We start from the raw sequence: 109,666 nt of genomic DNA, 5'->3' as shown, positions 1-109,666 counted from the left end.
GCGGGCAAAACCAAATGTAACTCAGACTCTTCAGCAGTGTCTGATTGGCCGCTCACCCCCGGGTCCACCCCCAGTCATCCCCTTTCCCCTTCTCCAAATAAAAGATGGTCGAGGGGAGGCAAACGCTCTCTCTCAGCTCAGCTACTTTCCTGTAAACATCTCTGGTCGTCTGTCTCATTTGAAGGCTTCTAACTGCAGGGAATTGAGTGAGCAGGGAGCTATATTTCTCCCTCTTTGCTTCTGCTGATGGTATTTGCTCTGCAGCTGATTCAGGTACCGATTTTAGAGCTACTAAAGTGCTAGATTGCCCGTGCTACCTCTCAAGGCTGCTCGAGGCTTTCTAAGGCATTGAAATACAAGCGCTAGCCGGTATAAAAGCTGAAAAGATACCTTCCGCAGTCAAATGCGTTGTAAACCCAATTGTTGTGTGTGGGCCCCCCTGCTCCAAAGAGATCCAAAATTTCCTGAGCCCTTTGGCCACACTTCGGGGAGGGAACGCTCAAGTCCTTACATAGTTGTGCCCTGCTGGGCTGCATCCTGGCTCCACTGCGCGGGGTTTGATGCCACCAAAGGCTCATGAACTTGCTTGACGTGTTCAAAACGTGCTTCCCCGTTGCAGCTTGTGCCAAGCTGTCCCTGTGGGTGGCACATTCCAGCCTGGCACGCTCCAGCCCGGAGAGCCTCGTTCCTTGGCTTGTCCAAACAAAGGCAGGTGGCTGATGTGCTCGGCGAGGGAAGCAGGAGCGATGCGCCAAGCTCGGCCTGAAGGAAACAAACAGGTGGGAGCTGTACCCTTTGTGGGGAGTCCTCCAGCAACAACAAAGTTGTTGGTCAGGCTGAGACCTGGGCAGGGTCCAGAGAGACGTGGGAGCAGCCAGCACAGCTCCAGTGACCCACGGGGCAGCTCCTCCACATGCTCTGGGCAAACAAAGCAGCACGTGCGTGGCAGCACCAGTGCCAACACTGGCAGGAGGCAGCGAGGGCTGGCAGGTTGAAGGCACCTTTTCTAAGCTCCCAGGAATGTCAGAACCCGGAGCAAAACATATCTGCATTATCCTTTGACCCCAGCAAGGTGTGGAATCCCCGGGAAGGAGCTGGCTTTGCTTCCTGAATGTCCCTCAGGATTCCAGCACAGCACTGGGTCACCTGTTGCTGCTGCTGTGTCCAGGGCCGTTCCATAAGAAGACAGTAGAGTAGATACTATGAAAAATTTCGTCACAGAAAGGGTTGTCAGGCATTGGAACGGGCTGCCCAGGGAAGTGGTGGAGTCACCATCCCTGGAAGTGCTCCCAAAACGTGTGGGTGTGGTGCTTGAGGCCACGGGTTAGTGGTGAACTCTGGTGAGTCGAAGGACTTTCCCAACCTTGAGGATTCCATGACCGTTGGGAGCAGGGCAGTAAGGATGCTCCCCCAGCACGCAGAGGGATCCTCCAGCCCGGCAGCACAAAGGACAGTCCCACCTGGGCTGGGAGCAGCAGGCAGGTGTCACCTGCACAGCCAGGCCATCCCCGGTGCCGCAGAACCTCGAGAGGCCGTGCCCTGCTGGCATCCCTGGCTCCAGGCTGGGCTCACGTCAGTGGGGGGGTTCCGTGTGCTCCGGGATAAGGCCGAGCTGCGGAACATCCTCCCCGTGGAGCTGCTGGGTGTTTGTTTGCTGATGGAGATAAAGGCTGGCGTGGGCTCGGCCGCACGTGGGGCTGCGGCTCTTGCGCAACGCCGTGAGAGTGAAAACAAACCCCAGTCCTTCCTCTTCCCTTCTCCCCTGGCATTTAGTGGAAATGCTGTTGGGCCTGGTTGGTGTTTTTATGTTTGTTTGTTGCTTTCTGTCTGGCCAAAGTCCGTGTTGCTGCAGATTTTCGGTTAAGCTTTTTCCTGGAAAGCTCTGCCATGGAAAAGGAGGAGTGCCCAGGGAAGACTTGGGGCTCTGTGCAGGTCCTTCAGGGGAGGTAGTGGTGGGATGCACTGACCAGGGCTGAAACAGGGCCATCTCCTGGACTGGAGTTGTCTCTCTCTTACAATAAAAGACATTTCATAAGTCTGTTGTCTCTCTTTTATAAGCCCCTGTAAGCACCAAAAGACTGCAGTAAGGTCTCCCCAAACTTTTTCTTCTCCAGATGAACACCCCTGGCTCTCCCAGCCTCTTGGTGGCAGCTGCTGCTCTTCCCAGTGCTCTGTTCCTCTGCTCTTGTCCCCTCCAGGCACAGGTGTCCAGCAGCCCTGGTGGGGAACCATCTTTCATGATGTGTTTAAACATAAAGTGTTTAAAGTGTCTTGTCAGCCCTGGGCAGGTGCTCCAGGAAGGTAGGCATGATGTGGTTGTGGCTGTCTGCACTTTATGTTGGATGTTCCCCCTGGACCCTTCTCATGGAGCTGTTTCCTCCAGCCCAGCCCCTTCTAACCCAAGCCATGCTGGATGCCCTCATTGGACCAAAATAGAACAATGACTTCCAGGGTTTTCCTTTGAGTGTGTCTTGAAGGAGAACAAATGGGAAGGACTCAAATGGGCCATCTGCTCCCCTCCCATCCGGCCACGGTGGGCCAGGCCCTTGATGCGGGTGGGTGAAAGGCGAGGTTTGCCAGGAGCATTGGTGTGAAGGGCGTGAGAGGGGCAGCACACAGGGGCCCCTTGAGCCCCACCACACCAGGGACCCACTCAGGTGGAGAAGTCAACAGAGCCCATGAGAAAGTGCTGTCCCTGCCAGCCTGCTGCCCCTGGAGCAGCTCCTGCCCTGGGCACCTCTGTCTTCTGCTCTGAACCCTGGCTGGGCTGTAGGGCAGGGACTGCAGCAAACACAGTCAGCTTGGATTGGGCCTGACCTGGTCCTCAGAGCTGGGGAAGGGAATCCTGGGAGTGGGGAGCATCTCCTGATGTCCTGGTTAGAGGCAGGACCTCACCAACAGGTATTCCCATGGGCAGGGTGAGTTACAGGAGCCCTGGCACAAGGAGATGCCAGGGCCTGGCTCTCCTGTTGGTGCCTGGGGTCTGGCATTCCCAGCCTGGTGTGGAGGGAGTGGGCAGGACCTGGACACTGGCCAGGTCTGTGGGTGTGCTGTGCCCTTGTCCCCGGGCAGTGCTGTGTGTCCCATGTGCTTCCCTCCTGCACCTGGCGAGACACAGTTTGCCAGCAGGATCCTGAAGCTGGAGTGGGAGGCACACCAAGCTGGGAGATCTTCCCAGAAAGCAGGGCACAAGCCCCACAGGGTTTGCAGCTTGTGCTGGAGCTGTCACATCCTTGTGGGCTCCTGTGTCTGGGTGCTGTAGATCGTGTTTCTCTGACCTCAGGTGCCCTCCTGGCTCTGCGTGTTTGGTGAGGAGTGAAGGTTGGGAGGAAGACTGGTGCCCTGCTGGTGCCCTGCTGGTGCCCTGCTGGTGGCTCAGGTTCTGCTCTGCTCACAAGGATGTTTCTGTCTCTCCTCTGGCCCTGAGGGCCCCCAGGTCCTTGTTGAGCCCAGCCTGGGAGCCAAGTTACATTGGCAGTGCTGGGTGACCTTGGTGTTAGCAGTTCTTCCACCTTTATTTTGGCAAAAGACAGGTCCTGGCAGCCCTGCTGGCAGTGGGGCACCTTGTGCCTGCAGGGGGGATGGGAAGCTTGGCATGCAAAGCCAGGACGATGGGATGGTCAAGCATGATGACAAGCAGCAGCTCCCTTCCTGTTTTCCAGGAGTCTTTCCAGCTGCTCCCTCAAGTTGGTGCCAGCCTGGCCATGTCCCAGACATTCCCTGTTGCCCAGACTCTTGCTGTGGGTCGGGACTGAGTGTCCTGAAGATGTTTGTCTGCTCCAGGAAAAACCCCAGGGCTGAACCTCCTGAGCGGGGAGCGAGGCCTTGGCTGTGCCACTCCTCTGCAAGAGGCAGCACGTTGTGGCCTCTGTCCCTGTGCTGGGCAGAACAGGGAGGGACAAGCCCCGGGCCTGTTCCCAGCGCTGCACATCTCTTGGCACACGGGATAACCCTCCCACGGGCTGGAGCCATGAGCGGCCGCTGCCAGCGCTGTGCCCCCTCCAGCCCTGTGCCCTGGCCACGGTGGGTCCTGCTGGGCGAGCACAGGGGCTGCCGAGCGCTGGGGGCTGCCCGGGCATGACCCAGCCCCTGCCAGGGATCAGGCTGGGGATCAGGCAGGGTCAGGTGTCCAGGTGCAGCAGATGGGTTGGTGCAATGTGCCTGTTCCTGCTCGGCAGGGAATGTTACTCACCTGCCCGGGGAGGCACACGCACTCCATGGCTTGGCACCTCCTGCCAAGCCTTAATCTCCATTGTTTGACAGCTGGGGAGCTGCTGACGTCAATGCCATGGCTCAGGGGGCTTTTGGGGAGGAATGGGCAAGTCTCCGCACACGTGGGCTTAGCAGAAAAACACCGCGCTGAAACCGCAGCGGGAGAGCGCGGGGAAGGAGGAGCAGGAGAAAGGACAAGGGGTGCAGTGCCAAGGGATGCCGCTCCTGGGCTGACTCACAGCCAGCTCTGCCTGGCTGGGCACCATCACCGATGCAGGAAAATGCCACCCTGTGTGTCCAGCTTGCTGGGCATCGCTGCTGGATTCCCTTCCCCTGCCCGTGCTGAGGGTCTGATGTGCCCTGGAAGCATCTTGCTGATCCCATGGGGCCAGCTGGGATCTCTGCTGTGGGCAGCTGGGTGTTGTCTGCACTGCTGGGTGACAGCGGCTCTCCTCTCATCCTTGTCTCAGGGCCTAGGGAAGAGGTGTGGGTCTGTCCCTCCCTTCACTCTATGTCATTACAGAAGCTGCTCACCCCTGTCTGGACATGGCTGTCCTGCCTCAAGGGAACATTTCAGGATGCTCCTTGGAAGCCATGCCCACGTCACTTTTGGCTTTGGTCAGCTCAGCTCTGTGGCTTTCCTCATGAAGGAAATAGGCCACACGAGTAGGTTATGGGAACCACACCCCGTGTCTCCTGTGGACTGATCCTTCCTCCACGAATCCACAGGTACCCAGGGTGATCCATGTGCTACTCGCTGGTCTGGGGAACGCTGAGCATCCATTGTTTCTCCTTGCAGGAATGGTCTAGGTCCAGCTTCCGTGTGTCTGTCTTGCAAAGTCTCGCTTATCTTTGGAGCCTGCATAAAGCTCTCTGGAGAGTCTTGGCTGCTTCCACTTGTGACCTTAGCAACACATCCTGATGGCAATTGTTCTCCAGGCTGGAAATCCTGTCTGCTCTGCTGCAGGACTCGTGGTCCCCAAGCAGCTCGAGGTCTTGGGCCAAGGCAGTCAACCCTTCCTGCAGGGAAATCACTCTTGTCCTGTGGCACAGGGCAGCCACCCCTGGCACTCCCTGGGCTGGGCTGCTCTGCTTTAACATCCTTAAAAATCTTTTATCAAAAAAAAAAAAAAAAAGCAGCAACCCAGGGAGTGAGGAGACAAAAGAAGAGGAAGTCAGGAGTCACCACAAGTAGCTCCAAAGGGATTTTTTTTTTCCTGGCTTAGGAAGCAACTTGGTGGCAACTGTGCTGAAGCTCAACCTAGGTCATACCTGGGAAGTGGAAGACCCTGAAAGCCATTCCAGGTCCTGAGCTGAAAGCCAGGAGGGGCAAAGAACCCTGTAAATAATCCACTTCTCAAATGTAAGTTGTTTTCTTTTGCCCCTCACCCCTGTCAGCACAAAAGAACCTGAGTAACCCTGGAGTAAATTACTCCACATCTTGCCTTAGGTTGCCTTTGGTTATGTTTGCACCACTAGCATGGGGCTGTGTTGCTTCCTGAGCATATGTTTTTGAGGCCTTGGAAACTGAAAGCTGGATGAAATCCACCAGGCAAGGGTTTTAGCAAAGTGTCTGCGTTTTCAGATCTCTGGGGAAACACTGGTTACGGCTTGGTCCAGAGGAGGGGAAATAGCACAAGTTGTGCCATGGTCAGTTTTTCTGGAGAAAGCTGGATTCCTTGCTGAGATTAGTCAAATGCTGTGATTCAGCCTTCCCTCAGCAAATGAGGCATCCAAAAGTATGCAGGGAGTTTCTCTTCCTTTAAATTCTGCTCCAGAGGGTACAATGTGGGCTGTATAACTCAAACTTCCCTTCGAAGAGATAAAAACTGCACTTGGTTCCCCAAAAAGCCTCCCTTGATCACTTTCCTTGAACAAGCATCCTCTGTGTATCACATTACCTTCTTGTCCCCCTGGCCCTGGGGTGCAGTGGCAAACCCCACTATTTTCTAGCTGATGTTCCAACAATATTTTCTGTCTGATATTCCAGCCAAGGCTTCACGTGTGCAAGTTTCTGTAGCTGGGGGTGTAGGACATGCTCTGCAGCCCAGCCCAGGCTTCGGAGACCCACGATCAGTTCTGACCATCCCAAAGGCATTTTGAATATCAAAATGATGAACAAACCAGAGAAAATTACCAGAAGCGTGCCAGAAGCTTCCCTAGAAACTCAGCTGGGAAGACTCAGGAGAAGTTCTGTGTGCACCTTTAGCAAGAGGAGGCTGAGGAGGAGACATGATGTTTTGGTTGAATAAAATATGAATAAAATATGAATAAAAGGTGTTGCTTTCTCTTACAGACCTGACCTACTGCTCCAATGACCCTGGCACTGGCACATGCTGTGATTTTAGCCACGACTTACAAAATTTGGGCTCACCTGAAGTGTCAGGGAAACTGAGACAGGGAACTGAGCGATCCCATGGAAAAGATGCAGCCTGGTGGCACAAGGGTGAGGGGTTAGAACGGGGCATGGTGTTCTCTGGAATCCCTGAGAGCCCTTGTCTGTCAGAAAGTGGGATCTGTGCTTCAGGTTTGCTTTTGGGCTCATCTCTGTAACCCCTGTGAGTGGTGTGGGGGTCAAACTGCTGCTGGTGCAGCTGGGTTTGCAGAGGCTGAGGGGATCCTGGATTGCTCCCTCTCCGAAACACCCCCAGCCTGGGTTTGGGCTGAGCCTACCCCTTCCCCAGGAGGGGCTGCCAGCCTTGGCTGGATCACTGCACAGGAGGGAGTCACTTAATCGCTTCCACTGCTGAATAGCAGCATCTCATCAGGATTTGGCTTTCTCTCTGAGCCAGAGTGGCAAGAGAGACCAAGAGGACCAGGGGTCCCAAACCCCTCTTTGAGACACTGATGGCCCAAAAACATCAGCACAGGCTCTGCTCTGCTTGCTAAAGAGCTCCCAGGAGCCAGGGATTGTCTGCCTGAGAGCTGGTTCCTTTGGCCTCTTTTCAATCAAAAATCATATGTTTTCCATGGAGGAAAAGTTGTGAAAAGCTGACAACTGTGAATCCAGGGGTTTCGGTTCTGCTGTCACCCACCTTGGTGACGGAGCTCTCCCTGGGCAAAGCCTGGCCAGGCTGGGTCAGTCTCCTGTGTCCTTACGCACTCCAGTGGTTTTGCAACACACAATTCCTTTTTCTTGTTCTTTCGGCTCTGGGAAGAGCACAGCTGGTGCTGAGAACCCAGCCCAGCCTTTCTGCTCATGGCTTCCTCCATTTCGAGCAGCTCCGAAGCACTCACAGGCACTGTCCCCTCCTGGGCCTCAGCTGCCAGCACTGATCGACCCTGCCACGCTGGCCCTTGTCAGGGTAAGGTTCCAGATGTGGAACACAGAATCCCAGACTTGTCTAGGTTGGACAGAACCTTAAAGCTCATCTCGTTCCACCCCCTGCCAAGGGCAGGGACACCTCCCACTAGCCCAGGTTGCTCCAAACCCCAGGGATGGGGCAGCCACAGCTGCTCTGGGCAACCTGGAATATGTTTATGGAGAGATCCCCTTGAATGAATTGCAGAGGGCTCTGGGATAATTCAGCTCCCAAGAAATGGAGGGAAGAGATGAAGAAGGAGGGAGAGGTCAGAAGGAATTTCCCATCATTTCCTGCCTGGACCACTGAGTGTTGCACGTCCTCAGTGCTGAGATGGAGGTCACAAGGAAAGAGAGGCAGAGCTGTGGGATAGTAGAGGAGAAAAGTAACGTATTTAAACACCAGACTCTTCGAACCCAGGCTCCTTAGCCTTTCTAATCCCTCAAACTGTGCTCGGTGCTCATCCATTTCTCCATACCAGGGACTGACACTTCCCTGACCGGTCATTTCTGAGAAACAGCCTTTCCTGTTCACTGAGGTCATCTGACAGAACAGCTTTTCTTTTATCTGCGGCTGGTTGTGTGGTTTGGGAGTTTTTGCTAGCAGAGAATGTTTTGGGAGGAATTGTCTTACTCTATAAAACCTCCTCTTCAGCCCCAAACCCAGCAGCTTTCAGAGAAAAATCAGAAGGGGTGGGTGAAGCTTCCCCCCTCGCTCTACCCACCTCCCTGCAGATTTCCTAAATCCATGGAACTGGGTGGGGGAGGCTGTTCTTTACTCTCAAAAATGCAAGGCTCAGCTTGATTGTGCCAGACTCTTGGCCAACCTGGTTTCTGTGAGCATGAAAGATCTCAATGAGAAGCTCTCCCCACCACATCAGCCGACATGAAAACCTGCTTCTGGAAAAGTACTTTCTTCCTGCCTTTTAAAAGCCAATTGCAGGGTGTTCCTGGTGGAGCCCAAATATTTTCCAAGGGATAAATAATTATGTTTAATTAGTTTTCATTAAGGTGATGCCAATCCACCCTTCTCTTTGGAAACTCAGCTTCTGAAAGGGCTTGAAAACAATGAAGCAGGGAAAATATTGTACCTGTACCTCACTCATTTCCATCTGTCATGGAAAAGGACCACCACACTCCCAAACTCCTTGGGGAAAGGGAACAACAGATTCCACATGAGACATCCATCCCTCCCTAGTCATGGGAAGCCATGGAGTCTCCTGCTGGGGGACACGGGGGTTTCCCCTCTGGCACCTGTGTTGCATTGTCTGCACAGCCAAGCTGGCACAAACCCAGCTGTGGCCGTAGATCCTTGGTCCTCTCTTGGCATACGACTGAGTCACTGGTTTCTGTTTCATGGAATCGTCATTCCATCTGGAACATTAAATCCTAGAATCACAGAATGGTTTGGGTTGGAAAGGACCTGTCCATCCCATTCCATGCCCTGCCATGGAATGGGACATTTTCCACTAGCCCACGTTGCTCCAAGCCCCGTCCAACCTGGCCTTGGACGCTTCCAGGGATCCAGGGGCAGCCACAGCTTCTTTAGAAACCCATTCCTCTGCTTGAATCTGTGATGTTTGATCAAAAAATGGTTTCCTCGAGTTCTGCCTCTTACTGGTCTCATTTCTGCTGTTTTCCATTGAGCTCAAACGCAACACATTCCCATTTAATGGAGGAATTGAAAATGGGAGCAAAACCTCTTTGGATCTGCTTTTACCTGGGTGCACACTTGCTTTGGGCTTTTCTCTGCTGCAGTCATTGATTTTCTTCCCATGTGCTGAATCCTTCCCGAGGAGAACCCTTCCTACAGGAGTTTCTTGTACACGTGTAATGATGGGAGAAAACAAAACCCACCACCCAGTTGTCTCCACACCTCCAACTGTGCTACCAACACAGCCGCCTCTTCGTCTGGTCCAGATCCAAGCCCCAGCAGCGGCAGGGGAAATTCCCAGTCCAGAGGAAGCCATACCAGCATTCCAGTCAGCCTTTTCAAAATACTTGCTGAGGAAGAGCACACACCCTCTGTTTGAGTCCATCGAGTGTCCTGTTTACCTTTCTTCTTGGACGCTGCAGGAGAATGTCCCTGTATCACCTGGCCTACGAAAAAGGGAATTATCCATGAAGGCTTGAAACAGCCCCTGTCCTGGCACTTCTCAGAGTTGAAGAGGTGCCAGCAGCCCAGGTGAGAATTCCTGGGATGGGGATTGCAAAAGAGGCTAAGAAACATTTGAGACTTGGCACTGCGTGGTGGGGACGGCTGTGCCCTAAGGAGCTACGGGTCCTCTTTCCCTCTTTGCGCCCCGTACGTGTCGGGTTTGCTCTGTGCCACAAGATTCTGCTTCTGTGCATAGCGGTGCTGTCCAGTGAGTAGAAAGGGACTCGGTGCTGCAGAGTTCCTGTTGGCCTGGGAACCCATCAGAGATACCTTGTGCTCCTGGACAGGGAGCAGGAGAGGGGCTGGATTTGCCTGGGTACCTTGTTGTGCAAAGAATGAGAAATTGCTTCTTAAAGGACCTCACCATGTAAACACTGAGTGTGTTAAATCAAACCCCACATCACACTCTGGGTCTTGTGTCCTCACCATTCCTGCGTGATTCCCAGGAATGCTTCCAACACCAAGCTGGCAGCCAAAGCACAGCATCCTGCACACTCCTTCATGTGGATGGGGCTTAGAGCAACCTGATCTAGTGGAAGGTGTCCCTGCCATGGCAGGGGTTTGGAATGAGATGGTCTTTAAGGTCCCTTCCAACCCAAACCATCCTGGGATTCAGTGAGTGATCATCTGCCTGCCGCAACCCCAGGGAACCACAGCTGTCCCAAACTCTCCATATGGAACATCTTTGGACTGTCCCAAAGGTAGCTGGGACACCCCACGCTCCAGTGACACCCCAGCCCAGTACTATTTCCCCAGCAAGGTTGTGCCTTCCCTGTGGGAGAGCACTGCCATGCCCTGGCGTGCCCTGGAATGTGTCCACGGGCTCTGGGAGGAGAACCACTCCCGTGGGTGCTGGTGGGAGAAGCGCAGCCCCCGCTCGGGCACTGGTTCCCTCCTCACAACGAGGGGCACAACCTGTTGCCCTCCCCCAGGATCTGGGTGCTGAAGGTGATGTTCCCGAGGCTGGTCCCTCCAGGAGAGCTGTTGGCTGTCGCTCAGCGCTCTGTGAGTGGCTCTGCCTCTTATCTCTGGCGATGGAGGGCTGTGCTGCAGAACAAGGAGTCCTGGGCCAACATCCAGCTGGGGATGCCAACAGCTCTGGACAGGCTGTTCACAGAACAGTTCCTCCTGGTTCGGTGCTGCCGCGCTCTCTTGTGAAACGTCCTGGCTGCACCAAGGATCAGGGCTGGCTCTGGGCACACAGGCTGGAGGAGGCAGGGAAAGGCTGGTTGCCTGGGGAATCCTGCACAGAATCCTGCCCTTTCAACCCCTGTGTGCCCATGACCTGTGAGGAGGATGCCCCGTGTCTTACGCCAATTGTTATTTTCCCAAGGATCTGTCTCTGGACCACGGCACAGCACTGCTCCGTGAAAACCCAGAAATTGTCCATCTGGATGGCACCAACTACATTCAAGTGCCAAGGACCCGCTGCCTCTACCCACGTGTTTGATGGCTTGTGCCCACACCAGGCTGTGATCTTTCTCCTCTAGCTTCCACTTATCCCCAGGTTTGCATCACATCCTTGGCATCTCTTCTGGGAGTTTTCCTGGCTGACAGGACAGGTTGGTGTGCCTGTCCTTGGGTCTTCCCCAACATTTTGGAGGGTCAGCAGCTGCTGCCAGTGCCAGCACCAGCAACCTCTGCAGGGGCTAATTTTCCTTAATTTGAGTAAGTTAGGAACCTGCTTCCTAATGCATGGATGGACCAGGCAAGATCTGCACTGCTTTTTGTGGAAGCAGAGGGGAACTGGCTGAGTCTTAATTCCTCTTAGCATCTTCCCATCACTCTGCTGCTGCTCTGTTTGTGCCCAGACTGGGTTTGAGTTGACATCACTCATCTAAGAGCAAACCTCCTGGTGGGACTGGAAAAGGAGATGAGTCTCCAGATGCCTATGGCCTTCTGTTGGCATCAAGAGCCCACAGAGAGGGCAGCTTGGATCCCTGGAAGACCCCAAATGCCAGAGCCTCTGGGGATGGGAGGAGATACAGCCTGAGTCATGCGAGAGAGGAACTGCTGCTGTGCTCCACCTATTCCAGTTATGTTCCATCCCCTGCCTCGCTCGCTCTAGCGCAGGAGCAGGCAACAAACGATGAGTCAGGCATTGTCCAGAGAGTCTCCACGGGACAAACATCATGCTATCATCTTTCCTTGGCTATCTCCTCAACAACTGCATCCTACAGCTGGCCTGGCGGCTTCTCCTCCTGTTTTGTTTGCTTCCTCCTGGCCGCAGACCGCTGTCGCTGGGAGGGGAAGCGTCGACGGTGCCTCTCAGTCTATTCTACCTAAATTTAAACCACTATTTTTGTCTTTCCATGCTCATTGTGTTTTAAATTTGGAACAAAAAAGTCACATGAGGAAAGCTGTTGTCTGATGTTTGGTGCCTTGGTGATGAAGACCTCGGGCCAGGACAGCCCAGTCTCGCGAGGGACAGGGTTGTGTTTCCTACAGGCATTCCCCAAAGGAGCAGGGGGGAGGCAGGAGCGGGATGGGATGTCCCATTTCTCTTCCCAGTTGAGTGTTTCCAGTCAAGAGGCTCCTTCAGCAGCATGTCGGCACAGAGATAACAGAGGCGGGCGCGTTTCAGGGAGCGGTTCCCAGAAGTGGGCTGACATTTCTCACTGGTGTGACCTGGGTGACCTTGCAAAAGAAGGAAAAGCCAAGCCAGAGGTCAAACAACAGGAGCAGGCATTGAGGAAATGACCCCTTGCTGAAATTACTGAACTCGTGTGGGTAACGTGTCTTTGGGAGTGAGTCAGAGCTTTTCCCTTCATGGTGCTGAGGAGAGCACTGGGGTCTGGGGCTCCTGGTGTCCCTGGAGTGTCAGGGATGCAGGAGTCTGGGCTGAACGGGGTGAGGACTTTGGTGGCTCCTCACCAAAAGAAGGGCAGTGCTTGGGATGGGATGAGTGGGCAGCCCCCACTGAAATCACCCCACAGGCTGTTTGTGAAGAGCTCAACTGGCCCCAAAAAGTGTGGTGGTGTCCATGCAGCTTCCCATTGTTCTGGCTAGACAGTTCTCACCCCTGCCAGATGAAGCCAATTCTCCTTAACTCCAGCTCATGAGGAGATCTGGAGAAGGGAGGGAGCTGAAGGACAACTGCGCAATTCGAAATGCTGACCAAACTCCCCCAGTGGCCTCTACCATCCCACCCCTACGGTGGCAGTGTGTGGTCCTCCCTTCAGGTGAGTAGCTATGGGGAGTTTCCTCTCTAAAGAACAGCAGCTCCTGTCCCTCTCCTTTTGCTCAGGGTGCAGAGAAACTTTAAAATGCCACTTCCAAGGGAAAACAGGCAGCTTGCTCCATGAGCTGGCAGCTCACTCTTGAAATGATTGATTTTGGGAGAGCTTCAGGGGACCACCATTGACCACATCCTTTTTACACTGGAATGTATCTCCCCTTACAGCTCTGTGCTGGGATGTCAAAGAGAGCTGGATGGGGTCTCTGTGCAGCCAGCCAGTATGGATCCAGCTGGTGGGATCTCAGCCATGCCTTTTGCTCTGGAATTAAAACCTTATGACAGATCCTTCATCTGACTGTCAGCTGTCAGACACAGGAACACAATGTTCCCAATTCAAAACAAGTCCTTTCTAAGGTAAGTAAAGTTGAGCCCATCAGGAAGATGGTTGGTCAAAGGAGTTCTTCTGGGTGGGAGTGCTCCATCATGGCTGTCAGAACAATTTACTGATTTCCCTGTAAAAATAAACATCTGCCTCAATTTCTAGGGTGAGGCTGAGCAGCCGTGGCAGAGGCTGGGAAGTCAGTCAGTCACTCTCTCGGGGTGGCTCTGAAGTGGCTCAGGTGGAGTGTGAAGGCAAAATGTGTGTCATGGGAGCTGGAAGATCCTCACCACACCTGCTCCTTGCTCCAAACTCACTCCCTTCTTGTGTGACTCTGGTCCTTGCTGTCCTCGGAGCAGCTGGGAACAGTCAGGTTCCCCTGATGAGGTTGTAGTGCTGATACTCCAAGGCACAGACTGTGTGGGCTGGACTTGGTCCAAGGATGTGGTACTGAATCACTCCTTCCACCAGCCCATCCCCGGCACCGTCAAGGGGACACGAGGTGTGGGGTGGGGTGGGAGCAGAAGCATCACCTCCATCAGGATGTTCTTTAAGGATCATGGAATCTCAGAATGGTTTGGGTTGGAAGGGACCTTAAAGCCCATCCAGCCCTTCCACTCTCCCAGGTTGCTCCATCCAACCTGGCCTTGGACACTGCCAGGGATCCAGGGGCAGCCACAGCTTCTCTGGGCACCCTGTGCCAGGGCCTCCCCACCCTCACAGGAAAGGATTTCTCCCCAGTATCCCATCTAACCCTGCCCTCTCTCCATTCCAAGCTGTTCCCCCTTGTCCCGTCTCCTAAAGCAGAAGAGGAAAGAAAGGATCCTCTTTCCAACACATTTGACTAGGATACTGTGATTTTCTTTCCATTTGTGTTAAAAATCTAAGAAAAAGAGGAAGGAAAAAAGGGCACATTTTGTTTCAAACCCAAAGCTTTTCACAATCATTTCGAATGTGTGAGAGGGGGAAAAGATGTTTCGGAGTCCCCAGCCCATTTTTGAAAGGAAACAGCGGCACGTTATTTTGCTCTGAAATGGTTGTTTAGGAATGTGAGCTAATCACATAAAAATCACATTAAAAAGCCATGATCTAAAGGAAATGTTTTGAAATTGGGAAAGGATAACGCTGCAGCCAACCTGAGATTGCAACTTTCCTCTGCTGATGAAGCTTTCCAAGAACAGAGTTTTTGTCCGGATTGGAGATGAGAGAGGTTGGATGTTCCTTGAGTTCTCCAGGTATGAGCAGCCTGAGACTACAACAAAGCAGGACTCAGATTTCTCAGTTGTTACCTGTTTTCTTTCCACTTCTTTATGGAAAACTGACAGGGGTTTTGGCTTCTTTCCAGTGCTCCTCTGGTGCCCTGGACGTGGCTCCACAGGGATTTGCTCCCACCCAGTCCATGGAGGAGATGAAAAGAGGCCTCTTCCTCCTGTCAGGTAGAAACCAAAAGCTTTAAAAACCATCCCCAGGTCTCCTGTTGACCTATTTTGTGATATGTCACATTTCAGTGCTGGTTTTCTCCTAATTTGTTGGCCTTCCCCCAAGGTCTTATGGCTCCCCAGTCCAAAACAGATCCCACTGGATGTCTTGCCCTCCGTTTTCCACATGAAAAGAGGTGTTTCCATGAGCTGTGCCCATGGTGACTGCTTGGATGGCTCTCCATCCCCCTGGATGTGATGGTTGGGTGGCTCTCCATTCCTCTTGCATGTGGCTCCACAGATCCCTCCTGCTGAAGTGGGAAGGGCCAGAGAAGGATGGAAACTGTGATGGGACGACTCCTGTGTGTATGAGCAGAAGCAAAACGCCATTTCCACTGGAAAATATTTCAAGGTGTTGCAGCTTTTCAAGATGAAACAAAATCTTTCCTCGCAAAATGTCGGTTCCAGCCATTGTTCCAGTTGGATTTGCCTGTTCCAAGGAAAACAAATTTCACTTGCAATGGCTCATGCCGATAGCAGCTCAAAGTCAGCCCTTCCCTGCCCACACTCAAGAGTTTGGACAGGCTCTTGTGATCCAAAACCTTCTGGCTGTTTTGATTCCAGCTTCTCCAAACAGAAAGTTTCCAGCACTTTTTGTGTGACGGACATTGCAGTTTTCCATCCTGCCCTGGGCAACGCCCACATTCTCCTCTCGGGATGACGCCCGGGATGGAGCCGGAGCTGCCAGTACCAAGGTATGGCCAAGCCTTCACCTTAATTTTGGGGTTTGAGCTGCTAAAATCTCAGTCCTGGAGGGAACCCTGTGGGAAGAGAGACCCTCCAAAGGTGTTTTGTGTGGGGACGTAAGGAGCTCGTAGCAGCGGCGTCTCCTCGGAAAACCTCGGAGGAGGAATGAAGAGATCCAACTGCTTTGAGCATTCAAAAATGGGTCTGTCAAGCCTGATTCCCAGCTGGGCTCTACAGAACCCGTGTCAGCAGGGCTTGGTGGCTGCCAAACCTCGGCGCCTCGCTCAGAGCCGCCGCTGCCTCGCGTCCGGCCCGAGCAGAGCAGGTTTCATGGCTTTGTCTGGGGTGCACTGATGAGTTTGCTGCCTGAAATCCAGGCTGGGTTATGGAGGGGGGTGACCCTTCCTCGGTGACAGCCAAACCACGTGGTGACACCCCACAGCGTGGGGGAGATGTGCGAGATTTCGAACCAAACAAGGAGTTTCTATGAAACTTCTGAGCAGTTGAAAAACAAAATGGAAAAAAAAAGAGATGATTACACAACTTTGTTGGCATTCCTGTTACCATCATCGTTAAATAAGTCAATGTATAGTATAATAAAAATATTTTGCTGCCTATTAGTGGAGACTGAAACATTTTCCTTGCAAACACATAACTCTCATTCCATATTTAACAATGCCCAGAGCTTCAGGACTTGCAGCAGTGTGAGTGCAGTCAGAGCCAGAGGTATTAGGAATGAGATGTGCTGAATTCACTCTCGCTTATCCTCTTTTTATTGAATTCAACCTTTTTTTCCAGAGGGAAGCGTACAAGCATCCAAAGTTTGTGGTTTTACTGTCCTTAGCACGGCTTCAGGAGGGATCAGATCAGAGCTGCGATCTCTGCACAGTGCTTGGACCAGCTCTTGTCATGTAATGGGGTAAGAGCCATTAAAGCTTTTGGATATTTTGCTTTTTTTAGCTTAATTTCCATTCAGTGACGGCTGCCAGAGCACTCCAAGGTCTTTTAAAGGAGGCAGAACAGCTAAAGAAAATAATTTCCAAGTTTAAGGGTCATAGAAACTGTGGCTGCCCCATCCCTGGCAGTGTCCAAGGCCACGTTGGACAGGGCTTGGAGCAGCCTGGGCTAGTGGGAGGTGTCCCTGCCCATGGCAGGGGGTGACACTAGATGGGCTTTAAGGTCCCTCCCAACCCAAACCATCCTGAGATTCCATGATATACCCAACAAGGATCAGCTCTCGGAGGAAGCAAATGTTTCCAGTGGGACATGACCAATGTGGGCACTTGGGTGTCCGAAACCACAGAGACCATCCCACCCCCTCTGGCCCTTCCTGGGGGTGTGTGTGGGGACTCTGTGCTCACGTCAGTCCCTTGCTTATCAGAGAGCAGAGACTCCTCATGCAGGGTGAATTAGAGGGTGTCACACGGTGACACATCCCACACGTCACCAGCTTCCCAAGGGAAGCAGGAGGCTGGCACCTGAGCTCTCTGTCTTTTCCTGGGATGGCCGCTGCTGCTGGATCACACCCAGCTGGGAGCAGCTGCCGGGCCAGGTGATGCTGAGATGTCACCACCTTCTTCCCCAGGCTGGGATGAGCCCCTTGCTGGGGAGTGTCCTTCTGGATAGGACCCTCCTTGAGCTGCTCAGGGTCTGATCCAGTCCCACGTCTCAGCCCCCACAGCTCTGCAGACCTGCAGGGATTTAGGATGCTCCTACAAGCAGCAGCAGGTTTTGGTGCTGCTGGATGCACCAGCTTTGCCTTGCAACCCATTTTGAGGCAGGGGAGAGCCTGGAAAAGTGTCTCTCCAGGGTGTAACTCTATGGAGCTGTGGAGGTTAGGGAATTTTACATAAAATATTTGACTCTACCTTTCCAGGCAGCAGAAGCCTCGCTTAGGGGCACTGTTCCTGAAATATTTACCAACTGTGCAGTTTATTGGCAGTGGGCAGAAGTAATTTAGATTGTCTCATCGTGATCACTTGAAGCAATTTCAAGGAAATGCAATCCTGCTTTGAATGGCTCTGTCAGATCCTTGTCTGCCTCCTTTAATTGCTTTTCCTACAGGATACTGATGCTTCAGATTGCAAACCCTCCAAGGCAAAGACTGTCTCTTTGTTCTGCTGTGCAGAACACATCCTGCAGTGAGGGCCGGGGCTCTGGCTTGGCTACAAACATCTGGCTGTTTGAAACACTGTGCTTGGAGAGTGCCAGGAGGGTGTGAGGGCTGGGGGGTCCTTTGGGTGCTGCGTGACCCCTTGGCATTCACAGCACCCATGCTGCACCGAGGGATGAGCGTCACCGTCCGTCCTTCCAACTGCCCTTGTGCGTGGCACAACATGGACGGGCAGGGTGTGGAATAAATAATCTTAGTTCCAATCTCCCACCTCCTTCTTTAACCAGGCAGAAGAGTTTCTCCTCTGGAATGTGCTGAGCTAAAAGCCCCACACGTGACACCTTGGGGTTGGCACCTCCAAAAGCTCTTGGGGAGAAAGGAGAGGTGGGAAAGGTGTTATGGAGAATGGAGAGCTGGCTCTCCCACCAAAATAATCCACCCCTCAGGCCATCTCCAGTTTAACTGAAGAGCCTTTGCTGTACCATGGCATTGACTTAACTGATGGTGAAACTCAAGTGGCCTCAGAATAAACCAGAGTTACCTGAAACAGAAAAGGCAGAGGAAAAGAAAGTGGCTGTTTAAGAGACATGAAGCACCACCAGGGCTCATTTAAAGCATTTCCTCCATCCCCATTAGCTCTTAAAAGTGGAGGAGTTTCTGCTTTCCTCTCTGCTCTTCCTAAAGTCTCGTCCTGCCAAAATCCCAGCCTCCCAGTTTCCTGCAGTCACAGCCTGGCAAAACCTGCCTTCCCATTTATTCCTCCAGAATGCACCTTGCTTCTGCTGCTGCCCTGCAAGAGGATTGATTGCCTGGCTTTGGATATGGGATGGAGTTGCTTGACGCATTCATTAGTCAGCATCATGGGAGGGAAGGTTTAACCCTGACACGCAGCTCTGCCGTCACCTGCCGGAGGAGTTCCCTGCCCTCTGTCCCACCTTGACCTCAATCCTAATCCTGGGTGTAGCTCTGGCTGCCCTGCAGGGCTGGTGGTGGCCTCGGATGGAGGACAGGCAGTGTCACCTCCTGCTCTGGGGCTCAGCCATTGCTTGTCCCAAAAGCAAATCCCCTATGGGCCTCTCCACTGTGGGGACAGCAGTGTCCCCTCCCCGGAGGGTGGACACCCCGGGGGTGCTGGTGAATCACCTGCCCCTCACTCTCCATGCCCAGGACAGTCGGGCTGTGAGCCAGCCAAGCTTGTTCTTCAAGTCCAGCTGTGCACTTCCCCTCACCAGTATTCCTGCTCCAAATACACAGCGCTGGCAGATTTAAACGCAGCTCTGGAATTCCCAACCACGGGCACTGGCACTGGCAGGAACCACTGGTGCCACTCTGGTCCTTGTTCCTCCCCGTGCCACACCACCAGCCCTGGAGCATAAATGGGGGCTCCATTTTGTGCTGTTCTGCACCCCCAGGGACTGGCTCTGGTAATGTGGAGGGGGTTCCTAATCCACATTCCCAGCACAATGTTTGTACTTGCAGTTCTGAAACCTCCTGAGAGACCAGGGGCTTCGTGCTTGCTTCCCCAGCAAATTAATTTCCATTCAGTGGTGGCTTTCAGAGCACTCTGAGGTCTTCTAGAGGTGGCACAACAGCTAAAGAAAATAATTTCCAAGTTTAAGGTCCAGAGAAGCTGTGGCTGCCCCATCCCTGGAAGTGTCCAAGGGCAGATTGGATGGGGTTTGGAGCACCCTGGGCTAGTGGGAGGTGTCCCTGCCCATGGCAGAGGGTGGCAGAGGGTGAAACGGGATGGGTTTTAAGGTCCTTCCAACCCAAACCTTTCCATGATTTCTGTGATTTTAAAGCCCAGTTGGTAACAAATAATTGAGCAGGAAAGGTTGGAGATACCGTGGAGGAAAAGGGAGGTGCTTCAGTCCCTGCCAGATTGAAGCAGAGCGAGCCTTGTCCTCAGCCCAGGAAAGCATCAGCCCACCACTCAGTGGAAAGAACTGAGGAGGGGGGTGTGGGGAAAGAGTCTTCTCTTTACTCGTGCTCATGTTGAAGCAGTTTGACCCTGTCTCCTCCCCAGCAGAAGGAAAGGAGCTTCAGAGGGTTTGGATGTTCTGTGAATAAGGTGAGCAGCCCAAAGAGGGGCTTGTCTTAGTTCCTGCACGGGTGAAAGTTAGGTCTGGCCATTGGAAACGTGCAAGGTGGGCATGTCTCACATGGAGGTGGCTTGTTGTGGATGAGGGAAAAGGCTGGCTTAGAGGAGGAGCTGCTGGGTACAGGGGGAGCTGTGGCCTGACTCAGCCTTGCTGCCTGAAGTAGTTCTCCTTCCAGCTGACTCCTTGGCCAGGGGAGCGTGACCGCTGGACGAGGAGCTCATTTCTGAGGGCTGAGGATGAAGCACAGCCCCAGGAGCCCTGCAAAATGAACCAAACCCTGCCCATGTGGGATCTCTCCTGCCAGGCACTTTAGCATCAACCCTATCGCCCTGACCAAGCATGATGAGAGGAATGTGAAACCCAGCTCTCCTCCCCTTGTCAGGACCACCATCAATCACTTCCCTCCTGTGCACTCATCTTCAGGATGAGCTGTTCCTTGCCCAGGAAGTGAAATGCAGTAAAGAATCCTCAAAAAGAGGCCAGAGACCCCCATTTTCTCAGGTGCAGTTCATTTTGTTATTCCTGTTGCACAATCTGAAGTCCATGATTTAAAAGCAGTGTTGGCGTAAGAAAGCTGGAGATGAACGTGTGTCCAAGGGCTGGAGTTTCTCTTCCAGTGGGATAAAAGCTTGGGAGATGTCAGCAGTGCTCCCCTATGGTCAGAGATCACTGGACTTTAAATTCAGATTGTCAGCTTTTGTTGGGGTACTGTGGCTATTTAAGCTGCCAAGGCTTGGGCAGCGCTCCCTGCTCAGGAAAAACATTCACTGGGAGCTCTTCCTGGAGCACAGACCAGGATGTGGCATGGGATGGGTCAGCAGGGCATGCAGCCCCTGGGGAGGTCCCAGTGCAGTCCATGGCTCACGGCTGGGCATGAACCAGCTGTTTTCTTGCCTTACCTATTGCAAGAGCTGCACATTGAGAAATACAACGGCAGCGTGGTTTGCCAGCATCATTTCTCCCTGCCCTCCGGCAAATTGGCCCCGCTGGGGCACCTCTCCATGTCTGAGATCCAGCAGGGGCTTGCTGGGGGTGGCCAGACCTGGGGAGAACAGCAGTGCCTGGGGGGACAGGTCCTGTGCTTCCGAGCACGTCCGAGGCTGCTCCAGCCACTGAGTGCGATGTGTGGTCAGTTCCCACCAAGGACCTGCATCCACGAAGGGGCTGGAGCCCCAGGAGCAGCTGAGGGAGTCGGGAAAGGGGCTCAGCCTGGAGCAAAGGAGGCTCAGGGGGGACCTTGTGGCTCTGCACAAGTCCCTGACAGGAGGGGGCAGCCGGGGGGGTCGGGCTCTGCTCGCAGGGAACAGGGACAGGAGGAGAGGGAACGGCCTCAGGCTGGGCCAGGGGAGGTTTAGATTGGATATTGGGGAAATTCCTTCCCAGAAGGAGTGGTCACACATTGGAAGGGGCTGCTCAGGGCAGTGGTGGAGTCCCCATTCCTGAAGGGATTTAACAGAGGTGTGGATGTGGCACTTGGAGAGATGGGTCGGTGCGGGGCTTGGCAGTGCTGGGGGAAGAGTTGGACTCCATGGTCTTAGAGGGCTTTTCCCATCTAAACATTTCCAGTGGGGCAGCGACATCCAGCCCCCAGAAGTGTTCACCAGAGGCAGATGCAGAGAGTCCCAATTCCCTTTTGACCCACCAGAGCCTTTTGCCTCCCCTTGTGGGGGTCCCCAACCCCCTTCACGGGGTGTCCAACCCCATGCATGGCACAGGGCATCAGGGCAGGGGTGTTTTCCTGCTGCCAGGTCGGGCTCAGACTTGTCGGGCATCTTCCCCACCATGTTTTGCTGTATGGAGACAAATTAGTGGAGAAAAGCTGGAGTCAGTGGCCAGAACAGCTGCTGTGTGGAGGGGTTGTTATGACAAAGTCAGCGTCACGGCTGCTGCAGAATAAACGGAGAGACGGGGCCGGTAGGGAGCGGGTCAGGCACTGCCTGAAAAACTGGGTCAGTGGCACGCTGGGATTCCGGGGAGGATGGGAGAGGAGCAGAGATGTTGGTTTACTTGAGCTTTCTCTCTTGGTAAGGCTGAAACTTCCATATCTTGCCACAGAATGTTGGGTAAAAGGGCTTGGCTGACTCTGACGGGGAAAAAAGCGTCTCTTCATGCCATGTCCTGGCCCCATATCTGGCAAATTTGGGGATGGGTGTGGAAAAAGAGAGCTGGAAAAGAAGATGCTTCTTTTGCCACCCCAAGGCCAGTGACACCCACCTGTCCTGGGACAGGGCTCAGAAACTGGGCGGCTGACAGCCGAAATGAGCTCTTTTTATCTCAGCAGTCCCGACTGTCACACTGCCCTAGGCAGGCTCACATCCCGAGGGTTCCAGGCACCCTCTCGTGGTGAGCGCCCACGGCCCGGGCCCGCTGGGACCGGGGGTGCCACCGGGAGGGGCTCGGCTCCTTGGAACCACACACAGGGACCCGCCAGCCCTCGAACCACGCCGGGAACTGGGATTTATTTCTCCAGCCTCAGGACAGCTCAGGGTGGGCTCCACTGTCTCGCATGGGCTGCCCCTGCTCTCCCCACCTGCTTTACGCAGGGAAAGCGATAATAAGGACAAAACCCTTGAAAAGCTGGTTTCTCCTCCGGCTGGATCAACCTGCCCTTCTCCTTCTGACGCGTTTCCCCCTGAGAGGAGCTTGCAAAATAAATCAGTGCTTTGCATAAACAGAGCCCCGAGAGGTGTTGGTGAAAGGAACAGCGCTCGGGATCTTCACGAATGCAGCTTTTTCTATGAAAACAAACACAGAAGGGTTTTTTCCCTCCAAAACCCCTCGGCCCAGGGAAGGATTTCTCCATCCGGCCACTCAGTTTCCCCCTCCTACCACCTGGGAGCCAAATCAGTTGCTGAAAGGTGCCTTCCCTTCCTCTCGCCCCTTCAGGGGGCCTTTGAATTAAAATCCCAGTCGTTTTCCCTGCGGGAAAATTCCGGCTGCCAACGCCGTTCCCTTGTCCAGCCACGTCCTGCAGCCTGGCAAGTGTCCCCATGACTCCGTCCCCATCCCCCAAAAATGAGTCCAGCGGCGGCTCGGGGTGTCCCCACGGGTGGGCAGAGCATTGTCACACCCCCAGAGCCCCCCACTCCCGAAGTGTCCGGGGCTCGCCGAGCCCTCGCTCCCACCTGCTCCCTGCGCACTGCCTTGGCTTCCTGCGGCTTTAAAGTTCCCTCGGTGCACAAAGCAAAAGAGGGAGGAGAAAGCGTTTCATCATCGCTCCCGGGAGCCGACTTATAAGAACTTGACGCTCCCGCTGCCTGGCTCACTCGCAGCCTTGGAGGGATTTCGGCACAGTCCGTGCGGGCTTGCGGGCGCCGGGACGGGCCGGAGAGCGGCGGGAGCCCAAGCGCAGCCCAGCAATTCCGGGCTCCCCGGGAAGCCCTCGCGATGGGAGTCCACCCTGAAGTCGGCAAATCCCCAGCTGACATCACCAAGAGCTCCAGCACCTGCTCCAGGAGTATCTTCTGCAACATCAAAGTAAGGATGGGAGCCGGGCAGGGATGCTCGCGGGGAGGGAGGGGGATTCCTGCCCGCAGAGGGACCCCAGCCCACCCCACGCATCCCCACGTCCCTCGCACGCACCGCGGGTGGAGCGAAGGGTGTTTGATGATGCAGAATTTGAACATCAGCTCCTGGGGCAGCCCTGGGTAATCCCGACTTGCTCGGTGCCCGGGCAGGGCCGGGGGGCTCTGTGGGTACGCAGTGATGCCCTACACGGCACGTGGGGTTTTCACCCCATAGAGCAGCTCTCCGTGAGCTTCCCCACAGCGTCTGGTACACGGTGTGCTGCTGCTTGGGGAATGATTAACCACATCCTGGTGCGAAAAGAAATTTCGCACTGCCCTAGAATAACACGGGCTTGCTTTAAAAACTTGGGTGAGCAAGGTTTTTGAGTGACAGAAACAAAAGCTCGGTGGGTTGAAGTGGGTTTTCCGGTGCTGCCTGCCCAGTTCCTCACCTGCTGTCAGCTGAGAGCCGGCCCCTGCCTGAGCTCCAGGCTCCTGAGCGCAGTGCCTGTGTGAGGACACGCCGCTGGCCGCGGCCGTGGGTCACGTTTCACGTCCTGCCAGCCACCTGCCTTTACACCGCCCCTCACCTGCCTTTTTTCCCCCCGCTCGTGGATGTGCACCGAGGCTGCTGCACGTGCTGGTTCCTGTCCCAGGGACATCCGCCTGGATGTCCCTGGAAGGGGGGGATTTCCATACCTCACCTGGCAGCACCTCCACGCATCGGCACCCGGAGCAGCCAGGCGCAGTTTTTGGGAGGCTGCCGTGGGCAGAGCGGCTCCGGGGATGGGCGAGTGGCCACCGGCGGGCAGGACCCCCTCGTGCCGGTGCTGGCCAGGCCGGGCTGTGACTCCCCACCGGTGTTCCTGGATCCGAGCGTGTGTGCTGTGCTTTGTCAGCGCTTCCCAGCCCGGGGTTTTCGGGATGTGTGGCCGTGGATGAGGTGTCGTGGTCGGGATGGGTTTGGGGTTTGTTTGCCGTCGAGCTTCCCTCACCCTGCATGAAGGACGGGGCTGCCCGCTCCTCCCCGGACGGTGCTGGGGTTCTGTGGGAATGCTGAGGGTACCATGGGGCTGTTCCCAAGCGGCTGCTCCTCCTGAGAGCTCCCAGGGCTGGAGGCATCATTCCAGATGATGTCTCCCAGTCCTATACCCCTGAAGGTCCCCACTGCCCAGGCTGGGCTATTCCAGCAGGTGACTTGATGGCACTTTTTGGGTGTGGGCTCCAAGAGAAAGACCTTGAGATTACCCTGGGTGATTTGGGGCTGCCTCTGGGCTGCACTGATGTTCCTCTGGAGGGTACTGCTGACCTGCCCCCTGCTCTGCTGGAGGTGCAAAATGTGTCCCCAGCCCCCTCCAGGCTGCTGCAGTAATGACCATGACTTGGGGTGAATAAAGTCACCCAAAATCAGAGCCCTGCTTGGAATTCATGCTCTTTCCTGGAAACTGGCAGCACGGAAAAATAGCGTGGAGTGAAAAAAACATGGCCAAACCCTCTTGCAGGATGTCGAACTTTCGGATTAAGAAACAAAAGCCCCAACAAATAAATGCTACTCCATCTGTTCACCCCATAGGCAGCCACAGGGTGTGGGATGTGGGTGCCCCAGAGTCAGGCTGGGTGCTCAGCACCCCACACGCCCCAGGGCACTTGGATGGGACCTTTTAGGGGCATCTGGCCAAGGACAGATGACTCGGAGGTGTCACTTTGCTGGTGGCAGGAAAACCATGGCCTGAAGAAAAGCTTTAAAACTGCTTTTTAAACTTTCTCTTTTAAAACTTCTGGTTTGAAATTGTTTCTGATTTAAAAAGTCAACAGCCCGACAGCGGCACCGTGCAAGAGCGTGAAGGAGCAGTTCAAGCTCTGTCCAACGAGCTCCTTGGCATCAGAGGGATGGTGTGCTCCATCTGGGATGGTGGGCAGTCAGGACACCCATCCCTCCGAGACATATTCTTGCTTTTAAGAGCAAATGTATAAATTGACAGGCAACAAAACCCCCACCCTTTCCTGACCTATTCGCTCTTCCTGTCCTGTGACATTCGCATTAGAAATAGATATATTAGCAAAAGAAATGCCTCAGGGTCAGAAAGCATCAGCCTGTGTGCAGTGTCAGTCCCCTCAGCCCCCAAAAATGAGTAGGACGTCAAAGTGGCACAGTGCTGTTTCCAGGTTTGGGAAGTTTTGGAGTGAATGGTCATCAGCAGGCATGGCGTGGTCAGCACCTGGGTTTGAAGGGGTTTCTAGCTCCTGTTTGTACAAGAAGCCACTGGTGCTGTGAATGATGGATTATAAAAAAGCCTCATCCAGACCCAAATTTTATGGGAAGCTGCAGGCATCACCCCCCCTTCACCCCCCACCCAGAGCCATCAGACACAACATCCTCGTACAGGCAATGGCAGTTTCTGCTGGGGACAGTATTTCCAACACAACAGAATTCCCTACTTTTAACAGGCTTGGAAGGACATGACTAAGACTTGGAAGCCTTAATCCAGAGAATCACAGCCTAAATGCATGGGATCACAGTCAAAATCCAGGGAATCACAGCCAGGGACAAGGAGATGATCCCGGTCAGAGGCTGGGGGCACAGGGATGCCCAAAATCCAGGGAATCGCAGCCCAAAACCAGGGAATCACAGCCCAACCTAGTTATGCATGAAGAGAATGCAGCTATATTTTCAAAGATGTTCCAGGAACGTGCTGTCAATAAAGTTACAAAAAGCTTTTTAAGAATTCACACCTAAAATTCCCACATACCTCCTTGAAAAGGAGTCCTTTGAAGAACCCTCTTTGTTCTTAAGGGAGAAAGAAAAAGCCCGTTTTCCCCCCGAAGCTCGTTTAATACCCAAAGCCCACGTGCTGGGATCATGTTCAGGGTGTCTTTTGCTGGGTTGGGGGCAAAATAACAAATTCTTTTGCCGTGTAAACCATCTTGCCCCTCCAAGTTCCCTGTGACAGGGACCACCACACCCTGCACCAGACCCCATCCCTTTCAGGGCGTTTTCCAGACCTGGGCCCATCACCATTGACATTTGGAGGTGTGGGAGCACATTGATGCCAGGGATGGGCATCAGGGAGGGAAAAATCCTGCTGGAAAGGGGCAGTTTGAGGGATTCTATGGGGGCCTGAAGAGTGGGATGGGGATGGAGTCATGGGGACACTGCTCGGGCTGCAGGAGCCGTGCAGCTGCGCTTCAGGAAGCAATTCCCTGTGGAAGTGGCCGTGGGCTCGGATCCGTGTGGTTCCAGGTGCTCTGCTCTCCCTCTGGAGCCCGGCTGTGACAGGTCCGAGTGGTGCTGAGGGAGTCACTCTCGGTCACTCGTGGGTATTCACTGACAGTGGCCCAGCCGGGCCCCGCCTGGCCCGGCCGGAGCGTGAGGGCTGCCTGCCGTGCCTCACACCTGGAACCAGCCCAGCCACTGCTTCTGCTTTGAGTGCCAGCTGCTTCCACCCTGATCCCCCTGGAACAGGCAGAGCACAACACAAAAGACCTTCAGGTTCTGCAGCTGGGAGGTTTTGGGGCTGCTGAGCTCTGACCTGGGCCAGAAACGTGGAGCATCCCGGTAACCCCACAGCGTTGGTGGAGATGGGGAGACATTTAGATGGGATATTGGGGAGAAATTGTTCTCTGTGAGGGTGCTGAGGCCCTGGCACAGGCTGCCCAGAGAAGCTGGGGCTGCCCCTGGATCCCTGGCAGTGTCCAAGGCCAGGTTGGACGGGGCTTGGAGCAGCCTGGGATAGTGGGAGGTGTCCCTGCCCATGGCAGGGGGTGGCACTGGATGGGCTTTAAGGTCCCTTCCCACCCAAACCATTCTGTGATTCTGTGGTTTCTGTGATGAGCAGGGACATCCCCCTGCTGGGATGTTCACCAGAGCTCCCAGGGCTGTGCTGACTGGCACTGGGATTTGGGGGACTCACAGCTGCGCTGCTCAGCAAATGCAGGATGAGCCCAACCCTCAGGTGGATGCCAGCACCTGGTGGCACTGGGACACTGAGCGCCTCACAGCCTAAATGGTTAAAACAGTTTTAAAAGGTGGAGGAGATGGTTGGGCCTTTGGATGCCCACACATGGCCAGGGACCCCATCAGTGTCCCCCAGTCCAGAGCCCCAGCCATGTGATTTAAGCTCATGTTGGGCTTGATGATCTTGGAGGTCTTTTCCAACCTTAATGGTGCCATGATCCTATGTCCGTTTTCTGCTCCCAGACAACCACTGGAAAAGGATTATTTCACAGGAATTCTCTGTTTACAGGGCCTCAGATATTTTGGCTTCTTCGCCTTTACTGTCTCATTCGTGGTTTTGAACTATTTTAATTGATTTTGGGATCCCCAGAAAGAAGACAAGGAGGAGAGCTTTATAAATATCTTTTGATTTAGAGGAGCTGGACTGGTTTCAGCTGGAAGCTGGAGAGCACAGAGGAGCAGTGTGAAAGTGTTGCGAGTGCAGGCAGGGGGAGGCTTTCTTGCCATGCCTGCAGACCGCCTGGCATGGAAAAGGAAACAGGAGGACAACAGAGAATTATTCTCACTTATGTCAGCCGGAGGTGATCCAGGGAGAGGTTTAAAAGCCTTAGGAGAGGTTTAAACTGGGTGTTGTACTGGGGCAGGGACAGGGAGGGGATGGAAGAGGGTAGGAGAGGGGACAACAAGGTCAGGAGGAGACTGTGGGCTCTCAGAGGGTGATAAGGCTTGAAATCATCCCGGGGTGAAGGTGTTGGGAGCACGCAGGGAGGAGCAGTGGACAGGAGCAGGGAGCTCTCCCCTCCCTGGGGAGGCTGGATGTCTCCTGCAGAGGAAACAGGAGCCTGGCCTTGGGGTCTGAGGTCCCAACAGCAGCAGGTTAAGTTTTTTGTCCCTTCCTTCCAAGGGACTAAAGGAATTTGCTGAGGAGTGTATTCCAGAAGCCTGGAGATGTACCAGTTGTGCTCTCATATCCTGTTGGAAATGATTGTGAATTGCTTTGTTTAGCCAGAACAGGAGATTCATCAAGTCACAGATCTGGAGGCAGCATGGCTGTAGGTTTGGAGAGGGAAATACTGAAAGGAGAAAGCCATGGCTGAACAGAGCCATTGATTCAAGCAAGAAAATCAAGGCAATATTCCACTCCTGGGCTCTGTGCAGGCGGGGCGGGCTGGATGAGAGTTTGTGGCAAAGACACAAGGAGGGTCCTTAGTGACATGAGGAGAAGGACCTGCAGTGACCAGGGCTGTCCAGCATTTGTGGTGATGGTGCTGGCACCAGAGAGCACAGGTTGGGTTTGGATGGTCCAGCCCTGTGTTTATGTCTGCTTTTGGTGGGATCAGCCTCCAGAAGGGAAGAACCACCTGGTCTTCACCAGCAACACCAGCAGTGGGATAAGGAAAAAGATGGGTTGGAAAGTTTAGTGGGATCAAGGTCTAGGAGACCTGAGACAAGGTAATTTTATGAGGGGCGAGGTGGTTGGGTGCCCAAACACAAGCAAGGAGTGGTCAGTGTAGATAAGATTATTGGGAGCAGGACGGGACAGGAGTGACGCTGATAGGGAGCACGAGGCAGGGCGGGAGGAGTGTTTGCACACACTTCTGGGTCAGGCAAAACCCAGCCAGCCTGGACCTGCCCTCCAGGAAACCCTGATCGGATCCTGATGCCCCGGAACGAAAGGAGACCTTCGGGAAAGAATGAGGGAGTGAAGACCCAACCAACCCAACCTGCCCGAGGGAGGAAAGGCTGCTGGATGCCCGGCATCCTATTTTGCAGGCAGTATTTTCTTGGGGAGTGTCACACGCTGAGGGTCTGTCTCAGCAGATATTGTCTGTCTCAGCAATCCTCCACAGCCAAAATCCTCCCTTCTGGGCAAAGCTGGGCTCACATGGGCCTCGCAAAGTCACCGGGATACAGTGCCAGGAAATCCCGTGTCTGTGTTTGTTGCAAAAAGAGCAAATATTGCCTTTGCACGTGACAGTCGGGGGGTGTAAAACGTGACAGTAGGCAGCTGTCATTCCAGCATGCTTCAGGAAATCCCTGATCAGGTTAATTTTTATATTCTTTTATTATTTGCAATAGAAATCCCACTTAGGAGCCAACGTCTGCCATTGGACCAGGCTCAGAGGTTCCAAAGGAAGGGCTCTGTGCAGGGTATTTGGTTCCTTTCGTGGAAATGCTGTGCTTTTTTTCATCTTCCATGGTACTTTTTGATCCACAAATCCAGGCAGCTGCCCATAGGAAAGTGATGCCAAGGAGGGATGGATTTCCCCACACATCCCCACGCTTCCCATTTCCAGCTGATACATTCCTTTTGGCCTGAGTGACCTCAGCTGTCCTACTAGGGGAGGATCTCCCAGTGCAGTAAGTGTTGATGATACACAAACTCTAAAATAAACACCTGTCTTCTCCCTATCAAAATTTTGGGGATATTCTTAATAATTCCTACAGTTCCCCCCTCCCTTTCCTTTTCTTCTCTTGCAAGCTCAGGAGATTAAAGTGAAGGGAGTCTCCAGAGGTGGGCAGGTTGGAGTCTCCTGCTTTGGGAGGAATGTTTCCTGATTTTGGGAGGAAAGTCTTCTGACTTTCCACTAAAGTCAAACAATTTTGCTTTGGACACAACTCCAATAGCACTCTGCGATAATGGAGCATCCTTACTCCTAGTCCTTTCCAAAGGTTTATTCCAGCCAGATTAATTTTGCTCTTGGCCATGTCCTACCTCGGTGTCTTCGGTCACCTGGGAGCACTTGGATAGGTTCTGTGAGGGTCTCCAGGTCTCCAGGCAGTCCTTGTGTCCATCTAATGAACAAAGCCCTGGCTCTTTCCATCCCCACTGCCGTGGGAAGGATGCTGGGCACAGAGATCAGCACAAGTGCCGTCAGCATTTCCACCCTCCTTATCTCCAACCAGGGCTGCCAAGGGGAAAACACTGAAAAATGAGGTGAGGGATGACTTTGGATATGAGCTGTGGAAACAGAGCCAGGAATTAACCCTTACCTCACTCCTCCAGGTGGAGCAATGGCCATGCCACATGCAGCAGGATCCTCCCAAACCCATGGTCCCTGCAGAGCAGAGTCTCCTGCCTGGAGGAGTCTTATCCTGACTCCTGGACATCCCTGGAGGCTCCATAGAGGTGGTTCACTCCTTTGAAATGAAACCTGAGTATTTGTTGGACACATCTCGGAGCTTTAGGCCGGGATTGACCAAATCCTTTCCAGCTCCCATTGTCCAGAGCATGGAAGGAAAGGTCCTCTCCCTTCCCTGCAGTGAGGTGGGTTTCTCTTCCTTTGGAAGAAGCACTGCCCGGGGAGCTGCTGGTCCCCACGAGCTGGGTGGGAGGAGCAGCCTGTCTCCCCCAGGAGTTTGCTTCCCTTCTAAATGCAGCTCCTTTTGGAAAGGAGTCGAGCGCCTTGTATAAACAGCCTGGAGTCAGGATTGCTCCGAAGGAAGCGTGGGGGGGATGACGAGAGGATTTCGGGGGGGTCCATGTGGGTGCACGCCTTTGGCCTTCCCTTGCTGCTCCCTGCCTGTCTGCAATTACTCCTTGCCTGCAGCTCCAAAAATACCCCAGGCTCCTGTGGGAGCCTCTGCTCCGGAGGGTCAGCACTTGGGAGTGCCCCCGGCTCCTCAACCTCCCACCGTGCCTTCGCCTTCGTGTCGGCTTTGTGTCAGTGAAACCTCCCTGCAAGTGACCTTGGCTCTCCCTTAAGAACCCCTTCTTGTCATCAGGGAAGATGGATTACGGCAGCTCCCTCCCCTCCTGGAGCTGCTCGGTGGGTGCACGGGGCAGCACAGCACATCTGGTGCAGCTGGAAGGGCCAGGCCAGGGCTGGTTTCCATGCACCAGCGGGCCGTGGGTGGTCGGCACGAACATGTGGGGATGGGAATGCGTGGGAAGAGGGATAGGGATGGGAGAGACCTGTGAGGGGACACAGGAGAGTGGTGCCCCTCATGTCTACCAGCCTCAGGGGGTACGTGGGCTCCTTTTGGAGCCAAGTAAGGCCTTCTCCCAGTTTTTTGCACTCAGAGCCTTCAAGGTTTGGGATGTCCTTATTTTAATGAAAACTGAGTCTGCTGAATGCAGGGGAAGTCTTGAATCCGGCCTCATCTCACCTCCAGACACTTGGAGTGCGTCTGGAAAAGCCATGCTCCAGCTGCAGAACTCCTGGAGCAAAGGTTGTTTTGCCTTTCTCTGCTTTGGGTGGCAGCTTCCTCCCAAGGAAAAAAAATCACCCCTGCCCTTCCCCTCCCATTCTCTGGGCTCTGCACATCTGAGGGCTGAGGCTGCTGTGTGGTCTCAGGGTGGGATCACATCCCTGGAGCATCCCTCTGGCTTTGCTGCCTTTCCGGTTAATCCTGCAGACGAGAGCTGGATTAGAAGGACCCATGGGCAGGGGGAAACAGTCACACCCCAAGGTTTCCCCCTCCCTTCGCTGGTGCTCTCCAGCTGCATTTCTCCCACCTTGCCTTCCCTCCTGGCAGGCAGCCCCAGCATGGTCCCAGGCATCGCAGGATCCAGGGCTCTGTTTTGGCCATCCCAGGTTATCACCAAGGCACAAACACATCTCAGGCCATCTCCTGGTAGTTCTGCCTTTTCCTCCCTGCCCTCTCCATCCATGACTTGTCCCTCTCCTCTCCTGCTGTGATTCCCATGCTCCTTCCATGCCTCCAGCCCATCCATCTCCTGCCAACCCCCCAGCATTCCGGGGAGCCAGGCTGCCTCTCGTCCTCATCTTCCCTCCGTGCCAGCATCGTCTCTGTCCCCGACACTCCGTCTCCCCATCTGCCCTGGGATCGGGCTGACATTTGCTGCGCTAAATTCGGCCTCAGTGATCCACCCTCTTCCCTCCCTGTTGGTAAACAGCTTTGCTTCTCTGGCTGACGCCTGGCTCCAGGAGAGCTCTGCTTCCAGCTGCTCTGCAGCTCGGGCGGTCCCGGACCGCTGCTGTTCAGCCGGCGTTTCCTTGCTCCAGTGGCTTCAGTAGAGTCTGGCCAGAGCCACAGGAACAAAAACTGATGTTCTCAGGGAACAAGATCCCCTCTCCAGTTGCCATCCTCACAGGAGTCACCCCTCTGCTCCAGATCAGCCCATGGTGATTCCAGGTCAGGGCTGGGGAAGGTGCTGGAAGTTTCCACCCACAGGATTTTGTGCTGGGATGAGATTTCGAGTGTGCGAGCTGATAGTGGGAGGCTGGAGAGGTCATTCTGCTTCAAGAGTTTACTGGCAGATATTTCACTTCCACTTTGTCCCTGTCTGGGAGGATTTCCCACGTTACATCCCAAATTCCTGTCCTGCAACTTTTTGTCAGGGCAAAGTCCCAGCTTGGGACTTAGTCCTCTCCTGGTTATTGTGATGGCAATGCCAGCCTGATGCCAGCTTGCCTGCTCTCACCCCTCTGAGATGTGGCTGGGGATTCCGTGATGGCAGCTTGTGCCTTTGATTCTTCTTTTCTCATTTTTTGGGGTGTTTGCCTTTCTCCATCATTTTCCCTGTGGTCTCCATGTTTTTCCAAGCCTGTCCTCCCACTGCCAGGGCTCCACTTTCTCCTTCTCCTTCACCTCCATCCTCTTTTCTTCTGCTGTCTGTCAGCATCTCTCCCATCCCTTATGCTTTTAGATTCCCAGCCAGGTCTTCTGGCTGGATCTCTCCTCCCTTGCAGGGAAAGATTCCCGAGAAACCACTTTCTTGCCCATCTTCTACCCAAATTCTGCTACAATTGCCGGACCTGGCCCTGCATCATCCTCTGCTCCCAAAACACAACTCCACCCACTTATGGAATTTGCATCCTCCAAGATGGGTGGACAATTTTGGTCTTTTTGGGTTTTTTTTTTATCCTTTAGTGGGTCAGGGCTACTGGGCGCTACTGCCCTTCCAAAGAAATACTCATAAGGACTATTGCTGCTCTCCTGGCCAAGAACATCAGGAATTTGTCAGCCCTGCAGTACCTTTGATCCCCCATCCATCATCCCGCACTTCCCGACGTTATCTTTGAGGGACAGTCTTCCGGTATTCAGCAAATATTTGATTTCCTGTGAATCTAAATAAAAAGACCTTCCCCCCCCCCCCCCTTCTTTTTTTTTTTTTTAATTGATTTTAAAATACTTTTGGCACCGTGTGGATGCATTCCTTTCCAAGAAAAATAAAGGAAAACTGTTCTGACTAAATATAGATCAAAAGACACTTGTGAGCTGCCTCTTGCATCCCTGGCTGAGAGCGCTCTCCTCTCGCAGCCCACCCGGGCTCTTTCAACCAGATTTCTCCCTAAACTCTCTGTATTCCCTCCTCTGCCTCCACTCAGCTTGGCTCCTGGCTCAGCTCACTGCCTGGCTCAAGGGAAGATGCTGGGTTTGGAATACGACTTTGGAGCCTTCCAGTAGTGAGACCACGCTGTGCAGATTTCATCCTCTCCCTCTGGGGCTTTTAACGCCCTTTTTCGACTTTTTCTAGCAACACCCCTTGGAGCAGGTTCTGTTAATTGACTTTCCAGCTGAGTGAATCCCAGGCTGCTCCATATCAGAGGTGCAGCCGTTGGCTGAAGCCGGCTGGAACATGCTCCTGCAGGATGTGGTCGCCAGCAGTTACGCAGCAGCAGGGCACTGTGGTCTCATACGGCCTCAAGGGGTGCGTGGAGAGGCTCACATTGGATATCAGGAAGAGTTCCTCACTGAAAGAGTGCTTAATTGTTGGAACAGGCTGCCCAGGGAAGTGGTGGAGTCACCATCCCTGGGAGTGTTCAAACAGCGAGTAGATGTGGCACTTCTCGATACGGTTTGGTGCGCATGGTGGTACTTGGTCAAAGGTTGGACCTGATGACCTTGGAGGTCTTTTCCAACCTTAATGAGTCTGTGATTCCCACTGGGTCCTCACTGGGGGGGCACTCTTTGTTTGCCCACAGGTGTTTGTGCTGTGCCATGGGCTCCTCCAGCTCTCCCAGCTCCTCTACAGCGCTAATTTCAAGAGCAGCCTCACCACCATCGAGAAGCGCTTTGGGCTCTCCAGCCTCTCTTCAGGCTTCATCTCCAGCTTGCACGAGGTAACAGGGAGAGGAACAGCCAAGGGGTGGCCAGGATGTGGGGGGCACCTTCCCAAAACAGGGTCTCAGGGCTGTCCACACCTCAGCCTCTGTGTGCTGGGAGGAGCAGCTGTGCTGGGCTCTGGGACACTTCATCACCCCTCGTTCTGCTCTGCCACGTCCAGGGAGGTGAACGGAGGGTCACGTGGTGGTGGCCCTTGGACAAGAGCTGACTTTCACTGGATGGAATCCCGGAATGGTTTGGGTTGGAAAGGACCTTAAAGCCCATCCCATCTCATTCTACACCTGCCATGGGCAGGGACACCTTCCACTATCGGCTCCAAGCCCCAATGTCCAGCCTGGCCTTGGACACTTCCAGGGATCCAGGGGCAGCCCCAGCTTCTCTGGGCACCCTGTGCCAGGGCCTCACCACCCTCACGGGGAAGAATTCCTTCCCATCTAACCCTGCCCTCAAGCATATTTCTGAGCTGGCTGAGGATTTTCTCACAAACACTTTCTCATCAAGAAATCCCTTGGAATGAGTTTTCTTGTTCATATTTTCAGGAATTCTGTCCTTCCTAGCAGCTCCTCAAGGCCTGGCAAAGGCCAGGAAAAGACCTGCTGGCAGAGACTTTTTGGCTGGCACCAAGTGGCAGCAGACTTGTTTGTGAGCTCCCTGGTGAGCACATGGGGTGCTCCATCAAGGAGCTGCACACTGGGAATCTTCCTGGATCCTTGGGGAAGTGGGTGTCCAAGTCTTACCTCAACCAGCATGAACGTTTGGGATTTAAAAGGTGTCTCAGGGCCCACTGAGACTTCCTGCTGTCTGTGACTGTGGGAGCTGCCCTGCCTGTCCAGGACAACAATCTTACTGGGTTGGTGCCTGCAGCAATTCCAAGAACAAAAACCACAAAGAGACAAACAAGGGAGCCCACACAAACATAAATACAAAGTTTTCTTAGCCATACATAGAATGGTTTGGGTTGGAAGGGACCTTTAAAGGCCATCTTTCCCAATGCCCTGCAATGAGCAGGGACAGCTTCAACATGCCAAAGTTAAAATGATGTTTAGCTTGTCCCGAGCTGTCAAAGCCCATGTAATGGAAATTTTGTGGTGTTCACCCACTCGCCTCAGTGAACTGAGTGATTTCATGGCTTTTAGATGGTGCTACCTGCAGTTGCAAATGTCCAGGGTCACAAATATTTGCAGTGAGCTGAACTTTGTAGCAGGGCTCATGTCTGCTTGAGTCACAGGAATGGAGGCACTATGTTTCATTCCTTGCTGGTTTTGGAGGAATTGTCAGTTTATGCCACACTGGTCAATCTCTTCTCCCAGGGAAAAAGGGACAGGACAAGAGGAAGTGGCCTCAAATTACCCTAGGGGAGGTTTAGTTTGTGTATGAGAGAAAATTTCTTCATTGAAAGGGTTGTCCAGCCCTGGTACAGCTGCCCAGGGCAGTGGTGGAGTCCCCATCCCTGGAGGGGTTTAACAGACGTGTGGATGTGGCACCTGAGGACATGGGTCAGTGGTGGCCTTGGCAATGCTGGGGGAACGGTTGGACTTGATGGTCTTAGAGGGTTTTTCCAACCTCAATGGTTCTGTGATGCCTGTGGGGTGAAAAAAGCCCCAGCCACAGCTTCCCTGTGATGTCATTGTTGCCAACAAGGGACGCACAGAGGTGGCCGAGGCCAAGGAGTGACCCTCTGGCTGGAGATGAGAAGGGAGCACTGACGCACTGTGACCACGCAGGGTGAGGGGACACCTCCTGATGAGAGACCTGTCCACCCACCCCGACACAGCCATAGGGGCTGGATGTCCTCCTTGACATCTTCTCACATTCCTCCCGCTTCTCTGTGCCATTTCCAGATCGGCAACGTGGTGCTCATCATCTTCGTCAGCTACTTCGGCAGCCGAGTGCACCGCCCGCGGGTGATCGGCGTGGGGGGGCTGCTGCTGGCCCTGGGGGCCTTCCTGGTGACCCTGCCCCACTTCCTGTCAGGACCCTACAAGTACACCACGCTCAGCACCGGTGAGTGCCACCAGCTGTGCCCGCACAGACCCAGAGCCAGCTGCTCCAGGATGGGTTATGGGTGACTGCCCAAAAAAAGGGGGTGTTTCCAGGGCACACACCATTTAAAGAGTGCTTGGAGGCAGAGGCTTAAGGTGGGCAGATGCTGATGAAACCTCACGTCATTATAGCTTTGGAACCCCTTCTGGATGCAAAAATTACAGCTGGGATTTCTTCTGCCTCTCCTGCACGTGTCATTCCAGCTGCTGTTACAGAATTGTGGAATGGTTTGAGTTTGAAGGGACCTTAAAGATCATTTCATTCCACCTCCTGCCACGGGCAGGGACACCTTCCAATAGACCAGATTGCTCCAAGTCTGTCCTTGAACACTTCCAGGGATGGGGCAGCCACAGCTTCTCTGAGAGTAGGTTTAGATTAGATCTTAGGAAGAAAATCTTCCCTGTGAGGGAGGTGAGGCCCTGGCACAGGTTGCCCAGAGAAGCTGGGGCTGCCCCTGGATCCCTGGAAGTGTCCAAGGCCAGACTGGACATTGGGGCTTGGAGCAACCTGGACTAGTGGAAGGTGTCCCTGCCCACGGCAGGTGTGGGATGGGATGGGCTTTAAGGTCCCTTCCAACCCAAACCATTCCGGGATTCTGTGATAAAGCAAAGCTCCCCTGTCCCCAGGGCCTGTCCTGCTCTAGCCAGGATCCTTAGGATCCACTCCAAGGAAGGCTGCTGCTTTAACTGGGAAGGCTTTGGGAACAAGCTCGTGCATATGATGACAGCTCTATTTCTCCATGCAGAATGGAATGAGCAGAAGAATCTGCAGCACTTGCCACAAGGCTGACTTTGGTCTTTCCAAAGTGGTTTGGTCGCTATCCTCAGAATGCTGATGAGCCTCAGGCTCCATGGGGATTGCCACCTCTGAAACCCAGCTCTCTGCTCATCCCCCTCCCATGATTTTTGAGTTTGGAGAGTAAATCAGGCATCAGATGCCAAGTTTTCCAGCAGCTTAAATTCATACATCAGGCTATGGACAGGTCAGGATTTGGGACAGGGCCTGCTCTTACTGCAAAGGAAATGAGGAAGGAGCAGGTATCACCCTGCTCCCTGCCCAGAGTCGGGCTCCCTGTGTGGGTGAATAGGTACAACAACAAGGATCTGGACAGGAATTATGCATTGGTCAAGTAATGCTAGTACCCCAACTGATCAGTGATAGGCTTGTGTACAACCATGGAAGTACAACCAGAAACCACAAAAAAGGCTGAAGGAAAGTACCAAGAACTGTGTTTGACCCAAAAGTTCTGTACAGAGCACAATTCTTGCACAACACCTTTGCTAAACTGAACAGGATTAGAGGATGGACTGCAAAATCAGACGGACAGGGCAAAGATATTGACATTATGAGGATTGCCTGATGATGGAAAAGAACAAATTCAGTCTGTGAACAGCCCCTGAAGATACCTCAGTCCTGGTTGGAGTTTCCATGGCAGTCTGGAGCAGGGTGAAGACCCCCTGTGTCTAGGCTGTATGGAGAAGCAAGGCCCATGTTTTGGAAGGAGCTGGGCTGCTCTTGAGCCATGGGGCAACAGAGATTCAGGGCAGGGTGTCCTGCTTAGGGCAGCCAGCTGACCCCAGAGGGCATCACTCCCTGTTCCCTGTTCCCTGTCCGGGTACCACAAGGGAACAAAGACCACAGACAGCAAAAACCAGCCATGAGTTAGGTCTGCCCTCATTAAACCCTCACTCCATGGCATGAACTCCTTAAAAGTTTGATTAAAATCACAGCCTGGTCATTTGCTACCCTGACCTCAGTGTAAAACTCCAAAGGAAGGGCAGGGTGATGAGAACTGCTGAATAAAAAGAGCAATCCATCCAAAATCCAGCAGTTTGTGCCTACTCAGTGAGTTTGGGAGATTCCTGCTCTTTGGGGATTTTGTGTGGGAGGAAGCAGGGGATGTGCCCAGTGTTGTAAGGGTCATTTTTCTCCCTTCCAGGTAACAAAAGCCAGGGGCAGGTTGAGCTGTGCTATGCAGAGAGTAGATTTGTGTGCCCAAACACCACCCAGGACCCCCAGAAGGAGGCCAGCAGCGTGTGGGCCATGATGGTCATTGCCCAGCTGCTGGCTGGGATCGGGACCGTGCCCATCCAGCCCTTTGGGATATCCTACGTGGACGACTTCGCAGACGCCAACAATTCCCCACTGTATGTGGGTAAGTGGGACCGTTGCTGCGCATTGTGTTGTTTCATAGAATCCCAGGACGCTTTGTTGGGTTGGAAAGGACCTGAAAGCTCACCCAGTTCCACCCCCTGCCACCGACAAGGACACCTTCCATCAGTACCAGCTTGCTCCAAGCCCCAGCATCCTCGTCCTCCCTCTGCATGATCCCCTCTGATGGATCACCATTCCAAGGAATTGTCCCACTGATCCTTTAGAATGCCCAAATCTGCAAGGAAAATGAAGGAAGGAGGACTGAAGGAACCTGGAAGGTTCTGAAGAGGAGGGAAAGCGGGGCTGGTGTGTTTTTTATAGTCCCTTTAGGGCTGCGGGGATGTCTGTCAGGGTGAATGGCTCCGGGGGGTCTGAGTTGCCTCAACACAGCAATTTCATTCTGTGTCTGATGCAGCTCAAGCTCACCATCTCCTTTTAAACTTCTTGAGAAGGTTGTGCAAAGAGTTTCCTTCAAGGAGGGAACTTGGATCCTGTCATTGCAAACAAGTCAAAAGGAAACGTTCTGACCTTGTGGGTTATCTATTTCAGAGTGGGAGGGTTCAGCTGCACCCAGGGCGGTTTGGTGGCCTTTTTGCCCTCTGAATCTTTCACCTCTCCTGATGTTTGCAGCAACTGTTTTTCCTTGGATCTGAGGATTAGGATGGGTTTGTTTCCTTGGCATCCTTGAAGAAATGAAGGTCTCAATCACCTTCATTGGATGCTCCCTGGGGTTCATGAATATCATGAATATTCATGGTGTAGCTGACAACCTGTACTGGGTCAGCAAAGCCTTGATGGCAGCAGAGCAGAGGGACTGTTTCCACAGGCAGCTGCCTTCCCCCTCCTGTTCCTGTCACATAAACACCACCTTCAGCGCAGGGACAGAGGGGACCTTCTCACCACCTGCAGCCTGATGAAGGGTGGTTTCTCCCTTCTGTGTGTTGTGCCACCATTCCTGCCTCTCCTGGGAAGACAAAAGCCATACCTGCATGGCAACTGCCACTCCCTGCTCACAAGGGCTCTCTCTGCTCCCTTTTCCCAGCCATCCTCTTTGCCATCGCCGTGTTCGGCCCTGCCTTTGGATACCTGCTGGGGTCCGTGGTGCTGCGGCTCTTCGTGGATATCGGAAGGGTTGCCACTGGTGAGTATTGCTCAGGTAGCAGTGGTCCTGAAGACCCTCTGCGGGTCAGAAGGTCACTCTGAGATGGAAGGTGACAGAAGCCACCAGCCCTGTGACCCATAAAACCCACCGCCCCGGAAAGACCCGACCTGGAAAAGCACAGCCAGCATACACCTCCACTCCATCACCCAATAAGGACAGATACAGGTGGTCCTGACACCACCACTGAAGCAGAGCCCTGGGGTAGGGACATTCCAATGCCCAGCTCATGGTGCTGCACTGGAGGTCACAGCTGGGGTCTGCCCACTGCCACCACACTGAGGAGGTACCCCACGATCCCAGCACAGTAGTGCAGAGGAGCAGGGAAATCTGAGGAATCCAGGGATGGAGAAGACAACCACAGAGCAATCACTGCCCTATGGATACACAGAGACCTTGAGTCTACTCATGCTCCTCCCCAGCACCCTCCACCAGCACCTGCAGAGAGAGGGGCTGAGCTGACGCCACCGCAGGGATAATTTGCTTTCTCCACAGCGTGTGCTTCTTATCTCTGCTAACTTAATCACTAAAGAATTCTCCCCAGCTCCATCATTAACGTGGCTTTTCCTGTGTTTCCTTAGAGAGATCAGAGCCTGCCTGACATTTTTGTCCGGTGCCTGATAAGAATAATAAATGAACGTGAGCAGGAAACGCCAAAAAGCCTTGGCCCACTCCCTGCGGCGGCAGACGGATTTAGCAGCCTCTGCCTGGTCACTCCGTGATGATGTCCAAGCTCCAGAGTGGAGTGGTCCTGTTTGGGGAAGTGGGATGATTGTTCCAGTGAGGTGTGGGCTCCTCTCCTGTCACACCCTGGCACGGGGCTCCCGCCCGGAGCCAGCCGCTGGTTCCTTCCCAGCCGCCACATCCCGGCCGTGGGCAGCCCCAGGCCAAGCCAAGCAATCTGTCAAACCTCCTGTGAGCATCACTTGGCCCAGCCAAAGGATGTGTGTGCTGGAGACAGAGAGGCTCTCACCTTCTCCTCCTTTTCCCGGAGAAGGCGCCCAGAGTTTGGTCCACTCGGAAACCAGGAGCTTCTGCCAGCACAGGGCCTTCCTCCGGTCCCTGCAAGCAAAGAGCGACCAAGCCTGGAACAATGGGAGAGCAACTTTTTCCAGGAGTGCCGTTTCCCAGTCCCTGTCTTGGCTCAGCATCCCTGACAGGCAGCATGGTCCCACCCACTGTGCTCTCCAGGCAGAGGATGGAGTCGGGCCCCCGTAATCGCTGCCTCACTGGCTGGCTCGGGGCGTAGAGTCAAACCTGTGCCATCACTGTGCTTCCATGCTGACCAAATCCATCCTGCAGTCCCCTGGGAGGCTCGGTGCAGTTGGGATGAGTGGTGTTGCAGGGTCCTGGCCAGGGAAAACACAGGTCAAACACAACCAAGGCCAATCTTGCTGCCAGCACAGGTGGGAGCTCCCACCTCCATCCATTTGCTCTTATGTGCCAGTGGAGAGACCCTTGGGCTGTGCCCACAGGGACTCTTCATGATCCACCAGTCCATGTTTTCATGGAGATTTGTCCCTTTCACTCCTGGAGCTCTCACAGCTTGTCCTTGTGCCTTGCAATGACAGTGGACCTGACGCCGAGTGACCAGCGGTGGATCGGAGCCTGGTGGCTGGGGCTGCTCATCTCCTCGGGCTGCTTGGTGCTCACCTCCATCCCTTACTTCTTCTTCCCTCGGTACATGCTGAAAGGAGAGGTGAGACCTCATCTCCAGAGGCTGGAACATCCTGGAGCCAGGGATGTGCTCAGGGAGGGAACACCTGTCCCCAGAGGAGAGGGGTGGGAGGGAGCGAAGGAGTCCAGCAACCCTTTCCCATTAAAACAAAATTTAAAAGATGGAAAAGAATTAGCATGTATCCTTTTGGTGTTTTCAAAGCCAAGCCCCACTGGTTCTGTTACAAAAAGACTTTAGTTCTGTTTTGAAATTGTTTACTCATCGATTCTTTAAAGGTAAAATCAAACCCAAAATATTTCACAGTTATGGCTAAAGGACTCCCCAGGCTGGAGCTGTGTCCAACTTTCATTTTCAGACTTTTTGCAGAGTTAAAAGGGAGGTCTTTTGTCAGGATTCAGGATAGGAAAGATTTCCAAGTTCTGAAAACCTCCCAACAACAAGCTGTTGTCTTGCTGCTCTGCTCAGGGGCTGCAGTAATATTTGAGATAATCCACCCCTTTAATCACAGAATCCCAGAATGGTTTGGGTTGGAAGCGCCTTAAAGCTCATCGTGTTCCACCCCTGCTGTGGGCAGGGACACCTTCCACTAGCCCAGGCTGCTCCAAGCTCCATCCAACCTGGTCTTGGACACTGCCAGGGATGGGGCAGCCACAGCTGCTCTGGGCACCCTGTGCCAGGGCCTCAGCACCCCAAGAATTTCTCCCCAACATCCCATCTAACCCTAATGGCAGTGGGAAGCCATTCCCCCTTGTCCTGGCACTCCAGGCCCTTGTCCAAAGTCCCTCTCCAGCTGTCTTGGAGCTCCTTTAGGCCCTGGAAGGGGCTCTCCCCAGAGCCTTCTCTTCTCCAGGTGAGCACCCCTGGCTCTCCCAGCCCAGAGAAGTGCTCAGGGCACACGGGATGGGGCTTTGCTGTAATTGTCAGGCTTGGCTGCAGGTCAAAGGCCCCTGGGACAGACCCTGCCCCTCCTGAGCCCCCCTGTGCCAGGACAGTGCCAGCCCTTCTCACCACAGGCTGCTGCTCTCTCCCCTCCCAGGAGCGGAACACGGAGGCTGGGATGCTCAGGAAGATGGAGGCAGGGGCGGCTGAAGAGACCTCCCTGCTGGAGTTTATAAAAAGTAAAGTGCTGGTGGGTCCGGGCGAGGGTGGATGGGGATGCTGGGCCGTGCTGGGTGGGTGGGGACCACCATGCCAGCAGATTCACACCAAGTTTGGGAGTCCAGCACCGTGTGTGGACCAGCTCTGGCACCATGAGAGCCTAAGGACCACAGGAAGGTGGGCACGGCCTCCCTCTGGCTACAGACCTCTTGAGGCCTCTCTTCTGTGGGGCCTGAATTGTTTCCAAATTTTGCTTTGAGGACCTTAAAAGAAGAGGGTCGCTGGGAGGGTTAACCCTAGCTCCGGGAGCAGGCACGGGGCTGCCGGCGCCACCAGCTCCTCGACGAGGTCACCCCACTGCAGCTGACACTGTTTATGTGGAGCCGAGACAGGCTTGAGAGGGATGTCACTGCTCAGGGACCAGATTAATGACTCTTCTAGCTCCAGGAGGATTTCTTCCCAGATAAAGCCCCTCCCTCCTTGCCTCTTCCTCCACTGCAGTCATATCCTGGAGCTGTCAGTTCCCTCTTCTCCTCTCTTTGGGCTTTAATGGGTGCTTGCTCTCCAGCACTCTCTGCTAATTAGAAAACTCGTAAGAGACTAAATAAACAGAGCTGCTCCCAGGGTCCATCTGCCTCTGCTGACGGGGCCGGAGGACACAATGTCCCACCAGGAAAACACATCCATGGTCCTGCCAGCTGCTGGGACACACTGGGGTGTCTCCCCTCCCGCTTTCCCATGCCCGCAGACATCTCCACTAGATGGTCATCATCCCACAGACATCCTTACCAGGAACAGGCTAAGGGTGGGGGTTTCTGCCCGGTACAAATCGCTGACGTGAGGATCACACAGCTGAAAGACATTTTTCCTGCTGTTTCCCTGTAGGATTCCCAAAGATCTTCCTCAGGCTGCTGCTGAACCCCCTCTTCATCCTCCTGGTGCTGGCTCAGTGCAGCTTCTCCTCTGTCATTGCGGGTCTGGCCACCTTCCTCAACAAATTCCTGGAGAAGCAGTACGGTGCCTCGCCCTCCCACGCCAACTTCCTCATAGGTGAGCACGGATGGAGGCAAAAAATATCCATCAGCCCATATTCCCCAGGCTTTTTAAAACCTGGAGAGGAAGTCCCTGAAAGCTCATTTTTGGATGAGACCTGGGGTTCACCTTGGGATGGTCGGTGACTTTCCTGACCTGAGGTTCCCCATCTGCCTCTGGTTTGGGCTGTCTTGGACAACAGCTGGGTCTGTGGGTTCTCCCAACTCCTGTGAGTTCCAGAGAGCTGCCCCTTGCCCATGGAGGGGTTCTGGGCAGGCAGGACCCACCTGATGGCTCAGTTTTCCTGCAGGAGCTGTGAACCTGCCGGCAGCAGCGCTTGGGATGCTCCTGGGAGGGATCATCATGAAGCGCTTCTGCTTCTCCCTGCGGGCCATCCCGCGCTTCGCCGTGGTGGTGCTCGTGTTCTCCATCCTCATCTGCCTGCCCCTTTTCTTCATGGGCTGCTCCACAGGGCACATCGAGGGCATCTACCACCCCAGGTAAGGCAGGTGCTGCTCCCAGCTCCTTGCTTCTCCAGCTCTTATCCGTGGGGAGGGATACACACTGGTGGAGAGGCACAAGACATCACCATGCTGCTGCTCACTCCTTGATCCTGCTGCTTGGAGGAGATCCGGGTGCTTCACGGCCCAGAGAGCTCGGGAGGGCGTTTATCCATGATTTTCTGGGCCAAACAAGCAGGGTGTAATGTTTCACTCTGGATTTTTAGGGGAAAATTAGTAATACTGTGTCCACGTCACCTCACATGCTCCTGGCGTTCCAGCTGGACATCACCTTTCTCTTCACCTCAGTGGATATTTTTAGCTCTTACCATGACTTCTTAAGATAAAAATGACATTTTGACATGACCAAGGCTTGATGTCGAGTGCATGGAGCTCGTTTCCCAGTGCACTGCCAGCAAGGAAGAGATTTCTGATGCCATCTCCCCACAGGAGGTGGAGCAGCCCCATCCCACGGTGCCCAAGGACAGCTCCCCAGTGCCACATTCCCGTGGGATTCAGGCTGTGTGACTCCAGCAGATGCACTCCTTGAGGGAGTGAGGGAAGACAGGGCAGATCACCGGGTTTGTGCTCTTCACTTCCACAGTCATCAGGCTTGTTTGGGAACATGCCTGCTTTCAGTTTGTGTCCGTGTGGTGTTTCCAGCTGTTCACACATCTGTTTGTGCAGCTCTGGATGGAGCCCAAATCCATTTCTCCAGGCTTTTGGCTGATTAATTTTCAGCTGGGGAAAAAAAAAAAAAAAAGGAAAAAGAGAAAAGAAAAGAAGCGTGTGAGTACTTGTTTGTAGACATAACATAATTGCTGTGACATTCACTGCACACTTCCAGAGGTACCTGCAGGGATCAGGGGCTGGCAGAAGGCCAGGCTGCTGCTGGCAGTGTCCCAGCCCAAACAGGAACAGGAAAACTGCTCAACTAGTAAAAGGGAATTTTTCTTCTTTTTTTTTTTTTTTTAATTCCTCCTGTCCTATTTCTTAATTTTTTTTCCCAATTTTTCCCCCCTCCTTTCTGGCAGTACACCCAATTCCCAGCAGCAGCTTAAGGCACGGGTTGGGTGTCAGTGCTCTAAGCAGATCTTCCACCCGGTGTGCCGGGAAAACACCACGGAATACATCTCACCCTGCTTCGCTGGCTGCACCAACAGCACCACGAACCCCTCCAACCCCAAACAACCGGTGAGTAAAGCAAGTGCTTAGCAAAGCAGCCTTGCTGGGCACAGTGCAGTGATGCTGCAGGGATCCAACAAATGCAGTAACGGGGTGCAACCTTTTCCACACGTGCTGAGCCCTGGGAAGGTGCCACGGAGAATTGCTGTAATGCCCTGGAGGGCATTCCTCCCCTGCTTGGAGGAACAGAGATGGTGGCAAATCCCATTACAGGATGCCACAGCTGTGCCCTAAAACTGGAGCTGGTGCTCTTGTCGGCGTCCTGCACAGGGATGTGGGACGATGCGTCACGAGAAACCTGCTCCTGGCACTGGGAGCCTGACGTCTGTTTTGTTCCAAACGTTTCCAACAGATCTACCACAGCTGTTCCCTGAAAGGGAATGAGTTCTTCTCCACCTACACGGGCTCTTGTCCAGCCAGCTGCTCCCATATGCTCCTTCCTGCCATATTCCTCATCTCCTTCGCTGCCCTGGTCGCCTGCCTGTCCCACAACCCCCTGTACATGATGGTGTTACGGTGAGCAGGGTGTGAGCCGATGGGATGGTTCCCCACGTTGGGACCAACGGGATGCCGTAAACGTGCAACCAGCCCAAGTCCTGGCCAAACCTAGCACCAGCAGCTCTGACCTCCCGTGGCTTCTCCCCTGCAGGGTGGTGAACCAGGACGAGAAGTCGTTCGCCATCGGAGTGCAGTTCTTACTAATGCGGCTGCTGGGTGAGTGTTCATCTCTGAACGAGGCTGGGGGTTTGCTGGAGCCACTGCAGGAGGCACTGAACCTCCTCGGGAGCAGCACCTGACTCCATCCTCTCTCTCCCCGCCAGCCTGGCTGCCAGCTCCAGCCATGTTTGGGGCCCTCATCGACTCCTCCTGCATCTACTGGCAGCAGCAGTGCAGCCAGCGCCACTTCTGCGCCTACTACAACAACGACTTCCTCCGCAACAGGTACCCCGTGCCCCGGCCCCGAGCAAGGCAGGGCCCCAGCCCAGCCTGGGGCCGGCTGCAAGTGCCACCTCTGGATGTGGCATGTCCCTCCTCTTCTCCCGGTAGATACCTGGGGCTGCAGGTTGGCTACAAGGTGGTGGGCACCGTGCTGCTCGCCCTCATCAGCTGGAAGGTGAAGAGGAGCAAGGAGTACAACGTGCAGGAGAAGGCGGCGGGGCTGGTGTAGCCCCCGAGGACTGACTCGCACCCCCATCACCCACCGCCACCACCTTGTCTTGTTTGGGTTTGTTTTACCTCCCACGGGAGCGACTCCGCCTTCGCAGCTCCGAGCTCTTCTGCCGCAGCCCAGGTGCTCCCGGCGAGGGATGCTCCGGGCCGGCCCCATCCTGGGAATGGCTTCTCGCAGGGTCTCCAGCTGCGCTTTCCCATCACCCTGGGGAGCCCCCGGGCAGCTGGAGCAGGAGGCAGAGGGGGCTGGAACACACGGACCCGGACTAGTGCCTGCTGTGGGCGATGGTCCCGCTCCGGCGTGACATTCCCGGCCGGGAGGTGCTCTCACGGCTGGGACAGGAGCAGGGGAGGTGGCTGCCAGCCTGGAGGGGCTGCCTGGTGTCCCCCCACCCACAGCCCCCACAGAGGTCAGCAGGGACACCGCACACGTGTTGGGACAAGTCAGCACAAGGGTTTATTGCAGAACATCTGGGGTTTGTTGCTCTTTTTATTTTTTAAATAAAGGTCGCTTTTCCAACCGTGGTGCTTTTCTTGGTCTTCCCCCAGCCAACAAGAAAAGGCCATGGGGAGGCTGCAGGTCACAGCCTGGCCCATGCTGAGCACATTCCAGCTGGGAAGGGGGAAGAGATGGTGGCAGAGGGAGGAGGACATTCTTCTGCAGCTCCAGCGGTGATGGGGGAGGGCTGGTAGGGGCTACACAGAGCTCAGGGCCCAGCAGAGGTGCCCTGTTTGCCGTGCCATGGAACCTGCCCGGCCCTGCCTGCATCTCCCTGGCACACAGGGTCTCTGGGCAGGGGGCTGCAGGCACAGCAGAAGGTTTTGACCTGAGGTCCTCATTGGTTTATTGGCACAGATCAGTTCTGGTATTTGGTTGCTTGAGCTGGTGCCTCAGAGGAGGGACCATGAACAAAGAAATGCCTGGCAATTAGAAAGTTTCATTCCCCCTCCCTCACAGTCCTGAGCAAGAGCCAGAGCAGGGTCTGGGGTCCTTCTCACCCTTCACTGCTTTGCTGTTTTGGTTGTTTCACACCCCTCAGGTGGGTTTTGGTGGGTTCTGTTGGTCCACATTATGATGGGGTTGTTACAGACCACAATCTGCTCCAGCATTTAAAAGTAATGTTTTAACTGCAGCTTTGCCTATTCTAACTATTATTAATGATCTTTACTATTATTATTGATCAGACTGTGAGCTCCAGGTTTCCCTCTGATCCATCTCTGCCTGACACAGCACAGCCATAGGGTTCACATCAAGTTCAACCCAAGGCCTAACAATTCCAGCTACTTATGTCAAGCACTGAGTTACCTTAAAATCCTGTAATTTTTTCAATTACAGAGGGCTCTGGGCAGGGTACAGTGGGTTTGGGGCTCTTTTTCAGGGGTTTTTTGGGGTGAATGTATTCAGGCCCTGCTGTCCTTACCCCATGGCTTCTCCCTGTGCTCTTGGCCCTGCTGCATCCATGCTCACGGAGGGAGTCGAGGGAGAGGAAGGACAAGAGGGAACCTGCCCTGGATTTGCTCTGGATCAGCAAAGCCTTCACAAAAAACAGCTCTCTCCATGTTATCCCTATTCCTGTTCCCCCTCCACCTGGCAGATTTTCCCTGAACACCCACCTGACCTTCCCTAACTTCCTCCACTTCTTTCACACCATCCAGCAGGACAAGCCCCAGGACGAGCTGGTCACAAAGTGCATGAGGTGGCCCAAATGGGGCCAACAGAAGCTCCTGGCCCCAAAGGTGCTGGGGTGGTGGCTCGGTGCACAGGGAAGGTCACAGCTGGAACACCTTGGAAACCACACTCCCCTCAGGATACTGATGTGTAGGCATTGTTACTTTTGCATTCTTTGCCTTTCAGCAATCTCTCCTCTTTCAGGTTTCTGCTGTCCCAGTTATCACTGTGCTCATCGTTCTCCTCCAAAAACATCTGCCTTTTCCAGGGGAACAGCTTGTAGGACAATCCATAGGAAAAAACATTGACCAAAAGAGCTTTAGCACAGCGAGGGCCTCAGTCCCTGGGGATGTGTGAACACAGTGGGTTCCTGACTCAGGGTCAGGCAGCTGGAGCAAGAAGGGGCTGAGTTTATCACATCCCACTGTCCTGCCAAAGCCATCCCAACACAGCCCTGCCGAGCTGCAGCCTCAGGAGCAGCACGCCCGGCCAGCAGAGCCACGGGCTAGGAACAAGGTCAGAAGAGCAAAGAACAAAGCACAGAGCTGACTGGGGAACAAAGGCAAACAAGAAAACAACACTCAGAGTTTCCAGTTCTGCTCTTTTCCCTCGGCCACTGGGGGAAAAACAGCCCTGAATATTTAACGAGTCATGGAGCGAGGACCAAAGAACTCCTGGAGTTCTGCTCTGTGCTCCGGCACGAGCGGCTCGGCCGTGGCCATGCAGCCACTCCCCATGCTGGGAAAGCTGAGGAACCTCATCTCCATCCAGCACAGCCACAGGGTGCCACAGCCACCTCCAGGGCAGAGCAGCACTGCTCTGTCACCACAGCCACCACAGCCACTGCAGCTGGCTGGAGCATTCCTGTGCACATCATTTTTTGTTATGCTTTGTGGACGTTTTTTGCTATGTGATTATCAATTTATCAATTAGTCGGGCCAAGAAACCAAAACCAAGAAAAACCCAACCCCAAAGCTCTGTGTGTGCAGAAAACAATGTTTTTTGACAACACAGACCTGGCCACAGAGCAGGAAAGTTGATCCCCAACACTGCGCTGAGCAGGAGCAGAGCCCCATCCATGTGGATCTGACACCGCTGGGAAGAGCCAAGGCAAACACACAGAGTGAAGCAAGACTTGAGAACAAACATTTAAGCAAAAGAGAATTTACTTAAGGAATACTTTTTAAAAGAATAACTTAAAACCCACCATGGCCTCACGGTATCTCCCCCCCTCCCCCCTCCTTAAGCTGAAGCTGGTGCTTGGCCTCTGCGTCTTTGCAAGAACCACAAAAAGAAACAGCAATTTTTCACCCAAAATCACTTCAGCATTATGGGTTCAAAGCAGGCAGCCCAAGACCTCCAGCTAAAGCAGTTCAAAGCATGACAAACATGTTCCAACAGGACTCTGCCTGCAGGAAACAGAAGAATGTAACGTGTTTGGTAAATACCACCCTCCCCACCTCCCGCATGGATGGTTCCCGAGGCTGGAAATGCAAGGACCAGCTCCATTACAGGCACACAGCTTTGCTGAAGGCTGTTCCTGCTCTTCCCAACACTTGGCAATGCTGCAGGGAGGCAGGAAAAGCCCCAGAGAAGGAAAAGAACACAGATACAGAGAAAAAAGAGAAAAAAAAGAGAACAGATGAGTTGAGTGATGAAGGAGGCATCAAACCACGGGGGAAGAGGGGGCTGCAAACTACAAAAAGGGCCTGCCAGGAGCCAGCCACCTCCTCAACCCTAAAGCAACAGGGGAAGCCACAAAGAAAGGGAAAATGTCACTGCACGAGGACTCTGCAATGTGCAGTGAGACACAAACTGGGGAAACCTCCCCCCTTTCCCCTCTTCCTTGAGCATCTCTGTCAGGAGGAGGAGGAAGCACACGCACGTGCTGGCAGCTCCTTGACTTTCCCTCTCACTCTGCCACAAGTGCTGACTAATTAGACACAAAGACAGACCTTCCTGCAGCCACGGGAGCAGGAGGCAGCAGGAGCCTGCACAGCAAGTGCCTGGCACCACAGGTCCCACACTGGATGCAGGTATGGATCTGAAATTGTGCCCATCTCATAGGTTCGTGCCACGACCCCCCGTAGCTCTGCCACTCTTAAAAGTGTTCCTTCGTGGCTGTGGGAGGAGAGCCTGGAAGGAGAAGCAGAGTGAAGCTTTCAGGACATGGCCCTCAGCTGACAAAACACTCCCAGGAGCTGATCAAGAGAGGAAATCGCCAGACATGGGCCCAGAGTAAAGCAGGAGTAAAGCAGGGCAGGCAGCCTGGTTTGGGCATTTCACACTCCTCCAGCCCCACAGAAATGGGGCTGCACCAGTTTGGAAAAACGGGAAGGTAGAGACAAAGAGGAAACCAGCTTTTTATACTCTCTCAATGCCTGCCTAACTTAGGGAGCTCCCCAGCAGCCCCAGCCATAAGGCAGTCAGTGGCTCTGAGAGGCAGCAGGAGTCTAAACCACAGCAGGAAACACCAGGCACACTCCAGTCTCTAAAACTCACCTGCCAGTGCACTCCTTCCTAATTTGCTTGGCAACTACCAAATGAAAGCCTAAAGATTAAGGAAAAAGAGAAGCCCAGAGGGTCAGCAGGCCAGAGGAGGGCAAGGGAAGAGGGGAGAGGATAAAAACATTGCAGCACGAAGGGACAGTCAGAGGGAATCACACCAGCAATTGTCACGTCACTCCCAAGCCCACGAGCAGCAGAGGAAGACACCACAGTGCTGACTTCCAGCTGAAGTTCCTTCTTTTTACATCAAGATGAGATTTGAGTGCTCCAGACCACCTTTTTCCCTTCAACCCCCCAGCCCTGTCGGTCTCTCTTCAGGCCACCTTCACCAGCCACTTCTCAAGGCCCTCCAGGTCAGCCTCTCCGTCCTCTCCCTTGCTGCCTCGAGCACTGCACTCCACAAATTCCACCTTCATGGGCAGCTGGGAGAAGTCGAAGTCCTTGCCCTTCTTCCCCAGCTGGGCAGGGCCCCCTGTGGCTGAGCCATCCAGGCTGGTGGGGGCTGCAGAACGGGTCACCCGCAGGGTATTGCTGCAGGGAGAGAAGAGAAAGGGTCAGGAAGGAAGCAGCAGGGGAATATCACCTGCACCACGGCTCTGGGATGTTTGGGATCCAGCTCTGCCAGCAGGATGCCAAGGACACGAGGCCCAGCACTGCCCTGTCAGGCTCAGCCAGGGCCTTTGGCCACTGTTGGAAGGCACAAGTGCAGCGGCTCAGGGGAGTAGGAGGGAACTCAGGGAGAGGTGTTCAGACAGGTCTGGTTTTGTAATAAAGGACACCAAAAGTCAGATGGTGATGGTGTCCTTATCCCAATTTATCCACAGGGAACACTGGAATAACCATGCCTGACAGGACACGGTAACTACCTAGAAATCCAACACCTACACACAGGTAGCTGGCAAGTGCTCAACATCAGAACAAGCAATCCTTATTTTCCTGGAGAATGTGAGCATGTGGCAACTGCCTGCTCTGTTAAAAACCAGCAGGCCGGGTATTCAGCCTGGAAGAGGCACAGCACAAATACCTCTGCTGCCGTCTGCTGGGCAAAGGGATTACAGATCCGAGGAATCATTTAGCTTGGAAAAGCCCTCTAAGACCATGAAGTCCAACTGCAAACCCAGCACTGCCAACCCCCAGACCAAACAGACTGTTCCCAGTGCCACAGAGAACTCAGACACGGCTCAAGGGAGCTCACTGAGCACTGAGGGAAGAGAGAAAGGACAAGAGGAAAAGCTCAGAGGGACTGAGATCCCATTCCATACTTACAGCTCTTTCTCCAGCTGCTGCTGGATGAGTTTTGCTGATTTTGCCATTGTGACATCTAGAGAGAAGAGAACATGAAATCAGCTCTTTGGTTGTCTGTCAGCACTCAGAACCTGGTTCCTCCTCCTAAAGTAAGGGCAGGTCACACTGTGCAGTCACTGGAGTTACCAGGACAAGGACAGCTGTGCCTGCAGTAGGATGAGGGATGCTGGAGCTTTGGGATCACAGGCGTGAATGGGAACAACCCAACAGTCTGATACAATGCAGGGAATTAACTTCTTCTTGCTTACTTCAGAGGATGGGTTTGATGCACCAGCACTCCCTCCTGTCCTGCACTTTCCACCCGTAGCACGCAGAGCCAGGGAAGCCTCAGGCAGCTCCTCAGTTAGGGCAGGAAATAACTACAAAACCCAGACCTGATACTGCCCCAAAACATCCAACTGTTACAGAGAGACCCACACTTTCACTGCAGAACTAGCAGGGATCTGAAAAGTGACTCTTTTCCAGTAGCTGGATGTTCAGGCTACTCCAGAGAAAACATGGAACCCTGGCAGCTGGACAACTCCTTTTAACTTCGAAGCTGCCGAGTATGTAGGGATAGCTCCTTATGCTCCAGCTGATCCTATTTCCTGCTGCCTGGAGACTGAGGAACAGCTCTGCACAAAGCAAGCAGAACCAAAAAGCCACGCAAAAGCCTTAATGACACCCACCCAAAGAGCTGCAGCTCTCCCAAGCAGTCCTGCAAACGCTCCTGCTGAGCAGTCAAAGTTTAAACCTGAATTCCAGCCTTCCTTTTGCTGAAATCCCAACTCCCAAGATCAGCAGCCATAACACGAAGCCCTGGCCTGCAGGAGTGGCCAGGCCCAACCCCAGGGCAGCCAGGGTACCTTGCTTGTTGCAGGCGATGAGCAGTGCGGGCGCGTTCCTGAGCACGGTGCTGTCCACCAGCACCTGGTACAGGAATTCTGCCACATCCTTCACCTCCCGCTGGAAGGCCACGCTGTCCACCACGAACACGATGGCTCTGGGGCAAGAGGGAAGGACATGTGATGGGGATGAAGCTCTCCAGTCACCTTCCTCTGCAAGTATTCCAGCCTGGGCTGAGATTTCCACATCTGGTCTCACCCAGGTCAAGAGAGGTTCGCAGCATGTGCTGCCTGAAATACACCCCATGGCCAGCTCCAGCAGGAATTTCTCCCCCTGTCAGCCCCAGGATATCCCACATCCCCCAGGCCTCCCTGCTGCAGCAGCTTTGCCTCCTGGTGCGCTACAAGCACAGGTAAGTAGGAAATTCATGGTGTGATTTTTGGGATGGTCCTGTGCAGGGTCAGGAGCTGGACTCCATGATCTTTGTGGGTCCCTTCCCACTCGAGATACTCTATGAAGGCAAAGCAAAACTGAACCAGCACTACCCCACAGCAGAGCTCTGATTCTCAGGGCACCACCAGCCCAGCTCACAGCATTCCCAGCACCATCACTTGGTTTATTCCCTTTCCAAAGGATCACCCACCCCCTCCTCCCCTGCTGATCCCCTCCACGTTACCTGGCTGCGGCCTTGAACCTCTCCAAGAACTGCAGCCTCAAACTCTCATGGCCTGGAAGGTCGATCAAGGTCACACTAGTGCTCTGGAACACAAGCAAGAAGGAATTAACACCACCTGATCCAGGGGTTCCTGTGATCACAGACTGGGGAAAACCAGTCTGACCCTGGATTTGTGTCCTGAAGGCACAATGCCACCTGCCCCTGAGAATATCAATCTACAGCCTTACCCATTCACACAAGTCTCCCTAAATACACCGAACTTCGCTGGGAATAACATAAAATGCCTTTGCAAGAGCCTTTTTCAACTGAAAACTGCAAATGTTTCCCTTCCCAGGAAAGGAAAGCAAAGGGCCAAAGCCAGGAGGTGGCAGAGAACAAACAGCCAAGCCAGGGCCACGTCACTGCTCTCAAGATAAGGCTGCAGGAGCCCCTTCTGGCCCACTGCTCTATGGTTTTACTGGAAACTTTGTCTAGGATTTTAACAAAAGGATCAAAACAGCAGCAATCTGCCTTGCAGCATTCCACTGCCTCACCCCCTCCAAATACTCGTCTGCTCAATTAAAGAGACACAAAAATGGGAGAGGTCTTTAAAAAACTCCGCATGTCCTTTTACCAAGTTTGTAACCTTATTATCACTGCTGTTAATAGTGACTGAGGAGGTGAAGCCACAAAACCACCCTCTACTTTCACAGTTCACCAACAGTTAAGGTGCTGCCAGCATGCTGCTCTCCCCCCACGTGTGCATCCAGCACAAGGAAGAGATTTCCAGAAGGAAAGAATTGCCAAAAACTGAAAATAACCAGGTCTGTGGCAGCCCAGGACCTAAAAACAACAAAATCCTTTCTGAGACCATATAAAGTGCGGCCGCAGCCTCTGCTTAGACCTGACAGAGCTTTTAATTTCAATGATTCTGGGGAGAAACAGAAATTACTGCTGAGGAAATACAGTAATTCATCAGAACAGTGAACCCCCACAAATCTCCCTCCTGCTCCAAGCACGCTGCTGAACCCCCAGGTGTGGCTTTCACTACTTGACAAGCAAAGAAAAAAGAACCTGTGGAGCCCAGCAGGCTCTAACACATCCCAGTATTTCCCTACTTTCTCAGCGTGCACTGCTTGGAAAAATCCTGCCCCACACTGGGACCAAACTGGGGCCTGAGCAGCACAAAAGATTCAGGGGCAGGTTTAGCAGAGGGAGCAGAGAAAGGCTGCACACCCTGAGCTGAGTGAGGGCTGAAGCTGTGCACTCACCTTGTCCCGGCTGACCCTGTACACGGCGGAGCTGTCGGTGATCGAGGTCTGGGTGTCGTGGTACCGCCCCGACAGCAGCTGGGGGAACAGGCAGGCTTCAGAAAAAACAGCCTGGGAGGCTCCCAACCCTTCAACCAGGCTTAGCATCACGCTTCATGTACTCAGAAACTGAAATGGTCTGACAGGGGTCATGGGCATCGGAGATCTGATCTCAGTTTCCTGCAGAGAACTATTGCTGGGGGTTACTTTCGCCAATTAATTAATAAATGGTCATTAGGGGAAAAAATATGTATTTATATTGTCAATCTCCACTAAAACAAGAAAGAAGAGAGTGTGCCTGCAAATCCTTCAGAGTTTTCCAGGTGGGATCACCATGGCTGTGCCCCTTTCGTTTTCAGACTTAACAGTAACAGAATACCAGGGTTGGAAGGGACCCAACAGGATCATCAGTCCAGCTCCGGGCCCTGCACAGACACCCCAACAATCCCACCCCGTCCCTGAGAGCGCTGTCCAAACGCTCCTGGAGCTCTGGCAGCCCTGGGGCCGTGCCCATTCCCTGGGGAGCCCGGGCAGTGCCCAACCGCCCTCTGAGGAAGAGCCTTGTCCTGAGATCCAGCCTGACCCTCCCCGCCACAGCTCCAGCCGTTCCCTGAGTGCTGTCCCTGGTTCCAGATATGCTCCTGCCCCTCCGCTGCCCCTCGGGAGGAGCTGCGGACTGCGATGAGGTTAAGTATCGCTAAGCCTTTTACTGCGACATATTCAAACCAAAACTCAATTTCTTTTGACACTCCGTGGTAGACAAAACTCGGTCTCCATCCCTCCTTACACCTATAAACCCCAACTTTTAAGTTTCATTAGGAGATTAAAAACCGAACGAACGGGAACTGCTTCACCTCCCTACGAGAGGCCGCAGCCGGGCAGGCCCCGCGCCGCTCGGAGCCCCCCGCTCACCCGCGCGAAAAGCAGCGTCTTCCCCGCGTCGCAGAGGCCCAGCAGCAGCACGGCCTTCCGGCTACTCCTCCTGCCCTGCACGAACCGCCAGATCACTGCGGGAGAGAGAGCGATGAGGAGGAGAAGGGGACACCTGACCCGCGGCTAGCGGCACCGGCGCCCCCTCAGCGAGTGCTGGCCCCCGGCAGGCCGCGGGGCGGGGGGAAAGGGAGGTTCCCGCAACTCACGGAAGGTGATGGCGACGGCGATGAGCGCGATGAGCACGGAGAGCACGGCGGGGCCGCGCAGCTCCCGCCGCAGCGCCTCCAGGTGCGGCTCCAGCCCGCCCGCCATGGCCCGCACACGTGGCCACGCCACGCTTCTGCTTCCGGCCCCGCGGCACGCCGGGAATGGCAGCGCGCGGGGGCCCATGGGAGCTGTAGTTCTCCCGTGAGGAGCTGGGAAGGCAGACTCGCTGGGGAAGCCTGGAGAAATATGGAATCGTTTATGCTGGAAAAGCTTTGAGATCATCGCGTGCAACGTTTCCCCCAGTGCTGCCAAGGCCACCACTAACCCATGTCTCCAAGTGCCACACACACAGGGCTTTTAAATCCCAGGCAGCTGTGTCAGGGCTGGACAGCTCTTTCTGGGAAGGAATTTTCCTAATGTTCATCCTGAACCTCGCCTGGCCCAGCCTGAGGCCGTTCCCTCTCCTCCTGTCCCTGTTCCCTGGGAGTAGAGCCCGATCCCCCCGGCTGCCCCCTCCTGTCAGGGAGTTGTGCAGAGCCACAAGGTCCCCCCTGAGCCTCCTTTGCTCCAGGCTGAGCCCCTTTCCCAGCTCTCTCAGCCTCTCCTGGGGCTCCAGCCCCTTCCCAGCTCTGTTCCTTTCCCCAGACATGCTCCAGCTCTCAATGTTTCTCTTGCTGTGAGGGCCCAGAACTGGACACAGCGCTCAAGGTGCCTCACAGGTCCCAGCACAGAGGGACAGTCACTGCTCTGGGCCTGCTGGACACACCATGGCTGGGACAGCCCAGGGGCCATTGGCCTCTTGCCCACCTGGGCACACCTGGGCTCACGTCCAGCCACTGTCACCAGCACCTCCAGGGCATTTTCCAGCTTGCCAGCCACTCTGTCCCCAACCTTGAGCATTCCGTGGGGCTGGTTTGCCCCAGGAAGATACGACCCCAGGAAGATCGGGAAGCAGAGCTCGGCTTCCCACAGTGGTGCAGGATGAGGAGTAGCGGGAATACATTGAAACAAGACAGGTTCAGAGTGGGTAGGAGGGGAATTTCCTCCTTTGGGGGCTGCCAGGAGCAGGACAGGCTGCCCAGGGAGGTTATGGAGTCACCACCATTGGAGGTCAAGCCCTGAGCACCTTGGTTGATCCCTTTCCTTGAGCAGGAGGTTGGACTGGAGACCCCCAGAGGCCCCTTCCAGCTTGAGTGGTCCTCTAGCAAGGTTCCTTTTATCCATGCCTTCTGCTTATGGGACAAGGGCTTACCCCTGACATGAAATGCAGATGATGAAGGTTTCTGGGGAGGGGAAAGATTTCTAACTGCAGCCATGCTGAGTTGTAGAAACAGCATGTTAGGGGCACTGATTCTTTTTCTTTGCTAGTTTTGAAGAGTGGGTTAAAAAGCCACCTGTCCAGTGTATCCATCCTACATAAATTGAGGGACTACATTTCATCCTTTCCTGTCATGCTCTGCATTTCTGCCATCCAGGGGAATGTTCATTCAGGCTGGTGGACTTCTCACCACACTTACCATATGTATCCAAAAACCATCAAAATATTCATTCCCTCAAAGTGAGGAGCTTTGTGCTCTCAGCGGCTCCTCCATGCCTGCCTTGACAGCAGGACTGGGACACCTTGGGTGAGCCCAGGCTGTTCCTCTGGAGCAGAGAGCCTCAGCAGCCCTTTTTGTCTCACCTTTTAATGTTCACTGTGGATCAGAATCAGGCAAAACAAACTACATGTTTGTTTTCAGCACAGAATTAGACAGACTACCAAAACAAACACGTTTTGGAGCAAATCCTGGACTCTCCCCATCGATACAGGTATGTGCTCAATGAGTCCTGCCTTGTGGAAGGGACCATCACCTGCCAGGGATAATCTGGGCAAAGCAAAAGCACAGAGAGTACAAAGCATCTGTTAATTAGGCTCTAGGGTATATTTAATCCATTTTGCTTTGGCAAATGGTGCCAGACATTTCCCTAAGGCGCAGCAGTAAGTGACAACAGCCACGCTGGTACCTGTCACTGTCCTATGGTGAGAGGCACTGAGGAAGGAATGGGCTTAAGGACCATTTGGAAACAGCTCAGGACGCCCACTTAGATTTGAGATTTTATTTTTTGCTGTGCTGGCAGCAGAGAATTGTAAAGTGTCAAAGAGCCACTTTCAGAGTGATGAGGGCGGGCAGAGAAAGCAGCGAAGGCAGAGGGCCCTCCGCGGGTCAGTGTTCGGTGCTGAGGGCACGAGAGGAGTCATGGACTGAGGTTTTCTCCCCCACTTCGAGGATCCTTCTCATCTCACTACTTGTCCTCAAGGAAGGTGCACACCTGGAGAAGATCTGGAAAGGAAAAGGACAGGGAGAAGTTCAGATCCTGCCTTTAAACACTCCCGTCCCACCGGCACACACCCAGCCATGCCAACCTTGTCACCACATGGAAAACCCACAGTGTGCCACAAAAAAAGAGCTTTAACCACAAATCCCAGTGAACCCACACTGCTGGGTCCAGGGAGTTCTCTGCATCATTTCTCAAAGTCCATATTTTCTAAAGGTGAGGGAAAGTCTTTTATTCACGTTTTTAAGTCTGTTCTCAGTTCACTCACGGAACTTTGAGAAAAGAATATTGACATCCTCATGCTTAAAAGGCATTGAATGGACAGTCCCAGAAGAAACTGCTCGTGCCTGCAAGGTAAGAGCTGCAATTCAGGACTTCCTCTGGGGCTGTTCCAGTTACCTGATGGATTGCAGGTGTTGAGGCTGGCAAGTGAAGAATAGTATTTATCTCCCAGGAATTCCTTGTACGATATTCCATCACGGAGCTTGACCAGGCACTTTGTCCGGTCTTTAAACAGAAGGTCCTTGGATTCATATGCAAACATATTGAAATCTTTATTCTTGGTCCCTTTTGCTCCAAACAGTCTCTGAAATAAAGGCACGAAGAGGAGAGAAGTAGAAAGCTGACCTAGCTCTTGCTCCTGGTTCTTCACCGTCAGCCTGGGGAGCCCCAAGCCAGGCTCTAGAAATTTAGGATTGAACCTTCTGTCTGTATGCTTAGGGGAGGGATTGCTCACTGGTAGGCACATTTTTTCCCCCATTTTAACCTGTCCCTGTGTGCAGAGATGCTGCCAGCAGGTCCTGTAACTTAACCATGAATAGAAGCAAAAGGACCCAAGCGCCTCTCACCAGACGCTGATGGTGGAGCCAACATTAATGTTTGCAGGGAGAAACAGAGATGGTTTAGCCTGGTTATGGTCAGCCCAGTGGCTGTAGGACTGTGTGTGTGGGTGCAGGGAGGCTGCTGTTGGGGCTGAGCCTGACCCAGCTGTGGCACAGACCAGGCACCACAGAGCAGTTTCTGAGATGCCCCAGCAAGAGCAGAGCTCAGAAAGGAGGTGATAAACTCATGTCACACAAGTATAGCATGACAGCAGCAACTACTGCTACCTAAAGGTGTGTTTGCTAAGGTGGCAGAGGAGAAAGAGCACTTGGGAAGGGTTGGAGGAAGGGGGAGGCCGAAGGACAAGGCTGTCACCCCACAGCAGTGAGGTAAGATCTTCCACCTTACGCTGACTTGGGGAAAATCAGAGCAACCCCGCAGTATTTCTTCCACTCTCAGCACTACAAACCTCTTGGTTCTCCAGCAGCTCACGGACTTGTTGTGCTTTCTCAGGACGTGTCACCACAGCGTGGGTAGGGACTTTGGCCAGGTTGCATCTCCTGTAATCCATGACATTTGCCCGCTGCCCATCAGTGCACAGCAACTCAAACTGGTCCATTTTCAGATCTTTGGCCCAGCTTTCTGTGTTTTTGCCTTTAAAGAGAATGGATTTGGAGATTCAGAGATCTTGTGCAGCAGGAGAGCATCAACCCCAACACCACCTAAGCAATAATGCAGATGGGGAAGGCAGCCCTGAGCACGTACCATCAGTGTTCTCCTCAACGATGGAATGCTTGATGAAGGCCACATCCCCCTGCTCAACCAGACACCTGGGAAGTAGGAAAAGAGGCCAGTGATGTGGGTGCTTGAATCCTGTCCCTTTCCCACAGATTTGACTTAGATTTGAGTCTTACTCTGTACAATTAATCTCCAAGGACAGCCAGGTCTAGGAGCCCTGCCACAAATATTTTAAATATATCTGAAATACAGTCTTTACCCTCCTTATTTAGGTTAAAAAGAGGAGCACTTCTGACATTGTGGGAGGGCTTGTGTCTTTCTGGGTTTGCCTGGAGGCAGCAGGACATGAGTTTTACAGAAGGTAAAATTGGTATTTTACATCAATTTTCAGAAAGCAAAGGAAAAGCATGTGGCATATGTATAAAATTACAGAGATCTGCACTTTCAACGGTGTAATGGAGTAAAAGAGTAGCTCAGCAAACTAGTGTCGACACGAGGCTGTACTTCACCTGTGAGCTGCCCTCTGTGGTCAGGCCCAGGGTACCTGAGGCAGCCTGGGTGTCCCCAGCACGTACCTCAAAGCTCCGGTGTATCCATAGTACTGCTCGTGGCTGCTGGCCACACACCTCTCCGGAGGGACCCCCCCTGAGCCCTTGCAGAGCTGGCAGAGGCGGGATGTAGGAGGAGACCCAGGAGCACAGCCCTGGCTGAAGTATTCATCTGGAGGCAGGAATAGGAGAAATTCACTTTTGCTGCCCTGAGAAGTTAGGTTTTATTTTAATAACACGTTCTCGCCATGAGTTTGCGTTAGCGCTCGCTGGGGAGCTGGAAACGGGCTGGGAGAAGGAGCATGACCTGGTGGGCAACAAATCACGTGCACCCAGCTTTCACTAGGGAACTTGGGTCCTGTTATTATTGATAATTGTTGTTATGGTTGCCCAGAGAAGCTGTGGCTGCCCCTGGATCCCTGGAAGTGTTCCAGGCCAGGTTGGACAGGGCTTGGAGCAACCTGGGATAGTGGAAGGTGTCCCTGCCCATGGCAGGGGGTGGAACAGGATGGGCTTTAAGGTCCCTTCCCACCCAAACCATTCTGTGATTCTGTGATGAAGCAGGGCCTAAGGCTCAAGTGCAATAGGCACTATGTTGGCATAAAAAGAGGATTGTTTTCCCTGCAAACCATTCCCAGCTCACACAGAGCCAGCCTGAGCCTCCACAGCCTTTATAGGTCAGCAGAATTGCATTTGGCAGCAATGCCAGAGCTCTTGGAGTAGAAGGGACAGTGGGAAAGGATGGCAGGAGGATAGAGAAGCCAAGAGTAAAACTCACTGACACTAATATCTTCATGTGGTTAGAGACTTCCTTTTAATAACTATAAGCTTACTTTGTCTTGGTTGATAATATTGATAAGGTTTCCAAATTATTTTTGTTGGACCATAACTCTCAATGGATTCTCAGGCAGTCAGATCAGTCCCTTTAAGTTTCTTGAATGAAGATCAGCCTCTGTCCCCTGTTCTCAGCCCTTCCCCTCCCTTTTGTTTCATCCTTTATCCCCACTCCACACCCTGCACAAGCACCAGGCCCCTGTGGGGCAGCCCATATTCCCTTTTTGGGAATGCCTCTTGGGCTGCTGCAAAAGGAAGGGGAGAGATGTGAAAAGAAAGCAAAGACCCCCCAAAGCAGCTGTTGTGACATATCTTACTCTGAAGCAGACACCAAAGGCCTAAAATTTTGCTCAATGAAACCTTAAATAACAGAGCCTTCTCCATTTCCTCCCTCCAGGAGGGAATCTTTGAGGCACGAGAAACTTTGAAAACCAGATGAAGGATGGTAAAACCTTTTTTTGTGAGCAGATTCCCAGCTCAAAGAACTGGATGCCAGAGTGGACTCACCGAAGTTGCAGCTGCCTGTCCTGTTGTGGATCAGGCCCATGGGGATGTTCCAGCCAGCAGTTCTCCCCACGGCGGTGTGGCACGACTTCTTGCCCTGCAGGTTGTTCCAGTTGATATCCCTGTCAAACTTCTTCACAACAGCCACAGCAAAGTAGGTTGCTTTCAGAAGAGAAAATAGAGAGGAATGAAGGCCTGACCCAAGGATCCCACTGTGATCCCTTAGGAGAGAGCACTGGCTTCACTTGGGAAAGGGCATGAACAGCACAGAATTACTTTGTGCTTATAAATACTTTGCCAGGCAGCAGCAATGGAAGAGTTCGTAGATGTGATGCATCTACTTCCACCATGCTCCTAGGAAATTATTATCCCTGACAGTTCCCTGCCCTCCAAAGCTCTGACACCTGGGTATGTGAGAAGGCTGCAGCAAGACACACGTGAGGATTTCTTATCCACTCCTGATTTCTTATTCTCTCCTTAGCAAAGGACAAAACTCTTCCCTCCTCTCCCGCTTTCCATTCCTAGAAAGAACAATTTCCTCATGCTGCAGCCCAGACCCTCTTTGTCTGTTCACAGCCCTGACACTGTTGTGATGTGACCACACCAATCTCTGCCACTACCAAATGCTTCACCTTGATCTTATTGCAGCCCCTGACTTTCCCTCCGACTGCTAAACCTATCTCCTAAATTCTAATATCTACACTGGACACTCTTTGGGTGGAGACTGGCTATTTCTTCTCCATTCATGACTCATATCTACTTTTCTACTTATATCCCTCTGGACTGTTTTCTGTCCCTCTGTTGGCAGTAATTACCTGGTTCTTCTCCTGATTCGCAGTGATTATCTGTGGGAGGGGAGAAGAAAAAGATGATGTGTTAAAGACATCTCAAATCCAAAAGAAGAATCGAGCTCACTGATTTCTGGAGAAATTCTTTTGTAGAAGTGACCATTTCAAGTAACACCTTGTGCATCAGCAGAACAAAGCACAGCCTCCAAGCTGTTCCTCTGAGCTGAAACAAGCAGTTTTACCAAGGCTGCTGCTAAAGGACCAGGGCATCCTAATTAAAACAAAGAAGAGTTCCTGACTATCCCTGCCTGCTCTGCCAGGGATGTTCCACTTTCATGGAAAGACAAGGGGTGCAATGGTGAGCAGAGTTGCCTCAGAGCACCGTGTGTTAGGCTGGCTATCAGGAAATCTTCCTCCCCCAGAGGGTGCTGGGCACTGCCCAGGCTCCCCAGGGAATGGGCATGGCCCCGAGGCTGCCAGAGCTCCAGGAGCGTTTGAACAGCACTCTCAGGGACAGGGTGGGATTGTTGGGGTGTCTGTGCAGGACCAGGAGCTGGACTGATGATCCCAGTGGGTCCCTTCCAAACCAGGATATTCTGTGATTTCTGCAGGATGCAGCACTGCAGCTGCTTTGTAAGATTCCAGAATAAAACCGGCACTTTGGCACCAGCCCATTCCCCACCACCTGGACCCTGAGACAGGGCTGTGCTTACCCTCATAGCTCTCTGCCATCACTGGCACCAAGCCACACATGCCAGCAGTGTAGACAAAGCCTCCATCTAAGCTGATGGCATCTGCTTCACCTTTCTGCAAGGGAAAGGTGCAGAAATGAAACGCTGCACGTCCCCAGGCCAGCACTTTTCAGAGCTCAGATGGTGAAAGAAGCCTCTGGGAAGTTCACAGTGAGAAGAAAAGGGGAAAAAAGCTCTACCATGATCTTCGTGATGCATTCCTTGGTGTCCTCTGCCACAACACACTCCACCTCCCCCTTGCTCATCACGCTCCAGACGTCACACTTCTTCTTCTCATCCCTGCCAATCGCACACCACTGTGTCTTGTTGCCTCTGCGGCTGGGGGTCAGGCGGTCTGCAAGGGCAGCGCAGGGAGAACAAGGATGAGCCCTGTGGAACCATATCCCAGCTGCAAGGGACTCAGCCACACACCGTACACACCAACCTGCTGCTGCTCAGGGCAAGGAGTTCTTGTTAATTAAGCCCTGGGCTGGCAAGAAAAGAAAAGGTGATTCTCGAGCTGAAGGAGGCTCAAAAATCAACTTGCAGGTCAGAAAGGTGAATTTCTGCCTAACACAAGCCATTCAGGCAGATTTCTGTCAGCTAAGACAGCACAACCACTAAATGCCCATGTGATAATAGTACTTGGAATTGCAGCCTGTAATATGTCCCACGTTTCTGCACTCCTCACAGCCCAGACAGCCATGAGACTAAGACCAGGCTGAGCTGGAAAATTACAACCTAGTTATGGTTCTGTAAAACAGCACTTGAATAATCTGGTTTGATGCTATGTGAAGTCCATTTACCCCCCTCCACAAATGCTACTTCACAGAAGTGAAGTACTTTAAATGATACCATGAATTCTGAGTGGGCTTCAGAGATCATTTGTGGGATGTTTGACTCTCAGAAAGCTATCAGAAAATGCTTGATGAGTCTAGATGGAAATAAAGGACATTGTTTCCCTCAAGTGTCTGAACCTGGTGTCCTGGGATGTTCCTTCTTTTTACATCCCAGAAATGGCTTTTCTAAGGAGCAGTTTTGACCATGCCTAATCTCTACCACCATCTCTACCACTCCAGTGTGTGGAGCTTGTGTAGATTTTCCCTATTTGTCAGTGTGGTGATGACGTTATTTTGGCTTTGGATACAACAAATTCCTGTGTTGATGTAAGTGAAGTTTGTGAAGGTTCTGTGATTTCACAGGAAATATTTTGCAGATGATACAGTCTGAAAAAATCACGTTCCTTTTGCCTGGTGGTATTTGTCAATGCCAACTCTTCCACACAGCCCATGCTGACATTACATTGGTGTTTGATATCCTACCTACCTTTCTGGAGGCTCTGGACAGCACTGTAATACTCAAAGCCCAGGTAGAGCTGGGCATCCATCAGTGATGGGATTTGCTTGAGCCGTACTGCAGAGTCTTTGAAGAGCAAGTCTTTGAGGCCTGGGTCCTTCTTGCCAGGTGGCCCAAAGAGGTGGAAGGTGCTGGTTGTGCCCACGCCAAATTTTTCCTGCCACGAGGGAAAAATAATCAGCAAATGACCACACCAAAACTCTTGGAAAGTTGGAGAAAGCAATCAAAACCAGAGGACAGGGGATGTTAGAGAAGGAAAGGAGAGCTTGGTGATTGATACCTGTGCTTTGGAGAGGAAGTTCCAGATGTCATTGACCTTGGTGTCATCTCGAGCCACAACGGCGTGAGCAGGAACCCTGGCCCAGTGACAGGCCTTGTAGTTGTCCACGGGCTGGCGGGTGCCATCCAGACACAGGAGCTCGTACTCGTCCTTCTCAGTTGGGGCATTTTCTGAAGGAAGGGAGGAACCATGAGTTGTGTCACCATGAAAACAGACAGAAAAGCCAGTGTGGGGAAGCTTTGTAATTCATTTAGTTCTGCAGAAGACAGCTTGCAGGCACCCCCCTTGCAATGGGGTCATCGTGGGCACATGAAGGCGATGCCTTTGGAAGAGAGATCACCTCTGCCTCTGCCGTAACTGAGCCAACAGTACAAGGATTTATGCACAAAGGGATACAAATAGGTTTCCAAACACCATACAAATGGATTGAACAGGTCAGCAGCTGCACATGGTCTGTGAAGGCCAGTAGGTGACTAATGTCAAGGCTGAAGACAAAGCCCAGGACTGAGATCACAAGGTTAGAGGAGAATTCAAGTGTGAAGGGACTTTTGAATATCCCTGGTCAAGGCAGGGACAGACCAGGATGTTCCAGGTAGATCTTGAAACCCTTTAAGGGTGGAGAGTGCACAGCTGTCCTGGACAACCTATCCCAGTGCTTCACTGTCCTCAAGGAGAAAAAAATTCCCCTCATATCTGGTCCCCAGGCTGATCAAGCCCATCCCACAGAGCACCTCCTTGCAGGACAATTGTCCCTGCCCCATGATCACCTTGGTGACCCTCCACTGAGCTCACTGCAGGTCCTGGGTGTGCCAGGCCATCCTTGGTCTCCACAGAGTTAGTAAACTCTTGCTGTGGGCTGAATTCTCTCCAAAATCCCTCCCAGAGGGATAGGTGACCTGCTCCGTTGCTCACATCACAGCTGGCTCTGAGATACAGCACCAAGCAGGTTTTCCAGCTACAAAGAAGAACCTCAGAGAAGAAAACATGGATCCACCATAATCCTATTTCTCAGTAACAAGGATTAGTCAGTTCACAATGTGCAAAACCTTTTTCAAGAGATGAAAGAGGGGTTTGGGCCTGGAGAGGAATAAAAGCTGCACAGTGTAGACAAATTGTAGGATGGAGTGGCAGCGAGAGGTGGGACTAGAAAGAGGAGAAATGAGGGATCTTGCAAGCATACCTTGAACAGTTGTGTGTTTCACAAAAGCCACCTCTCCTTTCCCATCTTTTAGACAGCTGCAGGTGGGAGGAACAGAAGAGAAGTTAGAAAAACAGGCATTGTGACACCCCATCTCCCGTTTCAACAAATTATTTTTGGCATAAACTGCAGCCATAGAGGAATGGTCTTCCCAAAAAAAAAGCTATGCTGGAAGGCAAGAAATTGTAATGGCAGAGAAGTAATTCCGTCTCCTCAGGACCCCTGATTCCAACACAGCCCTCCTTGGTATAACAAAAACGTGCATGTGTCAGGCCCAAAGGAAAAATAACTCTCACTCACTGAAAAGCCCCAGAATATCCAGAATAAGGTCCTGTACGGGACATTTTGGTCTTGGCGTCCCCCTTGCACTGACGGTACAGTTTGGGTTCAGTGGTGACACCAGGAACGCAGCTGGCAGAGAAGAAATTGGCCACGGCTGTGGAGGAAAAGGAAGCAATAGTTGGTCAAAAATTCACTTTTAGGAGGACTGGGAAGGGAGGGGATCCACAAGAAATGTCAGTGCCCTGCGAGCTACCTCTGGATGCCTGCAGAAGATTGGGTAACACCCCTTTCACCATAACAGCAGCCCTGGCTGAACTCCCATGGCCGATGTCGCCGTGCCCCAGCTCACCTTGCTCGATGGAGCCTGAGTCTTTGCCATCCCACTCGATGTCCCCACGGTGGGTCAGTATTCCAATGGGGATGACCCAGCCAGCCGACCTGCCCAGGCCCGTGTGGCACGAGGTCTTGCCCTGCAGCTCATTGATGGAGAAGCCTGTTCCTTTCTTCACAACAGCCACGGCGTAGTAGCTGGTAGTGGAGCCTGCAGTGCAGGAAAAAGGAATAAAGCAATGAGAAAAGAGGACTTAGGAACATTTGAAATCATGCTAAACCCCCAGTTTTCAGGGAACAAAGTGCTGCACTTCCAAACAATCAGCGATTTGGTTGAACGCTTGTGGTTTCCTCATTTTCTTGGGTGTGAGCTACGCTGCCGATATTGAACTAATGCTGCACATTACAGCTTACAGTAAGTGACCTGAAAATGCTACCGTGCTCAAGGTGCCACAGATCTGTAAGGAACTTCAACAAATCTTTTTGCAAGTCTCCATTGGCAAGTCTCTTCTCAAGTGCCATTCCCCATGGACGCCTTGTGAGACTGAAACTCCATATTTAGAATTTTACCCAGTCTGTCACATGCTCCATATGGCTGAGTTTTGGGGGTGGCAGAGACCTCAGCCTCCCATTTAATACCTTTTCCTTAGCTACCTCATTGGCAATGACTCTGCCATGTTGCTTTGATCCTGAATATTGTGTACAAACAGCCTGAACTCCAGGGAAGAGGTCAAAAGAGATTGGGAGCTTTGGATGTGGTGGGGAAATAGCATCGGTTTGGCTCCCAGGAGAAAGATGGGAGACATGAAGGATGGTACAGTGAGTGAGTAGGGATGGAGCCGCGGATCTAACTCCGATCAGAAGGGATTGTCGCAGAGCCCTTTTCATGCTTCTTTTCTTTTTTCCTGGGGATTGCCTGCGTTTCTCACCTCAGTGATCTCAACTGGGTGTCCCTCCCAACCACTAGTAATGCTGTTGCCTCTCCAACCATTTTTTTTTCTGTCTTGATGACTGCACAGGAAATCACAGAACTTACCTGTGCCTCCTAACTCCATGTTTTACTCACAGAGTTCAAGGCCACTGAAATCAGAAGATCTCTGGGACCAGCACAGTTTTTATGCCATGCTTCAGGAGAACCATGGTTTCTGCTCATGGGATCAGAGACCTTCACTGCAGCAAATGGCCAGAAATGGGGCCCTGGATCCTGTAGCCAGGGGTAATGATTCACATTTTGCCCCCCAGGCCTTCCCCTCTGGGAGCTGGAAGCCAGGGGCAATATCTTGGACCCCCAACCAAAACATGTGGGAACTCTGCTTGGAAAGGATGGCCTTTGCACTCTTAGTTTGTTACCACCACCTGGCTTAAAAATATTGCATGGAAATGTACCTTCACTGTGTTCATAGACCTCAGCAGCGATGGGCTTCAGCTTGTAGGGAGCCAGGCCTGCCTCAAAAATTTGACCTCCATCCAAGCTAATGGCATCTGCTTCGTTATTCTAAACAGCAAAGAGATTTCATCAATTAACAAAGAGCAGGAAAAGCGCTTCCCAGAGTCTCTCCTGGATCCTTGTGTATAACAGGGGGATCACAGGTAACAACCAGTGATTGAAAGGAAACTCCATCACCAGGTGTAACAGGCTGCTGAATCTTCCCAGCACAGGAATTTGCTGCCCACTCACCGAAATGGCTTTTATGCAGTCGAGGTACGATGCTTTCTGCAGGCAACTGAAAGCAAAGTTCTTCTCTTGCATGTGGTCCCTCAGGCTATTGCATTTTTTCTCTTCTGCTGAGGATATTGTGCACCACCTGATGCTTGGCTTTTGGGGAGCAGCAAAACACAAAGCTGTAGAAAGAACCAGAAATAAATAGTCTCAAAAAGGTAGAAAAGCATTGATTGGAGAGAAATAGCATCTCTGTGAGCACAAGGTCAATGGTTCCCTGTGAGCACAAGGTCAGTGGTTCCCTGTGGTCACGGCCTTGGGTGATGGCCACATGCAGGATCTCCCAAGCCATGCAGGAAGGTCCTTTCTTTCTTTCTTTCTTGCCTGACTTGTGCTCTGTCAGGAACATCTGGGATGATCATTCCTGGCCCTGGACTATCGTCATTCAAGCAGCCTGGACTCACAGCAACATCCACAGGATTAGGAGAACAAATCCACACACTTCAATAGAAATCAAGCTCAAGCCTTTGCAAAAACGGAGAGAAAAGTTGGAGCGCTGAAGCAGTGCCTGTGCCAATAAGGCCAGAGAGGGAGCAGCTCTGACCTGGCAAGGCTGTGTACAGTGCACTGCCACTCTCACCTCCTTGGCAGCTGAATGATCTGATATCCTGAACTGCCTCTGTGTCTCACCTCCTCCACTGCACCCCAGGAGAGATGCCATAGCACCACCACAGTCCTTCCATGAGTCCCCCCACCAGTAAAGGCAGCTGAATGGCTGCTCTGGTGGACCAGAGCAAAGCAGAGGCCTCAGGTGGATGCAGGTTCATGTCTCCTCCAGAAACCTGAACCCAGAAATGCTGGAAACTTGCAGTTCAAGGATGTGGCCAGCCTGTGCTGACACTTCACCTTCACTCTGCCCCTTCTGGGCAGGGTTGTGCAGACCAAGAGGCCACTTGCACCACTCTGTCCCTCCAAACCCTCGATGGCACATTTCATCCAAACACCTCCAGATTAACCTGCGTCGTTTCCATTTTCTCTTTCATCTCAGAAACAGCCTCTCTTTACTTGATTTTCAAGCCTTCCAGTGGAGGTGCTGAATTTGGCCACAGGGAGGATCCTTAGCCTCAATTCCTACGTCCATCACCTCTTTTTTCATATGTGTTTCAAGTTCATCATACATTTTTCAAGCCTTGGCTGCACAAAGCCATGGTCACCTTAACCTAATACTGGCAACCATCCTGCCTGGGGCAGAGGCTGGATGGGGACTTCCTGAGGGAGTCAGCCCAGCTGCACTGGTGACACTGGGAAAGTAAGAGGAGCCTGAGTGCCTTGGCCACTGTCACAGACCTTTTGGGTGACCTTTTGTCTCTTTCCATGCAGGGGAGGACGAGGAAGAACCATTAGGAAAATATCTTCGCATGCTAATGTTCAGCAGAGGTGCTGAAGGACTTCCTGATGCCAGAGGCACAGGGAGCACTTCCTGCCAGAGGACATTAATCACCACCACACTTTATGGGGGATCAGAGGGACCTGCTGCCTACTCCAGGAAGGAGATCCCTCTTTCCCTGTCCCCGCATCGGGTGCAGACAGCAGTCTCCTTGCCGCGGCTATCAGCCCATTGCCTGCCAGAGCTGAGAGCAGCGAAAGAGGAAAGAATCACTCCAAGCAGACCCAGCCCTGCAGCAGCACAAATTTGGCATAAAACACGCAGGAGCCCGAGCAAAATGCAGCTGCAGCAGCAGGACAGAGCAGCGCAGGAGCAGAGCGGGGAGCACACCGCATCTTTCATTATTTAAGCTCTATTTTATTGTCACTGCCCTTAGGTTTAACCAAACACATGCACAAGCTCGGCAGGCAGGTCTTGCAATAATTTCTCCCCCCTGGCTGAGCCCGTGCTCCTCTCCCAGCACAGCAGTTGGCCGGAGGATGATTTTTGCCTTCAGCCCGTGACAGCAGGAGTGCGGAGCCTGTGCCAAGCATTCCCCTCCGTGGTGGTGGGAGCGGAGCATCCCTCCTCCTTGCAAGGTGGGTATCGGCAGTGTGGGGACCTGCAGCCCTCCCTCCACCCCGGGCTGGCCCAAGCTGCGGTCAGTAACACTCAGAATACCGATCTCCTTGACAGATCCAGGGTGCCAAAGCAAGCACCGCTTTATGTCCCGGCTTTTCCTTAACAGCTGCCTGCTCTGGCACATGCTGCAGCTCTAGAACAGCCTCGCCTGGGGGAAGCCTGGGGTCCACGGAGGTTTTGACTTCCTTCCCCCAAAGGCTGCTTTCAGCAGACACTTACCCACTATCCCGAGGGACAGCACGGTGAAGAGTGCGAGTTTCATGCTGGAGGAGGGGGTCGGGTGCCGAGGGGAGCGTGAGGCAGCCTTGGTCACAGACTGTCCCCTCCAAGTCTGTGATGGCTCTGGAACCGCTTGCTGCCCCTTTTATAGAGGAACAACCTTGGCTGTGTTTGCAGAAGCAATGACCTAACACTGTTTGTCCTTCCTTGTTTCTCAATAGCTCCTAAGTCGCCCCCCTCCCTGGATCAGCCCACTTTTAGGAAGCCTTTCACTTTGGCACTGAACCCTTCCGCAGGCGGGAGGCAGAGCGGGGCACAGCGCTTTGTATTTTACAAGGGGCTTCAGATGGAAAATTCCCAAGCTGTGACATTTGAATTCTCCTGCGGGCTGAAACGCCGCAGGAGGGGCTATTTTCTTTGTGCTGCCTACCCCCTGCCTTGCCCAGAACTAATCTCAGAAAGTCCCTGCTGGATCTAGAGCTGAGTTTTGTGTGTTTGCCAGTAACTGCTGCTGAGGTGCCCGTCGACCCTTGGCTCGCAGCACCGAGTGCTTGCCCGCTCCCTTGCGTGCTCCTGGCAATGGCAGTGGAGTTGAAAGGCAGTAAATGATTCTTACACGTGATCTGGCAAAAAAAAAAAAAAAAAAGCCAACGGCAGTGACCAGACAGCTCAATAAGTGCCCCGCAGACAGAAGGAAGCATCACGCTGCACTTTTGGTAAATTTTTGGGATGAACCTGGGAAGAAATGCTGAGATTAGCAGTCAGCCTCCTCCCACTCCCTCTGCAAACCTTCTCCATCCGATTGTGTCACTCCTGACCTGTATCCTTGGGGCCGGTGGGGCATGGCTTGGTTTATGAAGGGCAGCCTTTGTGATGCTGTCCCAGCCTTCATGTGCCCATCTTTGCTGCTGGCTACAGGACCAGCTTCAGCCTTTGGCACATACACACCAACCGAGAATTCCCTCGACCATGTCAGCCAGCCCTTGAGCCCTAAAAGCATCCCTAGACCACTGCTAGGGCTGGTCCACTCACCCTGTCCACCCAACAGAAGCTACAGGTTTGCTGTTGGAAGCCCAGCCAGGAGGTCCAGCTCCCAGGCTTGCTTTCAAGAGCACGAGCCTCCCTTGGAGGAAGGATCTCCTGGATCCCCTGCACAGGTCCCTCCTCTCCTATAGCCTTCACTCTGTACACAGATGGAGGTTGACTGGAAGCACCTGGGTTAGCTCTTGTCCCTGCTCCCAGCAGGCTCAGGGCAAAGTGACCTGCACGTGGGTGGCAGTGCCTAGAGTGGCTTCAGTGCAGGTGGGAGCCCAGTGCCAGCTCAAGGATTTGGTTCTACAAAGTGACCCAGGGGAGGTGGAGGCCCTCAGGCAATGACCACCTCCACCGTGGTACGGGGATCCTGTCCTGCCTGTGATGAGTGAGAGGCACTTCTGGCCACGCTGGTTATTTCAGCATCATCTGCAGCACTTCCTTCAGCACGGCTGGTTCCTATTTCTCATCCCTTCATCCCCTGCTTTCCCAGAAGAGCAGACTTTCTTGTGTCCAGAGTGTCTCCAAACACACTGCAGCTGGAGGGGGACTGACTTTCTCCCACCTCAAGCCTCTCCTTTTAAAAGATCTCCCATCCATATTTACTCCAGCAAGCTGTGGCCTTCCAAGCTCTTCTTCCACCGAGACAGGTAGATGCCACTGAAATCCATCCCCAGCTTCCTGTGGGTCTCACTGATCCCTGCCTCACTCATGGCAGCCTTAGCAACATCCCCATCCATGGAAGAAGAGGCACAAGGGCTTGCAGGAGACTGTCCCACGTGGTTCTTCCAGAGCCTTTTGCTGATTTGTTCCAAAATGCCTCTTCTAACAGACATTTGAGAAATTGTAGTTGCTGCTGAAACAACAAAGACACCTGAGCACATAAATATTGGTGGAAATGCTTGGACATATTGACTCCACAAGTAGTTACAGCGCTAGCCAGATAAAGATACTTTTACCACATGACAGATGGAGGGGAAAGATGCAGAAGAGAGCTTGGAAAACATAAAGGATCCACTCAAATAACAGAAGAGCAGTTTCTGGAAGAGCCCAAACTATCTTTGCCTTCTGCACATGGTTCCCAGACCTCTTCCATGGACCACTCACCGCTCCTCTCTCCCTTCTCACATCATGCTTGCGTCCCAATGCCTTCTCCATCTGCCGAGGGGATGGCTGTGATGTGCTGATGGGATGGGTGATTTTCGCTTCACATCTCTTTCCCTTGCTCTCCCAGATGGCATCAGGGCAAATCCAGGGGCGAAGGAAGAGGCTCGGATTGCAATACCTCTTGTACTCCAGCAACCTCCTGCATTTCCAGATGTCCAACCACTAGTCATCTGGAACATCACCAGCCACATGCAGAGCTGCTTCTACACCTCCTTTTGGTGCTAGAGAATCTTACCTCTCTCCATGATGGATTCCACTCCACTCCTGGTGTGCATCCCTCTTGTGGATGCTCCTTCGACAGCTTTGCCAGCAGAGGAGAAACTCTTCCAACACATGGCTTTCCTTGGAGGTACCCCATGGCAGAAGCACAGCAGGCCAGGCCTGTGTCCTCTAGGCCACCTGGGCTGAGGGCTCAGGCCTTGATCTCCAAAGGACCCAACAGGTCTCCAAGGTGGTTCTTTCTGAGGAGTACAGCCCACCACAGGAAGCCGTGGATGGAAAAGGAAAAGTGTCCTGGGTGGCCTCCAGCTGCAAAAAGCCATTCTTTTTGGAGTCCCGGAGGGGTGAACTGCATGGTGCAGTCAACTTCGTCCTCTGAACATCCATCAGACACCTGCTTTGCCAAATTTTGTGTTAGAAAATGCACATTTAGTCACACAGTGGGTCCTGTCTCTCACTAAATACATGCACCCACCTCTACAGGTTCTGGTGAGACCCATACCTTGCTGCCTGGGTGCATGGTTGGTCCCATTCCCAAATGCCTGTGTCTGGCTGACTAAGCTGAGATTAAACAGCAAAGGCCAATTTTTAGTCATGCTGGGAATTTTTGTCACCTTTCAAGGCAAGAGCTCCATGCTCTGGCTCCGGTGAGCAGGAGCAGCTTTACCAGAAAGGACAGAGCTAAGTCAGTGCCCCTCAGACTTTGTCCCAGTTACCCAGAAACGTCAACCCTTCCATCTTCATAGAACGACCCGAATTATTGTCACACATCCCAAGTTCGTTGCATTGCAACACCGCACATCCCGGCCGTTGTGTTTTCCAAAAGAGGATGCTGCTAAAAATTACATGAATGATGAAGAAATACAAATTAATACACCCTCTGCCCAACCACGGGTCATTGGTGATGCATAAACACAGCTGAACCCCAGGGGAAGAACAATGCCAAGTGAAACACAAGGTAAAATAATACTGTTTATTTCCACATCTCCCTCATTACTGCAAGGCTGTGTGTGTGCGCTGCGGTTTGTGGTTGAGATGAGGCTGCACTGGAGTTTTGGTTGTGTCCTAAGGAAAGGACAGTGGGTGCAGCTGGGATAAAGTTAGAGCTGGCATGGCTGTGTGGGAGAAGACTTGGCTTTACCACAGAGTTGGCTGCTGCCCACGGCACAGCTCATCCCGGAGCCAAGGCAGCTGAACAGGGCTGGAGCCGAGCCCGGTTGTGTGCGGAGCTCTGGAAAACATCAAAAGAGAGGGAAATAGGGAAATCTGTGATCAAGGCACCACACCATCACAGGTATCTCACCCAACTCTTTGGAGCAGTTATTTCCATAGAGGTGCTCCTATTCAACTGTGGAAGCCTTTGGAGCTAATGTTGTTCCTAGGGCTGGCAGTTGTGATGAAAACCCAGGTCACCTTGAGCGACTAAGGAGAAAATGCCCTGAAAATGGAAGAAAAAACCAAAGGGGAATCAACTGAACCTCGAGGTGGGGTGGGCTGAGGGAAGAGGGCAATACACACTCACCAGGAGTTTGGGCTTGGGAGTTAACTTGTTTCCCTATAGAAATAGGAATTTCCAGTTTGTGGCTTGGAGAAGGCTGGAGCCTGCCCATGACAAGGATGTCAGCGTGGTCAACCACGAAAGCTGGGCTCAAGTTCCTGTCCTGTCCTGGCCCCACATGTGAAGGCAGGTGAAGGCAGGAAGAGCAGCTTGGTGGGAACACATTTTCCCAGATCACCTTCTGTCAATAGCAATGGTGGGACAGAAGCTGAGGCTGGACTCAAGTGGCAAAGGTGCCTGTCTCAGGAGATGGGAGATGGTGATGCTGGGTCCTGAATGGACCCTGTGGAGGAGGATTTGGGGAACTGATGGGTGATATACTGGACATGATCTGGCACTGTGCAATTGCAGCCAGGTGTCTGCTGGGCCACATCCAAAGCAGTGTGGGCAGTAGGACTAGAGAAGAGAAGGCTCTGGGGAGACCTTAGAGCCCCTTCCAGTGCCTTAAGGGACTCCAAGAGAGCTGGAGAGGGACTTTGGACAAGGACATGAAGTGACAAGGCAAGGGGAAATGGCTTCTCACTGCCAGAGGGCAGGGTTAGATGGGATCTTGGGAAGAAATTCTTCTCTGTGAGGGTGCCGAGGCCCTGGCACAGGATGCCCAGAAAAGCTGTGGCTGCCCTATCCCTGGAAGTGTCCAAGGCCAGGTTGGATGGAGCTTGGAGCAACCTGGGCTAGTGGAAGGTGTCCCTGCCCATGGCAGGGGGTGGAACTGGATGGGTTTTAACAGTAATTTCAAACCCAAACCATTCTGGAATTCAGTGTTCAGGTACCCAGGAGGGGCAGGGAGAAGTCAGGGGGCTTCTGCAGAACTGGTTTACCTCGCCTGTGTAAGAACCTGGGGGAAATCCCAGCCTTCTTGCCTGATGCCAAGCCTCTCCTGGAAGAGGGAGTCACGCATGCCCTGGAGCCCAGGTCAGCATGGGCCTTGCAGCAGCTGTAAGCCACTGTGGGAGTTCCAGCTCTGAGAGCATGGCCTTGGCTGATGATGGACTGGGACCAGCTTGGCATTCCCTGTGACTCCCAAGGCCTGACAGATCCCTGGAGAGCTGTGGCTGGCTTTCCAGAAACAGGCTTGCAGGCCCTCTTTGGACCTCTGTGTCAATTTTGGTGCTATGCTCCAACTGCAGAGTCACCGTGCTTAGTTTATTTTTCAGGAAATGCCACAAACCTGTTTCCCCACTGGTTAGGAGAAATATTCGGTGTCAGGTTTTGACTGTGTTGCAAAATGCTGTTTTCTACCTGGGATGAGCCAAACTGGCCACTGGAGAGTTGGAGCTGGTGTTGTTTGAACCAATATTTGCTTCTAAGTATTGCTTCTAAGTATTGCCTAATTCCTAAACCGCACACGGCAAACAAAGAGCTCTCTGTTGATTTTAAGCCGCTCTTCCCAGCTTGGAGTACTAAGCCCAGCTGCAGACTGGGGCCTCTTGTCCAGAGCTGCTTACCAGCTCATACCATTACAGATTTGCATTTTTAGGTTGGAAACTAATGGCAGCTCAACAGCCAGGTGCCAGCAGCTCGACCCTCCGTGCCTTGCATGGCAGCTCTGCAGGACGGTGCCACTGCCCCACGTCGTCCCCATGCACATCCCCCGCTCCAGCAAACACCAGCTGGCCCAGCAGTGCTGAGGAAACAGGTTTTCTTGACCTCCTTGCCCAAGCAGGCCCCTCTTTAACTCCCAGCCCCCTTGCTGAAGTCAGCAGTGGTTTCTGCTCCACCAGCCAGCGGTCCAGGCAAAACTCACCCTCTCAGACATGCAATTAGTGCCATTCCTCCTAAAGAAGGATCCCTGTTTGCTTAATTAACCCAAAGGTTAACAGGATTACCAGCAACTCTGTGCAACTGTGATATTCCTGAAAAGATTTTGGAAGGGAAGGTGGTGAATTCCTGCTGAAGACACTCTTGCAAAGAGAGCCTGATAACTCAGCCCTGCCTCCTGTATATTTTCCAAAATCTGTGGGAACAAACTGGTAAATACTGCTATCTGGGAAAGAAATGGCAGGAGTGCCAGCTGCCCTGTGTGGCCGCAGCACCCTCTGCTCCTCTCCTGCAGGACCCCAGGTCCAACACCAGGGCACACACCAGGCAGTTGCACAACACTTCTGTCCACAAAGTGGCTGTGTCCAGCTCCCTGGGACATGCCAGACAGTTTCCACAGGGGCGTGTTCCCACAACGAGATGCTGGACCATCCCAGAGATGTGGCTGGCTGAGAACAGGAGAAAAAGTGGCTTATTTCCAGAGGCAGGGAGCTGTGGCTCTCATGAGACACTGTGCACACATCCAGGGACGTTCCCCTGCAGTAGCAGAGCCCAGGGATGGGGACAGAGGCAAGACTGTGGCAGAGCTGGTCAAGAAGACCTTGTAGTGAGAGGGGAGGAAGAGTAGAGGAGCACAAGGTGAACCTGGGGGTGAGCCACTGCCAGTCCACTGCCATAAGGGGACACCCAGCTGGGTGCCAAAGGAGCAGGGGGACATCACTGGAGCAGGTCCTGGCAGATGCAGCCAGGGGAGCAGCTCTGAGCCTGTTGCAGAGTGATGCTGTGGATTTTGCTGGACAAAGGGTCACTTTGCAAGTGGCTTTGCTGTGGGCATGGAGCTGCAGGTGGAGCAGGCAGCAGAGGCCAGCAGCCAGAAGGACACAAAGGAGAAGGAAAGGGGAGACACCAAGAAGGGAAAACTTGGGAACCGGCTTCCCGGAGCAGCACCAGCAGTACCAGATGTGGGGCTGGAGCATCTGCTGGAGCAGCTCTCTCTGCTAGATCTGACCCAGGGAGCAGGGACTGAACCTCTTCTCACCCTCCACAGTTCCCAGGCAGCCCAGCTGCACTGGCACAGCCACCCACCACTGCACCCAAGCACTGGAGCTGCTGGAGAGCTGCTCTGGCCAGAAATGAGATTTGGGCATTAAATGAACGGGAAAAGGGTCAGCTCACCAGTGGGTCAAGCTGAACTCTACCACTTGCTGTTCAACCCCTTTCCAGTTAGTTAATTTATGGTAATCATTAAGCCCCTGTCCATGCGGGAAGCTTCACAATAGCTAATTTTTAATCTGTCACCACAACTACACGCTGCTACATGTGTCCTGGTTGAAGCCACCTTCCCATTTAAACACTCTTACAGCCAATATAATTCCCTGCTGATTAATAGTGGTTGTTTTGAAACCACAGAAAAATCTGTTGGCCAACATTCCCTTCCACCCTGTAGTTTTAAAGCAGCATTAAAAGGGAATTAATGGAAATAACACTTTAGAATAACAGCAAGGCTTAGTCTTTATTGGAGACCCTTTGAACTCTAGTTAAATTAATTTCCCTTCTGCTCTTGAGATTTTCAAAGACAGACCTGTCACGAGCCGTGCAAACATCTCACCCTTTAGAGGTCAAGAGCTGAGTATGACCCCAGTGAGCAAATACTGGCCCCAGGACCTGGGAGGGCATCTCCTCCCTACCACCTCTGGTGACCACCACACCACCAGAGAAACACCTGCCCTGCCCAGGGATCGCTGAGGAGCCCACAGGCACACTTGACCTTTTGGTGCCTCCTCTCACTCCTAAGAGACAGAGGAATTTGTTTCCTGCTGGCCGGTCAAGATGTTCTCATCAAGATAAAATCCGAGTGGGATGGCTCCTCCCGTCCTCACTCCTGGGCCACCCGGGGCTGGCACAGTCTTGAGGCACGGCTGGACCCTGGCTCTCAAACAACCTCGTCCTTTCCAGTAATTACTGTTTTGCAATGTGGAAAATAATAAAAGTCTTGGGGCTGTTAAGAGGTCTGGGATGAGAAGGGGGGGGAGCAAAAGGCCCAGCTGAGCAGATTTCAAACCCCCTCCTGAGGACTTTTAGACTCCCGTGGCATTTTAATCCTCATTGCATTTCCAGCTGCAGGGATAAAGGAGCAGAAAACATAGGCAGAGATGAGGGGGCTTCAGGACACAGGTCTGGCTGGGGCTGGTCTCAGTGAGGGAGCTCTGGGCTGGGGTGGACAGGAGGATGCAGCAGCGCCCTCCCAGAGCCCCCCAGCATCATCCACTGGGTCCTTGTCCCCACCCTCTGCTCATGTGGGTGCTGTGACACCGGGCAATGTGATGGCAAAGCCCAGCTAAAGTGTGACATGGCTCTAACAGCTCCTGAAAACTGTTGCAAGAATAAGGAAGGAACCAGAAAAATTCTTGCTTCAGATGCTTTGTTAAAAGTTGCGCAAGGTGGAGGGACGTGGCTGCACTCTGTAGGTGTAATCATAGAAACCCAGAGTGGCTGGGGTTGGAAGGGAACTTAAACCTCATCTAATCCAACCCTCCTGCCACTGACAGGGACCATTTCCACTATCCCAAGTTGCTCCAAGCCCTGTCCAACCTGGCCTAGGACACTTCCAGGGATGGGGAGTCCAGAACCTCTCTCGTTGTACAGCGATCAATGATCAGTAATGATCAGTTATATTCTAGGCAAGGTATGGGGAGAAATGGCTTCATTCCGCTCCAATTCCCTTTGAATTTAAGTTCCCTTTGAATTGCAGTGGGAAGGGAAAATGAATTCCTTTTGGGAAGTCTGCTCACTGCCAGGCACTGAGAGTCTCAGCACAGCCGTGTCCACAGCCTTGCAAGACCTGATCTGACGCTCTGCCCTTCCACCTGCACACCTCTGACCACCATCCTCCTCCTCCTGTCATCCACTGCACTCAGCAGGTCCTGCCACACCTCTGCCAGGTGGAACCTGGAGGGACACCACAGCCAGAGAGTGCCAGGGCCACGTGCCAGGGGCAGAGAGAGGCAATGAGAAACACTGGTCATGTGCAAGAGACATCCCTTACCAAAAGGCATCACCTGCTCCTACAACCCCATCCTCCCTCATTTCCAGCCTCACTGGGGACCTCCACTAAAATCTTCCAGGAGCCTGTTCATGCTCAGCTGATCATTCCTGCCTGAGCAATGCTGGAGAAGCACTGGTCCCCAGCTCCACCACAGCTCTGCCCTTGCCTGGCCATGGCCCTCTTGGGCCTGATCCCAACCCACAGAGAGATGCCACTCCTCAGCCAGACCTTGGACCTGCCTGGTGGTCCCCAGGCTGTCTCCAACTCAGATCTGTCCCCAGATCTGATCCCAGCCTCAGACCTCCCTCGTCACCACCAGATTCCCAGGAGATCTGGACTCTGAGCTGAGCCCAGCTGTTGTCCAGGGCCAATCCTGCTCACCTTGGATGGAGACTCTGGAGGACAAGGATCAGGCTGGGGTCCCCATTCCTTTGGGAGCAGTCAGCCCTTGCGGTATCCTGGCACGCAGGCAAAAACACAAAGCTCTCCCCTGGTCAGACCAAGGAATGGGGAAACAAGACCCCAAGTCTTTGTAGGGCTTTGATCCCATACCTCAATCCATTTCCATCCCATTTTATCCTGGGCCATGGTTTCTTGTATGCAGCAGTAGGATTTTTCCATCAAACCAAATGTTTCTACTGAGTCCTGGCTCTCACAGGACTCCCACAGCCCCGTGCTGACATCAACATCATCCTCATAAACAGGTCATGGAGACATAACATGAACAAACAGCAGGAAACGCTTTGTGAAGATCCTGTTACAAACAAGATTTTTGTTTCTTTTGCACATTCTCTGAGGTGGGAAATCCCCGAGAAAAGACCTGGCCTTTAGTCAAGGTCACCAGACTTGTGTAATGACAGCAGGCTTCAGGGAAGTTGGAGCCACCAACCTCTGTGTCCTTCCTTGTCTACCACGAGGGATTCCAGCACAGATTTTCAGAGCACAGCAGCAAACAGCTTCCCTGGGGGAGAGCTTTATACCAAGAGACCCATCAGCTTTTTTCTCCTCAGCATAATATTTCCATTAGCAAACTCTTGCAGGCTCTGGCTGTGACAGAGGACTTAATCAACTAGAGAAGACAAAGAAGGCAGCAGGTTGCATTGGTTTAGCCCCTAAAAGTTAAACTGAGCTGCCTCTCTCATTCCAGGGTGTGGACAGCTTTCAGAGGGTGCTTACAGCAGGGTAAGAGTATATAGACTATATAGAGTATCTCATGTTAAAGGGCACAGGTGGTGGCTCAGAGGTTATTCCCACCTTCAGCAATCCAAGCTGAATTAAAGGATTAACTGCAAGTTGAGCTGTCCTGGTTTTAAGGAGAGACATAGGCACCTGGAGCAGTTCAGGGTTATGTCTGCTGCGCTCACAAATGCCAAAGTACAGGCTGCTCAATTGTCCAGCAGCCACAGTGCAGTTTCTCCTGGTCACAGGTGACCGACCAAAAATAAAAGAGGTGTAAGCAGAAAGGGCACTGGGAGAACACAGAGGATGTGCTGTGGCCAGAGTCCTGTGCCAGGGACATTGTCCCCAGCTGGGGCACCTGGAGTTCGGGACTGTGGCCAGCTCCTGTTCCAGATCCTGGCAGCACTCAGGGTCTTGGCTTGAGGGGACAAACCAGGGAGCAGTATCCCAACCCAAACCTTGGACATCATCATCTCCTGAAGGATTTCAGTGGGGTGCTGGGTCTGCTCAAGTCATTTTCCTGCATCTGCAATCTTCTTGGCTGACCCAAGACAGGAACTCCAGTTCTTGGGCACAAGACACAGCCCTGCCCCAGGAACAGCACGTACAGCTGGACCTGGGGCTGCTCTTTGAGCTCTAACACATGGCAAGATTCCCAGTTTGGGTTCCCAGTTTGAGGAACTATCCCCTTTTCTTTCTTTTTTCTTTAACTCATCCCTTACTCAGTTCACAGTTGTCAAACTCTCATGTTCATGCACCTCCTACTCAGAGACTTTGACGGTGAAAGGGAAGGCAGGGGACATCTAGAAGGTCATGATCTGTAAGATTAGCTGAGGTTAAGGAGCAATGTAAAGGTGGAGAACAGTTTTTTGCACTATCTCCTGGTGTTAGTTGTTCAAAGGAAAATAATTCTCCCAGACTGGCTGAGGAAGATCTGGAAAGAGACACCTCCTGCACCAACAGAAGGACAGTGGTCCAAAGGTCTCTGAACAGTGATATCCATTCCCTGGGGTGCAGGGGCGGTTCTGGAGGGGCATCATGCCCAACCCTCCCTGGAGCTACCACCCATGGGAGCACATAGACCACCCCTCAGAGATGGTCTGCAGACTCTGCGAGGCTGGTGGAAACCACCGCAGCTACACAGACACCCAGAGAGTTCTTCCAGTCCTTGTGAGCTGCCCTCATATCTGTCATTCATCCTAAGACACTTCAAACCACATGTAGGTCTGTGGCTTCCCCTTTTTCCCCTTTCAATGCCAAACAGCCTGGAGCGCTCCATTCCCTCTCTCCTGGGGCTCAGTTCCTCATCTCCTCACTTCTCCCCAGCCTGGACCTGCATTCCCCTTACTCAGAAATTGCCTTTTCGAAGATGGGATCAACTGATGGGAAGAGGAGACAGCTCCTTTAGGGATGTGGTGTCCCAGCTGATTGTTTGCAACAGTTTCTGCTCCATTCTTCCCTGCTTCCCAGCTGAGCTTTGCTGGGTGAGTATCTCCACACGGATCTGACAGGGGAAGGATGTCTCATGATCTGTGCCAGTAGCAGTAACATGCCCCCCATGCCCACACACACCTCTTGCTTTGATCCACGCTGTGTGCCATCTGCACTCCCCCAGCCTGGTTTTGCAGGGAATTAGTTGTTTTCCTAAATATCAGCTCTTGCCTCCTTACAGCATCCCAGGGACAGGCACCAAAAAATGCATCGACTCCACCCAGCTCCATGTCTGGTGGGACAGAAGCCCCTCTGAGCAGTCCTGCCAGCTGCCCCAGATCAGGGTATTGCAGAAGATACAGAAGATAACTGTGAGGAAAGCAAATGAGGCAGAAAAGATAGAAATAAAACTTATCCCAGGGAAGCTGTGGCTGCACCATCCCTGGCAGTGTCCAAGGCCAGGTTGGACAGGGCTTGGAGCAACCAGGAATAGTGGAAATGGTCCCTGCCCATGGCAGGGGGTGGAATGGGATGAGCTTTAAGGCCTCTTCCAACCCAAACCATTCTGTGATTCCATGAAAAATGGCCCAGAGGAAGATCATTCCCCTGGCCCATGGCAGAGAAAAGGATCCAAAGCCAAGGCAGCAGAGGTGAGGGGAGCACAAGTTGTAATAGGTGATTCCTGGAACAAAGTTCAACCCACCTGGAGCCTAATGAGTCCCATCTGTGCAATCGGCAGCTGCTTGCTCAGCAAACACTCCTACCCCAGCCCTGCTGCTGCTGCCGCAGCCTCGACAGCATTTTCAGAGAAGGGGATGTTTTAACATCTGCCAAGAACTGGTATTTGGACCACTTATGCAGCTGTGGGGTGCGGCGTGGGGGATATACCTTCACACACAGCCCCAGTGCACCCCATCCCCCTCACTGAACCCACAGCGTATCAGGGACTCCACCCCCACCTTCTTCAGCTCCTTGGCTTTCTGTAGGACTGTGTTCAGTTCCTGTGGGACAAATGTGCCCTCAGACTCCATGGCAAGACAGAGATCTCTCCAGGCCAAAGAGCCAGGTGAGAAGGGACATCAGGGGAGACAGGGCAGGAGGAAGGAATGAAGGCAGCCATGGACCTGGTGCAGGGGCAGAGTGCGTCTGGGCAAACATGCAGGAAGGAAAAGAGCAGATTGTGCTCCCCTTCCTCACAACATCCACCTCAGTCTGCTCTTCCCTTCCGGCCCCAGAGCCCTACATAGAGCACCCACTCTGCTCCTGAGGCCACAGCTCTCAGTCCCCAGCGCCTGTCATGACTCTGATGAGTTACAGCTCTCCTCACACATAGACTCTGGACCCGAATTTGTCCCTCTGAACCTCCGACCCTCTGCTGCCAACAAGAAATGGCAGCGGCAGCCTTGGCCCGGCACGTAGTGCTGTTTGCACAGCCCTTGCTCAAACACAATGGCCAGAGCTGGCTCTGCAGCCCCCCCAGGTGCCACGACCTCCCTCTGCCCGTGGCGAGATCACAGTGGAGCACTGCGCACCTCCACCTCCGCTTCGGCACCCGCAGGAGCTCACTGTGGCCACCGGGGCCAGGCTCCCCCTGAGGCTCACCTCGTCACTCTCAACTGACCCACACTGCCTCACAGGGCACTGACACCCCAGTTAGGTCAATTACTGGAGTTGGATATGGTAATCAACCATAAGCAGTGGTTTATAGTTAATTAATGAACCATATGGCTAATAGTTTAATTAACCATAAACAATGACAATATCGTACAGTGGGGCTTGGTTGGTCTGGGAAAAGATGACAGTGACTTGGCCAATGTCCAAGCCCTGGATACCCTCTGTGTCAACGCTGTCCTGGAGGCAGGAAGGGATGGGAATGTGGTTTATTGGCAGCCTCGATGCCAGGAGAACCAAGCAGGGAGCTTGGGAGCCTCAGCTGGAGCCTGACCTGCAGCTCCTGCTTGAGCAGACACTCCCCATTGACACCTTGAGCCGTGAACTCCCCTAAAGCAGCACCATCACATAAAAAAGACTCAAAAATTAGTAAATCATTAAATAGATAAATAAATAAATTGATCCATCAGCAGTCACTGGGTCAACAAAGAACCAATGCCCCTTGTAGGAGAGCTTCGACTCCAGTCCTGCTGGAGACAGGAGGACAGGCCACCTTTACCTTTTGGGTTCATTATGTGTGCAATGGAGCAGTTGTAGGAGCAGAGCATCAGCTTTTCATTCATAGTTGAGGGTGTCACACACTCTCTTGTGGGAGCTCCAGGGACCAGAGCATGAAGCTGGTGGGACCAGCACAACTCAGACCTGAAGGACTTCCTGTGGGGATTTGACTTAAAATTCCTTCCTTCTTGGGATGACGATGGTGGTGGTGAAGGAGCCAGGCCACAAAAGACCTGGAAAAGCAAAGGTATGAAGTGAGGCTGTCTGTGAACTTTATCCCCTTTGCAGGTTTCCAAGGCCCCAAAATTAATCTTCTTGCCCTTAAAATATGTCAAGATTCCTCCATTGCAACTGAGGATAGAAAACACAAATCTCAGGGGCTTTTTTTCCTACAAAAAGTAACTCTCAGCAGGAAATACTTTATTGTGCCTGTTCCCTGGGCAAATACCTGGATTTTCACGCTGCTTTGATGACCCCTGCAGGGACAAGCAGTAAAGGTCTTGAGTTTTAATTTCTTCCTTACCTAGAAGTGTGGTGTGGTCATGGGCACTGCCTCGGGCTCTTGCTGGGCTTGAAAGGAGGAGTCTGTTCCCAGAGATGTTCAGGTGTAAGGAAGAGCTTGGGCTGGAAGTTAGGCTGCTCTCTAAGGAAGGAGCTGGGTGTCCTGGCAAGAGCTTCTGGCCTGTTGTGCCCTGGCACCTCTAGGAGAGAGCCCTCATGTACTGGGGTGGCCTGGGGGCTCAGATGGAGCTGGGAGGGAGCTGGGGTGGGGAAGGAGGATGGAGCTGCCTGCTCTGGCGGGGTCCGGTGCCTGCCCAGGGCTGGCTGTGGGGCCCCCGCAGGCCCCTGTGCAGGGACTGGGAGGGTCTGGGCTGAGGAAAGCTGCCTGTGGCTCCTGCCAGGAGGGGAGGCTCCCCAGGCTGCCGTGGGCTCAGATAAAACCCTCCCTCTGCACGGCCGGGCCCGTGGAGCTCAGCACAAGCTGCTCCAGCTGCACCTGAGGAGCTGAGGTGGCCGGGAGCCCTCGCTGCTGCCGCTGCCCGGGCTGCACCGTGCCAGGCCCTGGCTGCTGCCAGGACGCTCCAAGGGCAGGACTTGCAGGTGGCTTTTAATTCAGACTGTCTCTGACAGCTGCCAGAAGAGACTCGGGTGGGAGGAACAAAGGGATGGACTCTGCCAAGCTCTCGTGGTGGCTGCTCTCCACCTTCTGTCCGAGGCAGCCGGGCTGTCCAGGCAGGGGCTGCGTTCTGGCGCTGCCAGCGGCGTCTCCGCGTGTGCACGGCAGGGAGATGATGATTCAGGGATCCATCCCCGTTTGGCTTGAATCTCCTTGTGCTTGAAGATGAACTGTGGAACCTTGTAAAGAGAAGGGAAAGTGCTCATGAGGGTCCCAGTTGTGCCCTGGGCTTTCCTGTGTGCACTGGCCCAAAGTGGGCCAACCAAAGGTACGGGGGAAGCTGTGGGGGCTTTGTTTGAGAGCCAGCAATGGCCAGGGACAGCTGGCACTAAAGCCTTTGGAGCTGCCTTTCCCCTGCTGGGCTGCACCAGGCTCCGGGCCCCATCCTGCCCTGGGACTGGGACCAGTATAACCATTTTGGGTTCCCTGAGTGCTTCCACTGGCCCCGCTCCCAGCACTAAGGGGTGGTGCCTCCAAACCCACCAGGGATGGGGGACCCCTGCAAGCAAGTTCCACTTCCTGGTACCCCACTTGTGACTGGCTCTGTCCTCCTCTACTGAGCCAGGGCAGCAGACAGAGCTGCTGGGATGGACCTGCTGCATGGAACGTGGCCGTGCCCTGGGGACAAGCAGAGGCCATGCCATGCTGCCAGGGCAGCACCCAGTGTCCCAGGGCACAGGCACCGTGTCCTCTGCTCTCATCCTGAGCTCATCCTGGGCTCCAGCATCCTCATCCCAGGGGCTGCCTCCCATAGCCTGGGATGGAGCTACTCCTGATGTTTCTAATTCCTCCTGTGAAGGTTGCTGTGTGCAGGGATCGGGTGGCTGATGCACTGCCAAGCTGATCAACCCTTTTCCTTGGCTGGGCCATGGCACTGAGGTGAAGCTGTGTCCTTGTGTGGCCAAGGTGCCTGCTCAGGTCTGGGAAGAAGCATCTGCAGCGTAACCAAGAGCGGAGCCTGGCACCTAAGAAGACACTTAATGAGGATTAACTGGTCCTTTGCAAGGCTGCCACGATGGAAAACTGTCCTGACTGGGGTGGGGGAGCAGATAGCGATGGGAACACCAGAGCTGAGGAGTGGGACAGTGCCCCAGCACCTGCAATGGGCACTAGGAGGGTGCACAAGGGAACTTGGAAAGAAGGGGCTAATGAGATGTAACAGGGAGCTCGGCTCTGAGCCACAGAAGACTTCAACAGCCCTGCACAGAAAGGCCACAAAAAGCTGACACTGGGCCAATACCAACTGTGTGATAGGAAAGGTGGGACAAAGAGCCAACACTCTGAGAGGTGAAATCCCTGGGACAGACGGAGCTGTGACCACAGGCTGCAGGTGGATAACTGTGCTGGGGTGGCCTGTTGTCATCACAGCCTCTTCCATTCCCTGCACAGCGGGGCTGTGGTGGCAGGGATGGCGGCAGCAGCAGCAGGGCCCTGGAGGTGCCTGGTGCTGGAGAGTCTCTGCCAAACAACCTCAGTGTCTTGCAGTGGTTTCGGTGTGGAGTGCTACAGTGGTATTTTCAGGAAAAGTGGAGGAAGAGGCAAACAACTGAACAGATTTTATGTTGTACTCCAAAGCTGCTGTATTTGAAGGGAAAAATGCTCACTGGGGCTGATAAATGATCACCCAGACATTTCTCATGAGCTCGGAGAAAGCAGGAGGCTTGGGGAAGGTGGAACTTTGCAAATAGGCTCTGCCCTGTGAGCAAGTGATTTTAACTGTTGATACTCCGGGATTTTAAGTAGAGGGTGTTGATCAGCAGCGTGAAGCTGAGGTGGAGGCCGATCATCAGCAGTGTTGTCACGATCCAGTCTAGACCCAGAAGAGCAAAGAAAAATTATGCATATAAACCGGAAAGAACTTGAAATGTTCAAAATATATCCAAAATTGAGATTAAAACCAAACGAGGTTAGCTGTTGGTGCCAAACAATGGATGTATTTTATTTAATAGTAAAAGGGGGAGGGGGACAGGGAGAGAGGTGACAGGGTTAGGGAGTGTATCGCTCTTCCGAGAGTCCCAATGACGTCTCGTTGCTCCCTTCCATCTGGTCTCCTCGGTGCTGAGGGTCCCCTGCCGCCGGGCCACGCCACATTGCGCCACGCTGCACCACGCTGCCACACGCCGGAGAGTACAGAATCCCAGGGATTAATGCCCACTTTGGGCCAGGTGGGAATGCCCACGTGGCTCCCGTGCAGGGGCCAGTTTGACACTGTCCCTGGCAACACTGTGGATTTGTTGCATCATCTCTGGTGTAGGGTCTGAGGGCCCCTTTGGGGGGCCTTGGATGGGCCATGACAGCCCCCCTGCTGTCCTTCCCACGGCTGCGGCTTTTCCCCGGCTGAAGGGGCCCCTCAGCTGGGCTCCTCTGCGCAGTGGAGGATGGGCAGTCACTGCGCCTCTGCCCAGAGGCTTTGCCAACACGCATCCAAAGCCTCTCTCCCTCCACCCTTTGGTGCAGGGTCTGGGCCAGCCTGGCAGCTGATAGGCCTGGGGCTGTGCTCTCCACCTTGGAGGTGTTAAGCTTGCGCTTTGTGAATGTCCCCAGCCCTGAGTGGTGATGGGCCTCTCAGAGCCCCATTCAGGGCATGGTAGTCTTCTCTGCAGCTTTTGTAATACAGTTTTTGAAGGCCTTCATGCAAATGTTTAAGCCATAAACTATAATATTTCAGTCTCTGACAAGTGTAGCCCAGGCATCAGTACTGGGCCTTCCTTCTTGATAGTGGCCTGAATAATGGGGCCCAGGGCACCCTCAGCAAGTTTGCTGAATTTCCTACAGTGGGAGGAGCTGCCGAGACACCAGAGGATGACTCTGCACCCACAAGGACCTCAACAACCGGGAGAAATGGGCTGATGGAACCCCCTGAAGTTCAACCAAGGGCTATGCAGGGTCCTGCCCCTGGCGAGGTGCAGCCCCAGGCACCAGGACACACCATGGAAAGCAGCTCTGCAGAGCAGGTCCTGGCGAGTGTGACTGGCACAGCCCCACCCCAGCAGAGACCGCCTGGAAGGCAGCTGGGTGAGCACTGAGCCCACGGCCAGGTCGGCTTTGTGCCACAGGGTCCGTCTCTGTGCATGGGGGGCTCCTGGGTGTGCCCCTTAGAGCCCTGTGATGTCACCAGTCATGATCACTGTGCCATCACTTGCAGTGGGTAGGTAACTATGGACACCAGCGCTGGGCAGTGCCACAGCACTCAGCCTGGGACACGCTGGCAGCCGAGGAGCTTCCGAGTGCTGCCTGTGTGTGAGGAGCCGGAGCGCTGCCAGTGTGTGAGGAGCTTCTCAGTGCTGCCAGCGACCAAGGAGCCTCTGAGTGCTGCCAGTGACCGAGGAGCTTGTGAGTCCCACGAGAGGCCGAGGAACACCTGAGTGCCACCAGTGGAAGCCAAGCCTTCGAGTCCTGCCAGCAGCTGAGAGGAGTCAGGTCCGGGAGCAGCAATGGAGGAGGCCAGGCAAGAGCCAGCAGCGCCGCGAGCCGTCAGGATCTGCCGCATCTGCGTGGATCCCCTCCGCAGCCCCGCTGCCGTGGAGCCCTGCGGACACGTGTTCTGCCACGCCTGCATCCAGCCCCGGGCTGCCCCCGACGCCGCTGCCACCTGCCCCATCTGCCAAGAGCCCATTGGGGCCATCCGCCTGCTGCAGGGGCAGGACAACCGTGCCGGGCTGGCCCCGCGTCGCCACCGCCGCCGCCTCCATCCCTTCGTGGCGCGGTGGCGGCAGCGGCAGCAGCAGGAGCAGCAGGAGGAGGCAGCTGCTGGAGGTGGCCGGCGCCGAAGATGGGGATCGGCCGCCGAGCCCTGTGCCCCGCCAGCGTGCCCGGAGAGAGCTGGAGGAGCTGGACAGAAACGGGCAGGAGGAGAGCAGGTGGCCGCGGAGCGAGCGTGAAGCGCTGGGCGGAGGGGACAACGGGCGCCGCCCCGCCGTGCTCCCCCCTGATGGGCAGCCTCCATGGCCCGTGTGAACCGAAAACCCGGATGCCGAGAAGAGCTTCGCCTGGTTTCTTCTGCCTGCTTGCTTGAGGGAGTGGGAGCTGTGGGAGGGAAAGCATATAGTCGTAGGAACTTAGGTAGAGAGTAGGATATTGGTAGGGAAATTAGCTGTAAATAAACATTTTTATTCATTTGAAGCATTTGAAAGCAGGCATTCTTTATTAGTGCCGGACACACGGAATAATATCTCCTTTAATCTGACGTCTGTGATGAAACTTCATAACAGGGTCCGTTGTTATTCTGTCCCGATCAGACCTACCCATCACAATGTGCCTCCCAGCTAATACACAAACACCACTTTCCTAGAACTAATTTGCATGCATTTGCCTTCTCCTGGAAGTCCTTTTTTGGTCCTGGAGGTTGTCATAAGGGGTGTCTGGTGGTCACATTCACCGAGTGCTTCAATATTGCAGGTGACCTTTCTTTGAACTTTTTCTTTGGGCATGCACTGCTGCTTTTTGTTACCTAACTTGAAAAAAACTCTCTGTAGTCCTCTTTATCTGTTTCTCCGCTGGTTCCACCTACGTTTATCCTCCTTTGTGCGTACCTTTACATCCTTTTATCTTTTTTGCTAGTTAGTCTTAGAGCTCTATTCAGCAACTTCAGGGGACCTGAAAATTTCTGTTCTCTGTCTTATTTATCAAGTCCCCCCTTTTCTTGGGACTCTCTTTTAGACAAGTCTCCATACTTCATTTTCCAGCACAGTGTTACAACAGCCATAACATTGAATACAAGCGAGTACACACAGTACAATGATTAAGGTGTGTGTTAGTTTAAAACAGTCTGGGGTTTATTTTTGGTGGGCGGGGGAAGCCCCAGAGGCAGCTTCTGAGAGAGAAGCTGCTCGAAGCTTCTACTCTGTCCAGCAGAGGCAATCCCTGAAGGCTCTGACGATGGACATGTTGCTGGCCTAATTAGAGACGTTGGTAACACCTCTGTGATGACATATTGAAGAAGGACAAGAACGCACGCAGTCCTTCTTCTTCAGAGGGGTGGGGAGCTGCGTGGGCCAGGGCCCTCCCGGGGCCGGGAGCGGCCAGCGGCCGGCACCGTGCGGCCGGCGCCATCTCGGCACAGCTCGCAGTGAACTCTGCTTGCTTAGCCACTTTCAGCTTCTGCTGCGAGCAGAAGGGCAGAGGCGGCGGCAGCGGTTTCTCTTTCTCGGCGCTCCGCATACAGAGAGGCGCTGAATGGAGCCGGCGCCCGTGCGGTGCCGGCGGGGACAACGTGGCCAGCGACAAAAACATGGTGAGCAATTCCCCAGCACAGAATCCCGATGAGATCAACTTCTCAGCGCTGCAAAATCCTACAGAAATCCTTGAACTGGTGGAATTTGTTGCCAGTGGTACTTGGGAGCAGCAGTTTTTTTCTTCTTAGTCAGAGAAAAGGAGAAAGTGAGGACACATGGAGAAAACCAACATAGCAACACCAAGGTCAGTGCAAAGGAAGAGTGGGGGGAGGTGTTCCAGGTGTCAGAGTCGAGATCTCTCTGCAAGCTGGTGAGGACTATAATACAACAAATTGTTTCCCTATAATCCATGAAGTGCACGGGGGGATGCAGAGATCCACTCACCGCCCGTGATAAAAAGTGCTCACACCGGAGCGGATGGATGCTAAAAAGCTGTAATCCAGTGGGAAATTTGAGCAGAGAGAGAAGACCCTTGCTTCCAGAGATAGAGAAAGAGAGCTTTTGCTTCAAAACCAGAACAGCTTGTCCTTAAAAGACTCCGCCCCATGAACTAAATGACCCACGCTATGCAGTTTCGGGAAGACTGCTTTGCCCACGGGAGGGACTCACGTTACAGCAGGTCGGGTGGGACTGGTGTTTGTGAACATTAGAGCCACGCTAGAAAAGGTCTCCCGTGGGAAGGACCCCACAGCACAGCAGAAAAAGAAACTCCTTTCCCTAAGCGAACTGAAGAAAGATTTTTCGAGTGAGAAACTGACCAAAACTCTCGTGTCCTGTCTCCCTGCACTGTTGGTGGGAAGGAGGGAGGGACTGGGGGGAAAAAGGTGTTCAAAAGGCTTATTTTATTCCTCATTATCCTCCTCTGACTCTGTTAATAATAAATTTTCTTTATACCGTTTAAGTTTCGAACCTGTTTTGCCCTTAAGGTGTTTTTCTCCTAATCCTTATCTCAACTCATGAGCCCTTCCTTACGATTCTCGTGGGTGCCTGGCTTTTAGCCAAACCACGACACGGTGACTGCCACAAATGCATTTCATAGCAGTCTCCAATTTGGCAGCCATGGTAAGCCACTCCCACCAAGAAGAATTTTCTTCTTTCTGCCGCCCTTCTACTGCTCTTTCTACTGAGGTGATTCCCGACTGTTGGATTTCAAACCCATCACTGATGTAAGGTCAACATTCCTGTCCTATAATAGCTCACATTTTTCTTTGGCTTGCAAGCAGATGATCTAAGGCCGTGCAGTTTTGTAGAGCCACCGTTCGTGTTTCTTGGAGCTCACAGGATGTGCTATTTGATACTTTAATAGTATCAATATGGCTGAAGAACTGGTAGAGGTGGAGGAATGTGGATGTTGGAAGTGGAAGAGAGGGGCCATTCTTGGTTGCTTCTGTGCCACTTTGCTCATCTCTGAGGGGGTGCAGCCAGGAAAGGGAATGGAAAAGGGAAAATCCCTTGAGACTCAGAGCATATTCTGAAGGGACCAGTTTCTGCTTTCCTCACGGCCAGGGTGAGGACAGGCTGAGATGGAGGTTTGGGGCAGAACCTCCTCTCTCCTGGCCCCACAACACCGCTGTGCTGGGAAAGTCTTCAACCCCAAGGAGGCCCTCCAGGCTGGAGGAGGCAGCCCTGGCACAGCCACCAGCTGAAAGCGCTGCCTGTGAGAGAAGTGGACTCAGGCGGGATGGACCTCATATTTAGGGGGTTTCCTCTGAAGAAGTCCGGAGCCCTTTCCACTCCTACCGTCAGGGGCACCTCCGGCAGCACCAACCTCCTGCCCCGCTGCCTCCTCTCACCTGGCCCCATGTAGTGAACGAGTAAAGAGTAAGGAATGTGTCTTCATTGCCTCTTCGAAGATTGAAGTTTGAAAATTAAAGTTTTAAACTGCCTCTAACAAAAACTTTAGTTCCTGCTTTATTTTGGAAAATAAACCCTGTTCGAAGTGACGAAGAGAGCTTGCAGTTGATACATCGGGAGACCAAGCAGCAAAGCTTTGATACGTGAGAAAAGCAAGCAATAAATTTTTTGATAGGTCAGGCGAACTTCAGCTGGATTCCAACGAGCAGCCAATGAACTTGAAGGCAGCAAAGATGAATCTGCCCACGGACGTGCTGCTGCTTTGAGGTGGGCATGACGTTGCCACTCTCAAAACCCTATCATGAAGTGCCTAGCCTGCCACAGAAGCTGCAGCTGCTAAATCCACTGAGTGTGGGAGTCTTCGCTGTGTGTGCTGCCCGCGGCTGCCCGGCTGCTCCTGTGAGGCTGCTCGTGCCTTCCCACAGCGCTGGTGCTGCTGCCCGGCTCTGCTCCCTCGCTGGGCCGCTGTCGGAGGGACTCTGCCGGGGAAAGACCCATTGCACCCTGTAAGCCAGCGCTGGACCCATGGTGGCGGTAACCCCTTTCCTGTGCTTCACGTCATTATTCTTGGCATTTTCCCACTTTTCAATCTTCTTTCTTTTCTCTTTTATGGAAGAATAAAGTTAAAAAAATTTTTAAAGGGCAAAAAAGCTGAAATATCACTTTGGATCCCAACATTTAACCTCGTTTGTGTTTTAATCTCTCTTTCGGGTATGTTTAGAATCGAATTCTTTCCGCAACTGTGGATCGAGGCAAACTTGCCTCTTCTCCCCTTCAGGGGATCTGAACACCCCAGCATTGGCTGTTCTGGGGTGTCTCGGGGGTGCTCAGACAGGGCTCCCGGGGTGTCCGGAGGCTGTTCCGGGGTGTCCAGGGCTATCCAGGGCTGTCCTGGGCTGTCCTGGGCTGTCGTGGGGTGTCCTGGGGCTGTCCTGGGCTGTCCAGGGGCTGTCCAGGGGTTGTCCAGGGCTGTCCAGGGGCTGTCCCGGGCTGTCCCGGGCTGTCCAGAGGCTGTCCTGGGCTGTCTAGGGGCTGTCTAGGGCTGTCCAGGGGCTTTCCAAGGGCTGTCCTGGGCTGTCCAGGGGCTGTCCAGGGGCTGTCCAGGGGCTGTCTAGGGGCTATCCAGGGCTATCCAGGACTGTCCAGGGGCTGTCCAGGGGCTGTCTAGGGGCTATCCAGGGCTATCCAGGGGCTATCCAGGGCTGTCCTGGGGCTGTCCAGGGGCTGTCCAGGGGCTGTCCAGGGCTGTCCCGGGCTGTCCAAGGGCTGTCCTGGGCTGTCCAGGGCCTGTCTAGGGGCTGTCCAGGGCTGTCCTGGGGCTGTCCTGGGCTGTCCAGGGGCTGTCTAGGGGCTATCCAGGGCTATCCAGGGGCTATCCAGGGCTGTCCTGGGGCTGTCCAGGGGCTGTCCAGGGGCTGTCCAGGGCTGTCCCGGGCTGTCCAGGGGCTGTCCTGGGCTGTCCAGGGGCTGTCCAGGGGCTGTCCAGGGGCTGTCCAGGGCTGTCCCGGGCTGTCCAGGGCTGTCCCGGGCGCCCCCCTCACGCCGCTCCCGCGCCGGCGCACAGCGCCCCCGTGCGGCCCAGCGCCCCCTTGGCCGCCGGCCGCGCCCCGCAGCGCGGGCCCCGGTGAGCCCCGGCCACGTCGGAGGAGAAGCCCAAAGTGAGGCGGGAGAGGAGCGGGAGGAGCCGGAGGGAGGAGGGGAGAGAGGGGAGCGGCGGCCGCCCCTCCGTGTCCCGGGACGCGGCTGCGGTTCGGGCCCGCCCCGCCCGCGGAGCGAGGCCGCCGAGGCGTCCCGGCCGGGGGGAGCAGGAGCGGGGCCGGCCGAGGACGGGGCGGGCGGTGTCCGGCCCGAGCGGGACCCCGCGGCTCAGCCGGCCCTGAGCCGCCGCATCCTGCGGCTCTCCGTCCAGGAAGGCGGGAAAGCGGAGAACGAGCACATCGACCTGAAAGCTGCCGGACAGGACGGCTCCGTGGTGCAGCTCAGGATAAAGCGGCACAGCCCGCTGAGCAAGCTCAGGAACCTGCAAGCAAGTTCCAAATCCTGAGACCCCACTTGTGACTGGCTCTGTCCTCCTCTGCTGAGCCAGGGCAGCAGACAGAGCTGCTGGGATGGACCTGCTGCATGGAACGTGGCCGTGCCCTGGGGACAAGCAGAGGCCATGCCATGCTGCCAGGGCAGCACCCAGTGTCCCAGGGCACAGGCACCGTGTCCTCTGCTCTCATCCTGAGCTCATCCTGGGCTCCGGCATCCTCATCCCAGGGGCTGCCTCCCATAGCCTGGGATGGAGCTACTCCTGATGTTTCTAATTCCTCCTGTGAAGGTTGCTGTGTGCAGGGATCGGGTGGCTGATGCACTGAAAAGGAGATTGGCAGCAGATCAAGGAAGAGATCAGCTCTGAGGAGGCCACCCCTGGGATGTTGTGTCCAGTGCTGGGCTCCCAGGACAAGAGAGCCCCAGCTGGGATGTGCCTCATATTCAGGGGGTCTCTCTGAAGCAGCCCAGAGCCCTTCCCCACTCTGGGGCACCCCAAGAGCTGTGCAGTGTCCAAAGGGTGCATCCCAAAGGATGCCAGGTCCTCACTGCCACCCTGCTCCATCCCCTTCCACGACCCAGGTGGCTGCAGAGCTCCTGGCACTGGGGCCGAGCTTCTGCCCACCCCTCCCTGCTGCCTTGGCAGACCTTGTTTCCCAGGAACAGCCCCCAAATATCAGTGTCAAGAGTGTTGGGGGCTGAGTCTGCCCCATCCAGGGCAGCTGAGCATGGGGTGAGGCTGCTCAGGGTGACCACAGCCTCACGGTGCCTTCTGCCCTGGAGACAGATGGAGATCTCATGGAGGTGTAGGTGAGAAAACCCTGGCAAGCGGGAGGTGGCTCTTTGGTACTGGCCAGCGGCTCCCCCTGAGCAGCACCCTCCTGTTGGAGGCCCCAGGCTGTGCCAGGAATCAAGATGGCCCTTTCTGCCCTTCCCGTCAGCCCTGGAGGTTTGTGAGCAGTTTTCTGGTACCTAGAGGCAGATCCAGCCCTGGCAGGGCTCTCAGCAGAATCCCTGCCTTGGGCACACACTGGTGCTGTGTCTGTATTGCCGGGTGGCATCGGCTCATCCCTCATGAGAGCCGGGAGTCAGCCGGGATGGATCGAGAGGCTGAATCTGTAATGGATTCTCACCAGGATGTTGGTGTTTACAGGCTCCATGTGCACCTTCATGTTCCTAAGATGGCCTCAAACCTGACCTTCTACAGGAGGTGGATCTTCATTCTCCCAGGCCTTGCCCTTGCCTCCTGTGACTCAGGCACTGTGGCTGGAGCACTTGCCAGTGAAAATTGAGGTGAAAAAGTCATTGAGTACCTCAGCCTTCTCTATGTCCCAGGAAACCAGCTCTCCCATTTCCTTCCAGAGATGGCCCACATTTTGTCTAATCTTACTTTTATCTCCAACTTACCTATAGAAGCTTTTCTTGTTGCCCTTGATGTCCCTGGCCAAGTTTAAATCTCTCAGTGCTTTAGCTTTCCTAACCTGCTCAGACAATCTCTCTGTATTCCTCCCAAGCTACTTGTCTTTGCTTCCACCCTCTGCAGGCTTCCTTCTTGTGTCTGAAATTCTCCAGCACCTCCTTGTTCATCCACAGAGACCTCCTGGATTTTTTGCCTGGGAGCAACCTTGTCTCTTGGAAGGTGACCCTCTCCATGTCAGGGGGTGAAACAAGATGAGCTTTAAGGTCCCTTTCCACCCAAACCATTCTGGGATTTTGGAATTCTGGGATTCCCTAGGGATTTTGAACCTTTCATGGTCATGGCACCCAGGCTGCCCTGGAGCTTCACATTCCAAGTCAGCCCCTCCTTGTTGGTGAGAACAAGATCCAGCACAGCATCTCTCCTTGTTGGCTCCTCTATCTCCTCTATTCCTTGGAGAAGGACATTTTCATCTACACATTCCAGGAACATCCTGGACTGCTTATGCTCTGCTGGTTTGTCCTGATGTTTTCCATCTTCCCTTTGACTTACACAGGTCTTCCATCCCACCCAAGACTCCCAGCTCTCTGGATAGTAGTTTTCCAGGCACTTTTTTTTCCCTTTCCCTGGTGGGTGCTCTTCCATCTCCAAGTCCTTCAAGGATACTAGCACTACTCCACCTGTTGATGGGATTCCATGGACAAATTCCCAGGAGATCTGACATGGAGAGCCTCTCATGAGGCTCTCAGTGTATGAGGAGGAGGCTCCAGTGTCCTTCCTCTGACTGAACAGGGGCTCACTTGTGCAGAGATGGGACTCAGAGAGAGGAGAGCAAACTGTTTGTGGCATGACCCTGCAAAGCCATCTCAGTCAGCAGGGCAGGTGTGCAAGGGATGCTTCCCTTGGAGTACCTGTGGAGCAGCCCATGTCAGCCATCCTCTTCAGGTGAGGACCCTCAGCTTCCTTCCATGGGCCAGGAACACCCCTCAGTGCGAGATGAGGCCGGGGTAACTCACACATAGAATCAAGGAATCATTAAGGTTGGAAAACCCTCTAAGATTGAGACCACCCGTTCCCCCAGCACTGTCAAGGCCACCACTAACCCATGTCCCCACGTGCCACATCCACACAACTTTTAAATCCCTCCAGGAGTGGGGAGTCCACCACTGCCTTGGGCAGGCTGTGCCAATGCTTGACAACCTTTTCTGTGAAGAAATTTTCCCTGATACCCAACCTGAACCTCCCCTGGCACAACTTGAAGATGTTTCTTCTCATCCTGTCCCTTCTTCCTTGGGAGCGGAGCCCGACTCCCACCTGCCTGCCCCCTCCTGTCAAGAAGTTGTGGAGAGAGAGGTCTCTTCTCCAGGCTGAGCTCCCCCAGCTCCCTCAGCTGCTCCTGGTGCTCCAGCCCCTTCTGCAGCTCCATTCCCTTCTCTGGACATGCCCTAGCCCCTCAATGCCCTTCTTGTAGTGACAGGGGCAACTGTTCAGTACACATGGCAATGCTGAACTTTCCTAGAAACCATAAAATCTCTCCTAGATTTCACTGTTTTGTTGTTTTTTCCGCCAGGTGAGGCATCCCATTTATCTGGACATCATGTCACACTTTCCATAAATAGGAGGTGGCATCAGCCAGAGAGGTCCCCGCCCTGGTTGCTTGCTGATATGTTTCAAAAGGCATTTGCTCTGTAAACACCTGCTCCACCCAGTTTCCCTCGATCAATACAGCTTTTCTCTCCAGGCTTCTCCTGAAAACCATTTCCACTATGTTGCTATGGGCACCAAGCACTGGCTGAGGCAAAGCTGGGGCTGGACCCAGCACTTCCCACTTCCCACTCCTCAGGGTCAGATGCAGCACACGGCTCCCGCTGGCCATGGAGAGCCCTAAAGACATCCTTGGCCATCCCCAGGCCAAACGCAGCTTCCTGGGCTCCAGCAGCCTCCTTTCCCACTCTGTTCCGTACTGGTGAGGCCACACCTGCAGTGCTGGGTCCAGCCCTGGGCTCCCCAGTACAAGAGAGATGCAGTGGCTGGAGCCAGTCCAGTGCAAGGCCGTGAAGGTGGTGAGGGTCTGAAGCATCCTTCATGTGAGGAGCGGCTGAGAGAGCTGGAGCTGCTCATCCCAGAGCAGAGTAGTCTTGGAGGGACTTTGTAGATACATATAAACATCTGATGGGAGGGAATGAAGGCAGGAAACCAGGCTCTTCTCAACAGTGCCCTGTGACAGGACAGGAGGCAATGGGAGCAAACGTAACTGCATGGAATTCACCCATGGGAGCTGCCCCACAGAATCCCAGGATAGGCCAGGCTGGAAGGGACCACAGTGGTCACCTGGTGCCACCTCCCTGCTCCAGCAGGGCTGTCCCAGAGCACACAGCACAGATTGTGTCCATATGGCTCTGGGATATCTCCAGTGAGGGAGACTCCACAGCCTGTCTGCGATCTGTTCAGGGCCTGGGCACTGCCCAGGAAAGTTCTTCCTCATGTCCAGGTGGAACTTCCTGGGATCAGTCCCTGCCTGTTGCTCTGGTGCCATTGCTGGGTCCCCGGGGCAGAGCCCGGGCCCTGCCCGGAGCCATCCCTGCAGCCAGTGTGTAGCGGGTTGGTTTTGTAACCGGGCAGAAACACCAACTTAGTGTAGTGGTTTGGTCCAAGATACTCATTACTGTTTACCTTCTGTGAGATAAGAATTAGGAGAGACGCAAAGCAGGCACCAATCTTGAAAGAATATAAAGAAGTTTATTAACAGACCTAAAAGAAGAAGAAAAAAATCATACCACACCTTCAGAACACTTCTCCTCCCCCCACCTTTCTCCCTTCTCCAAGTGACAATGTAAAAAGACAACCCTTCAGGTGTTCAATCTGTTTACCACTTCCATAATAACCTTTGTTCAGTCCATTTAGGAAGAGGAGTCTCTCTTGCCCATGCTATGAAAACATTATCACAACGAGACAGCCACCCACTTCCAAATAACTTTGTTCAGTCCATTTAGGAAGAGGAGTCTCTCTGCTCGTATGTGAGTCCCTTCCCTGACTTGCAGCTTTTCCCGCAACTGCTTTCGAGGGTTCACTCTTGAAGTTTTTTTGAGGTACAATTTTAAGGTTGAGCCATTCAGAAACAAAAGTTCTCTTCACCCATCTCTGGGAGCATTTCATCTCTAAGAACAGAGGCCCTTCTCCTTCCCTGGGAGCAAAGGGTCTCCCTCATCTTCGTCTTTAGGACTATCTCTGGGAGCATTTCTAGGAACTGAGGTTTTCTCCTTTCCCATTTGGAGCAAAAGTCCTCATCGCTTCCATCTCTCCCTGTTCAAACTCCTCATGAAATTACTGTGCAGGTGCTTTTGCTCACGAATACGAGCTGAACGCTCCACCCCCCATATCTTCATGAAATTACCACGGGATACTCTGATATATCATAGCTTCACAACAGAATTTCAGCTTTAAGCATCTCCTCTTTCTCTTCCCTCAGGTTTTCAGCTCTTCACAGCACTAAAAGGGTTACTCTCACCTCGGCCTTGCAGCTGGAATGAAGCTTATTGCTGTTGGTCATCTGACCTCTGCCGGACAGCGGTGCAGCTGTAGCTCAATCTTGGCCGAAGTGGAGAGGGGGGAGAGCCGAGCCACTCTGGCTGCCCACAGCAGGGCTGTGGGGGGGTTCCGCAGGTGGAACAGGGCCCATCGGCTCCAGGATGGCCGTGGCCCGGCCCGGCCTGGCCCGAGCAGGGCCTGGGCCGGGCCCGCTGGCCCCCACAGGGGGCCCACAGCCACCTGTCCCAGCACCAGAAATGAGACAGAGAGAAGCTCTGCCTCGGAGTTTCCTATTCTTAAGTGTGTATCACAAAGATGGTCACAACTTTAAGTGGCTTAAAGAATTGTCCATATTCAAACTGGCCAGCTGATAGGTTCTGTCAGGTCACAGAGGAAGCTGTAAGCACCCCTTTGCAAGAACATCACTTCCAGGACTATGCTTGCTAACCCATGACACAGGGCCACCCAGGGCTGAGGGCCCCTCTCAGCTGGGGCTCCTCTCGAGGCTGAACAGCCCCAGCTCCCTCAGTGTTTCCTGGGCACAGAGATGCTCCAAGCCCTTCAGCATTTTTGTCATGCTCCATCAGACCCATTTCGGGTGCTCCAGGTCTCTCTTGTTCTGAACAGCCCAAAACTAGACAAAACTTAATGACAAGGGGAGGCTCATCCCACCTCTGCTGAGGAGAGGAGCCCATGGCACCCTGTGGTTGGGATGCCCACTTCTATTTCTTCTTCTGCAGACAGACCAGCAAATCCTCCCAGTAACATTTCTTTGGAGAAAAAGACATGGATAGTCTCAGGAATGGTTCAGATCCTGGATCCTACGAGGCCCTGAGGGATCTGGTCTAATATCAGTCACCCTAAAATATAGATATCTTTCAGCACCCAAGTGCTGCAGCCTCCAGAGGCTTCAAGGCGAAGCCCAGGTTTGTGAGGGATCACTTAATCTCTTGGAGGTCTCTGGCAAACAAACAAAACCAACCGAAAAGAAACAGCAAAGCCTGTTCCCCAGGTGAGCAGAGATGTGTTTGGTTGTTCAAAGTTTTCTGATAAGGTGACTGAGATTAAAGAACAAATAGAAGTATGATTAGGGCCAAAGTCCCAATCCCAACTCCAGCCAAAACCATACAGCCAGAGCAACAATGCACTCCTTGCCTAAAGCCATGCTTATCAGCCTTCCCACCCAAGAGGAGCCCTGCCCGGTGCTGGCACAATCTCTGCCTTGTCTCTGGGACAAGATCCCTGGGGTGGTGGGGTCTCACACAGCCCAGCAGCCACTGCACTCAGCTCCCACCACGCTTTGCTCCCAAATTCCCAGCTGGATGCATTTGCTCCCTGAGCATCCTTTCAGAGAGCTGGTATTGATGGGCATGGCCCCAGGCTCACTTCAGTGTCCAGGAGAGCTGTTGGAGTTAATGGGAAATGGGCATGCCTTGCTCTCTTTGCTAAGTGTAAAATTAACTAAAGATCAATTTAGGTGGGTGCTGATGGAGCGCGGCTGCCCAGCGGCGGAAGGGGAGTCTCATGGGCTGATAGATTGGAGAACAACTTGGAATGCAAACTTGCACGTTGCTGATAAGGCAGAGTGCTGGAAACCCTGGAGAGAGTCATCCAGCAATTATCATGGGTCGGTCCGTGAACAGGTCTGTCTGGAAACTGGTCTGAAAAGCAAACAGAAAAGCTGCACAAAGGGTTTGCTGGCAGCGAGGGGACAGCTCGTCCCTCTCTCAAGTTCCTCTCCATTGGGAGTTTTGTGGGAATAACTACAGACCTAGGAAATTGGGGTGTCCCAGAACTCAGCTTCCCCAATCCGTCCCTGCATCTGGGACTGCCAGCTGACTCCTGCTGGGAAGATACACATAGTCCTCATGTCTTTTCATCCCTCTTTGAGATCCAGCAACCTCCAAGCTGCCAGGGTACAAATGGTGTGGCCAAAGCGACCACATGTTGGCAGAAAACGATGGAGATAAATCCTTCTTGAAGCAAAGTGCACGTGCAAACACACAAACACAATATAAATGTAAAAAGAAAAATTAAAGAATTAAATACAGGGAAAAGACATAGCTAAGCAATGTGAGCAGGGTCCTTGTGGTCATCCACAGGGAGGAACGGAACCCAGTCCCACATCAAGCATTCATTCCCTGTCTTATCCCAGTGGCAACAACCTCCTTCCAGGTCCTCAAACTCTGGCTGCCTGCAGGAGGCAAAGGGACAAGTGCAGAGCCAGGAGACCTGGGCTCAGGCGCCTGGACTCTCACTGTGGGTGCAGCCAGTGCCACCCTGGTAGTGCCCTGTGGGATGGCTCCTCGTCCCCTTGTATCAGCCAGGGTTCTTTGGAGTCTGCCCCAGCATCACAGCACTGCCACGAGGTCTTCCAGGCCCCTCTAACGTGAGCTCATGAGAAGCATTTTGACTCCTGGACCTTCCCAGGATAATTTTAACCCTGAATATGACTTTTCTGTATTGTTCCAGCTAATGGGTTCACTTACGCAGCATCGACTCCTTCTTTCTGATGTTTTTGTTTATTTTGCAGATGTTCTGCTTTGACTTCAGAAGCAAGGAGACATTTCCAGCAGGAGCTCCATCACTCTCCACTCCCTGCTAAGGAAACCTCTGCAGGCCACTCCAGACCCAGGAAATTCCCAGGGATTGTCCCAGTTGGCAAAGCCCTGCAGCAGTTTCATCTCGCCCAGGATCCCGGACTCTTCTCCTGACAAAGACACCTCCCTGGCTGCCTGTACCCTCCAGGCTGCAGCTGCCTCCCTTTGCCAACACTCACAAGGATGTCAGACTCCTCCTTAGCCAAGGAATTGTCCCAGGCAGCAACAGTGGCTTTTCTCCTGCTCCTCACTTCTGTCCTGCCATCCGAGCTCTCTCAGGAGAACAAAGAAGCTCTCTCAGGAGCTCCCCTGCTCCTGCCTGGAAGGTCCCTGTCACCTTTGCCAGGAGCCCTATTGTGCCACCCACCTGCAGGCGGCTGTTCACACCTTGGGGCACAGCAGGGAGTGTTGTTGATGGCAAACAGAATCTGCCCTCAGCAAGCCCAAACAGAAACCGACACACAGCTCTCTGCCAGGTTTTTATGCTAGGGTGCTCCCCATCCAGCGGGAAATGGAATAAGGTGAGGATGAAGGGAGGCCGATAGCTGGCCAAGGTTACAGTGAGGCTCAAGCCCTTACAAACCCCAGGGCTCTCCCTTGTACCACCCATTGGTGGTCCAGCCCAGGGCTGGAAATCTGGCTCACAGGTCTGCTCTCCTCCTCACTGGAGGGGCAATCACATTCCCAGGTCACCTTCCCATGTGCTCCTCTTCACCTCAACCCCACGTACAAGTGCACCAGAGATGGCTGCTCTCCAGGTGCAGCTTGTCCAGCAATCCTGGGAAAAACCCACCAGCAGCTCCTCTGGGCCGTGGACAGGCCAAGCAGGAAAGTCATTGCATGAGAGTGGCAAGGTCCTGAGGGTCTTGAGGCCATGTCCTTGCTCATTGTCTTGCACAGGGACAGGGGACAGGAAGGGACTGGAGTCTTTGGGGCCCCTCAGCTGCCTTTTGCTGAGGTCAGCAGTGAACGTGCAGCCACCTAAGGAGGTGCCCAATCCCTCCTACAAGGGCACCTTGCTTCTCAAGAGACACAACTGCAAAGGTGCATTTACCCGCCTGTGTCCTGACCCCCACTCCAGCATCTGTGGGAGGAAAGAGACCACCAGGTGTAGTCCCAGAGGAGCGACATCCCCAGCGAAGCCCTCGGACACTGGTCCTGCCCAGGTCACAGTCCAGCACAGCCTCTGTAGGATGCAGGTGCAAGGTAGCAGCAGGATTCCAAGAGAGCTACTGAGGCCCCTCAGCTGCAGCCTCTGGCACAGGCAGCACACAGGCAGTGGAGAGCACACATCATCCTTCCCATCACCACATTCCTGCAGGAACACACAAGTTTGCCTTTTGAGTTTTTCCTCCACAGGGGCTTCAAGTCATGCCCAAGGAGAGGCTGCAGACAGGAGTGGAGGATATCTTGAGCAGGATTACATACGGAAACTAGACCTCCATGGTGTCACTGTGGACAAACAGGTTTGTCCTTAAGGAAACAAGTGAGCTGAGCAGTGGCAAATCCCACCAGCGACCATCAGGCAGAGGAAACAACCAAAGAGGAGCAAGATCAAGCCTGTCTGGACACCCTCATGCTGATGAGCCTCTGGATGCTCCCAAGCAAAGGTGCCCCATGCCCTGCAGCAATAGGATGTTCCCTGGAGATCCTGCATGGGGGATGCTCACAGACCCCTCAGCCATCCACCCCAAGCAGGCTTACCCAGCTTGGATTGCACGGAGCATGGCTGTGCAGAGGGAAGCACAGGGGAGAAGCCCTGACCCTCAGTCCCTGCATCACAGAGGATTTGATCCCTGCAAGCTCTTGCATGGCTCTCAGGCAGCCCCAGACTTCCAGGGAAGCTGCCAGCCTGGGCAGAGAGCTGGAGCCCAGGATGGGTGGAGAACATGAGAGCCCCACAGCAAACTTGTGGTTTCGATGAGGTGGACAGGGAGCGGCAGCGCCTGCCTGTACCAGGGTGAGGGGAACGGCTGCCTCCCTGCCAGCAACAGGGAAGGAGGGAGCTGGGCCCTGCTGTCCCTCCAGAGAGCTGAGGTCCAGCATGGAAGTGACTTATCCACCCTTTATGCACTTCCTGAGTCCTGTGGGCACGGGTCAAGGGAAAGCACACATGGCCAGAATCCTCTTCTCTGCACCTGGTCCTGCAGGCTGTGTGTGGCACAGCTTGAGCCACTGGCCCTCGTGTCCCACGTCCCGGCCACCCTCTCCACCTCCACACCACCCCAGGAGTCTGTGCCCAAACAGGAGAAGCACATGGTCCCTGCCAAACTGCCTGGGCCCCTGGTCACACAAGGGCATGGCTGATGCTGTGCAGGATGCTGCAATGAGCCTTGAAGGGCAAGGATGTGGCCAAAGGACCTCCATCGTGGAGGGCAGCCTGCCTGTCCTCCTTTGAGTTGTCTGTAGGAACCCAGAGTGCTGAGAATATTTCTCTGCCTGTTTTTAAGGGCTCTTACCCCCCTGAACAACACTGTTTTAGCCTCCAACCTTGGAAAAAATTATCAACAGTCAGACAAGAACTAGAAAATACAGTGGTGTGAATTAGGTGATAGACTGCTATGTAAGATTGTCACAGGGTGAAAAATTTAGAGGTTTTTGGCTTCTCTTTGTAGTAAATAGATAAGAGTAAAAAATATCAAAATGGAGGATTGTTGTTGTTCTCTAAACCTTCTTCTCCTTCTTCTACTACTCCATGTTCTGCAATAAAAGTAGTTTGGAATTATTGGATAGAGAATTCCCCAGCTCCTGGCCGTGTTACTGAATAATTGGTAGGAAAGTGAAAATAATGTACGTTTTTAGTAACTATTGGTTAAACTATCTTTAAAAGGCTGTGTAAATCTTGATAGAGAGTCTTCACTCCTGCTTTTCTGTGCTCTATGCTATACCTGGGTCACACTAGTGGCTCTGTTCCTCTGGTAAGACTTAATAAACAACTAACTGGAAGCATTGAAACTCAAGGAAAACTCTTGGTTTATCTTTGAAACTCCTTGCAAGGACTTTTAGAAAATTCTCTCCCATCAGGAGGGACTTGATTTACGGCACGGTTCAGTGTCAGTTATGTTGTCCACCAGCCAACAAGAAGCAGACCCAGTTACCACCTTCCCACTGGGACTGGAAGCCAGTTGACTTCCTAGCAGGGCTGTCCTGTGCTGGTCATCCTGGCACAGCACAGTCCCAGCATGGGGAGTTGAGGACTTTGCTTCCCCTCATCACATTTACTGCTCCAGACACCACTTAACACATTGATGTCTTGCATGTGCCGTCCTCAGACTGGGCCCCCATGGCCCCCCAAGCCAGCAAAGGAGAGAGCTGGGCACTGCCACACGCCCAGCCCAGCGTGGATGGAGCAAGGCCGTGTTGGAGAGGACAAGCTCCCCACCATGCAGGGGTGACCCAGCCATCACAGAGCCTCAGCAGCACCGACCCAGAGACATTTGGGTTACCAAGAGCTCGGCAGTCACGAGTCAGAGTCAACTCTGCCCCCAGCTTTGTCAAGAGGCAAAATCAGGACATGAGAAAGGAAAAGAAGGGATCAAAGTGCAATCCCAACAGCCATGGGTGAAACCAAGGAGTGGGGCGGGGACCCTGGACAGCCTGGCCACCACTCTGCGTGACGTGGCAGTGCCTGGCAGGGGTGAAGGTGCCGCTCACCCTGTCAGAGGCCGGGCACTCCCTGGGGCAGGCACAGGGCTCTGGTGGGAAGGTCTGACACCGTCCCAGTGCCCCTGCTGGGGAGGGGCCGCTGGCTGCAGCACACAGTCCAGGCTTCAAGGTGTTTGCTTTCCAGTCTCCTGGGCGGATGATAACCACCTGCTCCCCAGCCAAGGCTCCAGCTCACCATGCTGAAATTCAGAAGGTATTTGATCACGTAAGTGGAATCTTTTTATGTCTTAAGTAAAATACTATTTCCCTAAGTAAAATTCTCTTCCCATCCTACCCAGAGGTGATGTCCTTGCAGATCCCTCTGTGTTGGGAAACACAGTGCTGATGGGAATGGGCAGGGCAGCATTTCTGCTCCACATCAATGCAGGGCAGTCTGGGGTGATGGGGCTTTTCCCGTCTGGTGATGCTCCAAGGGCAGCTGGAAAACAGCATCTTTTGTAAGGCCACAAAGGAAGGAGAGTGGCACAGACCTCGGCAGGGCAATAGGATGCTGGTCCCTCCTGCAGCATCCCAGGGGAGGGATCACCAGAGGAGCGGGTGTGGAGCAGGAACGTGTCTCTGTGCAAGTCTTTCACATGGTCACCCCAGTGAGTGAGCTAGGGTGAGGTGCCCTCTTCCACAGCCTCTGGTTTGGACAGGAGGGATGAGGGAAGGGCAAGGCTTGACCCTGCAGCAGAGCCCTTTGGCTGAGGGACAGCTGCAGTGTGAGAGGGCTCAGGGTTATTCCCAACCCAGCTGTCAAGGGTAGGGTGGGCACCGACACAGGCAAGCAGTGCCATTGTGCCCTTGCTGTGCTACGTGAGCATCCTGCTGATCATTTTGCCCAATTTCTCATTTGCTGCCAAAAAAACGGCTCCAGTGACTGGTCAGATGGAGCAGGCTGTGGCTGGTGTATGTATTGTGTACATTAATTCCTTGTGCAACTTTGCACACTGCCTGGAGAATATCTGGGCACAGCAAAACAAGAAAATCTTTTTCTGCCACTCACCTGCCCAGTGAGCTCAGCCTCGGGACCTCCCAGAGCACTCACAGCCAGCTGGGACCCCGAGAGCCTGGAAACTTCCAGCCACAGACCCATCCTGGCTGGGGCATTTGTTTCTGTGTTGGACAGGGAAAGGGCACGGGTTGGAGGGAAGCTCTGCTTGGAGCAGGGGGGGAATAACAGAAGGGAAATCTGCAGTGTCGCTGAGAACAAGTGGCACCTGCTGCCAAGCAGCACCCCAGGCACCCTCTCCCCTGCTGGGGCTGGCACCGAGACACAGTAGGGGCACCATCCCTTGCAAAGATTCGACCATCAGTTCAGGTTGGGATTAAATTCCTTGAGCCAGCATAGGAGGATCCAGCTGCTCTGGCTCTTCCACTGAGCCCTTGCAGCCAAAGGCATCTTTGGGGTGCTGCATCCAGCTCTGCACCCTGTTTGTCACTGCTGGAAGTGACAGCACACAGGCTCTGGTCTGAGGGGGCTCTTCAGCTGTAGCCTGCCTGCAGATGGAGGCATCTCCAAAGACTCTGCAGGAACTGGGCTCTCGCAGCCCAACCTGCCCTGCAGGGCTCCAAGTGCACCCTGGACACCTTCCTGGTGCTCTGGTCTCAGGTGTTTAACTCTGCCCTAAGACACACATGGCCCTGATCCCATCCCGGTGTGGAAATGGAGAGGAGGCTGTGCAGGGGTTACCCACGGAAGGCAGCTGAGCCTTGGGAAGGTTTGTTGCTCAGTTACATCTTACCTACCTGCTCCAGCCTCCAAGACAAGGGCTGCTTATGCACCATGTGCCATTAATTCAATGTTCTGCTGCCTTCAGTGCAACTTCTTGGCATCTTCAGTGCAAATTTTAGCACTGCCACTTTCTCAGCACACCCTCCTTGACGTCCATGTATCCCACGAGAGCCAGCCCAGAGGAAGGAAGGAAAGGCTCTGGCTTTGTGCCAGCCTGGTCAGCCCCAAGCAGCCCGACACGAGTTGTGCGTTCTCAGCTGGGTGTTCCACCAAAACAACACCCACCACAAAAGAGCCAAAGGACCTGGATCTTTCACAGATTCTCCCAGGCTGAAAGTTTAGGACCTCTGAGGAAGCAAGCCCGGAATTGTATCTGCACCAAATACAGATATGGGGGTGGCAGAGGGTGCTGCCCTCCCAGCACTGCCTGAGAGGAAGTTTTCCACCATTCTGCCTTTGTTACTGTGTGCTCCTGCAGATCCCCCCAAGAGTTTGTGTGTATCACTAAATATCACAGTGGTGCAGCTCTTCATTCCCTTCTTGCTGCTTGTCTTTCCATGGTCTGCCAGACAAAATTATGATCAGCCTTGCCTCGAGTGATGGGAGAGTTGGATCGAGTCTCCAACCAGATGCAGAGGAATCACTTCATTCTGGAGCAGCTCCTCCCTCACTGCCTTCTCCCTCTGTGGTCTCTCTGATCTTCCACATGGAGTTATTTCAACAAGCCTTTTCCTCACACCACCTCTGGGGCAGCCTCGGGTCTCTGCTACAACCCTCCCTCTTTAACACCTCTTGGCATTTTAAGCTCTGTTTAAGCATTTGGCATTTTTCTGCTCCATTATTTGTCACATCTGTTTATCTCTGACCTCACGAGAGTCTCCTTGTGCTGCTGGCATGGCCAGGCAGTGACCCACACACGCATTTGCCACCTCCCGTCTCACCTGAGCTCGGCAGTGTGCTCCTCAAGCAGCAGAGAGCATGGATCCCGCCAGGTTGCCATGGGGATGGGGGATGCTGTGATGCTGACAGGCAGTAATGACACCTTTTGAATCCTCAGTAGTACTGCCACAGCCTAAGAGCTCCCAACCTTTCAAGCCCCGAGTATTTTATACACTAAAATCCTCCTGGGAGGAGCTGAGAGTTTCAGCTCAGTAAAGGCACACTACTGGGAGCAGGGCAGAACCGTGTCCATGAGTGTCCAACCACTGCAAGCAGTGCTGTCCTTATCAAACCACTACTTAATCATAACAGCTGATGATTTTCCTGGAACAAATCCAGTTTCTCAATAGCAAACCTAAATTCCTGACCTGTACCAGTGGGATGCACGTAACCCCTTTGGACAGCCCACGTTTGTGTCACTGCTGCCTCACCAAGCCAGTTCTGCTCCCACGTGTCACAGGACTGCCTGGAGTAGGAGATGAAGCACCACGGAGATGAAGAAGCTCTGGGACAAGCAGGTCTGTGCAGTCCCAGTCCCACTGTCCTGGCCCAAAGCTGACCACTGCAGGAAGCCAGCAATGCCAACAAAGCCGGGTTGGCTGCTGGAATGCGGCTTCCAAGCAGGCTCTGCCCAAATTTCTGCTCTCATTAATTCCTCCCATTTAGATCCTTGCTGTGGGTGACTCTCCCTCCCTGAGAGGGGAGAGCAGCCACGTGGGGCTGGCAGCCTGGACTTCCCCCACAGCAGAGCCCAGTCCCAGAGGGTTTAACCAGATCCTCAGTACAAATCATCTCCTGTTACACAACAATGAGCTTCCTGGGGAAAAACCAGCAGAATAATGGAACCATTCAGGTTGGAAAAGCCCTCTAAAATCATCGAGTCCAATCTTTCCCCCAGCACTGCCAAGGCCACCACCAACCCATGATTCCAAGTGCCACATCTGCTGGGACTGGACAACCTTTCTGTGAAAAAATAAAATACAAACAAATCATTTTTTCCAGGAAATTTAGTCCCTCGACCGATTCACTGATGATTAAAGCTACAATCAAGCTCCACAAGGGTTTGCAGCAAGCCCTACAAACAGTAGGAGCCCTGTGGCAGCATTTCCATGGCTTAAATACCACCATACACAACCCAAACCCTGACAGCACAATTCTGATGGCCTGAAGAAATCACACTGCTGTTGTAGATGTGGCCAAAATCAGACTAAAATCCAGGCACTGCTGGGGCCCCTATGGTGGCATCACATCTGCAGCCCCAGCTGGAGCCTGTGCAGATGGCAGTCCAACAGCAGAGCGTGGGGAGATGTAGTGGGTTGAACCTGAGTTGATGGACAGTCTTTTAGACTAATGACGCTAATCACAATTTACATATTTAAACCGCACGGAAAGGCGGGAGTTCCCTTTTTGTCGGAGCTCGCCTGCTGGAAGGTGGGGGGGGCTCCGAGCCTCCAGGCCCCGCCGTGCTGGGGCCACTGCCCCTTCCCCCTTTCCCAACACTGCGGCACGGACCCTGTGTCACTGGGGGGGACTGTCCCAGAGCCGCAGGCAGCTAAACCCAGCCATGGACTGCTCACAGCTAAACCCAGCCATGGACTGCTCACAGCTAAACCCAGCCATGGACTGTCACACGGCTAAACCCAGCCATGGACTGCCACACGGCTAAACCCAGCCATGGACTGTCACACGGCTAAACCCAGCCATGGACTGCCACACAGCTAAACCCAGCCATGGACTGCCACACAGCTAAACCCAGCCATGGACTGCTCACAGCTAAACCCAGCCATGGACT

The 109,666-nt window shown here is 53.5% G+C and overlaps 3 protein-coding genes and 1 long non-coding RNA gene across 6 annotated transcripts; 2 read left to right on the top strand and 2 right to left on the bottom strand.

Annotated features, from left to right (window-relative positions):
- Nucleotides 1-22,844: 22,844 nt before the first annotated feature.
- On the top strand, nucleotides 22,845-46,643 carry SLCO2A1 (solute carrier organic anion transporter family member 2A1). 2 transcript variants are annotated; one of them, XM_042024666.1, is made up of 14 exons: nucleotides 22,848-23,085; nucleotides 33,963-34,100; nucleotides 35,946-36,108; nucleotides 38,087-38,302; nucleotides 39,344-39,442; nucleotides 41,032-41,159; nucleotides 42,175-42,256; nucleotides 43,122-43,286; nucleotides 43,579-43,768; nucleotides 44,803-44,962; nucleotides 45,306-45,469; nucleotides 45,603-45,667; nucleotides 45,775-45,895; nucleotides 46,001-46,643. In XM_042024666.1, exons 1-14 carry the CDS (start codon nucleotides 22,996-22,998, stop codon nucleotides 46,119-46,121), a joined length of 1,902 nt encoding a protein of 633 aa, XP_041880600.1. In that variant the 5' UTR covers nucleotides 22,848-22,995; the 3' UTR covers nucleotides 46,122-46,643. The 2 variants fall into 2 exon arrangements, with proteins under 2 accessions (XP_041880601.1, XP_041880600.1); XM_042024667.1 differs by lacking the exon at nucleotides 33,963-34,100 and having other exon boundaries at nucleotides 22,845-23,085.
- Nucleotides 46,644-50,112: 3,469 nt separating this feature from the next.
- Nucleotides 50,113-70,548, bottom strand: TF (transferrin). Its single transcript, XM_042024509.1, has 24 exons — nucleotides 70,210-70,548; nucleotides 67,941-68,104; nucleotides 67,649-67,757; nucleotides 66,282-66,473; nucleotides 65,951-66,086; nucleotides 65,633-65,688; nucleotides 64,453-64,622; nucleotides 64,143-64,329; nucleotides 63,017-63,171; nucleotides 62,799-62,892; nucleotides 62,113-62,142; nucleotides 61,301-61,459; nucleotides 59,987-60,131; nucleotides 59,439-59,503; nucleotides 59,143-59,327; nucleotides 58,251-58,437; nucleotides 57,820-57,856; nucleotides 55,535-55,761; nucleotides 55,308-55,402; nucleotides 54,357-54,434; nucleotides 53,107-53,189; nucleotides 52,451-52,587; nucleotides 51,567-51,621; nucleotides 50,113-50,831 (listed from the first exon to the last, which is right to left on the bottom strand). Exons 1-24 carry the CDS (start codon nucleotides 70,250-70,252, stop codon nucleotides 50,615-50,617), a joined length of 3,006 nt encoding a protein of 1,001 aa, XP_041880443.1. The 5' UTR covers nucleotides 70,253-70,548; the 3' UTR covers nucleotides 50,113-50,614.
- Nucleotides 70,549-73,586: 3,038 nt separating this feature from the next.
- Nucleotides 73,587-79,797, bottom strand: LOC121662940. 2 transcript variants are annotated; one of them, XR_006015484.1, is made up of 3 exons: nucleotides 79,545-79,797; nucleotides 79,374-79,450; nucleotides 73,587-74,065 (listed from the first exon to the last, which is right to left on the bottom strand). It is a non-coding gene; the product is annotated as an uncharacterized LOC121662940 (long non-coding RNA). The 2 variants fall into 2 exon arrangements; XR_006015483.1 differs by having other exon boundaries at nucleotides 73,587-73,858.
- A 3,876-nt stretch (nucleotides 79,798-83,673) lies between these two features.
- On the top strand, nucleotides 83,674-89,070 carry LOC121662938 (E3 ubiquitin-protein ligase TRIM7-like). The gene is made up of 2 exons (XM_042024665.1): nucleotides 83,674-84,018; nucleotides 87,724-89,070. The coding sequence occupies exon 2, from the start codon at nucleotides 88,383-88,385 to the stop codon at nucleotides 88,827-88,829; it is 447 nt and encodes a 148-aa protein (XP_041880599.1). The 5' UTR covers nucleotides 83,674-84,018; nucleotides 87,724-88,382; the 3' UTR covers nucleotides 88,830-89,070.
- Nucleotides 89,071-109,666: the final 20,596 nt, after the last annotated feature.

This window comes from Corvus kubaryi, unplaced genomic scaffold (assembly GCF_017639235.1).
Source record: "Corvus kubaryi isolate FWS band 111438036 unplaced genomic scaffold, C.kubaryi_AGA036_p1.0 37264, whole genome shotgun sequence".
NCBI classification, from domain to species: Eukaryota; Metazoa; Chordata; class Aves; order Passeriformes; family Corvidae; genus Corvus; species Corvus kubaryi.
Note: the sequence above shows the minus strand (reverse complement) of the source record. Positions and strands in the feature narration are given on the sequence as shown.

What these genes read in the sequence shown, in the direction of transcription:
- SLCO2A1 (XM_042024666.1), top strand. Translation starts at nt 22,996, where the DNA reads ATGGGAGTCCACCCTGAAGTCGGCAAATCCCCAGCTGACATCACCAAG. An exon ending in CCTGCTGGAGTTTATAAAAA is followed by an intron (nt 42,257 to 43,121) that starts GTAAAGTGCTGG and finishes GTTTCCCTGTAG; the next exon opens with GATTCCCAAAGATCTTCCTC. An exon ending in AACGACTTCCTCCGCAACAG is followed by an intron (nt 45,896 to 46,000) that starts GTACCCCGTGCC and finishes TTCTCCCGGTAG; the next exon opens with ATACCTGGGGCTGCAGGTTG.
- TF (XM_042024509.1), bottom strand. Translation starts at nt 70,252, where the DNA reads ATGAAACTCGCACTCTTCACCGTGCTGTCCCTCGGGATAGTGG. An exon ending in GCTGTCCCTCGGGATAGTGG is followed by an intron (nt 68,105 to 70,209) that starts GTAAGTGTCTGC and finishes TTCTTTCTACAG; the next exon opens with CTTTGTGTTTTGCTGCTCCC. An exon ending in GGATATTCTGGGGCTTTTCA is followed by an intron (nt 65,689 to 65,950) that starts GTGAGTGAGAGT and finishes TCCCACCTGCAG; the next exon opens with CTGTCTAAAAGATGGGAAAG.
- LOC121662938 (XM_042024665.1), top strand. Translation starts at nt 88,383, where the DNA reads ATGGAGGAGGCCAGGCAAGAGCCAGCAGCGCCGCGAGCCGTCAGGATC.